This window comes from Symphalangus syndactylus, chromosome 18, assembly GCF_028878055.3.
Source record: "Symphalangus syndactylus isolate Jambi chromosome 18, NHGRI_mSymSyn1-v2.1_pri, whole genome shotgun sequence".
In the NCBI taxonomy this organism is placed as follows: Eukaryota; Metazoa; Chordata; class Mammalia; order Primates; family Hylobatidae; genus Symphalangus; species Symphalangus syndactylus.
The window spans coordinates 14977204-15118483 of record NC_072440.2 but is presented as its reverse complement, the minus strand read 5'-3'; the positions used below and the strand labels follow the sequence as shown (position 1 = coordinate 15118483).

General features: G+C 54.7%; 1 protein-coding gene and 1 pseudogene across 8 annotated transcripts; both read left to right on the top strand.

Annotated features, from left to right (window-relative positions):
- Positions 1-53582: 53582 nt before the first annotated feature.
- On the top strand, positions 53583-57393 carry LOC129467424 (acidic leucine-rich nuclear phosphoprotein 32 family member B-like; annotated as a pseudogene).
- A 12098-nt stretch (positions 57394-69491) lies between these two features.
- PRR5 (proline rich 5) lies at positions 69492-140915 on the top strand. 8 transcript variants are annotated; one of them, XM_063622975.1, is made up of 10 exons: positions 69492-69698; positions 104479-104595; positions 116246-116326; positions 127056-127104; positions 130042-130099; positions 132829-132987; positions 135338-135429; positions 135874-136014; positions 138310-138445; positions 140001-140915. In XM_063622975.1, exons 2-10 carry the CDS (start codon positions 104489-104491, stop codon positions 140480-140482), a joined length of 1305 nt encoding a protein of 434 aa, XP_063479045.1. In that variant the 5' UTR covers positions 69492-69698; positions 104479-104488; the 3' UTR covers positions 140483-140915. The 8 variants fall into 8 exon arrangements, with proteins under 8 accessions (XP_063479045.1, XP_063479046.1, XP_063479048.1 ...); XM_063622976.1 differs by lacking the exon at positions 69492-69698 and adding an exon at positions 77355-77807; XM_063622978.1 differs by lacking the exons at positions 69492-69698; positions 132829-132987 and adding an exon at positions 77355-77807.
- The last annotated feature ends 365 nt before the right edge of the window (positions 140916-141280 follow it).

Below are 141280 nucleotides of genomic sequence, written 5' to 3'. Positions count from 1 at the left end.
AAGAGGAGGAGGAAGAAGGGGAAGAAGAAAAGGCAGGTTTCCAGAACCTCCATATTTCCAAAGTGAGCTCATCTTTGGACCCATAGCCCAGCCACCTCCCTGGGGAAGCAGTGTGGGGAGCTGAGAAGCCAGAGAGGGGGCTCCCTGAGCACTGCGGACACTCAGGCATTTCCCCCACCCCTGGCCATGGGGGAGACAAGTGGGTCCTTCACCTTGACCTTAGCCTGGTGAGAAGGCAAAACCATTCCCCACAGTTTGGGGGGCACAGCAGGTGCAAAGACCCTAGGGTGGTGCTCTGCCCGCCCAGGGAACAGCGAGTCCTGGGGTGAAGCCAGTGGGGTGGGGAGGCCCTGGGGAGGGTGAGGAGGCCAGGAGCCGGAGCTCAGGCCCCGAGGCCCCCAAAGACCACAGCGAAGACTTGGGGAGCAGCTGGAGAGTGCAGAGGCCATGTGGCAGGGCCTGCTGTGTACCCCAACAGGCCACTCTGACCGCTGTGTGGAGGAGACAGCCGGGGTTAAGGGTGGCAACAGGGGCCCCTGCAATGAGCCCAGTGTGGCCACACAGAGGCTGAGCAGTGGCTCCCCTGGGGTATTCAGAAGCCGGGACCCATGGGACTGGCCGCGAGCTGAGGACCCTGAGGCCTCCCTCCAGCCCTAGACGCTCTTTTCCAGATGAGTGGGACCCAGGTGGCAAACCTTGGCAGACACAGGATGCTCCTGCCCGCCTATTTGCAAATTGTGTTTTAATTAGTTGAAAATGATCAGCTCTGTAGCTTCAAAGCCCCGAAGACTTTGATTCCCACCTCTCGTGGAAAAACACCAACTGGCTGTGAGTCAGAGGAGGAAGGAGGGGAGGGAACTGGGTTCCAGGGGTGCCCAGGCCCGGGCAGCTCCAGGGCTTAGGGCGTCCTCCAGGGCTTGGCATGCCCTTGGCTGGGGAGCCTCCAGCTTTCCCGGTCCCTGGCCTCAGGGGATCAGAACCTGGTGGGACTTTTGCGCAGGCTGAATAGGGGGAGTCCCCACCAACACAGCAGATGTGTTTCTTTTCTTTTTTTTTTTTTTTTTTTCCAAGATGGGGTATCGCTCTGTCACACAGGCTGGAGTGCAGAGGTGTGATCTCGGCTCACTGCAACCTCCGCCTCCCAGGTTCAAATGATTCTCCTGCTTCAGCCTCCTGAGTAGCTGGGATTACAGACACATGCCACCAAACCCTGCTAACATTTTTGTATTTTTACCCAGGTTTCACCACGTTAGCCAGGATGGTCTTGATCTGCTGACCTCAAGTGATCTGCTGACCTGGGCCTCCCAAAGGGCTGGGATTACAGGCGTGAGCCACCGCACCCAGCCGGCAGGTGTTTTTTTTGTTGTTGTTTGTTTGTTTGTTTACTGCAGGTGTTCACTGAGTGTCTCCTTCATGCTAAGGACTGTCCCAGAGTGTTGGTGAGGAAAGCCACACCCAGCCCTGGCCTTGTGGAGCTTGTAACTCAGTGCAGGGGACAGACAGAGGAACACACAAATGTCACACAGAATCTGCACCGTGGTGAGTCCAAGGACGGTAGGTGTCTCCAGGAAAGCAACCTTGACAGAGCAGTCACAGAGGGCTCTTGGAGGGGGAGGCCTCTCAGCTGAGACCTGAAGGCTCAGAAGAAGCAGCGTGTGCAGAGAAAAAGCCACAGCAGCCGGCGGTCACACGCGTGGCCAGAGTGTCGGCAGAACCGGATCACACAGGTCAATCCTTCATTTCGCAAAGGGCATCCCCACCCGCCTTCTCACGGTGATCCTGTGGGGAACATGTTTTTAATCCCCATTTTATAGATAAGAAAAGTCGAGGCTCTGAGAGGTGAAATGACCCCCACAAATCTCAGCACTCTGGACCCACTCCCAGGACTTTGTCCCTCTACGTGCCACCAGCCCACTCTCTCCAGGGACCCCCAGACTTAGCCCAGAAGGGAGTTTCTCTTCCTCCCCCTTTGCCACTTGGAGAAGCACCAGCTCAGCCAAGCCACGGCTGGGAGAAGGACTAGAGCATCTGGCCACCTCCTCTCTCTGGGGCAACTGCAGCAGCCCCTGGCCAGCCTCCCTGCGTCGGCTCAACCCTGACCCAAGGCAATGGGGAGGGTCTTCTCCAAACAGAAGCGCTGCTGGCAACAGAATTGAGCTGAACAGGGGAGACATGGCCCCATCTCTGCACTCACACGCTGGGGGAACCTGGCCAAATTGTGGCCCCGGTTTCCTATGCTAGGTAACAAACTACCACAAACTTCACAGCTTCACACAACCCTCGTGAGCTCGCAGCTGTGCAGGTTCGAAGTCAGCCTCAGCATGACTGCGTCTCCACCCAGGATCTCAACAAGGCTAAAATGGGCCAGGTGCAGTGGTTCACGCCTGGAATCCCAGCACTTTGGGAGGCTGACGTGATAGGATCACTTGAGCCCAGGAGTTCAAGGCCTGCCTGGGCAACATAGCAAGACCCCACCTCTAACAAAAATAAAAATGATCCAGGCATGATGGTGCATGCCTGTGGTCCCAGCTACTCCAGAAGCTGAGGTGGGAGGATAGCTTGAGCCCAGGAGGTGGAGGCTGCAGTGAGCTCTGATTGCACCACTCTACTCCAGCCTGGGCAACAGAGCCAGACCCTGTCTCTAAAAAAATAAATAAATAAATAAATAAAGTAAATAAAATAAAAGAATGATAATGATGATGATGATAACAATAAACAAATGCTAAAATCAAGGTGTCTTCCTGCTGTGTTCGCATCTGGAGCTCAGAAACCTGTTCTAGCCTCAACTGCATGTGGTAGAATCCAGGTCCTCCAAGTGTGGGATTGAGTCCCCGTGTTCTTGCTGGTCAGAGCCTCCCTTGGTTGTTAAAGGTGCCAGCACTGTTTGTCATGTGGCCCCTCCATCTTCAAAGCCAGCCTTGGAGAAGCTCTGAGATGTCAAATCCTCCCACACTTTGAATCTGTCCCGCCTCGAGAGTCCAGTCCCTTTACAGTCTCACCTGATCAGGTCAGGCCCAGCAAGACTAACCACCTTTTTTTTTTTTTTGAGACAGGGTCTCTGTCTGTCACGCTGGCTGAGTGCACTGGTGCAGTCATGGCTCACTGCAGCCTCGGCTTCCTGGGCTCAAGCAATCCTCCTGCCTCAACCTCCTCAGTAGCTGGGAGTACAGGTGAGCAGCACCACACCTAGCTAATTTTTTAAATTGTTTTGTAGAGATGAGGCCTTGCCATTTGCCCAGGCTGGTCTCAAACTCCTGAGCTCAAGCAATCCTCCTGCCTCAGCCTCCCAAAGTGCTGGCTGGGACTCCAGGCATGCACCACCACGCCCTGCCTAATCATCCTCTCTCTTAAGGGCAACTGATTGGGGTCTTAACTATATCTGAAAAACCCCGTCACGGCAGCACCTAGATTTGTATCTGACTGAATAACTGGGAGGAGGATGTGTCCATCAGGGGCGGAAATGTGGAGGCCATGTCAGCATTCCACCCAGTACATTCCCCTCTGAGGGGATGCTAGACCCTCAAGATCTGCCCTTCTTCCCAACCTGCTTTGCAAATGCGAAAAAGCCAGATGCCAGCATCTACAGGCAACGAATGACACCCCCCGCCCCACATCACTTTGTATCTCTATGGAACTCCCCTCATTTCTTTTGAGGGGTGGGAGAAAACAAGTCCCAACATTTAGAACCCTCCAGAGCTCTCAGCAGCCATGAAGCTGCAGACCAGCTGGAAATGCTCTCTCTCGCTCCAGCATATGCTCGGGCCCTTGGAGCAATGGTTACATAGCCCAAGCAGAAGCTTCTCTAAGGACTAATTTTTTTTTTTTATTTTTGAGACTCAGTCTTGCTCTGTTGCCCAGGCTGGAGCACAGTGGTGCTAACATGGCTACTGCAGCCTCGACCTCCCAGGTTCAAACAATCCTCCCACCTCAGCCTCCCGAGTAGCTGCGACTACAGAAGCTGCCGTCATGCACAGCTAATTCTTTATTTTTTGTAGAGATGGGGTTTCACCATGTTGCCCAGGCTGGTCTCAAACTCCTGGGATCAAGTGATTGTCCCACTGTGGCCTCCCAAAGTGCTGGGATTACAAGCATGAGCCACTGTGCCTGGCCAGTATTTTTAAATTATGATATATGGCCAGGCACAGTGGCTCACACCTGTAATCCCAGCACTTTGGGAGGCCGAGGCTGGCAGATCACTTGAGGTCAGAAGCTTGAGACCAGCCTGGCCAACATGGTGACACCCTGTCTCTACTAAAAATATAAAAGTTAGCCGGGCGTGGTGGCGTACGCCTCTAGTCCCAGCTACTCAGGAGGCTGAGGCAGGAGAATGGCTTGAACCCGGGAGGCAGAGGTTGCAGTGAGCCGAGATCTCGCCATTGCATTCCACCTTGGGCAACAGAGTGAGACTCTGTCTTTAAAATAAATAAATATGAGTTTGCTCAGGCTGCCATAACAAAGTACCACAGGCTGGGACTTAAGCAACAGAGATTTATTTCCTTACACTGAAATCAAGGTCAGCAAGGTTGGTTTCCCCTGTGGCCTCTCCCCTTGGCTTGTAGATGCCACCTTCTCCCTATGTCCTCACACGGTTGTCCCACACTAATATGTCTGTGTCCTAATCCAATAGGACTGGTGTCCCTATCAGCTTCTCTTCTTATAAGGACACCGGTCCTGTTGGATGAGGGCCTGCTTCAATGACCCCATTTAACTTTAATCACCTCTTTAAAGACCCTGTCTCCAAATGCAGTCACGCTCTGAGGGCCTGAGGATGGTGACTTCAGCACAGAATTGGTGGGGCCTGGGGACACAGTTCAGCACATGGCACACAACCCCTCATTGTTCCAGAAATCTCTAAAGTGCAAACGAATGTTCAGGTCTTATTACCATTGGCTCTCCAACAGTTGCAATCGAGGGAGCTCGCAAGCAGGCCACAGATGCAGAAAGCTTCCCTCACAAACAGGCCAGCATAGAAGGCTAAGGATCCTCCTTTTTCAAGGAGGAAAAAAATGGTTTTTTGTCATTCACACATAAGGAGAACTCACAGACTCAGTTTCACAACTTTAACCATGAGTCACAAGTTAGCACAGGACACAAAAACCCACTGGGCGGCTGCAGCGGCTCCAGCAACGCGTAGCTCCGTGAGCCCCGGAGACCTCAAGGGGCTGCTCTCTGCTCTGGCCGCACAAGATGCATTTAGGGGGTGATTTTCACTCATTGAGATTGTGAACAAGATCAACGTAGAGGACCCTGCCCGCGATAGAAAAGACACACAACATACACAGGTGGTGAGGGTGAGACCCGTGGGCCCTCCCGAGCCCACGGTCAGGACGGGTGGCCCTCGAGCCGACCAAACCAGAATCTTGGGACTCATGATCAAGCGATGGGTGCTGCTAATGCTGAAGATAGCAGGATCCTCAAGGCAAACAGACCCACACAGGCAAAAAACAAAAAGAGAGGCCCAGATTCCCCGTGTCTGCCACCCAGCAGGGAGCCCGGGGTGCCACTGAAGCCGCTTCCCCCAGAAATACAGCAGCCAGGCTCCAATCAGAGGCATGTGTCACAAACCACACACATACACACACACACGTGGTACAGGCCACATATCACACACATATGCCACACACGTCATACACACACCACACACATCACATACCACACACGTCACACACATACACCACACACACCATACACACATCACATGGCACACACCACATATCACACGCACACACCACACATATCACATACCACACACGTGTCACACACATACACCACACACACCACACACATCACATGGCACACACCACATATCACATGCACACACCACATACACCATACACACATACATCACACACACCACAGGCCACGCACCACATATCACACACATACACACACATCATACACCACACATTATATGCATATGCACCCCACACATATACCACACACATACCATATAGCACACATATACCATACACACATCTCATGCCACACAACACACACCATGTGCCACACATCACATGTCACACACACACACCATGTACCACATGCATCATACACCACACACACCGTGCACACACACCACACATCACATACACACCACACATTGCACACACACCACACATCACACACACATCAAACACACACACACCACACACACACCATATACCACATAGGTACCACACACACACATACACACATACACAGCCCTTCTTTTGCTGCATGAGGCCACCCTGGGGAGGAGGGGCATGGGGGCACAGAGAGCCCACAAGATGCACTTCTGAGGCCACACACAGCCCCACGGGCTGGAGCCTCAGCCTCATGGGCATGTAGTGTGTGTGTGTGTGTGTGTGTAGCGCGTGTGTGTGTATGTGTGTGTGTGCGTGTGTGTGTGTATGTGTGTGTGTGTAGCGTGTGTGTGTGTGTGTAGCGTGTGTGTGTGTGTGTGTGGTTTCTCACATGCTTGCCTTTGACTGGAGCCTGGCTGCTGTATTTCCGGGGTAAGTGCCTTCGGTGGCCCCGCGGGCTCCCTGCTGGGTGGCAGACACAGGGAATCTGATCGTTGCCAGAGAATCAGATCCAGCAGTGGACGACACTCAGAGAAACTGTTTACTTCTGAAGAAGGTTTGCAGACTCACAGGAGCCCAGACGCACAAAGGACGGCTTGCCCAATAAAACACACAGCAGGTGTTTAAAGGAAAAAACAAGCCCAAGAACGCCAAGCGTCCTGGGTTCACTGCTTAAGATGGAAGAGGCGCAGCTCTCCTCTGCGAGGAACATATTTGCAAAGGTTGCCAAAGTTCTGCAGACACTCAGCACCAAAAGGCAGGGCCGTCAGGGGAAGCAGCAGCCTCTGCGAAGGCTCCAGGTGTCCTTTACTTGGGGGACTGGAACCAGACAGGCAGCCCTTTGTGCTGTCACTGTGGTTTGGGGATGTTCCATCTCTGCTGCAAGCTGCCACTTTTTCCTCCTTCCTGAGGGTGGGGTGTGATGGCCACACTTACTCAGCTGGAAGGAGGGCAACTTGTCAGTTTTGATTTCGTGAAGACCAAGGAAGAAAAGCTGTGAGATGCTGTTTCTGGGCAAAGGGATATCACTTTTCATTCAGCAAATACCCGCTTGTCTCCCAGATGCCAGGCACAGCGGGAGCACCCAGAGAGAGGGCGCCTGGAGGGGAGGCTCTGGACGGGGTGGATTTCCCACCAGTAGATCGCAGGCAGTCTGGAATTCTAGACGTCACCTCCTGGACTGCCTGAGTGGGCAGAGCCCTTAGAGGTCATCTCCCCCAATTTCGCCATTGTCTATCTGGGAAACTGAGGCCCAGAGGAGGGAAGCAATGTGCCCTTTGTCATCAAGCGAGGTAGCGGCAGGAACAGGGTGGTGCTCGGGCTTGCCATTGTCCCGCCCAGCGAGCTGGCCTCTCGGAGCAGGGCAGCATCCCCCAGGGGCTGTGAGCAGCACCTCCCCCGCCCCACCCCTGGAATGGAAAGAGCTAAATTCTCACTTAGCAGCAGGATGCTTCTGGGCCTCATTACGATGGTGCAAATTAATATTTATCATGCAATTATTCATCTTTGTAATTGCTAGTATTTCAAAGGGAGCGCAGAGGCTTTCATTAGAACACTTGGAATGTTATTTAGATGAAATGTCAAAATGAGCAGCGTCCCTCTCCCCACTGGCAGCCCGTGTCCAGCTGCCTCCAGAAGGTTCCCAGCACTGGGGTCCACACAGCCGTGTTGCTGACACTTCCAGGTGCTGGCTTGGGGTTTGGGTCCATTTGTTAGAAATCTTGACTTCTGGAAACCTGGGGGCATCTGAAGCCAGAAACTCGAGAAACTCGAGATTCAAAGGGCCTGGTGGCCGTGGGATTCCATGAACGTGAGCAGCAGAGCCTCTGACGGCATAGACAGGACAGTGTCATCAGGAGCCCCCACATCCTGCTGCCTCTCTGCACCCACCTGGCCAGCCTCCCTGCCTCGCTCCCTCACCCGCTCCGGCCACATGCAGCCTGTGGCTTCCCTCCCTTCCCCTCCCTCCTACCCGGGGGCAGATCTCCTTAGGCCCTGCCTCCAAGCCCACCAGGTGTGCCCACCAGGGTTCTACCCTCCTACCGCCATCCAACAAACATTTTAAGGTGTCTCCTGCCCTTTGAGGTCCATAGAACACTTTCAAATATTGGATGTTTCATGGCAACCTAAGAGGATAAGAAGGTGGGCTCCAGTGGTGAAAAAGCAAGATTTGGAAAACGGAGACCCCCTCGCCCAGGGGTAGCAGTGCCTGGGCCACCTGCAGCATTGACATCAGCAAACTGCCAGGGAGGGAGAGTGGAGGCTGCAGAACAGTCACGTGCAGGCAGGGGCCCAGGGAGGAGGCGAGGCCTGAGGAGGGATGGAGCAGAGGGGTGGCTGGCAGTGGGGAAGGAGGATGGGGATGGAGGAGGAGGAGGGTCAGATATGGCGCCCAGTGCCTGGCCTGGGCAGCTAAAACAGCAGCCCCAGGGGAGATGGGAGGCTCAGCCTGGGGTGAACTGAGGGGCCTGGGGCTTCCTCGGGGGATGCCAAGGCTGAGGATGGATGGGAGTTGCAGGAGGGCACAGGCAGAGGCTCAGATGAGACAGTCGGGGTCGTGGAGATACCGGGAGCTGTCAGAATTCGAGTTGACCCAGAGAGAGGCACAGAAAGAGCGGAGGTAGCCGGGACAGGCCCCAAACACACATGGCCAAGAGGAGGCCCGGGAGGGGCGTTCAGAGGGAAGGCGCCTCAGAAATGGGGCAGAAAGGAAGCTTCTAGACAGCAAAGGGGCACAGGGTCAGGTGCGGCAGGGAAGGGAGGTGTGGGTACAAATGCGGTCCCCTAAACAGGTTCAGATCCTCACCCCCAGCACCTGTGAGTATGACTTTAAAACCTCACCCGACGGAATCCAGGAGGTGGGAGAGTGTTCTGGAAACAGCAACATTCCCCACAAACAAAGCTCCAATGTCTTCTTTGGGGCCCCCAAGCTCTGAAGGCTCTGGATGTCTGAGACTGGGTCCCAGCCACAGCAGCCTCTCCCGATCCTAAGGCACTGCTAGAGGACCCCTTGGGGATGCCCCATTTCCCTTCCCCGCCTGACTTATGCTCCCAGGACCAGCAACAACAGCTAGAGCGAGGTGTATTCCTAGAGCTCTTTCATTTAAGCCTCACGGTGGCCGAGTGGGCAGGTGTGATGATTTGCGCATCTCCCAGGGAGGAAACCCACACATACCAGGGGAACCACAACTTCTCCCAGCTCAGAGAGACAGAGCTGAGCCCTCACCTGCTGGCTGTCAGGTCGGGCCAGCCTTCCACTCCATGACACAGAACGGACCTGAGGGCACCCCTCCGTGAGGCAGGCCTGGGCTCCGGTGCCGGCCCTCTCCTGCCGTGTGGCCTCGGGGAAGCCTCTTCCCCTGTCTGAGCCTCTGCATTCTCCTCTGTAGAATGGGGATGCTCTGTCCTGCCTTCCAGAGTGTTGCTGATATCAGAATCCAGGAGTGGAACTTGGGCAGCAGAGTAGCGCTGGTGCCCTCCAGGCCAGCCCATTCTGTCCAGGCTCCAGTTCGGCAGTGGTCTCCTCCTGCCCTGACCCTCGCCCTCCATCCCCCTGCTCCCCGGGGTACGTCAGTCACCACGCTAAGGATGCCCTGGGGCTGGATCCCCTTACTCCCCGCCTCCAAGCCCACCAGGTGTGCCTGACAGTGCTCCACCCTCTTGGGGCTCCACAGACATCTGGCACCTTGAACCCAGCAGGGCCCCTGGAGACAAAACCCTCGTCTACCTTTCACTTAAGCAGAGCCAGAGAGAGGCAGCCTCCTTTCCTTTGCTTTTCAACTGCTCCAAAACCAGCCCTGAAGCAGCCTGCCATGAGGCCCAGACAGCCTGTCCCATCCCAGCCCAGGCAGGATTAATATGCATGTATGGTAGTCAGCGAAGCCCAGCAATTTGCATAACAATCAGAGGGAGCGTCCCCTCCCCTGGACTGCTTCTGAGGGCAGCTCCCACCCTGGTTCCCCACAAGACAGCAGGGGAGGGGATAATGGGGCCTCTGGACCCCCCAAGTGCTAGACCAGTGGCCTGGCTTTCAGCCCTGGAGGCTTCTGCCTGGAGAGGGCGGGATGGGCAGGGTACGGGGGTCCTTGGGCAGGGGAAGATGTCAGTGAGACACTCACCTGCTTGTCTCCAGAACTGTTTCCCGCATTCTTGAGGCCATGCTGGGGAAGCAGGAGAGGAACAAGGGCGTGGCCTCCCCTGGGCCTGCGTCCTGGGGAGGTGTGGAGTTGGGGGGCTCCGGGAAGGGACTCTGCTCACCTCATCAAGGGGTCCTCTCCTGGGCCTGCCATCCTGGGGAGGTGTGGAGTTGGGGGCTCTGGGCAGGGACTCTGCTCACCTCATCGAGGGGGCCTCTCCTGGGCCTGCCATCCTGGGGAGGTGTGGAGTTGGGGGTTCTGGGCAGGGACTCTGCTTGCCTCATTGAGGGGACCTCTCTTGAGCCTGAAAAATTGGGAAGGTGCCAGGACTCCCTTATAAGGTCGTTTGCCCTTAAGGAGATGGAGGAGAATGTGTTCTGGAAGCAGCACCGTCCCCCATAAATGAAGCTTCTTATGACTCAGCTGCTTGGCCAACCTCACGGAGCCCCTTCCTTGGGCCCCTGGGGACACAGAGATGCCTGGGCATGGTCCCATCCCTTCTTGAGGGCGCGGCAGAGAGCAGCCAGGCCTTGCAGATCACCCTCATGCACGGGCCAGTCCAAGGTTTCCAGCATCTTGATAGCTCTGCAGGCAGCACCCTTCCCCAAGGGGGTCTTAGGCTGTCCCTCTGGGCAGATCCCCACTTGCGGGAGGCTGGGCTCTGCTCTCCAAATGCTTGTCAATAATAATGAAACCCTTGCACATCTGCCCAGCACCTAGAAGCTGTCCAGAGTACCACCACATCCCGACCCCTATCACCCTGTGACGGCCCCTCAGTGGGCATTGGAACAGTGGAGCTCAAAGAGGAAGGGTCTGGTGCCAGCCCCGCCCCACCCCGGATCAGAGGTGGGAAAACCCAGGACTCAAGAGAGTTGGTCCAGGCCCTGCCCACCATGCCCATCACCCAGCCACCCACTGGCACAGTGCCCAACCACTCTTCTCCCCCGCCCCCTGCCTACTCAGTGATCAGATGGATCTTCTAGCTCCTCCTCTCCCCTGATCTCATGTGAAAAGCTCTGGCTTGCTGGGGAAGCCCAGTGGCTCACCGGGCACGAAAGCCCTCCCTGCAGGTGGCGACCAAGGAGCCCACCCAGCTGGTGCTGAGGCAGGAGGGACACGTCTGCCCTGCACTCTGAATCATGCAGGCATTTGATCCTTAATAACAATATGAGGAGGAGCTGTATCAAGTCTCAGGGTTTTTATGGGCCAAAAGTGATCCCACACTGGCAGTTTCGTATAGTTCAATGTCATCACAATTATTAAGGTGTTAGAAGCCCTCTTAATAGAGCAGGCATCGTTCCAAGTTCTTTACACGTGTTTACTTCACCAGCCTTTCTTTTTTTTTTTTTTGAGACGGAGTCTCGCTCTGTCTCCCAGGCTGGAGTGCAGTGGCGCAGTCTCGGCTCACTGCCAGCTCCGCCTCCTGGGTTCACGCCATTCTCCTGCCTCAGCCTCTCCGAGTAGCTTACTTCACCAGCCTTTCTGACAGCCGTATCAGACCACCCATGATGAGGACACAGAGCTCAGAGAAGTGAAGTAACTAATTCAAGATCACACCTCTCCCACACACCTAACAGAATAGCTAAAATGAAAAATAATGACACCAGACACTCACAAGGATGTGAAGAACCCGGATCATGACACGCTGCTGCTCTGGATGTCTTGGGACAGACACACTGGAAAAACAGCTTGGCGATTTCTTAAAAAATCTAAACATAGGCCGAGTGCGGTGGCTCACATCTGTAATCCCAGCACTTTGGTAGTTCGAGACCAGCCTGGTCAACGTGATGAAACCCTGTCTCTACTGAAAATACAAAAAAATTAGCCAGGCATGGTGGCCCATGCCTGTAATCCCAGCTACTCAGGAGGCTGAGGCAGGAGAATTGTTTGAACCCCAGAGGCAGAGGTTGCAGTGAGCTGAGATCGTGCCACTGCACTCCAGCTGGGCAACAAGAGCAAAACTCCGTCTCAAAAAAAAAAAAAAATCTAAACATATAATTACCGTGTGACCCAGCAATTGCATTCCTGGGCACTTGTCTTAAAAATAAAACGTCCACACAAAAACCTGTACACGAATGTTCATAGCAGCTTGACTTGTCATAGCCAAAACTGGAACCAGCCCTGATGTCCTTCATCCACCAATGGTTAAAGAAATAGGAACATCCAGGCCAGGCACAGTGGCTCACAGCTGTAATCCCAGCACTTTGGGAGGCCAAGGCAGGCAGATCACCTGAGGTTGGGAGTTCGAGACAAGCCTGGCCAACATGAAGAAACCCTGTCTCTACTAAGAACACAAAATTAGCTGGGCGTGGTGGCGCATGCCTGTAATCCCAGCTACTCAGGAGGCTGAGGCAGGAGAATCACTTGAACCGGGGAGGCAGAGGTTGCAGTAAGCCAAGATCACGCCATTGCAATCCAGCCTGGGCAACAAGAGGGAAACTCTATCTCAAAAAAAGAAAGAAAGAAAGAAACAGGAACATCCAGGCTGTGAGACCCTACTCTGCAGTAAAAAGGAACTATTGATCCACTCAGCGAGCTGGAGGAATCCAGGGAATTAGGCTGAGTGAATAAAAGCCATCCCAAAAAGTACGATGCAGCACAATTCCATGTATACATTTTTGTAATGAAAAAACTTTAGAATTGGAGGACAGATAGGTGGTGCCAGGGATTAGGGATGTGGAAGAGGGGTGGGTGTGGCCATAAAATGGTAACTCCAACTCCAAGGATTCTCATGGTGATGGAGCTCTTCCATACCATGACAGGGGTGGTGGAGACAGGAACCTGCACTAATGATAAAGCTGTACAGAATTCACACACACACATACACACGAGTACAAGCCAACTGGAGAAATCCGAATAGGACTGGTGGATTGCCCCAGTGTCTGTTTCCTGGTGGCACTATTGTACTATAGTTTTGTAAAATATTGCCATCGAGGGAAACTGGGCAAAATGTATAAAGGACACCTTCCTATTCTTTTTTTTTTTTTTTTTGAGACAGAGTCTTGCTCTGTTGCCCAGGCTGGAGTGTAGTGGTGCCATCTCTGCTCACTGCAACCTCTGCCTCCTGGGTGTTATAAGTAAAATGCTTATTCCCTTAGAAATGCTTGTTCCTTGGTGCAAAAAGAACAACTAGCACTCATAGAATTTTCTCAGCAAGGCAATTTTGCTTCCTGCAGAAAGGGTGCTCCTCACAGATGGAACAATGGCGAGAGCACACCTGAACAAAGGAGGGAAGGAATTTTTATCCCTTATACGGTTTGTCCCTGCTACTGTGTCCTGTCTCCATTGGCTGGAGCTGGACCTCACAATCTAAGCTAAACTTGACTGGTTAATAACTTAACACTTTCCTAAATAGGTAAAGTCAAGGGAGAACAAAGGAAAAGAGGAAGTTGCTTATGAAAAGACTTAGAGAAGTAATAACATTTCCAAATAAAGAAGGTGCATAAGCTGTGAGCTGGGACATGCCTGAGCATGTCTAGAACAAATATCTTGGTTAAAGTACAAGGACATAGAATGTACTCATTCCCTTATATCTAAAAGCTACATAGGATACGGCTTAATGAAGAGTTATTAGCACAAAGCAAGGAGGCTTGAAGGAAGTTAGTCTTTAAAAGAAACTATTATCTCTAAGACTTATGATTTATTCTTTAACAAGAAGGGAAACTTTGAAGAGGAACCTTTTTACTTTCCACACTGGGTTCAAGTGATTCTCCTGCCTAAGCCTCCTGAGTAGCTGGGATTACAGGGGTGCACCACCATGACCGGCTAATTTTTGTATTTTTAGTAGAGATGGGGTTTCACCATGTTGGTCAGGCTGGTCTTGAACTCCTGGCCTTAAGTGATCCACCCACCTCAGCCTCCCAGACTGCTGAGATTATAGTTGTGAGCCACTGCACCTGGCCTCCTTGCTATTACTTCTTTTTTTTTTTTTTTTGAGACAGTCTTGCTCTGCACTGGAGTGCAGTGGCGCGATCTCAACTCACTGCAGCCTCTGCCTCCTGGGTTCAAGCGATTCTCCCGCCTCTGCCTCCCGAGTAGTTGGGACTACAGCCATGTGCCACCTTGCCCAGCTAATTTTTGTATTTTTAGTAGAGACAGGGTTTCATCATGTTGGCCAGGATAATCTCAATCTCTTGATCTCGTGATCCACCTGCCTCAGCCTCCCAAAGTGCTGGGATTAAAGGCATGAGCCACTGCACGTGGCCTATTACTTCTTACAACTGTGTGTGAATCTACAATTATCTCTGTTTTTAATTAACATTTTCTTTAAAGATGGCCAATTAAAAAAAAAAAAAAAAAAAAGCCTGTCACCGCCCAGAGGAACCTAATGGGACATGACAACTAAATGTCATGTGGGATCCTGAGTGGGATCTTGGATCAGAAAAAGGATGTTAGGTTAAAAACTAAGAAAACTGAATAAAATATGGGCTTTTGTTAATGAGAACGTTAGCAATATTGGTTTAATACTCGCATCAAAGGTACCATGCTGATGCAAGATGCTAAAAATAGGGGAACTAGGGGCAGGGTATGTGGGAACTCTCTGTATTATCATCTTAATTTCACTGTAAGTCTACAAGTGTTCTAAAAAAAAAGTCTACTTAAAATTTTTTGAAGATACCAAATAATTACTTTATAAATAGGTTTGGAAGCACCTACGAAAGCTACATTGAGTCTAACCCTTTGGCCCAGCAATTCCACTCCTAAATACATACCCAAAAGTAATGAGATCATGTGTTCACCAAGGCATATAAAATAAAATTCGGTCAGGCACAGTGGCTCGTGCCTGTAATCCCAGCACTTTGGGAGGCTGAGATGAGTGGATCACCTCAGGTCAGCAGTTCAAGACCAGCCTGGCCAACATGGTGAAACCCCATCTCTACTAAAAATACAAAAATTAGCTGGGCGTGGTGGAGCGTGCCCATACTCCCAGCTACTTGGGAGGCTAAGGCAGGAGAATTGCTTGAACCCAGGAGGCGGAGGCTGCAGTGGGCCAAGATTGTGCCACTGCACTCCAGCCTGAGTGACAGAGCGAGACTCTGCCTCAAAAAAAAAAAATTCATAACAGCTTTTTTCAAAGTAGACAAAAACTGAAAACAAACCCAATATCCATCAATAGGAGAAGGGACGGTAAATTAGGGTATATTCATACAATAGAGTAATACAAATAAAAAGGAAACAAACGACTGCTTCTTTTTTTAAATGGGCAGATCTTGTGAGAATAATGATGAACAGAAGAATTCCGACAGAAATGGCTCTGGCCGGGATGATTCTGGGGATGTGAAGCTCAAGAACAGACACAACTACCTGCAGTGCCAGAAGCTGTGGCACCACCAGGGTAGGAAATGTGCTGAGGGAGAGAGAACACGAGGACACCTTGACCAGGCGGCAGCCACAAGGGTGTATAGATGTGTATGTATGTTATCATACATTTTTTATAGCAAAAATAAATTTTGAAAAAAGATCACACATGTTATGGACTGAATGTGTCCCCCCAAATTCATATGTTGAAGCCTTGAGACCAGGTGCAGTGACTCATACCTACAAAGCAAGCAAGTTGGGAGGCCAAGGCAGGAGGAGCTCTTGAACCCAGGAGTTTAAGACCAGCCTGGGCAACATGGCCAAACCTTTTCTATACAAAAAACGTTTTAAAACCTTAGCCAGTGTAGTGGTGCATGCCTGTGGTCCCAGCTACTCAGGAGGCTGAGGTAGGAGGATTGCTTGAGCCCAGGAGGTTGAGGCTGCAGTGAGCCATGGTTACACCACTGTACTCCAGCCTGGGCAACAGAGTGAGACTCTGTCAAAAAAAAAAAAAAAAAAGAAGAAGCTAACCTCCAACCTCCAATGTGATAGTACAGTATATGGAGGTGGAGTATTTGGGATGTGATTAGGTTTAGATGAGGATAGGGCCCCTGTGATGGGATTAGTGGCCTTCTAAGAAGAGGAAGAGACACTGTAACTGCCCTCTTCCTCCTCCTCCCCTTCCTGCTCCTCTCTCTCCCTCTCCCTTGTGAGGACCCAGTGGCCATCTGCAAACCCAAGGAGAGAGCCCTTGCCAGGACCTGAATCCACCAGCCCCTCGAAGTTGGGCTTCCAGCATGCAGAATTATGAGAGATGAATATCCTTTGTTGAAGCCCCTAGTCTATGTTATTTCATTCTGGAAGCCCAGGCAGGTTAAGTCTACACAGCAGGAAAATGTTGAAGCCAAGTAGGAACCCAGAGGTCTGGTTTGCAGAGCTTTAACCATGACGATCCCATGCTCATTTTCCCAAAGAAAACTCTAGAAACCCGAACCCGCCCCCCCTCAACTCCCCGCTGCCCCGGCAAAGGGCTCCAACTGCTCTGGATGATGTGGAAGCCAGGGCACCATTGACATTTCATGCAAGGTAACTCCCCGTGGTGGGGCCTGACCTGTGCATCACAGGCTCCAACCGCGCCTCTGGCCTCTATGCAGTAGCACCAGCAGCCCACCTCCCCACAACTGTGACAACCAGAAATGTTTCCACCCATTGTCAAGTGTCTCCTGGGGGGCAAAATCGCTGGGCTGAGGACCGCGGCTGCCTGGGAAGTTGGCACACAGCCGGGAGAGTCGGCACCAAAGAGGAATAACAATTAAAGCAGCGATAATAAATGCAACAATAACAGTGACTGCAGAAACAACAATAATTTTGATAATCACAACCACAACAAAAGTGATCGCAGTAGCAGGGATAGCACCACATACAACCTCACGATGCAACAGTAGGGATAATAAATAGCATGACATGGCTAATTGTCATTTAACACATTTAATGACAGCACTACAGTGTGGGAGTTTGCTGAGAGTGGGTGCACTGGGGTCCTGTCTCTCCTGCCCCCTGTGCGGACCCAGTGGCCATCTGCAAACCCAAGGAGAGAGCCCTTGCTAGGAACTGAATCCACCAGTTCCTCGAAGTTGGGTTTCCAGCATGCAGAAGAGGGCAGTTATGGTGTCTGAGCCAAGCTCAGAATCCCCCTGTCTCTCCAGCCCCCTGTCCCTGGGGAGGTGACTTCACCCTCTCTGAAAACAGGATCCTCCTCTATAGGTGGCCAGGCGGGCCAGCTGAGGTCACCTATGGAGAGCACTCAGCCAGGGGCCCAGCTCCCAGGGAGTACGGTGAATGGTCCCTGCACCTCCCGGGGGGGATCTGTGCCCAGGGAAGGAAGAGGCTTTTGTCCAGGCCTGCAGGTTGGGCCCTGAGCATCAGGAGGGATCTGAGGATTCTCCCTGGTGCTTGGTTTATCTCCAGAAGGAGCCCAGGACCCTGGAGACTCGGGTCCCAGTGACTCTGCCCACACCTGGCTATAGGACTCAGGCCATTCCCTCCACCTCCAGTCTTGGACAGAGAATGGAAAAATGAGGTCTGACCTTTAGACTGACCTCCGATCCTGCTGTCCTTGGAGCCCTCTCCCTTCTGGTCAAGTCCTCTTTTTTAGGGACACTTCTCCCCAGCCCCGCTTATGCCCAGAATGGCCAGTGACAGGCCAGTGTAGCCACAAATCCACGGGGAGCCAAGCTGGGGGTGCTCCGTGTCCCTGGTAAATGCACCTCCCTTGAGCAGATTCTCAGCAGGAGGACTCCCAGTGCCTGCTAAGGAAACAGAGAGCCAGGCCACCAGGACACTTTAGAGATCAAAGGCAACCTGTTCATAATTAAGCAACGAAGCAGCCCTCTCCATGTCTTAGCACTGCATGGGGTGCCCACGCTGGCCCCACAGCTGAGGCTCCCGGTCCCCAACCCATCAGTCCCCAGGTGCGGACAAGGGAGTGCCAGAGCCCAAGGCACCGGGCCCCCTGGGAACCTTTGCTACCCACTCTTCTGCCCGGCAAAGGAATGGGAGGAGGATAGTGTTGGCAGGAAGGGCTTCTGACCTCTGGTTCTGGAACCTTCCACCCAACACACCTGCACACCTGCTCACACCCGTGAGCCAGGAAACAAAAGTCAGGGCAGGAATGACCAAGGTCAGGCAGGGAGGGAGGCGGCCAGGATGAGCCCCCACCCAGGCCAGCCCGGAGGGAAGGGAGGCAGGATGACTCCCCCACCCAGGTCAGCTTGGGAAGGAGGCCACCAGGATAAGTCTCCACCCAGGTCAGTCCGGGAAGGAGGGAGCCAGGCTGAGTCCCCACCCGGGCCAGCCCCGGGCCCCCCTCCACACGGCCACTTCCCGTCCCCAGAGGCCCTGAGACGGCCGCATCCACCATCCCTGCCCCACACACGCACCACACACCAGACACACTGACACACCACACACATACACACAGGTATGCACACACGCACACACACACACCACCCCACACTGGACACACACACCAGACAGCCACACCACACGTACACACAGGGGCATACGTACACACACACACACACCAGACACACATTCACCACACACACCACATACACACCACACCAGACACACACACGACACACACATTCACCACACACACAGACACACCACACACATACACACAGGCACACACATACACACACACACCACAGATTCACCACACACACAGACACACCACACGTGTACACACACACGCACCACACAGGCACACCACACACGTACACACAGGCACACACACACACACCACCAGACACATTCACCACACATACCACATACACACCATAGCAGACACACACACACGACACACACATTCACCACACACACAGACACACCACACATGTACACACACACACCAGACACAGACACACCACCCACGTATACACAGGCACACACACACACCACACCAGACACATTCACCACACAAACACACACACCACACACACACACACCACACTGGACACACACAACACACACATTCACCACACACGCAGACACACAACACATGTACACAAAGGCACACACAGCACACACACACCACATGCACATGCATAACACATATGCACAGCCACACAAGCCACATATATACACACCAACCACACGTGCACACACACACCACACACAGCCACCACACACCTCCTCATGCACATACCACACTCATTCATACACACCACACACACACCACATACCTAGGCGGAAACACTGGCACACACATTCACACCCAGATGTACTCGGGTCACACACACACACTTTCCACACTGGGTGCAGCAGTGAGGAGCAGCACGCAGCTGTGCCCAGCAGACAACAGAAAATTAAGGTGACACGACCATACTCTACGAAAGGAAAAAGGCACCCTGTCCCTTCAGCCAGGCTGGGCCAACCTGGAGCAAGGCTGCTGTGCACCCCTCCTCCCCCCAGCACCCTGGGGAGGTCCAGACACACCCACCTGCCCCGGCAGAGCAGCCTCCGGCACGGTGTCCGGGCTCCCCGAGGCCCAGAGCGCCCAGGGCTGGCCTGGGGCTGCTGGACCGCAGCTTCTCCAGGCGCAGAGGGAGAAGGGAGGGGCAGGGGCAGGGGCGTGCATCCTGCCTCCCATGCTGTGCCCGCACTCCTGAGGGGCAGCCGCAGCTTTTGAATTCCCTGGGGCTACAGAGGGGTCTGGACTGGAGAGTGCAGACAAACAGACGGACAGACAGACCGACAGACGGACAGATAAGATAAACAGACAGACAGATGGACAGACAGGGCTCCTGGGTGGGAGTCAGGGGAGATGCAGGGGGCCTCTCTGGGTGGATTTCGCAGGGGTGGGGGCTCCAATCGGCTGATACCCCTTCTGGGCAGCCCACCGAAAGTGTGGTGAGGTGTTGGGTGTGGTGGAATTTCAAGCAGGGGGCCTGTGGAGTGAGTGTGTGTGACAGTGTGTGTATGTGGTACGTGTGTGTCTGTGTAAGGTGTGTGTACCGTGTAATGTGTGTGTCTGTAGATGTATGTGTGTCCATGAGTGAAGGAGCATGGTGTGTGTCCGTGTGAGGTGTGTGTACTGTGGAGTGTGTGTGTGTGGAGTGTGTGTGGAGCATGGTGTGTGTCTGCATGAGGTGTGTGTACTGTGGAGTGTGTGTGTGAAGTGTGTGTGATGTGTGTCTCTGTGAGATGTGTGTACTGTGGAGTATGTGTGTGTGCGTGGCGCGTGGTGCATGTCTGTGTGAAGTGTGTGTACTGTGGAGTGTGTGTGTGGTGCATCGTGTGTCTGTGTGAAGTGTGTGTACTGTGGAGTGTGTGTGTGGTGCATCGTGTGTCTGTGTGAGGTGCGTATACTGTGGAGTGTGTGTATGAAGTGTGTGTGGTGTGTGCCCATGTGAGGTGTGTGTACGGTGCAGTATGTGTGTGTGTAAGTGTGTGTGGTGTGTGGTGTGTGTCCATGTGAGGTGTGTGTACTGTGGAGTGTGTGTGTAGTGTGTGTGGTGTGTGTCCGTGTGTGGTGTGTGTACTGTGGAGTGTGTGTGTGAAAGTGTGTGTGGTGCATGGTGTGTACTGTGGAGTGTGTGAAGTGTGTGTAGTGTGTGTCTGTGTGAGGTGTGTGTACTGTGGAGTGTGTGTGTGTGAAGTGTGTGTGGTGTGTGGTGTGTGTCCGTGTGAGGTGTGTGTACTGTGGAGCGTGCGTGTGGAGTGTGCCTGTGGAGTGTGCGTGGTGCGTGTCTGCAGGTACAGGATGAGTCTGTGGGTGTGGGGTGCGTGCCCACGGGGGTGGGAGAAGCCCAGGGGTGAGCACGGGGTCAGCGCTGTGACGGGGGCCCAGGCCACTCTCAGTGACGCCCGCAAAACCCCATGTGGCAGGAACCAGGCTCGGCCTCACCGGCGGGGTCAGCAGAGCCTGTCGGTGCAGGCGGCGTTCCCGGAAACTAGGAAGCCGCTGTGACCCCCAGACGTGCAGACCTGCTGAGGGTCCCGCCGAGCGCTGCAGCTGGGCGGGGTCGAATTGTGTTCTGGGCAATGCTGGTGTCACTTAAAGTGAAATACACACGGGCGGACAGGCGGCTCCCGGGCTCCAGGTCCTTGGCCTGGACCTCGGCCTCCCCAAAGTGACCCCGGATGGCCCCGCCAGTCCCCGTTTCCGACAACCAAACGGCGCTGGCTGCACACGTCCTGTTTGCTTGGTTGCTAGGAGGTTGCCATGGCGACTAATCGGGGATGAGGGAAGCCTGGCGCTTAACACATCCCCCTCTGATGGTCAAAATTGGGCCTCTCTGGCAGCTGCTCCTGGGATCACAGTCGCCCATGCAGGGGCTGGGGATGGCTGGACCCCCATAGACCCTTCCAGAAGCCGACACACCGGGGGATGATGGAAGAACAGGAGCAGAATGGGTTAAGGATGGAGCACAAACACAAATGGGATTGGGCCAGGTGGCCTGGAACTGCCTGGGCCCCCAGATGGCTTGGGATCCGTGTGTGTGGGTCTGGCCGGCCCCTTACGTATGCCGGCTCCCCCAGCAGCCCCTTAGCCTTGGACAGGGCCACTGGGTCTCCCTCAGCCACAGATGAGGAACCCAGGCTGTCATAGGTGAGGTGCCCTGACCCCACCAGGAGCTCCCCCGAGTTACTGTCAGAGTGCTGGGATGCGCCGGGATGGAAACACACACCTCCCACGGAGGTGACGAAGAGACGCAGGCTCAGAGAGGCCTAGGGCCTTGTCCTGGGTCACCGAGCACACCACAGATGCTGGAGTGTGCAGGCACAATGCCAGCAGAGGCGCTGGAACACCCAGTCCAGAAGGGCTGGGGAGAGGCACGGGCCAGGGACACAATGATGGGGATGGCGCAACAGGCAATTGTGTAATTAAATGCCCGGGAGACCGGGCGCCGTGGCTCATGCCTGTAATCCTAGCACTTTAGGAGGCCCAGGCGGGCAGATCACCTGAGATCAGGAGTTCAAGACCAGCCTGACCAACATGGAGAAACCCTGTCTCTACTAAAAATATAAAATTAGCCAGGCGTGGTGGTGCATGCCTGTAATCCCAGCTACTCGGGAGGCCGAGGCAGGAGAATGGCTTGAACCTGGGAGGCGAAGGCTGCTGTGAGCCGAGATCGCACCATTGCACTCCAGCCTGGGCGACAAGAGCGAAACTCCTTCTTAAAAAATAGTAATAATAAATAAATGCCCAGGAGATGGAGCCGGGTGAAGGGCCACGGCAGGGGAGCCGAGTGTGGAGGAGACCGTGGTGGCACCAAAGTTGGGAGAAAGAACTGACCCCTCCTGCTCTGCGCCCAAGTCTCTGGGGACGAGGCAGTGACCCTGCTGCTTCCCTGTGCTCCCAGCCCGTTTCTCCTTGTCTCAAAGCAGCCCTTGTGCAGGCAGGCAAGGGAGGCTCACTCCTGCCACACACAGGGAAACTGAGGCCCAGGGCAGAACTGCCCCCAGCCCTGAGATTCTCTATTTCCACACTCGTGACTGCTCACTTACCCGAACAAGCCTGGGGCCCCAATCACACACCCCACGCTATGCCAGGCGGCAAGGGGCACCCTGGCCAATGCAGTGCCTGGCATGGGGCAGAAGCTCCAGAGACGCTTGTGAATGGGAGGGAAAAGCAGAGACTGCCACCACATGTGGCAGATGGGGAACCTGAGCCTCAAAAAGGGTAGGGGCACAGGAGAGTCCACGGAAGGGCCAGGAGCAGATCCCAGTACTGGGCTGTGGTGGCCCCCACCCCACAGCCCACCCCGACCTTGAAGCAAGGGTGGGAGGGGGAAGGGAAAGAAAAGCCCCAGAGGTGGGTGGCCAAGTGGGCAGGGGCAGCTTCACACCACGGCCTCCACCATCCCCAGTCTGCAGGGTGGGGGTTGCCAAGGCTTCTGCGGCCTCCGAGGAGGCAGCTGTTGCTATGGCGACCATCGTTACCTGGCAACTAAGCCGCATCGTCCTGGGCACCTGCTGTCTCTTCTCTGGAGCTGCTGGCTGGCTCTGGGGGCAGACCTGTGTCCAAAAGCCCCCTTGTCTCAGAAAACCCACCTGTGGGAACAAGCCAAGTAGGCGTGGGCACAAGGGGACCTGCAGAGCCTCTCCTGGGTCTGTGGGAATGAGAAGTGGAGCCACATCACTCAAGGCTTTCACTTTTTCAAAGCTGGGAATAATTGTATTGATTTATAGGATAATAAAAATAATATTGTAAAAAAATTTCAAACAATACAGGAAAGTATTCAAACAAAAGTAAGACTCACTGGCATCTCATCTTGGTGGTATCTCCCGTCACCTCTCTCTGCAGTGTATCGAGGCATAAAGGCAGACTTGATTTCACAAGGGCGTCATGCTCTCCACAGCCCTGCTCCCCCTTGGCCCTGCACAGAGACAGGTTTCTGGGTCAGCGACTTCACTCCATCACGCCGTCGCTCCCTGGTGTCTGGCGGTGACTCACTGAGTGTCCCCTGAACTCCTGCTCAATGCCCAGGCGGGCACTGGGCTCCTGAGATCTGAGACTCCATGCCTGGCCTCGGGAAAGTGGGGGCTCGAAGGCACCTGGACCAGGAGACATTTGACTGGCACATCCATGACCCCAACTTCAGCACCGGAGTGCTCCACTTCATGAGAAAGGCGCAGCTTCCACAGGGTGGGGTTCCAAGGAAAGAGTGAGCCTGCTCAGCCAGGGAATCAGGGCAGGCTTCCGGGAGGAGGTCTTTTTTTGGCTGAGATTAGAAAAAACAGAAAGAGGCCAGGCATGGTGGCTCACACCTGTAATCCCAGCACTTTGGGAGGCCAAGGTGGGCAGATCACCTGAGGTCGGGATTTCTAGACCAGCCTGGCCAACATGGTGAAACCCCATCTCTACTAAAAATACAAAAATTAGCCAGGCATGGTGGCGGGTGCCTGTAATCCCAGCTACTTGGGAAACTGAGGTGGGAGAATCACTTGAACCCGGGAGGGTTTGCAGTGAGCCGAGATTGCACGACTGCACTCCAGCCCGAGCAACAGAGTGAGACACCATATATATATATATACCCTTATATATATATATGGAGAGAGAGAGAGAGAGAGAGAAAGAAAGAAAGAAAGAAAGAAAGAAAGAAAGAAAGAAAGAAAGAAAGAAAGAAGAAAGAAAAAGAAAGAAAGAAAAGAAAGAAAGAAAGAAGGAAGGAAAGAAGAAAGAAAGAAAGAAGAAAGAAAAGAAAGAAAGAAGGAAGGAAGGAAGGAAGGAAGGAAGGAAGGAAGGAAGGAAAGAAAGAAAGAGAAAGAAAGAAAGAAAAAGAAAGAAAGAAAGAAAGAAAGAAGAAAAAAAGAAAGAAAGAAAGAAAGAAAGAAAAGAAAGAAAGAAAGAAAGAAAGAAAGAAAGAAAGAAAGAAAGAAAGGAAAGAAAAAGATTAGGAAATGGAAATAAAGTTGGGGGACAAGAAGAAGGAAACACAAAGAAGAAAAATGGGGTGGGCAGAGGCATAGAGGTGGGACTGTGCTGTCATCAATCGAGTCCCGGTGGGAGCATCAGGGTGCCCTGACCCATCCTTCACAGAGAAGGCTGGAAGGAGGGTGTCGAGGGGCTGGGCAGCAGGAAAGTGGGAACGGCACGTGCAAAGCCCAGAGGCAAGAAGGAGGTCTTTTCAAGAAACTGCAGAGGGTTCCAAATGTCGGGGTGCTGGGTGTAAGGCGGCAGCCGATGGCAGCCACGCCACCAGGGCCCAGGCTGAAGAGCATCGCGCGGCTGAGTGACGGCGGCTGTGGAGCCTGAGCGCCACCCCTTGGCCGTCTTCACGGTGCAAAGACAGAGAGTGAGCGGTGGGGGAGAAGCTCCTGGGCCAGAGGGCCCTCACCTGCCCTCTCTGTGTGCTGGGGGGAGGGATGGGTGCTCTCCCACCACCTGCTGGGCCATCTGGGGGGGTTCCCAGGCTATGGGATGGAGCACAGGGTGCTAGACCCCTGGGGCCCTGGGTGAGCCCCCAGTCTGAGATCAAAACAGGGTGGTCTGGGCTGGAGAGGGGGAGCCCGGGGGAGGCCCAAGCCCGCCTGGTGGTCCGTGAGGGTGTCCAGGAGGAGGTGAGGTTTGGGCAAAGCTTTGGTGACAACCAGGGTGTAGCAAGGGGAGGCTGATATTCAGGATATTCAGTCCCTTCAGGGTTCCCCGGGCAGGCCTCTGCTGCCAGCTCAGCACCAGGCCCGGGCTGGTGGAGGCCACCAGACACCACTCAGTAGACCCTCCAGAGTGGGGGTGGGGAGCCCTCCGGATGCTGATAGTGGATGTGGATAACAAACACAGACAGAGAAGGGGGGCCCCCAGGACAGGGGGGCACAGGGCCGGGAGGCAGGTTGCAGGGTCTGAGCCGGTTCTGCCCTGCCTGCCTGGGGACTGCCCACGTCCTAATCCCTGGAACCTGTGAGCATGACCTTATTTGGAGACAGGATCTAATTGCATCCTGGATTTTTTCTGGTGGGTCCTAAGTCCCATGAGAGTGTCCTTGTAAGAGACAGAAGAGGAGAAGACACAGAGGGAGGCCACGTGAGGATGGAGGAAGAATGAGAGGGACACGACCACAAGCTAAGGAACTGGGATCCCCAGGAGCTGGGAGAGGCAGGAAAGATCCCCCTGAGCCTTCAGAGGAGCCTGGCTCTGCTGACACCTTGATTTGGGACCTCCGGCCTCCAGAACTGCGATTGAATAAATGTCTGTTGTTTTAAGTCCCCCAGGCTGTGGTCATCTGGGAGTCCGGAGAACTGACTTGGGGACCTTGGGTGGCAGCAGCTCCCCTGCACATGGCCCCACGGGTCCAGCTTTGCCCACACTCTGTCCCTCCCAAAGGCAGCCCGGGTGATGAGGGATGGCAGGGTGCTGTGGCCAAGGCCATGTCAGCGTGCAACAAGGAGGACCCGAGTCTGCCCTTGAACAACACCCACTGCCTGACCCCACAGGCACCGTCAGAAGGCAGGTGCCTGGCAGCAGCACCGTGTACCCTGAGCCGCTGCCCAAGGGCCTGGCCTGGGCACACACAGAGGGGCCGGCTGGGCTTGCGGGCCTCTCAGGGCCATTTCAAGCTGGCCCCCATGCTGGCAAGCCACGGGGAAGGCCCAGAGAGGGTAGGGGCCCTGTGGGATTTAGGGGGCTCAGAGGGCATGCACTCTTCCAAGAGCCAGAAAGAACCCCGGACCCTGGGAACCGCACCCTCAGCCCCTCCCGGGCTGCAGCAGATCTGGGGGCTGGGAGCACCTGGGCGGGGGGACGGCGTCGCCTGCCAGCCACAGGGTCTCCAGATGGCTCAGATGAGGAGCGAGACCCAGTGTCACCTGGAAGGAGGCAGTTCTAGGTGGTCCAGGTTCCCAGTGTCATGGAAACAACCGTGGCTGTTTGTTAAAGCGACGGCGTCATTGTTTTCATCATCATCGTTACTTGCTGGATGCTGAGCGCTGGAAGCCTCACTCACCCATCCCAGGGGGTCCTCTCCACACCCCATGGGGAGGTGGATGGGCAGGGACACACCGCTGGTGGGTGGGGACCGGCCTGAGACTCTGAGGGCCAACCCCCAGCTCCTATGGCAGTGATGGTGGCTCACGAGCACTGGGCCCAGGAGATGAAAGGGATGCAGGTTCCCGGGGAGGTCTCTTCCCCTCCCTGAGCCTCAGCTTCCTCCTCTGTAAAATGGGGATGAGGCCGGCCCATCCCATGACAGGCAGGGTTGCTGGGAGCTGACCAGGCAGAGGGTAAGACTTTGTGGACAGCATTTCCCCAGACATTTGGGAAGGGGAGTGCAGGGAACCGGCGGGGCCCATGACCAGAGGACTCCGCGCTGGGTTGAGTGCTCTGCCGTCCTGTTTTGAGATTCTTAGTCATTGGTGAAGCAGAGCCCATACTCAGGTTCACCTTGGCTGGTCCTGGGTGTGGGCAGCCCCAGGATGCAGCCTTCCTCCTCAGGCTGCCCTCACACACACCCCGGCTGAGGCAGGCTGGCCGCCGCCCCGCTGGGCCTCTCTCCTGGGAAACCTCCCTGATCGCCATCCCTCCTCACCCCAGGCCTCCCTCCCACAGCCTGGGCGGGGGTCAGACACAGCAGGAAGGGTTTGCTGATGGGCTACATGGTGATCCTTGGGGAACACTGAGGGGCACAGGTGTGGCTTCCCCAGCCCAGCCCTAGGAGGGCCCACAGCTGGGATTTTCATCGTCCGGAAGCGTCCCGGACGGCGCCCACGGAGAGGCCAGCTGTGAGGCAACCCCAGGAGGGACGGTGGCTATCCAGTCTCCGCCCACAGGCGGCCTGATGGGATCTGTGGGGCACTTCTGCCACCTAGTGGTTGATAAAGAGAAGGCCGCACACACCCACCTGCGATGGGATCTGTGGGGCACTGCTGCCACCTAGTGGCTGATGAAGAGAAGGCAGTACACAGCCACCCGGGAAGAATAATGTTAAGTTAGCGTTAGTGTTAGTGTTAGGGTTACGGTTAAGGGTTAGGGTTAGGGTTACCTTTACGGTTAGGGTGAGACGGGGACATCCAGTCAGGATAAGCATGGGGCACCAATACAGAGGATACAAGTTTCCTGGATGCTTCAGACAACCCAACTTCCTTCCCTTCCCCACCACTGTTCTCCAATTAACTACTTATCAGCTCACCCTGTAGACAAGGTAATGAAGACGGTCATTCAGCCAGTGAGTGGCAGGGATCCCAGGAACACCACAACCACCAGGTGGACATTCAAAAGGCAAAGCTCATTCCTGAGGCACCCACGCTAAAAGCCAAGCTCGAGCCAGCTCTTCCCTCCTCAGGTGAAACCTGTGAAAGCTTGAGGCTCTGTTGCAGGCTGCGGGGAGGAAGGGGCACCACCCTCTCCCTCCTGCCCTTCCTTCCTAGTGGGTGGTCCTAGTCTTCTGTCCCCGGTTTGCAAACGCACCTTCCAATCCCCTTTCCCATGGACAGCCCCTCCTGTGTAGAGCGACAGGAGCCTCCCTGGGCAGAGACCCCAGCTCTGCCTCCGAGATGCCCCCAGGTGACCTTCAGAAGTGAAAATGGACCTGCAGCCCCACCTCTTCAATGTGCAGCTGGCCAGTGAGTTAGTGAGAAAAGGAAGCCGGGCAGGGGGCAGGGGCACCGTGCTTAAGAGGCGGCCTCGGGGCCACGTGCAGTGGCTCACACCTGTAATCCCCAGCACTTTGAGAGGCCGAGGCGGGTGGATCACCTGAGGTCAGGAGTTTGAAACTAGCCTGACCGACATAGAGAAACCCCGTCTCTGCTAAAAATACAAAATTTTTTTAGTAGAGCCAGGCGTGGTGGCTCATGCCTGTAATCCCAGCTACTCGGGAGGCTGAAGCAGGAGAATGTCTTGAACCCGGGAGGCAGAGGTTGTGGTGAGCCGAGATCTTGCCATTGCACTCCAGCCTGGGCAACAAGAGCAAAATTCTGTCTGGAAAAAAAAAAAGAGAGAGGCAGCATCGGGCGTTCGGACATAGATTCACAGCCCAGCTCTGCTGCCTTCCCAGCTCTCCCTGCTCCGTCACCTCCCTGGGCCTTTTCCCTTCACCGTAAGACTGGGGCAGTGGTGCCTCTGCCTGGGACGACCATGAGCATTCAACAGGAAACAGTCGTAGAGCTCCTGGCCAGGCTCAGTGTCCAAGGCGAGTCCTGCAGGCCCTGCAGAGCCCATGCATGTGCCTGGAGGCACCACGGCCTGTGCTGGGAAGGAGGGAGAGGAGGAATATTCCACTGCCTCATCACTGCCCCAGAGGCACCAAGTCAATGCCCCCACCTGAGGCAGGGAGGAGAGAGGACACGAGGGGAGGAAAGTAGGGGGAGGCGCGGGGCCTGGACAGAGGCAGGGTAGGAGCAATGGAGAACAGCCAGACACCAGCTTGCCAGCAAGAATAGAGGCCAGTGCCTGGCGCAGCCACACCTGAGCTTTCTGACTGTTCGTCCTGGAGATCTGCAAACTGCACCCCCCACAACAGCCCCAGGAGCCCCTCCTGAACCCCCCTCCATCCGCCACCTCCTCGCCTCCCAGAGCCCCCTCTGCAGGTCAGACCATCTTGGTCTCTGGCCTGAACTTAAAACCATTAATCAGAGCTGCTGCACCTCCATTTGAACATCCTCTGCTCATGTCCGGGGTCCCCATGTAGGATCTAAACTCCTCCCAGGGACTGGGGCCGGGGCAGCCTGCCTGCCTGCTCCCTGGACTTCCTCTCCCTGTCACCCACCCATCAGGGTCCTCTGCTCCCGGTGCCCTGAGCCGTGCTTGGGACCTCAACTGGGCCTTTGCACAGGCTGTGCCCTCTGTGGCAGCCTCTCCCATGCACCTGCCCACCTGTTACCTTCCCCTGGCCACAGCCCACTCATCCTTCGGCTATACCAGAGCCTCTCTGACCCATAGCCTTGCCTCCCCCTGACACTCCAGGCGAGGCCCTCCCAGGGCAGGCCCACTGGTTTCCTAGGGACAGGCCTTGTTGGCATTTGCCAAATGGTGGTGCCCTGGCAGGCTCCTGCCTACCTGCCTTCTCTCCACCTCCACCAGTGGCAGCCCCCACCCACCCCATGACCCTTGCTTTGGGGTCCTGAGTCTCGATGAGGGTTTTAGGGCCCACCCTGGAAGCCTAACCCCAAATCCAAGCCCTAGTCACTCCACGTACATCTGCTGAATGACCCAGGGTCACAGAGACTACTGCATCCCATAGCCCAGTCCTGGAGCCTCAAGGGGAAGAAAGGCACCCACACAAGTAATGCTGTTGAACAAAGCCAAATTGATGGGAAGCAAACAGGATGTCCTTCCGCAGGGGAATGGGTGAATAAACTCAGGCACAGCCAGACAATAAGATGTGATTCAGCGATTACAAGAAATGGACTATGAACACCGTCTGGGAAGTGAGGAGCACCTCTGCCCAGCTGCCCACCATCTGGGAAGTGAGGACACCTCTGCCTGGCCACCGCCCTGTCTGGGAAGTGAGGAGCACCTCTTCCCAGTCCCCCGACCCTCTGGGCCGCTGTGCAGCCTTCCAAGTGTGAAGTGACAGCCTTGTGTGGGATCTTTCTGCCTTCCCCAAGTTTCCATTTTCGACATTAAAGTTTACTCTGAAAGAAAGAAAAGAAAGAAAAGAAAGAAAGAAAAAAAGAAAGAAAGAAAGAAAGAAAGAAAGAAAGAAAGAAAGAAAGAAAGAAAGAAAGAGGCTATGAAGCCATGAAAAGCCATGGAAGTGGCCAGGCACAGTGGCTCGCACCTGTAATCCCAGCACTTGGAAGGCTGAGGCAGGTGGATCACCTGAGGCCAGGAGTTCGAGACCAGCCTGACCAACATTGTGAAACCGTGTCTCTACTTAAAATACAACAAAATAGCCAGGAGTGGTGGTGGGCACCTGTAATCCCAGCTACTCGGGAGGCTGAGGCAGGAGAATCACTTGAACTGGGGAGGCAGAGGTTGCAGTGAGCCAAGATCGCACCATTGTACTCCAGCCTGCGCAACAAGAGTGAAACTCCATCTCAAAAAAAAATAAATAAATAAAAGGCATGGAAGCTCTCAAAATGCATCTCACGAGTGGAAGAAGCCAGTCTGAAAAGGCTACAGACAGTGAGATCCCAACTACACGACCCTGTGGGGCAGGGCAAACTACGGAGACAGTGAAAGGAGTGGAGGTTGCCAGGAGTGAGAGGGAGACAGGGATGAGCAGGTGGGGCTCGGGGATCTCAGGGCAGTAACACTGCCCTAGATGATGCTACCATGGTTGTCCCTGTCCTTACACAATGTCCAACGCCAAGAGGGGCCCCTCATGGAAACTGTGGACTCTGGGTGGCCCTGATGTGGCCATGCGGGTCCATCAGGTGCCACAGATGCACCCTCTGGTGTGGACAGTGATAGAGGGGAAGGTGTGCATGGTGGGGCCACGCAGTTGTGGAAAATCTCTGCACCTTTCAATCAATTCAACTCTGAACCTAGAACTACTCTAAAAATAAAGTCTATTAATTTTGTTAAGGCAGATTGAGAGATGCCATTAAGGAGACGCAAGAAGTAGGGGGCCAGGAGTGTGTAGGGGCCCCATCCTGTCTGGGAGACTCAGTAGTCACCCAGCCAAGCCAAGCTCTGTGTCTGCATCTGCAGGGGGCACCCCTGACAGAGCCCCAGGAGTGTCTTGGAAAGGGGAGGTCAGGGAAGGCCTTTGTAAGTTAGGGTCCTGGGTCTAAGCGGTTTGTGGAGACGGACTGGGACTGGGTGAACCTGGTGACACAGCAGAATGGCATTGGGGACACAGCGAGGCATGGGTTTCAAGCATGACCTGGTGAGAGAGCAGTCATTTCACGAGCAAGCAGCTCACCCAGTGAGGTGAGCTATTGTTCAGATAAATGGATTCCAGGAGGTTCCTGAAACAAGAAAGTCCTTTGCGACTATGTCTTCCTGAGCCAGGATTTTCTGGAATGGCCTGGTCATAGTATCACATGCAGTCGTAACTCTCGGTCAGATGAGCTGTGGGCTGGCAGTTTGTTCTTAGGCCCTAGAGGATGGACCCAGGGACTGGCAAGGGCAAAACCTGAGGCTCCAAAGAGCTCAGAGGAGAGCAGGGAGTCAATCAAATGAGGCCTCAGTTTTCCTATCTATAAAATAGACGGTGGCCTGCGTGGATTCATAGGGCCCTTCCAGCTTTTCTGGTTGAGTCTGTTTGAATCCAGGCCCTGGGGAGGAGGGATGGGTGGCGGCTGGGAAGTCGCCCATGGGAGATCACAGTGGAGCAGTGACAGAGGCAGAGTTGGATTCGGGTGTCCCAATGCCCAGTCCAGCCTGCTCCCTGGCCCCTCTCCCTGACCAAGAAGGGTAGGGAGCCAGGAGTGGGGCTGGGCCTTCCAGAGACGCAACCACCTCATCCCTCCCTACAGCCCACCAGTCCGAGACCCTGGTTCCTCTGCCTCTCTCGGATCCTTGTCCCGTGGCCAGCCCGTGCCTGTCACCTCATGGCCAGCCGCTGGCTGTCACCACCTCTCCTTGCATCCCCCTGGGCCTAACCCACTCCCTCAAATCCATTCCCTGTGCTGGGAAGATCCATCTTAGCAAAACTCAAGTCTGATCCTGTCACTCACCTGCTCAAAAACCCCCATGGTTCCCCATTGCCCTGTAGACAAAGACTCTCCTCACCGTATCAGAATCCTAGCTATCTGTGTTGTGTATATTGATCCCAAAATTCACATGGAAATGCAACAGGCCCAGAAAAACCAAATGATCTTGAAAAAAAAAAAAAAAAATAGGAGGACTCATACTTCCCAACTTCAAAACTTACTGCAAAGCTACAGCTATCAAGATGGTGTGGTACCGGCATAATTAAAGACATATAGGTCAATAGAACAGAGTAAGAGTCCAGAAATAAACCAATTCATACATATATAGCCAATCGATATTCAACAAGAGTGCCAAGACAATCAAAGAAGAATCATCTTTCAACAAATGGAGCTGAGACAACTGGGTATCCACACGCAAAAGAGTGAAGCTGGACCCCTACCTCACTCCATATACAAAAACTAACTCAAAATGGATCAAAGGCAGCCATGGAAGAGTTGCCACTACAAAAAGCAGAAGAGGTCAGGTGCCAATCTTCATGACTTTGAATTAGGCAAGAGTTTCTTAGTTGTGACACCACAAGCACAAGCAATGAAAGAAAAAACATAGAAAATGGATTTCATCAAGACGAAAAACTTGTGCTTCGAAGGACATTCACAAGAAAGTGATAAAACAGCTCAAAGAACAGAAGGAACTATTTGTAAATCACATATCTAACACAGATATAGTATTTAGACTATATAAAGGATACTACAACTCAATAATTTTAAAAACAAATATCCACATTAAAAAGTGAACAAAGGAGGCTGGGCACAGTGGCTTACACCTGTAATTTCAACACTTTGGGAGGCCGAGGTGGGGGGACCACTTGAGGTCAGGAGTTCGAGACCAGCCTGGCCAACATGGCAAAACCCTGTCTCTACTAAAAATACAAAAATTAGCGGGGCATGATGGTGGGTGCCTATAATCCCAGCTACTTGGGAGGCTGAGGCAGGAGAATCACCTGAACCCAGGAGGCGGAGGTTGCAGTGAGCTGAGATCACACCACTGCACTTCAGCCTGCGTAATAGAGTGAGACTGTTTCAAAAAAAAAAGTGACCAAAGGATTTGAAGATACACTTCTCTAGACAAGATATACTCATGGCAACAGGCACATGAAAAGGGGTCCAATATCATTAGTCATCAGAAAAAATGGAAATCAAACCCACAATGTCACAGCACTTCACAATCACAGTGATGGCTATACCAGAAAAAAAAAATGACAATAACAAATTGTGGCAAGGATGTAGTGAAACTAGAGCCCTCATACTCTAATGGTGCAGGTAAAATGGGAAGGTAAAATGGTGCAGGAGGTTTGAAGAAAACCTGGAAGTTCCTCAGAAAATTAAACATTGAGTTACAGCAGTCTCACCCCAGATATCTACTCAAGAAAACAGAAACACATGTACACACAAAAATGTACACTTGAATGTTTACAGCAGCACTATTCACAACAGCAAAATGTGGAAACAATCCAAATTTCCATCAACAGAAAATGGATAAACATAACGTGGTATGCACATCCAACCATAAAAAGGACTGAAGTCCTAACAAGTGACACATCGTGGGTCAACTTTGAAAACATGGCACTCAGTGAAAGAAGCCTGACATGAAAGGCCACAGATTCTACGTTTCCATGTGTATGAAACGTCCAGAATAGGGAAACCCACAGAGACAGAAAGATTGGGGATCACCAAGTGCTGGGGGTATGGAGGAAGGGGGAGTATCTACTAATGGCAACAGAGTTTCTTTCAGGGAGATGTAAATGTTCTGGAATTAGATTGGTGGTTGCACAATCTTGTGAATATACTAAAAACTACACTGTATGCTTTAAGGGGGTGAATTTTGTGGTATGTGACTTGATCTCAGGTTTTATCAAAGGCCCTCCAGACTCCTTAGCTGGCATTTGGGAGCCACCCCAGCAGGTCCCACAGCCTCTCCTGCCTCATCTCTCACTCAAACCTCCTAACCACATCCTCATCCTCTACACCCTGGGAAACCTGTGAGGTCACACCCCACCCCCACTGAGCAACCCCATCACAGCACTCATCACCCAGCATTGGGGTGGTGAAGTGTCCTCCACCCCACCGTGAGCTCCCCTGGGTCAGAGACCAGGCTGGCTACCCCTGTGTCCGCAGTACCCAGCAGGGGCCCCATAGATCCACAGAGCAGACATCAGACAAGGAGCAGAGGTGAATGAATGCATAGATAGATGTTTGGATGAGTGATGGATAAATGAATGGATGGATGGGTGGATAGTTGGATGGGGGGATGGAGGACGACTGGATGAATGAATGGAAAATGGGTGGATGGATCAGTGGATGGATGGAAGAATGAATGATTGAACAGATAAATTGATGGATGGATAGATGAGTGGATGGATGATGAATGGATAGATGAATGGATGGTTGGATATAGGTGGAAGGATGATAGGTGGATGGATGGATGGATCATAGTTAGCTGTGGGGGATGAGTGATGGTGAATGAATGGATGGATGACTGAACAGATGGACCGATGGATGGATGGATGAGTAGATGGATGATGAATGGATAGATGCATGAATAGTTAGATGGGTGGGAGGATGATGGATGGATGGACGGTTGGATGGATGGGGGGATGGATATTGGTGGATGGATAGATGATGGGTGGATACCTGGATGAATGAATGGATGGATGAATGGATGGATGGATGATTAAATGGATGGATGGATGGATGGATGATTAAATGGATGGATGGACGGATGGTTTGATGGGGGGATGGACAAGTGGATGGATGGGGGATGGATGGATGCATGGATGGATGACTGAATAGATGGACAGATGGACGGATGGATGGGTGGGTGGGTGAGTAATGAAGGGATATGTGGATGTATGGGTAGATGTGTAGATGGGTTTTCCAGAGCCTAGATTGTCCGATCATTGCCCCTGTTTTGGGACAAGGGAATGGCCACCACTCCTTTCATTCCTCTATCCTCTTTCTCCCTGCTGACTCTAATGGCTCCAGATTGGCCAAGGGCTGTAGGAGGAGATGGTCAGGCCTAGTGAGCTGGGTGAAAGAGGGTAAGAGTCAGTGCTGCACTTTGCCCCGGACTTCAAGCCAAGCCTTCCTTGCTAGGAGCTCTGGCAGTGAGAACAGGACCCATGGGAGCGCCTCAGAGCAGACAGGCCACTGCCCTAAGCCAAGTGGTGATAAGGGCCCTGGCCCAGGGAAAGGGAGGGAGAGAGGGCCCAGGCTTGGCTTCTCTGCTGAGCCCCAGGAAGGTGACAACTCAGCAAGGTACGGGCAGGGGAGAAGACAGATATGCCCCAAAGTGGGCCTATGCTGGCTGGAGCCTCACAAATATACAGCATCCCCCAGCAGCCTGCACACATGCATATGCACATTCACACAGACACCACCCAGCCAAGGGGTGCACTGTCTGGCTCGGACCACAGCCACCCCATTGCTGTCTCAGAATAGATCCCACCACCACCTTCTGATGAGGCAGAGTTCCTTGTGGCCATTTCACAGAAAGGCAAACTGAGGCAAACAGACTGAGTGGCTTGGTCTGAGCCTGGTTCCTCCGATGAGTACTCCCACTCACTGATCTACAAAAGCCAAGAGTTGTTTCAAAGGGAACCCACAGCTATCACTGTCCCCCTGGGGGTGCAACCTCGTGGGTCACATCAGTGGTGGCAAAGCTCATTTTCCATTTCCTGCCCACACTCCTTCTGCAGAGGCTTCCTGAGTACCTACTCCATGCCCAGCACTGTGCCCCTCACCGGAGGTATATGAGGAACAAAATCTGGTCTGTGGGCTTGCAGCACTGGGGTCCCAGGGAACAGGCCTGTCACTGAGTCCTTGCTGACTCGAAGGTCAACGTCATCTCCTTCCCACAGCGAGGAGGCCGGAAGGGACATGTGGCTGATGCCCTTGCATCAGGGCAGGACCAGGGAGGACTTCCCAGAGGAGGTGCTTTTGAACCTGAAACCCAAAGATGAAAAAGGAGGCATCCAGGTTGGGAGAGAGGGGGTGTGGCAGGGAGAAGGGGAGAAGGGCTGAGGAGGCAGCGTGAGCTGGAAGCCCAGAGCATGTGGGGAAGGAAGGCAGGCTCCAGGCAACTCTGCGGCCAGCATGGCAACTGAGGCCAGGCCAAGCCTGGGGGACTTAATGTCTAAAGACAAGATGAGAATCCCAAAACACTCAGGCCTTAGGAGGCAGCTTTGAAGCAATCAGGGTACTTTTTTAATTTTTTATTTTTTGAGATTTTGTGTAACCAGGCTGGGTGCGGTGGCTCATGCCTGTAACCCCAGCACTTTAGGAGGATGAGGTGGGCAGATCACCTCAGGCCAAGAGTTCAAGACCAGCCTGGCCAACATGGTGAAACTCCGTCTCTACTAAAAATACAAAAAAAAAAAAAAAAAACCAGCCAGGCATGGTGGTGCGTGCCTGTAATCCCAGCTACTCCGGAGGCTGAGGCAGGAACCTGGGAGGCAAAGGTTGCAGGTGAGCCGAGATTGCACCACTGTACTCCAACCTGAGCGACAGAGCGAGACTCCATCTCAAAAAAAAAAAAAAAAATTGATGTAACCAGGGCTTAAAAGAAAAAGAGAGGTTGGGCGTGGTGGCTCACGGCTATAATCCCAGCACTTTGGGAGGCCGAGGCGGGCAGATCACCTGAGGTCGGGAGTTTGAGACCAGCCTGACTGACATGGAGAAACCCTGTCTCTACTAAAAATACAAAATTAGCTGCACACCTGTAATCCCAGCTACTCGGGAGGCTTAGGCAAGAGAATCGCTTGAACCCAGGAGGTGGCGGTTGTGGTGAGCCAAGATCGTGCCATTGCACTCCAGCCTGGGCAACGAGAACGAAACTCTGTCTCAAAAAAAAGAAGAAGAAAGAAAGAACAAGAGAAAGAGCTATGGCAATATATGAATTATTTGCAATGTGCTCCCCTACAACCCCCACCCAGACCTCTAAGGCAGCTGCTGAGCTTCCTCACCCAGCAAAATCTGCAAATTGGGATACAGAGGCAGAGAGCAGCCAGAGAGGCTGCGGGGGTGATGTCCAGGACAGAGCTGAGTGGAGTGGAAGGGCTCAGGAGAGGCCCAGATGGAATGGGGCGAGGACAGCTAGGTTTCGGGAGCTAGAAGTAAGGGAATGAGAATCCTAGGGCACCTGAGATAGGAGCAGAGCATGAGCGATGGGGAGATCATTTGTACACATTTGGCTACAACAGGTTATGAACATCCATCCACATTGTGGTGCTATCCCAGGAGTCTGCAGTAGAGTCTGCAGTAGATGGATGGATGGATGGATGGATGGATGGATGGATGGATGGATGAATATAGGTGGATGGATGGATGGATGATGGGTGGATAACTGGATGGATGGATGGATGGATAGATGGATGGATGGACGGATGGATGGATGGATGGATATAGGTGGATGGATGAATATAGGTGGATGGATGGATGGATGATGGGTGGATAACTGGATGGATGGATGGATGGATGGATGGTTTGATGGGGGGATGGATATAGGTGGATGGATGGATGATGGTGGATGGATAGATGGATGATGGATGAATGATTGAACAGATGGATGGATGGATGGAAGGATGGATGGATGGATGGATGGATGGTTTGATGGGGAGAGGGATATAGGTGGATGGATGGATGATGGTGGATGGATAGATGGATGATGGATGGATGATTGAACAGATGGATGGATGGATGGATGGATGGATGGATGGATGGATGGATGGATGTTTTGATGGGGGAGGGATATAGGTGGATGCATGGATGATGGTGGATGGATAGATGGATGATGGATGGATGATTGAACAGATGGGTGGATGGATGGATGGATGGGTGGGTGGGTGGATAATGAAGGGATATATGAATGTATGGGTGGACATGTGGATGGGTTTTCAGGAGCCTAGAATGTCCAACCATTGCCCCTGTTTTGGGTCAAGAGAATGGCCACCGCTCCTTTCATTCCTGTGTCCTCTTTCTCCCTGCTGACTCTCATAGCTCCAGATTGACCAAGGGCAGTAGGAGGGGATGGTCAGGCTTTTCAGCCAGGCTGGGTGTGATGCCAGACCAGTAGTTCTTTTCATCTGTCATGAGGTGCTCTTGGTCAATGGGGTAAATGCATTTACGTGTTCTTCCACTATAAAAATAATACCCATTTATTACTGGATATTTGGAAATTGCTGATTTGGAAAACTAGAAAGAACAGATAATTTTCCATATTGTCAACATCCAAAGATTTTTATCAATAACAATTCAGTGCATTTCTTTCTGATCTTTTCCTAATCTCTGCATTTTATGTCATCTGAATAGCTTGTAGAATGTTTTGAATATTCGTTGTTTTTTAAAATTTAACATGATCGCATAAACATTTCCCCATGCCTTTAAAAACTTACTGTAGGCTGGGCACAGTGGCTCAGGCTTGGAATCCCATCACTTTGGGAGGCCGAGGCAGGAGGATTGCTTAAGCCCAGAAGTTCAAGTCCAGCCTGGGCAATGTAGGGAGACCCCGTCTCTACAAAATACTTTTTAAAATTACCTGGGTCTGGTGGCACCCATCTGTGGTCCCAGCTACTTGGTAGGCTGAGGTGGGAGGATCACTTGAGCCAGGGAGGTCAAGGCTGCAATGAGCCATGATGGTGCCACTGCACTCCAGCCTGGGTGACAAAGGGATGCCCTATCTCAAAATTAATTAATTAATTAATTAATTTTTAAAAATCATCATAAACCAAATTTTTTTTTTTTTGAGACAGAGTCTCACCCTGTTGCCCAGGCTGGAATGCAGTGGCGCAATCTCAGCTCACTGCAAGCTTCTCCTCCCAGGTTCATGCCATTCTTCTGCCTCAGCCTCCCAAGTAGCTGGGACTACAGGTGCCCGCCACCACACCTGGCTAATTTTTTGTATTTTTAGTAGAGATGGGGGTTTCACCATGTTAGCCAGGATGGTCTCGATCTCCTGATCTCGTGATCCGCCTGCCTCGGCCTCCCAAAGTGCTGGGATTACAGGCTTGAGCCACCGCGCCCGGCCCGTAAACCTAATTCTAACGGGTGCGTCATATTCCAGAGAGAGGACATATGAGAATTTCATGATTCACTTTGTTGGGCATTTTCACATTGGGTATTTCCTGCTGCTCTAAATAGTGCTCTGACAAACAGTGTGGAGATTTTCCTCAATTTCAAGAGACTCCCTGAGTGTGAGTTTCCAGAAGTGGAATCATTGAGTCGACTCACTTCCTGAATGTACAGCCAAGCTGGCCTCCAGAAGTTCTGCAGAGATTTCCATTCCCATCAGGGGGATGAAAGCCCCTGCTGTATAGTGCCCCGTACAAGGGACCCACGCGTACTTACTCGCCTACGATGTGGCGGACTTGAGGGGCCTCCCCGTGCCCAAGAGGCATTTCTATGGCTGTGTTTTGTGGCCAGTGTTCCTGCCACCCCTGGGAACTGTCTCGCGGGCTTGGCTGGGGCTGTGAGCCGGGGAGTGGACACTGCTTGGATTGAGAAGCCGGCAGCCCCCAGCCTTGGCTCGTGCCTTCCTCATCTGCAAATGGAGAGACCGGGAGGCCATGAGACATCAGTGTGGACAGAGGGCATGGCTGGTGACCTGCCACTGCACTCTCGCCCCTCACAGCCTGCCGTCCGCTGGCAGGGCCACTTGGGAGCACACGCTGCTCCTGTTGCAAAGCCACTGCTGCCTGTTCCGGGAACAGCAGAAGATCAAACGCCCGGGCTCCTGGACTTCATTAAAAACGTATTTCTTTCTCTTTGCCCGCAAAAGTTTCCATGTAACCAGGGAAACCTTTTTTAAATTACACACTTCCTCCAACAGCCACGCAGTCTGGGGCCTGAGAATGGACGAGGCCCGGGATCTCTCAAGATCTCAGAATCTCTTCCTCCACTGGAGCCCAGGGCCTCGTCGGGGGATGTGCAGCTCCGCTTCCAGACGGGCAGAGACACCACATGGAAGGAGGGCAAGGGCCCGAACCCAGCCTGTCAGAGGGCACCCAGACAGCCCCAGAGGCCCCCAGCCACCGCAAGCCCTGCTAGACAGCTGGGACAACCCAGGGAAGGTGCCGGGCGTTCATTAATCAGCTCATCTGCCCACTGGCTGACACTGCCAGGTCCTCGGTGCTTCGACAGAGCTGGGACGGGGGACGGAGAAATAAATCAGGCAAAAATCCTTTGGCCAAGTCACTGTCAGGCTCTGGAGGGGCAGGTGGCACCTGAAACATAGAATTACATTGACGTCGCTGTTGAAAACACATTTTCTGAGCACTTACTCTGGGTCACTAACTATGCTGGGAGATTCACATCATAAACATTCTGTGAGCTGGGGACTGAATGTGTCCCAGGCCATGGCTGGCTGAGGCAGACAGAAGCCCAGCGAGGGCCACAGAGTCCACCTGGGGCCCCAGGCCACCAGCAGGGGCCAGAGCCAACCCAGGGTCCCAGGCCACCAGCAGGGGCCAGAGCCAACCCAGGGTCCCAGGCCACCAGCAGGGGCCAGAGCCAACCCAGGGTCCCAGGCCACCAGCAGGGGCCAGAGCCAACCCAGGGTCCCAGGCCACCAGCAGGGGCCAGAGCCAACCCAGGGTCCCAGGCCACCAGCAGGGGCCAGAGTCAACCCAGGGTCCCAGAGCACCAGCAGGGCCAAACCAAGACTAGGCTGCTCAGCCTGCCTGGCTCCACGATATTGCAATGGGGGCAAGCAGGAGGCCCGGGAGTTCCCTCAAGGTCACAAAGCCCCCCCCACCCCCACCCCACAGAACACTGGGATGGGGTCAGCCAGGAAACGGCACAGCGCCTGTCCCGGGGCCAGGGAGGAGGGAGGAGGGGAGGAGGGGGTTGGGCAGAGCCAGCTCCACGGACGGCCTGTGCAGGAAACAGCTGAGGGAAGCTGGGGCGAGATGGGGGCAGTATTCCCTCCACAGCCCACCCTCCCGTAGAAGCCAGGGCCAGGGCGGCGCTGCCACTGCTGAGGTGGGAACCACAGTGGCTGAGGCCATGATCCAGCTCTGGGTCTGCCTGCTCCCACCAGCCATCACTGCCAGAACCCAGGGACCTCTCCTGTAGTGTAGGACTGTGGATTCCTGCCCCCGAGTGTCATGGAGATTCCAGGTCCCAGAGGACAAGACAAGGCCAGGAGATGTTGTTTCTCCCAAGACTGGGGGCAATTCTCAGACCTGGAGCTGAGTCAGCCCCATTCACCTGCTCACCAAGGGGACCGTGGCCAACACCTGGGCAGTTGACAGCGACCAGCAAACGAGTGAATGGAGGAACAAGAGAATGCTCGAGTGAATAAGAGGCAGAGCCCTGACCAGACTCTGGGAACTCCAGGTCTGGCCGGTTCACAGCCTCACTGGAGACCTGCTGCAGGCCAGGAACACGGCGGGGCAGCAGCTGGGGGGTACGGAGGGCAGAGAGACCGCAAGCCGCTCCCGGGGGGTGGCTGTGTTCCTGTGGCCGGTCCCCGAGGACGAGAGGGAGATTTCTAGACAGAAGAGATGGTGCAGGACACAAAAATACAATTTCTGCCCCATGGAAGTACCGAGGCCAGCTTCTAAAGAAAAGGGGGTGAGAACTGATGGGATTTCTTTCCTAACTGACTTCTGTATGTTCCAGATTCTTTTTCCAACCTTGGTTCAATTCCGAACTGAACCCTCAAGTCCCCGGCCTCCAGGAACCCAGCTCCTAGGCCAACAGACGAGCGGAGGCAGCAGAGAGCAGGACAAACAGGGTGGACAAGAAAGATCCTTCTTCAACCTCAATCCCAGAATGAACACTCAGGCAACTGCTGGGAGTAGTGAGCCCACCATCTCTAGAAGCAATCAAGTTGCTCTCAGATGCCCAACAGCCAAGAAGCCCAGGAAAGAATCTATAAGTGAAGGGGGGTGTTATTATATCAAGGTTTACCCCAAGGCCCCTCATCAGGAAGCCCCTTAGGAATAGTGCTGTGTCCAGGGTTCAGAACCACCCAAGTCCTCCAGACAGATCAGAGGGGGGTGCCCCAGGAGCCCTCTAGGCTCCAGAGAGCAGCAAGAAAGGGCTAAGCACCTGCTATATGCTAGGCACTGTGCCAGCCAGTTTTCTCTCATATTATCTCAGATCATTTCAATATGCTGCAAAGTATGTATTTCTGCACCTATTTTTTTTTTTTTTTTTTTAAGACGGAGTCTTGCTCTGTCACCCAGGCTGGAGTGCAGTGGCGCAATCTCGGCTCACTGAAACCTCCACCTCCCGGGTTCAAGCGATTCTCCTGCCTCAGTCTCCCGAGTAGCTGGGATGACAGGTGCCCGCCACCACGCCCAGCTAATTTTTTTGTATTTTTAGTAGAGCTGTGGTTTCACCATGTTGGCCAGGCTGGTCTCAAACTCCTGGCCTCCAGTGATCCGCCCGCCTCGACCTCCCAAAGTGCTGAGATTCACAGGCGTGAGCCACGGCGCCCGGCCTCTGTCCCCATTTAACAGATGAGGAAACTGAGGGTCAGGGAGGTAAAAGGCTTTCCTGAAATCACACAGCTCCCTGGGAGCAGAGCCGGGATACGGAGCCAGAGTTGGCTGGCCCACAGCCTAGGGCCAGCTCTCCCCTTCAGCTGTCATTCAACCCATAAGTATTTATGAGTGCTTGCCATGTGCTATGTCTTGGTCTGGGGTTTGGGTCATAATCCCTAATGACTGTTTTGAGTACCATAATCCTGAATGCTGAAATGCTGAAAGATCAAAATCCCTAAAGTCTAAATCCCTAAAGTCTAAAATTCCTAACATCTAATTGACTCCTCCAGTCATGACAGATTTAGGATTATAGGTGATTAAGGCTTCTAAAAGTGAATGGCAAGGTGTTACCAATAAAATTTGTTTTTTCGATTCAGCCTAAGGCATTTGGTGGAAAATTCAGACAACTGGATGGGCCACTTGATACAGCAACCACAAAAAATGTGTCATTTGGCCCAGCGCAGTGGCTCACGCCTGTAATCCCAGCACTTGGGGAGGCCAAGGCAGGAAGATCACCTGAGGTCAGGTGTTGGAGACCAGTCTGGCCAACGTGGTGAAACCCCATCTCTACTAAAAATCCAAAAATCAGCCAGACACGGTGGCGGGTGCCTGTAATCCCAGCTACTCGGGAGGCTGAGGCAGAAGAATCGCTTGAACCTGGGAGGCGGCGGTTGCAATGAGCTGAGATCACACCACTGCACTCCAGCCTGGTCGACAGAGCAAGACTCTGTCTCAGAGAAAAAAAAAATGTCATTTGCCTGCCTTGGCATTCCTTCCAGCTGACAATATTCCAGGAGATTTTGTGTATTTATTTTTTTCAATTTCTAGTTTTTCTTTTTTTCTTTTTATTTTTCTTTTCTTATACCTCCAAGAGCTTTTAAAGAAATAGAGCCACATTTGCCTGAAGAAGCCACTGAGGTTTCTGACTGGTTTGAATATAATTATATGCACAGTAGGATAGGAAGACACGTACGGCTGACTGGGCGTGCTGGCTCACACCTATAATCCCAGCATTTTGAGAGGCCAAGGCAGGCAGATCACCTGAGGTCAGAAGTTCGAGACCAGCCTGGCCAACAAGGTGAAACCTCATCTCTACTAAAACTACAAAAATTAGCTGGGCATGTTGTCGGGCACCTGTCATCCCAGCTACTCAGGCGGCTGAGGCAGGAGAATCGCTTGAACCTGGGAGGTAGAGTTTGCAGTGAGCTGAGATTTCACCACTGCACTCCATCCTGGGCAGTATTGTGACCACCAAATCTGTGGTCTGCATGTGAGTGCACACGGAATAATAGAATGCCCATGTCGGTGTATGTCAAATGATAGAAAAATTTCATAAAGAGCAGAGCCATGTAGAAAATGAACGTGAACATATTCTCACAGGAGAGGCATGCCCTTAAAAAAAAAAAAAAAAAAAAAAATAGCAGCCAGGCATGGTGGCTCACGCCTGTAATCCCAGCACTTTGGGAGGCCCAGGCAGGTGGATCACGAGGTCAGGAGTTCGAAACCATCCTGGCCAATATGGTGAAACCCCATCTTTACTAAAAATACAAGAATTAGCTAGGTGTGGTGATGGTAGCCTGTAGTCCTAGCTGCTCGGGAGGCTGAGGCAGGAGAATCGCTCGAACTTGGGAGGCGAAGATTGCAATGAGCCGAAATCGTGCCACTGCACTCCAGCCTGGGTGACAGAGTGAGACTCCATCTCAAAAGAAAAAAGAAAAGAAAGAAAAAAAAAAGCGGGTACTCATCGAGATGCAAGACTTCAAACTATAGTTAATAATTATGAAAGTTGGCCAGCTCTTACGGACTATCTCTGAGCAATAGCCCATAATCTATCTGAGTAATACATTTTTTCATATTGAGTCGTCTTTTAGTTTGTTAGCTTTCTTTTTTCTTTGTTTAGGTTTTCTTTTCACTGACTCTTTTAAATTATCAGCATTGTTTTTTACAATTTGTTATGCTATGGATTTAATCTTTGCATCATTTCCAATCCTGGAAGTATAAATTGCATAGAGACTTTTAGAGAGTTCTAATTCATTTTATGCATCTTTTGCAAATTTGATTCCACAAAAGTGCATTATCACAGCATTGACGTTGTGTGTAAGCACTGTGTGTGTGTGTGTGTGTGTGTGTGTGTGTGTTATGTAAAAATGTTGAAACTTCCTCAATGAAGTGATGTCCTTTTTGTCCATCTGCACTTGGAAAAGGTAAAGTTTCTCCAGATCTCAGCTCTCTGGGTGAGTGCACAGGCACTGGTGGCCCATCACAGATTTTGAACGGTCTTATGGAAAGACTTAAGTTGTTCATCCAGGTATTCCAGATGACTGCGGTTATAAAGCTGGGTGCACACAATTACCCACTATAGTATTATGTGTTAGTACATTTTCATTTTCTTTTCTTTTCTTTTTTTGAGACAGAGTCTCACTCTGTCACCCAGGCTGGAGTGCAGTGGCATGATCTCAGCTCACTGCAGCCTCTGCCTCCCAGGTTCAAGTGATTCTCTTGCCTCAGCCTCCCGAGTAGCTGGGATTACAGGCATGCACCACCATGGCAGCCTACTTTTTTTGTATTTTTAGTACAGATAGGGTTTCACTATGTTGGCCAGGCTGGTCTCGAACTCCTGACCTCAAGTGATCCATCGCCTCAGACTCCCAAAATGCTGATATTACAGGTGTGAGTCACCACTCCCAGCCGAATAGCCTGCTATTGACTGAAAGCCTTACTGATAACATAAACAGTTAATTAACAGATATTTTGTATGTTGTGTGTATTACACGCTGTATTCTTACAATAAAGTAAGCTAGAGAGAAGTAAATGTTTTAAGAAAACCATAAATAAGAGAAAATGTATTTACAATTCATTAAGTGGAAGTGGATAATCATAAAGGTCTCCATCCTTGTCATCTTCATGTTCAGTAGGCTGAGGAGGAAGGAAGGAGGAAGAAGAAGAGGAGGAGCTGGTCTTGCTATCTCAGGGGTGGCAGAAGTGGAAGAAAATGCACGTATAAGTGGATCCAAGCAGTTCAAGTCCATGTTGTTCAAGGACCAACTGTAAGGTCACATTCAGTTTCCAGGTGGCCAGGAATTTTTGGAGGACGAAAGTCCACACAGTATAAGTAAAGAGCCTGGAGCTATGGAGCTACTTTTTCTCTGCAGAGTAAACGGCAGGCACGCTCACCACCTGCTATAAAAGATTCAGGTTCTCTGAGCTCAAGTCTCCTCTCCTACACAATCCCCTGAGTACAAAGCTGCCATTGAGCCCTATTTGTGTTATTCTTGGAACTGGCCCATAAAAATGCAGACACTCTGGCTCCCGCTGCTGCCGTGGGTCACAAACTGTTTCTTGTTTCTGACCCAGAAGTCTCGTATCTTCTGCCAGAATTTATGGAACGGAGGCAGGCTCTTTTCTTACCTTGCAAATAGGGCACAATCTCATGTCCTTCACAGTTCTTGGCGAGTAGGACCTGTGGCTAAGGGAATGGCTTCGTGACCTACAGAGGAGGAGAGTGTGAGAATCGTGGAGGCAAAACTCTAGGAGGAAAGAGAAGACAGGCAGTGAGGAGGAGTGGCAAGAGCTGTCTGGGAGGCTCTGAGGAGGGGACGAGGTCAGGGAGGGAGACGCTAAGGGGGCGTTGTCCCTGCTGGCCGTGTGGTGGGTGTGCAGAGCCCCTACTGGCCTGGCCCACAGATCCTTAGCAGAGCTCACCCTGCTCACTGACGCTTTGTGCAGGGGACTGGGGGTGACCCTGAGAGGAGATGGCATCTGCCACCAGGTTGGCACGGGCATGTGGGCAGGCAAGATGAGGGTGAGTGCCAGGGCCAGGGAAGAGCTGGCATCCCGCTGACATCCCACAGCTCATCTGATGGTTCTGTTAAAACTGAGGTGGGCCATGGCCGGGCGTGGTGGCTCACGCTTGTAATCCCAGCACTTTGGGAGGCCGAGGTGGGTGGATCATGAGGTCAGGAGATCGAGACCACAGTGAAACCCCGTCTCTATTAAAAATACAAAAAATTAGCCGAGCGTGGTGGTGGGCACCTGTAGTCCCAGCTACTCGGAGAGGCTGAGGCAGGAGAATGGCGTGAACCCGGGAGGCGGAGCTTACAGTGAGCCAAGATTGCACCACTGCACTCCAGCCTGGGCGACAGAGCGAGACTCCGTCTCAAAAAAAACAAAACAAAACAAAACAAAACTGAGGTGGGCCCAGAGCCCTGCCTGCTCCCTCCTCCAATGCCAGGGGCCCCTTCAGGATCCCCAGAGCTCCAGAGGCATGATTAGGAGATATCTGGACCCGACGATCTCGGTCTGACCTTGATGTTGAGGTTTTGGCGGTTAACCCCCTTGGGAGCAGAAAGGGTGGCTGCTCTGAGCCCGCCTCCCCATTTCCTTACAGGCTTCATAGAGTCGTTGAGTTTGACCCCAGCCAGGCTAATGGGTGCAAAATGCTTGGACGAATGGTCAACCTGGAAGATGGAAAACTGCTGCCAGGAGCAGGGATGGCTTCATGTAGAGCAAGGGCTTCGCAGTCGGCAGCTGCTGGTTCTAATGCAGGCTCTGCGAACCTGTTACCACGCTTTTGAAATGGGTCCATGGAGGGGCAGGGCTCAGTGGTGGAACCGGTTTTCTTTTTTTTGAGACGGAGTCTCGCTGTAGCCCAGGCTGGAGTGCAGTGGCGGGATCTCGGCTCACTGCAGGCTCCGCCCCCCGGGGTTCACGCCATTCTCCTGCCTCAGCCTCCCGTGCAGCTGGGACTGCAGGCGCCCGCCACTTCGCCCGGCTAATTTTTTGTATTTTTAGTAGAGACGGGGTTTCACCATGTTAGCCAGGATGGTCTCGATTTCCTGACCTCGTGATCCGCCCGCCTCAGCCTCACAAAGTGCTGGGATTACAGGCGTGAGCCACCGCGCCTGGCCGAAACCGGTTTTCAAAACTTAAGAAGCTGGACTGTCAGGCCGGGCATGGGGGCCCATGCCTGTAATCCCAGCATTTTGGGAGGCCGAGGCGGGCGGATCACGAGATCAGGAGTTCAAGACTGGCCTGGCCAGCATGGTGAAACCCCACCTCTACTAAAAATACAAAAAATTAGCCAGGCATGATGGCACCTGCCTATAATCCCAGCTGCTCAGGAGGCTGAGGCAGGAGAATTATTTGAACCCGGCAGGCGGAAGTTGCAGTGAGCCGAGATCTCGCCATTGCACTCCGGTCTGGGCTACAGGGCAAGACTCGGTCTCAAAAAAAAAAAAAAAAAAAAAAAAAGAAGCTAGACTATCTAGGCCCGACCCTCTCAGCTGACAGTGCAGAGAAGGGCAGGGCTTTCTCAAGGCCAAGTGAGTTAGAAGCAGTTAGTCAGGGTTAGGTCCAGCCTGAGAGTGACGAGCTAATCACCAGTTTCTACCAATCAAAGTAAAGTGAGGTCAGACCAGCAGATGGGGGAGGGGCAGGGGAGGCGGCGGCAGAGCAGGGCCCAGCAGTGCAGGTGGGGCAGGGAACTGGGGAGCAAGCTGATTTGAAGCAAGCAGCATCCTTCAGCCACCTCCCCCAGGTCTCCTGTCTGACCACAGCTGGAACTCCCAGCCCTGGAGTCTACATCATTTCCTCTGATAGATTCCCATCACAGTCAGTTTTTTGTTTTTTTTTTTTGAGACAGAGTCTCACTCTGTCGCCCAGGCTGGAGTGCAGTTGCACGATCTCAGCTCACTGCAACCCTTGCCTCCCAGGTTCAGGCGATTTTCCCACCTCAGCCTCCCGAGTAGCTGAGATTACAGGCACCCACCACCATGCCTGGCTAATTTGGATATTTTTAGTAGAGACGGAGTTTCACCATGTTGACTAGGCTGGTCTCAAATTCCTGACCTCAAGTGATCTGCCTGCCTTGGCCTCCCAAAATGCTGGGATTACAGGTATGAGGGTATGAGCCACTGCACCTGGCCAATTTTTTTTTTTTTTTTTAGAGACAGATTCTTGACTCTGTCTCCCAGGCTGGAGTGTAGTGGTGTTATCACAGCTCACTCCAGCCTCAAACTCCTGGGCTTCAAGCAGTCCTCCCACCTCAGCCTCCTGAGTAGCTGGGACTACAGGCATGCATCGCCACTCCCAGCTTTTTTATTATTGTATTGTTTGTAGAGATGGGGTTTCACCATGTTGCCCAGGCTGGTCTTAAATTCCTGGCCTCAAGCCATCCTCCTGCCTTGGCTTCCCAAAGTGCTGGGATTACGGGCAGGAACCACGGCCCCCGGCCCCTCATCATAGTCTTAAGTGCCGCTGTTGCCTTTAAAAACCTGTTGAAAGTCGGGCGCGGTGGCTCACGCCTGTAATCCCAGCACTTTGGGAGGCCGAGGCGGGCGGATCACAAGGTCAGGAGATCGAGACCATCCTGGTTAACACGGTGAAACCCCGTCTCTACTAAAAATACGAAAAATTAGCGGGGTGCAGTGGCGGGCGCCTGCAGTCCCAGCTACTCGGGAGGCTGAGGGAGGAGAATGGCGTGAACCCGGGAGGCGGAGCTTGCAGTGAGCCGAGATTGCGCCACTGCACGCCAGCCTGGGCGACAGAGCGAGACCCCGTCTCAAAAATAAATAAATAAAAAATAAAAACCTGTTGAAAAGGGGCCACCTCTTCAACAGCGAGGGCAGGGAACCCTGTGTATAGCTCCCTGAACTGGCACATGTGAAGCTGTATGGATTTGTGATGCTGGGCTGGTGCCAGGGCTCACCTGTTCATTCCACCTTTGCCCACCGAGTGCCCACCAGGTGCCAGCCCCTGCCCCAAGGCTCTGTGGCCAGAGTCTGATTTCATCCCTATGACAAATGTTCAGGGTAGATAACGTTAGTCTATTTTACAAGTTATCTTTTTTCTTTTTTCCAGATGGAGTCTGGCTCTGTCACCCAGGCTACAGTGCAGTGGCACGATCTCAGCTCACTGCAACCTCCGCCTCCCGGGCTCAAGCGATTCTCCCACCTCAGCCTCCTGAGTAGCTGGGATTACAGACACGCACCATCACACTGGGCTAATTTTTGTATTTTTAGTAGAGACGGGGTTTCACCACATTGGCCAGGCTGGTCTCGAACTCCTGACCTCAAATGATCCACCCGCCTTGACCTCCCAAAGTGCTGGGATTACAGGCGTGAGCCACCGCGCCCGGCTTAGTCTATTTTACAAGTAAGGAGCCCGAGGCTCAGAAAGACAGGTCTGCAGCTAGAAGGTGGCCATGTAGGTAAGTGGGGAAGGAAGGAATGAAGGAAGAGGGAGGGAAGGAGGAGACAGGCAGGGCTCCAGTCCCAGGGATGGGAAACAAGGGCAGCGTCCTCACCAGGCTCAGTCCCAGTTGCCACAGGCTCAAGAAAGGGGAGGACCTCAGAGGGCAGGACGGGGGCTGCGGCAAGTCACACACACAGAGCAGAAGTGCTGTGTCTGCTTTTCCAGGAGGACAGCTGTAGCCTCAGATCCCCCAGTTACTCAGAGGGGCCAATCCTACCCCTGGCTCACACAGGTGGGGACCTGGGCCCCAGACCTCAGGCTGCACCCCCCCACTTAACATCCTCCTGGCTGGCTTTCTGCTGATGCCTAGGAGGTTGTTCCCATCTGATCCCAGGCCTCTCACTAATGCTGCTGACCCAAGGTTCATGGGGGTCCCCAGCCTCCAGCCTTGGGGGACGGCCTCCAGGGCCAAGGCTGGCTGACTCAGTGGGCATCTGAGGCCAGGCCTTCCTAGTCTCTGCTCCCTCATGCAATCCTCCCAGCTTTTCAGGAAGTAAACATCATTCCTCCCACCCCAGAATTGGGGGGAAATCCTGAGCCCAGAGACGTGGCATGACTTGCTTTAGACTGCACGGAGAGAGACAGGCAGACAAGAAGTGGACACCCATTCGTGCCCTGATTCCTCCCCCAGGAATCTTTCTGCTACTCTGCTTGACGTTTCTTGGTAAACAACTGGGCATGTGAGGGAGGAGCGGCGTGCGTGCCAGAGACAGATGGATGCAGTGAGTGTGCTAAGCCCCTGGCAGCCCCGGCACTGAACACCCAGATAAAGCTGCCAGGCCACCTTCTTCCTTCTCCGGGAGAACAGGTGTCAGTGGCCCAGGGACAGGAGCTGGACCAGAAGGGCTTTGGAGAGCCTCTGAAGGGAGGCCAGGAAAGGATGGAGGCAGAGAAGGAAGGACCCTGTGGGGAGTGTTGCCCACAGAATGCCGCCTCCATCGAGGGCTGAGTAAGGAGAAGCATGTTGTTTGAATTAGAACACTAATATGGGACAGACGTGGTGGCTCATGCCTGTGGTTCCAGCACTTTGGGAGGCCAAGGCAGGCAGATTGCTTGAGCTCAGGAGTTCAAGACCAGCCTAGGCAACATAGAGAGACCTCATCTCTACAAAGAAAAAAATTAGCCAGGCATGGTGGCACACGCCTGTAGTCCCAGCTACTCGGGAGGCTGAGGTGAGGGGAGGATCACTTGGGCCTGGGAGGTAGAGACAGCAGTGGGCCGTGATCATGCCACTGTACTTCAACCTGAGTGTCATAGTGAGACAATGTCTCAAAAAAAAAATTCAACAAATATTAGTCTTAGATAAAAGACAGGGCCAGATGCAGTGGCTCACGCCTATAATCCCAGCACTTTGGGAGGTCGAGAGGGGTGGATCACCTGAGGTCAGGAGTTCAAGACCAGCCTGGCTAACATGGTGAAACCCCATCTTAACTAAAAATACAAAAATTAGCCAGGCATCGTGGCACATGCCTGTAATCCCAGCTACTCCGGAGGCTGAGGCAGGAGAATCACTTGAACCCGGGAGGTGGAGGTTGCAGTGAGCTGAGATCGCACCATTGCACTCCAGCCTGGGTGACAGAACAAGACTCCATCTCAAAAAAAAAAAAAAAAGATAAGAAAAGAAAAAGAAAGAAAGAAGACAGAAAAACAAATGAAAAAATGTGAAAATAATGACTAAAAATGTTTCAAATGTAATTATCCACAATGCAAGTTTGCATCTAGCAAAAACATCAGCCCATGGATGTAAGAAGTTTAGAAAAATGCAAATAATAAATACAAAGCAACCAACACAGACATATTTTAGCTAAGCTGCTGAAAACCAAAGCTAAGGAGAAAGTCTTAAAGGCAGCTAGACAGAAATGGCATATAACATACAGGAGAATAGCAACAAAAATGACAGCTTACTACTCATCAGAAACAAGAGAATCTAGAAGACAATGGAACAATATCTTTAAAGCACTGCAGGGGGCGGGGACAGCAGGGGACTGTCAGACTGGAATTTTAGATCCAGCAAAAATGTCCTTTAAAAATACTGGTAGCCTGGGCTCAGTGGCTCACACCTGTAATCTCAGCACTCTAGGAGACTGGGGCGGGAGGATCGCTTGATGGCAGGAATTCCAGGTTACAGTGAGCTATGATTGCACTGTTGCATTCCAGCCTGGGTGAAAAAGCAAGACCCTGTCTCAAAAATGAATACGTTAATTAATTAAAAATAAAGGTAAACTAAAGTCATTTCTGGTTAAATACAAGCTAATTTCTTCACTACCAGATGTAAACTAAAAGAACTTCTAGAGGGGCCAGGCACGGTGGCTCATGCCTATAATCCCAGCACTTTGGGATGCCGAGGTGGGCAGATCACTTGAGGCCAGGAGTTCGAAACCAGCCTGGCCAACATGGTGAGACCCTGTCTCTACTACAAATACAAAAATTACCCGAGCACGGTGGCACATGCCTGTAATCCCAGCTACTCAGGAAGCTGCGGCAGGAAAATCGCGTGAACCCAGGAGGTGGAGGTTACAGTGAGCAGAAATCACACCATTGCACTCCAGCCTAGGCGACAGAGTAAAAGCCTCTCTCAAAAAAAATTTAAAAAAAAAAAAGGAACTTCTAGAGGAACTTCAAGAACTTCTAGAGGGCTGAAGGAAAATTATGCAAGATGAAAACTCAGATATAGAAAAAGGGATGAAGAGCAATGGAAATAAGTATATGGATAGATATAGAATACTATTTTCTTCTTTTCAATTTCTTTAAAAGACAGTTGACTATATAAAGCAAAATAATAACAATGTATTGTGGGAGTTATAATATATTTTCAGGTAAAATATATATCAAAACAATAACACAAAAGATGAAGGAATTAGAGGATGGTGTTGTAAGGTTCTCACATTTTCTATTAATTCAAGGTAATCTGTGATGAGTTAAAAATACACATTGCCAGCCAGGCGCGGTGGCTCACACCTGTAATCCCAGCACTTTGGGAGGCTGAGACGGGCAGATCACGAGGTCAGGAGTTCGAGACCTGCCAGGCCAACATAGTGAAACCCTGTCTCTACTAAAAAATACAAATAATTATCTGGGATTACGTGGTGGCAGGCACCTGTAATCCCAGCTACTCGGGAGGCTGAGGCAGAAGAATCTCTTGAACCCAGGAGGCAGAGGTTGCAGTGAGGCAAGATCACGCCATTGCACTCCAGCCTGGGCAACAGTGCGAGACTCTGTCTCAAAAAAAAAAAAGGGCCGGGCGCGGTGGCTCACGCTTGTAATCCCAGCACTTTGGGAGGCCGAGGCGGGCGGATCACGAGGTCAGGAGATCGAGACCACGGTGAAACCCCATCTCTACTAAAAATACAAAAAATTAGCCGGGCGTGGTGGCGGGCGCCTGTAGTCCCAGCTACTCAGAGAGGCTGAGGCAGGAGAATGGCGTGAACCCAGGAGGCGGAGCTTGCAGTGAGCCGAGATTGCGCCACTGCACTCCAGCCTGGGCGACAGAGCGAGACTCCGTCTCAAAAAAAAAAAAAAAAAAAAAAAAAAAATACACATTGCCTTTTCCCTCCGCGATTTCTCTCTACTCCCGTGAGTTACTTGACTCCAGGGGCTCCGTTTGTCTGCCTGCAAGCTACACATTTCCCAGGACCACACCGCTGGCCTCTGCCACGAGCAGACTCTTTCTGATGGCCTACTGCACAGGTGGGAACATCTTTCCCCCATCTTCAGAAAGTTCGAAGAGTGGAGAAGAGGGGAATGTGAACATGAAGAGGAGACTCCACCTGGAGCTGAAGAACCAGAGCCCAACCTGCTGTTCTGAAACTTGTCCTGGACAATTACCAATCAAGTGATGGAAAAATTGAGGGCTTTACAGTTGAATTTGTGAACTTAGAGTTCCTCCATTTAATAACTGTAGGCTTGATTTCATTTTCAAATCTCCCCTGGCTGCATGACAATAGAGTCTTCGGAGATCTGGACATGTTAGAAACTCACACATCTAAACTTGGATGGAAATACACTGAAAGATAACAGAACTTCAGAACCTTTGAAAAAGTTGGAATGTCTAAAGAGCCTGGACCTCTTAAACGGTGAGGTTACTAGCCTGAATGAAGACTGGGAGAGTGTCTTCAAGCTCCTGCCCCAGCTGACCTACCTTGATCACTATGACCAAGAGGACCAGGAAGCCCCCAACTCAGATGCTGAGGGGGATGATGTAGATGACGAAGATGAGGATGAAGAAGGAGAAAATGAGGAAAATGAGGAAGATAAGGATAGTGAACAGGAAGAGTTTGATGGAGACGAGGATGAAGATGAAAGTGAAGATGTAGACTGTGAAGAAGGTAAGATGAAGTCAGTGAGGAGGAAGAAGATTTGGATATGATGAAGGGGTTGATGAAGATGAATATAAAATACATAACAGATGGTGGGCCTAAACCCAACTATATCAGTAACTACATTAAATGTAAATGGAATAAATGCTCCATTTAAAAGGTGGTAATTGACTGGGCACAGTGGCTCACGTCTATGATCGCAGCACTTTGGGAGGCCGAGGCGGGTGGATCACCTGAGGCCAGAAGTTCGAGACCAGCCTGGCCAACATAGTGAAATCCCCTCTCTGCTAAAAATACAAAAAAAAATGGCTAGGCACGGTGGCTCACACCTGTAATCCCAGCACTTTGGGAGGCCAAGGCAGGTGGACCACGAAGTCAGGAGTTTGAGACCAGCCTGGCCAACACGGTGAAACCCCATCTCTACTAAAAATACAAAAATTAGCCAGGCGTGGTGGTACATGCCTGTAATCCCAGCTACTCAGGAGGCTGAGGTAGGAGAATCGCTTGAAACCGGAAGGAGGAGGTTGCGGTGAGCCAAGATTGTGCCACTGCACTCCAGCCTGGGCAACAAGAGTGAAACTCCATCTCAAAAAAAAAAAAAAAAAAAAAAAAAAAAAAAAATTAGCCGGGTGTGATGGCAGACGCCTGTAACCCCAGCGACTCCTACTAAGGCAGGGGAATCACTTGAACCCAGGAGGCTGAGGTTGCAGTGAGTGGAGATTGCACCACTGCACTCCAGTCTGAACAACAAGAGCAAGACTTTGTCTCAAAAAAAAAAAAAAAAAAAAAGAACAAGCTCAATAATTGAAAGAAGGTATAAAAGGCCAGGTCCAGTGGCTCACACCTATAATCCCAGCACTTTGGGAGACCAAGGCCAGGAGTTAGAGACCAACCTGGCAAACATGGCAAAACCTCATCTCTGCTGAAAATACAAAAATTAGCCAAGCCTGGTGGTGGATGCCTATAATCCCAGCTACTCGGGAGGCTGAGACGCGAGAATCACTTGAACTTGGGAGGAAGAGTTTGCAGTGAGCTGCCATCCCACCACTGAACTCCAGCCTGGGTGACAGAGCAAGACTCTGTCTCAAAAAAATATATAAAAGAAGCTATAAAAATAAAATAAGCCGGGCGCAGTGGCTCACGCCTGTAATCCCAGCAATTTGAGAGGCCGAGGCAGGCAGATCACGAGGTCAGGAGATCGAGACCATCCTGACTAACACAGTGAAACCCTGTCTCTACTAAAAATACAAAAAATTAGCCGGGCATGGTGGCAGGCGCCTGTAGTCCCAGCTACTTGGGAGGCTGAGGCAGGAGAATGGCGTGACCCCGGGAGGTGGAGCTTGCAGTGAGCCGAGATTGCGCCACTGCACTCCAGCCTGGGCGACAGACAGAGCGAGACTCCGTCTCAAAAAAAAAAAAAAGAATTGATTTCAATAGATGCAAAAACAATGTTTTTAATCTTTCAGCAAATTAAGAATGGAAAGGAACATCACGAACCTGGAAAGAAACCCAAAGAAAACCTACAGCTAAAGTCACAGTGAATGATGAGAGACTACAGGCTTTCCCCAGGGCTCAGGAACAAGGCAGGGAGGCCAGCTCTCGTCACTTCCACTCCACCTCATTTCAGAGGCGCTAACCAGTCTCTACGCACTGACAACTTGATCATCCATGTAGAAGATGCTAAGGAGTCTACAAAACACCATCCAGGGCTTGGCTCCAGTGAGGAAGCATTGAATTGGTGAACGGGGTGTCCAGGGTAGTCCTGGGAGGCCCAGGAAGGCTGAAAGGGGGAAGAGCTTCAGGAGTTCAGGAGCTGCCTCCACCCAGAAGGCCACCAAGGATGCTGAGTTATTTTAAGGCAGGCCGAGCCTGGGTTCCCTACACAGGCGAGGCTTGTTCTGGTTGGGAAACCTGAGAGCAGCAATTGAAGACGGATTGTTGGCGGGACTGCCCGGCCGTCGACCTCATGGCTAATCCCACTCCCTGGTACAGGATGTTTGGGCTGAGTGCAGGGGCTCACTGCCAGGTTCTCGGAGTGCACATTGGAGGGGTGGGGGGCAGGGGGCTGGCTGCAAGGGAAAGGCCTCAGCCCAGACTCCTTTTATCCCCATGTTATACCCCCTGTGGTGTAGGACGGGCAGCAGGGCAGCCAGAGCCATTCCCACGGGGAGGGGTGAGTGACTGTCCCCAGGAAGAGGGCCTCAGGAAGTGGAATCTGGCCCACATCGCGGCAGGTCGGGTTCTGCTGAGTTCATCCTCTCCAGCGCCGCTGCCTTGGCTCAGGGCCTGGACCTAAGTCACAGACCCTCATAGGCAGGCAACCTGCCCACCAGAACACTTGAGCAAGGAGGGCCAGAGGTTCCAGGCTCAAGGGAGGCTGTGGGATGCGCACTGGTCCAGGAGTCCCAAGCCTGAGATCTGCTCTTTGAGGGAAGCTTCTACTGAACTACTGGGAGGAGAGGGGAGGCCTCCAGCTCCAGCTCCCAAGACCCTTTCTGGGCTTCAAGTATTACAACCTTTGTCACGCTTTCGGATCTGGCTTTCCTGGCCTGGAAGGTCCCCAGGGCAGGTCCAACTCCCACCTGCACCCCAGCCCCAAACTCAGAGCCCAGCACCCAGCAAACGCTCCTCAAACTGAACCAAAGACTCAGCCCCTGTGGCCAGTGGGATCCGGTCCAGGCTGAAGACAGAAGGCAGCCTGGCTTTCCCCTGGGACAAGTACCGGGAGCAGATGAGTCTGTGCTGAAGCCAGAGCCAGCGGGACAGGGCCAGGAGGCTGGCAGCTCTCTGCTAGAGCCCCCACTCCTCCAGCCCAGCCTGGCAAGGATGCCTGCTGCCCAGGGCTGGGTCTCCTCCCCCAGTGAGCCTGCCGGGTCCTGTCACCATGGGGATAGCAGCCACAGATGGTCAGCTGGACAACAGGCACAGCCACCAGCCTGGGGCACAAGCCACTCACTCCTCTCCTGCCTTCTTCCCCACAGTCTGGGGACAGAAGGAGAAGGCTGCCTCTTGGGGGCCCCGGGAGAGGCTCCCCACTGCCAAAGCCCTCTCTCCAGGGACCACCAGGAGCAGCCCTGTGGGTGGACAGCTTAGACCTATCCCTGGTTGCAGTGAGAAAGAGCCCTTGGCCATTGGAAATGCGGGGCAGCTCAATAAACGGGGCTGGGAAGGACTTGGTAGAGGGTTTGAGCTTGTGCTGGGCAATCTGGGGAAGGTGCAAGCTCGGGGCCCCACTCTGGATTGAACGCTCTTGGGAAATGGGGCTAGTTCTGTTTGTGTGTGTGTGGTTTTTGTTTTTGTTTTGTTTTGTTTTGTTTGAGACAGAGTCTTGCTCTGTTGCCCAGGCTGGAGTGCAGTGGCATGACCTCAGCTCACTGCAACCTCCACCTCATGAGTTCAAGCAATTCTCCCATCTCAGCCTCCCAAGTAGCTGGAACTACAGGCACCTGCCACCATGCCCACCCGGCTAATTTTTGTATTTTAGTAGAGATGGGGTTTCACCATGTTAGCCAGGCTGGTTGCAAACTCCTGACCTCAGGTGATCCACCCGCCTTGGCCTCCCAAAGTGCTGGGATTATAGGTGTGAGCCACCACGCCCGGCCTGATCTGGGGTCTTAGCAAATCTTGTCTATGTGGCAGGGAGCCCACATTGAGGCTAAGGCTGTGATTGACAAAGCAGCTGTCCTCACTCCTGTTTGCTGAGACACAGGGAGTTTGGACATTCGGTGGCTTGGACGATGCTCCTGCAGTTGCCTGTGCTCAGACACGATGACGGAGGGGTCTTGCTTTTGTCCTGACCCATCACAGTCCCGGAGTGGCCTCGTCTGATGTTGTTGCTCCATGATGTTGAAATTTGTGTGGCCCACAAGAAGACAAGCTGGTGTTTGGAGAGGGAGGGCTCCCCAGAGAAGGGGGAGGGCCACGGGGTGCATAACGTGGGCCCTCCCCAGGGTCCCTCCAATGGTCAGGAAAATTACCAAACATGCTCGGGCAGGAGGGCTCAGGTGTGGGTGTGGCGGAGGGGCCAAACTCTGCCCTGAGATCTCGGGGGCTCTGGATCTCCTGTAGGGCTCAGGGGTGAGGCAGAGGGGCTGCCTGGCCATGTAGGAGCTGTCAGAAACCCAGAAACCTGGGGGGATGGCTGGGAGCAGGAGTGGACTCTCCCCCATGAGAGGTCTGGGTGGGCCCCAGGGCAAGGCCCTCCCGACCTTGCTTGTGAGAGTGGGCTCCATTCCCATTCTGTGACACAGGGCAGTGCCCTGTGTTAGTCCGATTGCATTACTAGGAAGGAATACCTGAGACCGGGTCATGTATAAAGAGAAGAGGTTTAATTGGCTCACAGTCTGACAGGGCGTACAGGAAGCCTGGTGCCGGCAGCTGCTTCTGGGGAGGTCTCAGGAAGCTTCCAATCATGGTGAGAGGCAAAGGGGGAGCAGGCATCTCACCTGGCAAGAGTGGAAGGAAGAAGCCAAGGAGAGGGCATCCCAGACTTTTAAACAACCAGATCTCCTGTGAATCAACAAAACAAGAACTCACTCATCACCAAGGGGGTGGCGCTAAACCATTCATGAGAGATCCGCCCCCATGACCCAATCCTCTCCCACCAGCCCCCAGCTCCCGAGCTAGGAATCACTTTTCAACATGAGATTTGGAGGAGACAAACACTCCAACCATATCAGCCCCCGAGGTGGAGCTGGCACTTCCAGAGTCCAAAGGAGCCCAGAACCTCCTGAGAGAGACCTAGCCGAGGGGCAAGCTCCCCGACCCAGACCAGCCCTGGGCTGGGAGCAGAGGGTGGGGTCCTCAGGCCTGGCTGGAGTCTGAGTCTCTTCCAGCTCCCGCAGACTACTCTCACTCCACTTGCCAACCTGAGCTCGGCACACAGGTGTGGTGCACATACGTGGTACTCAGGTGTGATACCCAGGAGTGATGCAGAGATGGGGCACACAGGTGTGGTGGACAGATGTGCACAGGTGTGGTACACAGGAGTTATACACAGAGGTGGTACACAGGTGTGGTGCACAGATGTGGTAAACAGATGTGGTACACAGGTGTGGTGCACAGATGTGGCACACAGGAGTGATGCACAGATGTGGTGGACAGATGTGCACAGATATGATGCACAGATGTGGTGGAGTGATGTGGTGCCCAGGTGTGGCACACTGATGTGGTGCACAGGAGTGATGCACAGATGTGGTGTAGTGATGTGGTGCACGGGTGTGGCACACAGATGTGGTGCACAGGAGTGATGCAGAGATGTGGTGGAGTGATGTGGTGCATGGGTGTGATACACAGATGTGATGCTCAACTATGAGGCCCAGGTGATGCATTTATATGAGTCCGCAAGGTATCTTTCATTCCCCAGATGTTCACCAAGCACCTACCGTCTGCCAAGCCCTGTGCTGTATAAACAGAGCTGACACAGAGCTGAGAGCCAGGATCCTTGCTTTCAAGGACTTTCCACTCTAGAAGGGAAGAGAAGGAGGTGAGGCGGGCACAGCAACAGCTGCTCCTGCTTGTTATGCTCTGGAGTTCACCCCTGCGTGGCCAGGGCTGAGGACCTCCCTCCACCCCTGCATGTGAAGTGCTGCCACCAAGCTGAGCATCTGAGACCAAAGGTCATGTCTGAGAAGCTAAAATGCAAACGAAAAGCAGAGCACACAATGGGGAAAATACACACAAATGTCATGTCGTTGTTATTCAGAAAACTTTATTTCCCCTTCGAATCACAAAATGCTACAGACACTACCTTTCTTTTTTTTATTATTATACTTTAAGTTTTAGGGTACATGTGCACAATGTGCAGGTTTGTTACATATGTATCCATGTGCCATGTTGGTGTGCTGCACCCATTAACTCGTCATTTAGTATTAGGTATATCTCCTAACGCTATCCCTCCCCCCTCCCCCCACCCCACAACAGGCCCCGGTGTGTGATGTTCCCCTTCCTGCACAGACACTACCTTTCAATCACAGGTCAGATCTGCAAGTCAAGAGGAAGGGCCCTTCAGCAGCTGCAGGGGGCGTGGTGGTCAGGGTGGCAGGGGTGAGGCCTGAGAGTCGAAGTAGCAGGTGTTCCAGGAGCCCCAGGCAGAGGCTGAGAGCTGCTTCCCTGTCTGGCCTGTCATCAGAAACTGGCTTCTGAGGTCATTTTCACCTCTCTCAGGAGACGCTGCAGCCCTGTTTGGGACAGAGTCTCCATCTTCCTTACACACCCCTGGCTGGCACGAGTGTCCCATGAAAGGTGCCCTGTGGGCACAAACGTGTGTAAAACTGTAAAGCACATGCTTCAGGTGGGTAAGCACCGCCAGGAGGATGGAGCAGTGTTTGCCTGGGGAGGAGCCCGTAGGGGCTTCCAGGTTCCAGTTCTGCCACTGAGTGCTGGCGACGCTGGTGAGCTTGGGTGAGGTTTTTCCACATTATTCAAGTTCTTCTATACATATAATATTCTTTGTAACATTTTAAGCACTCTATGGAAGGAAAAATAATCTCGAAGCACCCGGGCAATCTCACAGTCCGGGAGCCCTGGATGGAAGGCAGTGGAAGAGGGGTCCCACGCCGGGCAGAGAGGCTGGGTGGCAGGAGACCCAGGTTCCAGTCACAGCCTTGCCGGGTATCCTAGTTTCTGGTGGCTGCTATAACAAATAGCCACAAACTCAGAGGCTTAAAACAACACAAATTTTGGCCAGGCATGGTGGCTCATACCTGTAATCCCAGTACTCTGGGAGGCCGAGGCAGGTGGATCACTTGAGGTCAGGAGTTCAAGACCAGCCTGGCCAACATGGGGAAACCCCGTTTCTACTAAAAATACAAAAATTAGCTGGGCGTGGTAATCCCAGCTACTCAGGAGGCTGAGGCAGGAGAATTGCTTGAGCCTGGGAGGCGGAGGTTGCAGTGGGCTGAGATCACACTATTGCACTCCAGCCTGGGCAACACAGCGAGACTCCATCTCAAAAAAAAAAAAAAAAAGAAAAGAAAAGAAACCCATAAATTTCTTCTCTTACAGTTCTGGAAGCTGTGATGTGGGCGGAGCTGTGCTCCTTCAGGGGCTGTAGGACAGAATCTGGTCACTCATTGCCCTTCTGGCTTCCAGAGGCACCTGCATTCCTTGGCTTGTGGCCCTTTCCTGTAGCTTCAAAGCCACAGAGGTGGCATCTTCCAATCTCTCTCCGTTTCCATTGTCATTTCGCCCTTTTCTCACTCTGACCCTCCTGCCAACCTCTTATAAGGACCCTTGTGATGACGTCAGGCCCCCTGGGAGAATGCAGCACCTTCTCCCTATCTCAAGACCCTGATTCACATCTGCAAAGTTCCTCTCGTCATAAGGAGTGCGTGAGGACACATATTCCCAGGCTACAGGGATCAGGACATGGACTTCTTTAAGGAGAGGGCCATTATTCTGCCTAACACGTGGTGTGGCCCTGGGTTAGTCACTGCACACTGTTGGGCCCGTCTCCCTGACTATGGTGACAGGGGACAGGGTAGGGTCCAGGGGTGCCCCCCAGTGCACAGAGCCCTCAGACAAGTCAGGTTTTCACTCAGTCCTTCAATGGCACCAAAGGCCCTCTTGGCCTAGGCTGCACGGGGGCAGTGGTGGGAGGTACCCAGACTCCCCCATCAGAGAACTACATTTCATACAGGGCTTTAGATTCACAAAGCCCTTTTCTTAGGTGCAAGCTATAAACAAAGGCTCATTAACTTGTTTTAATGGCTCCATCCACCAATGGATAGGCAAATAAATGAAAGGATAAACTTGCGAAATTAGCAAGTGCAATGGTCCCCATTGCAGGAGCAAGGAGCCTGGGGACCCTCAAGAAGGGACTCAGCCTTAGTATTCGAGCTGCAGGGCCTGTGCCCTCTCCCTCTGATATATTGCCACGGTGTCCCCCTCACCGTCACGGTGTCAGGACGGTCCTGGCATGTGGTGGGCGCTGGCCACATCTGCTCACTCAGAGAAGAAGCGAAGGAAATGTGAGGTCAGGCCACCACTGTAGCTGGGGCAGGGGCCTCACTTGAGCCTCCCAGCAGCTTCCCACAGCCTCACGTGACTGAGCAGCAGAAACACACACAGGCTGGGTTTCCTGCCAAGCCCCAGAGACATGCGCAGCTCTCACAGGGAGGAAGAAGCCAATGGGCTCGTGGTCACTGCCAGAGCTACGACAGGCACCTGCGTGCCTTCGAGGGGGTCCAGGTCTCAGCTGCCTTCTGGGTCAACTGAGGCGCCTTCATGTTGACCCCAGTCCTGGGCCCCTCAGAGGCGAAGAGCTCAAAACCCTCTGAAAGCCAGCAGCATGGGATCCAAGCCAGGGAGCCTGGGCTCAACCCTGGCTCTGTCAGGACTTGCTGTGTGGCCCTGGGCGTGATGTATAACCTCTCTGAGCCTCAGTTTCCAATTCTGTAGAGTGGCAACAATAATATCTATCTGTTGGCTGGGTGCAGTGGCTCACATCTGTAACCCCAGCACTTTGGGAGGCCAAGGCAGGAGGATCACGAGTTCAAGAGATCGAGACCATCCTGGCCAACATGGTGAAACCCCATCTCTACTAAAAATACAAAAATTAGCTGGGCGTGGTGGTGCACACCTGTAGTCCCAGCTACTCGGGAGGCTGAGGCAGGAGAACCCCTTGAACTCAGGAGGCAGACGTTGCAGTGAGCCGAGGTCACGCCACTGCACTCCAGCCTGGTGACAGAGCGAGACTCCATCTCAATAATAATAATAATAATAATATCTATCTGCAGTCATGGTCCCAGCAGAAGGCAGAGCTGACCAGGTGGTTCATGTTCACAGAGGTGTGGGCAGGTTAGGGAGAGCCAGAGGCCAGCAGAAGAGGGAAGCTGCTACCAGCCCTGGGACTGCAGAAGGGAGGGAAGGAAATGGTGCTTCCCCCAGAAGCCAGTGGAGCTAAAGCCTGGCAGAGCATCCGGGCACGAGCTGTGGTCAGCATGCAACCCGCGGAACTGCGAGGATCAGCAGAGGGCGAGAGGAGAAATGCCTCATTCTCTCCAGCTGATTTCCAGCCACTGCCTCCATGGGTCAAATGCAACCAGGTAGGGGACGCCGTCCACCAAGGTCAGCCTCAGGGAGCACAGAGTAGGCAGTGAATGGATCTGGGGAACAGGGGGTGCCACAAATGACATGGCCAGAACCACACACCATGGGGTCATGTATTCATTTACTCACTTATTCTTTCAACAAATGCCTATTAGCCACCTTCTACCAAAGACTGTTTCCAAACACCCAGAGATACTTTGGGGAAGAAAAGAGGCAACTCTCCTCTCAGGGAATTCATGAATTTCTGAATGAACTACACCATAAAGAAATAACCAGCCAGGCGCCATGGCTCACTCCTGCAATCCCAACACTTTGGGAGGCCAAGGTGGGAGGATCACCTGAGGTCAGGAGTTCAAGACCAGCCTAGCTAACATGGTGAAACCCTGTCTCCACTAAAAATACAAAAAATTAGCCAGGCGTGGTGGCACACGCCTGTAATCCCAGCTGCTTGGGAGGCTGAGGCAGGAGAATCGCTTGAACCCAGGAGGCAGAGGTTGCAGTGAGCCAAGATTGCGCCATTGCACTCCAGCTTGGGCAACAAGAGTGAAACTCCATAAAAAAAAAAAGAGAGAAAGAGGAAGGAAGGAAGGAAGGAAGGAAGGAAGGAAGGAAGGAAGGAAGGAAGGAAGGAAGGAAGGGAAGGAGGGAAGGAAAGGGAAAAGAAAAGAAAAGAAAAGAAAAAAGAAAGAATCAGCCAGGCATGGTGGCTCATACCTGTAATCCCAGCACTTTAGGAGGCCGAGGTGAGTGGATCACCTGAGGTCAGGAGTTCCAGACCAGCCTGGCCAACATGGTGACACCCCTTCTCTAGAAAAAATGTAATAATTAGCCAGGCGTGGTGGCGTGCACCTTTAGTCCCAGCTACACGGGAGGCTGAAGCAGGAGGATCACCTGAACCCAGGAAGGTTGAGGCTGCAGTGAGCTGTGATCACACCACTGCACTCCAGCCTTGGTAACAGAGCGAGATCCTGTCTCAGAAAAAGAACTAATCAAGTGTAGAACAGAATGCCATGCCCGAGTACTAGGAAGAGAAACAATGCAGTGAAGGGAACAGAGAGTGTGGGGGAGACCATCTTAGACAGTCAACCCAAACAACATATAGAGAGGGGCTCTCTAAAAGAAAATGACATTTTGGGGGAAATAGGGCATTGCAATGGGAATACCCGTGGCATGGAAAGTATATGTGTGTGTAGAGAGGTAAAGGAAGACAAAGGCGTTTTTTTTAAAGACAAGGTCTCACTCTGTTGCCCAGGCTGGAGTGCAATGGCGTGATCATAGCTCACTATAGCCTCAAACTCCTGGGCTCAAACGATCTTCCCAACTCAGCCTCCAGTGTAGCTGGGAATATAGGCATGCACCACTATGCCTGGCTTTTTTTTTTTTTTTCTTTTTTTTTGAGAAGGAGTTTCTTTCGTGTTGCCTAGGCTGGAGTGCAATGGCATGATCTTGGCTCACTGCAACCTTCACCTCCCAGGTTCAAGCGACTCTCCTGCCTCAGCCTCCTGAGTAGCTGGGATTACAGGCGCCCACCACGACGCCCAACTAATATTTTTTTTTATTATTATTTTTAGTGGAGACAGCGTTTCACCATGTTGGCCAGGCTGTTCTCGAACTCCTGACCTCAGGCGATCCACCTGCCTCAGCCTCCCAAAGTTCTGGGATTACAGGTGTGAGCCACTGCTCCCAGCTGCCTGGATAATTTTTTAACTGTTTCGTAGAGATGGAATTCTGCTTTTGTTTTGCATGCTGATCTTGAACTCCTGGCCTCAAGCGATCCTCCTGCCTCGGCCTCCCAAAGCACTGGGACTACAGGCAGGAGCCACCGTACCAGGCCAGGAAAACAAAGATTTTTATTTTTTCAAACTTTTATTTTAGGTTCAAGGGTACATGCGCAGGTTTGTTATACAGGTGCACGCGCAGGTTTGTTCTCCAGACTATTTTGTCACTCAAGTACGAAGCCTAGTACTCAATAGTTATCTTTTCTGATCCACTTCCTCCTTCCACCTCCACCCTCAAGTAGGCCCCAGTGTCTGTTGCTCCCCTCTCTGTGTCCATGAGTGCTCATCATTTAGCTCCCACTCATAAGTGAGAACATGTGGTATTTGGTTTTCGGCTCCTGCATTAGTTTGCTAAGGGTGATGGCCTCCAGCTCCATCCATGTTCCTGCAAAGAAACATGTTCTTTTTTGTGTGGCTGCATAGTATTCCATGGTGTATACATACCACATTTTCTTTTCTTTTTTTCTTTTCTTTTCTTTTTTTTTTGAGATGGAGTTTTGCTCTTGTTGCCCAGGCTGGAGTGCAATGGCGCGATCTCAGCTCACTGCAACCTCCGCCTCCCGGGTTCAAGTGATTCTCCTGCCTCAGCCTGCCAAATAGCTGGGATTACAGGCATGCACCAACACACCCGGGTAATTTTGTATTTTTAGTAGAGACAGGGTTCCTCCATGTTGGTCAGGCTGGTCTGAGCTCTTAAATGAAGAGGAGGAGAGCACCCACTTCAGAGGTTCTTGCAGGAGTTAAAGGGGGCAATGCTTATGGAGCACCACAATGCCCCTGGCACATAGCAAGTGTGTGGCAGCCATCAGTGTTACCATATGGCTACAGCTGGTGTTATTCTGAGGGACCTTACACCCCAGGTTAGGAAGGAGGGGGTCTCTCCACATCTAACTATAAGCAACCCCAAATCTCTCCTTGGGAGGTTGCAGAGGGTGCCAGGGCACTGGATCCTCAAATCCCAGGTGTGCTGGGAAAGCCTAGCGAGCCGGGCCTCTCTTGTCTCATTTCCTGCCTCCAGGGCAAGGGTTTTCTGAGACAATGCCTGCAAGGCAGGTGCACAGACTCCTGCTTCCCTTCCCCTGCCCTTCGAGAACCAGGCTTCAGCCAGGTCAGGCCCCTGAGGATCTAGGTTGCTTTTGTTCCCTGCAGAGGTCAGAGGTCAGCAGACGACACCCACATGGCCATGTGGGGATGGCCCTGAAATGCTGGGGGCATGAGCAAAGTGTCTGGGCTACAGGCTGGGCTGCCAGCCCCTCTCAGATGGGGCTCCATCCCCCACCAGGACAGCCTCATGTTCTGGCAGGAAATGAGAGACAGGCTTGTTCCATAGAAGGAAAAATTGATACACTGGACTCTATTAATATTAAAAACTTATGCTTTGAGAATAAACCATTAAGAGGATGAAAAGACAAGCTACAGACTGAGAAAGTATTTGCAAACTAAATCCCCCACCCCCCCCCTTTTTTTTTTTTTGACAGGGTCTCACTTCTGTCACCCAAGCTGGAGTGCAGTGGTGTGAACTTGGCTCACTGCGACCTCAACTTCCTGAGCTCAGGTGGTTCTCCCACTTCAGCCGCCAGAGTAGCTGGGACTATAGGCATGCGCCACCACACCCAGCTAATTTTTGTATTTTTAGTAGAGACAGGCTTTCACCATGTTGGCCAGGCTGATCTTGAACTCCTGACCTGAGGTGATCCGCCCGCCTTGGCCTCCCAAAGTGCTGGGATTATAGGCATGAGCCACCGTGCCCAGCCTAATTTTTGGTATTTTTAGTAAAGACAGAGTTTCTCCATGTTGCCTAGGCTGGTCTCAAACTCCTGGCTCAAGCAATCCCTACACCTTGGCCTTCCAAAGTGCTGGGATTACAGGTGTGAGCCACCACGCCCAGCCAAGAACTCTTAAAAATCAACTTGTTCTCTGTCGACTGCTCATAGGGTTAAAAAAAAAAAAAAAAATTAATGAACATTTTTTAAAAAACCAATCCAATTAGAAAATGGGCAAAAGACATTAACAGACCTACCACTGATAGGATTTACAGACGGTAAATAAGCTCTCAAGATCGTTTTGAATCTTTAACATCAATAGCCGTTAGAGGAAGGCAAATTAAAACCATGAGATCTCACTACACACCTATCAGCACGGCAAAAATAAAACACAGGGACAAGACAAAATGCTGGTAGGGATGCGAAGAAACTGGATCACTCAAGCTTTGCTGCTGGGAAGGCAAAGTGGTACAGTCACTCTGGAAAACATTTTGGCAGTTTCTTAAAAATCTAAACATGCAACTCCCATACGACCCAGCAATTACACTCCTGGGCACTCTTCCCAGACAAATGAAAACTTATGTTCACACAAAAACCTGTACACAACTGTTTACAGCAGCTGTATTGGTAATAGCCCCAAACTGGGAATCAGATAGCCTTCAACAAGTGAATGGCTAAACAAATTATGATGCACCCCTACCATGGAAGGCTGACCACTCCACAATAGCAAGGAACAAACTACTGAAACACAAAGCAACTTGGAAGAATCTTCGGGGATTTATGCTGAGTGAAAAAAGCAATCTCAAAAGGTAACATACTGTATGACTGCATTTATATAACATGCTTGAAATGATAAAATTACAGAAATGGAGAACAGATAAGTGCTTGCAGGAGGGAGGAGGGAGGGAGACGAGCACATAAAAAGTCCACAGGGGGTCCTTTCCTGATGGAATGTTCCGTACCTTGATGGCATCTATGTCAATATCCTGGTTGTGATATTGTAGTATAATTTTGCAAGATTTTACCAGTGGAGAAAACTGGGTCCAAGACATCTCTGTATTATTTCTTATAACTGCATGTAAATCTATAATTATCTCAAAATAAGAAAGTTTAGGCTGGGTGTGGTGGCTCACACCTGTAATCCCAGGACTTTCGGAGGCCTAGGCGGGCAGATCACCTGAGGTCAGGAATTCGAGACCAGCCTGGCCAACATAGTGAAACCCTGTCTCTACTAAAAATACAAAAATTAGTCGGGCGTGGTGGCAGGCACCTGTAGCCCCAGCTACTCAGGAGGCTGAAGCAGGACAACCACTTGAAACCAGGAGGCAGAGGTTGCAATGAGCCAAGATAGCACCACTGCACTCCAGCCTGGGTAACAGTGCGAGACTCGGTCTCAAAAAAAAAAAGAAAAGAAAAGAAAGAAAGAAAGTTTAATTAGAAGTGGGGGAGGTCCTAGTGGTCACACACCAAGAGGCTGGATTAGATGACCTCAAAGGTCCCTCCAAGGCCAGGACATCCCTCTTGGCAGCACAGGGCTCAGAACAGCTCCACCTCCTTCTGGCACCTCTGGGGCCCTGTCTCCAGCCCCACCCCAGTACTCGATCCAGGCACAGTCTGCCCAGTCTAGATACCACCCAGACACTTTAGGCCCCTCTGTCCAGATGCCCTCTCCTCCCTCTGGGATGCCCCATCCTGCCGTTCAGGCAGAGCTGCTCACTCCCAGGGCCCTATGGACTCCATTAGAGTACCTGGGGTCTGGCCGGCATGCTTGCTGTCCTGGAATCTGGTCACCAGGAAGGCTGGCCATCTGATCTGTCTCATGTCAACACTGCTTCTGGGGGTTGAGTGGCTTAGCGTCAAACAAGCACAATGATGGAAGGGGAAAAAAAAGCTTTACAACTGAATATGGACACAAATATTTGCACAATTGCATTCTAAAGCATTAAAGCAATCACTACACCAAAAGACAAGAACCATAACCATCACCACCCGAATGCCCACAGCTTGGCCCCTGGTACAGGACTTTTGGCTTCTACCGGGCACTGACTGTCAATCCTGCTGGGGATTCCTGGGACAGACACCACTGCTCCCCGCCCACTGCCCCCACCACGGCCACGTATCAACGGAGAGGTGCTTAAACAGGGTGAGGCTGTTTAAGTGAAGAGTGAAAAGAAACCCTTTTAGAGACACTGGGGTGTGGGATGTGGGTTGTGGGGTGCAGGATGTGGGGTGCTGGATGTTTCCACCAGGGCAGTTCTTCTCAAACTTTACTGAACTCTGGAACCACCCAGAGGGCTTGTTAAAATAGGGGGCCCAACCCCTACAGAGTTTTGCTTCTGTAGGTCCGGGGTGAGGCCAGGGACTCTGCAGTAACGGAGGACACACTTTGAGAACCACACCCCTGGGCTGTTTTTGGTGTCAGGCCCATTCGTCTTCCCCTCCCTCCCCGCTCCGCCTGCGGCTGGACCCCGATCCCCGGGACAGGGACTGAGTCTGACCGTCTGATTTGTCCTCCCGGCTTCTAGCGCCCCGCTCAGGTCGGGGCTTGGGGACGGGGCGCTCTCTGGACGTTTGCGGCCCGCCAAGGGGTGGGGTGAGGGCGTCACGGGCCGATCCGGGCCGCCGGGTGACCCGGGACGCCCCCTGCCCCGGCGGGCGCCACCCACAGCCTGCGCAGTGCTCAGGGGCGGAGGCCGGGAGGGGGCCCAAGCGCCAGCCCCCAGCTCCGGCGGACTCGGGTGGGCGTGCCCGCAGACCCGCTTGCAGCACTTGGGCGAGTCTCTCCTGCAGCGCCCCGAGTCCCTGGGGGCTGCGGCGGCTGCGGGCGCCCCCGCGCGGGCCCGAGGGGCGGGACGCGGCGGAGCGGGGCGGGGCGGGGCCTCCGCGGCCCCCTCCCCCGGCCCCGGGCTCCGGCTCCGGCTCTGCGCGGTGGCGGCGGCGGCGGCGCGCGGACCGAGGTGAGCGGCGGCTACGGGTCCAGAGGCCCGGCCGGAGAGGGGACCGGTTGGCTGGGGTTGGGGGGCGGCACGCGCGCCCCTGCGAAAGGGGGCGCCCCGGGGCGGTGCCGGCGGAGCGGCGCGCGCATGTGTGTGCGCGCGTAGGCGCGCGCGCGCGACGCCGACTGCGGGGCCGTAGGGTGGGGTAGGGGTCGGACGGAATCTGCGGGGCAGGGGCGGACCCCTTGGATGAGGGTCCAGCCTCTCCCACCCCAGTCTCCCGGGACCTCCCGAGCTCGTTCTCTCCCAGCCTCTGTCGCGCGCCCCTCGCCCCGCCCCCTTCCCTCTATCTCTGAGTTTGTCCGCGTCTATGTGGGTGGGTCTCCGTCCAGCTGCCCCGTGTCCCCATCTCCTTCCCCGACACCGCTCCCTCCCCATGGCAGCTCTCCCCTCCCTCGCCATTGCCCCCCTTAATAGGGCAAACAAAGATGGTCGAGGATGGGGGACCCCCTTCCTTTCTGAGCCCTGTCCTGGCTCAGCCTGTGGCCCCCACCCCTCTGGCCTCTGGCCTGGGCCTCCAGCCACTTCCTGGCTGGTAGCTGGCCCTGCAGAGTGGGTGGGGGCAGGTGGAGGCAGCAGGCAGACCCGGGGGCAGAGGCTCCAGGGCTGGAGCGCTTAGCGGTCTGTAAGGTCAGAGCCTGGGGAGACACCCTCACCATCCCTTGGCAGGTGGGGACACTAGGCAGGTCTGCCTGGCCACGGGTCTGCGCCTCTGACCTAATCAGATGGATTTCTAGACCCTGTTCCCATGAGCAGAGCCTGACGCTTTCTAAGATTTTTTTCCACCAGAGCCAAGGTAGAAGGCTGGGGGAGGGTCCCAGGTCCAAAGGTCACACACAGGATGTGGTCCCAGCGACTGGGTCACTTCCTCCAAGCGGCCTCCACTTCCCTACCACTGGCATGGGTGGGAGTGACATCTGTGGACAGAGGCCATGAGGACCGTGTGGGGTGGCCCAGCTGCAAGGTGATTAGTGATGCTCTTGGTGGGAGGGTGGTAAGTCCTATTCCCTGGGCTGGATCTGGAGGCGGGAGGGCGCCTCCCTGTGGCCCCTCGGGCCTTCTGCGCTGGGCGCAGCCTCGAGAATCCTGGGGGTAAGCTGGGGCTCTCCAAGTGAGGTCCTGGACCCCCAGATCATCCTCGTTGATGACAGTGCTTGATAAAATGTCAATTCCTGGTCCCTGTCCTGAGCTGGTAAGGGGGCACCAGGAATCTGCATTTTGTAAGTCCCCCATCGTCATTCTAATGCACATTAAGGTGTGAGCACCGCTGGGTGGTAACATGGGATGAGGGGGACAAAGTCATCTACCTCCCTCCGGCTGGCGGGCAGCGAAGAGGACCAAGAAGGGCCCATCCTGGGGTCTACAACTTTGCTGTGTCCCTGAGCAAGCTGCTCCCCTCTTGGAGCCCAAGTCCCCCAGCAGTCAGAGGAGGTTATGGCCTCCCCAGGGGCCTTTCCTGCTGAGCAGTCTGGGATTCTGAGCCCTTTGTTTAAATTGTGGGGCGGGGATTGCTGTGAAGTCCAGCAGGCCTGAGTCAGGATCCCAGCTCCAGCACTGGCTGGCTGTGTGGCCCTGGACAGGTCACTTTGCTTCTCTGGTCCTTGGGTTACTCACCTGAAAACTGGGGATCATCATATTACCCCCACTCATCCACCCACAGGGGCAGTCAGGGAGGTCCAAAGAAGTGTGGTGCCCCACGTCGCAAGCACACCATGGTGTGGGTGGATTAGCCGTGGGAAGGGCTGGCACTTCTGTGTCTTGGCTGTTTTAACTGGGTAGCGGTGGGGACACTCGCATGGACTTAATTCCTCACCAGCAGGGAAAGCAGCCTGTGCAGAAACATTTGTGAGCTAATGGGTTTTTTGTTTCTAATGGATGGCCTAAAAGGCCTGGGGACAGTAACGCAGAACCGCCTGGCAGAGGCAGGCAGCGTGGTGTGGTGCCAGCTTTCCTGCTCATGCCCAGCAAGTCAGGGGCGCAGACACCAGGAGGGGCGGGTGACGAGAAGGAAATAGGAACACCAGCCCCTCTCCGGGTGCCCCAAGTTGTGGACGTTTGTGGATGTGAACAAAACCGTCTTCTGGGACATGTGTGAGAAGAACAGAGCTCTCATGAGACTCCCGTAGAGAAGGAGAGGCATTCATTCATTCATTCATTCACTCATTCATGAAGACCTTCCCCAGGCCCCACAGTTGGAAGGAGGTCCCCTCAACATAGAAAGACCCACGCAGAAACGGACAGGCTACCGATGCCGTGTGAATGCGATGCTATCCAGATCAGATGGCGGTGTGGGTCGCCCACAGGCTCAAACAGCAGGGTCAGGGCATCCTGCTTCAAGACCCTCATCCTGAAGCCCAGGGGGGCCGCAGGGGGCCAGTGCGGAACAGGACCAGCCATCTCTTGGATTAGACGCAAGAAATGTGAATCAGAATCTTGGGCCATTATGAAGACATGGTTTAGCTGAACAAAGAGGTGGCTTCTTGGTGACAAGACAGCCCTCATTTTTTATTTTAACCACATCTCTCTTTTTTCTTGTGTCTTAAAATTGAATCTTGCTGGGGAGCACGTGGTGGCACGGGGGCTTGGAAGTCTGGTGAGCATATTTCTCGGTGACTTCAGAAACCCTCAGTCTGGGAGAGCAGCCCTGGTGCTGCTGCCACCCAGAGGCTTGGCTGCAGACCCTCGGACCCTCAGCTTCTGGTGGCCCAGCAGGAGGAGCCTTCAGGAGCCAGGGAGAGGGGAAAGGTTAGGGATCCCAGAGTTAGGGCCACCTACTGTGGGAAAACTGTCTAAGCTCCCTGAGCTTCAGTTCTCTCATTGCAAGGTGCAGATTGGAATAAACAGCTTAGGCGACTGAGGGGGTGGGTTCTGGAGCCAGCTGCCTGGGTTCGAATCCTGTCCCACCTCTCTGGAGATCTTGGCAAGTTACTTAACCTCTGTCTGCCTCCACTTCTTCATCGAAGAAATAGTGATTCCTGTCGCACTCTAGGCTGTAGGCTGCTGTGAGAGTTAAGCGACTTCATGTCGAGCTTGAACGGTCCCAGTTAGGACTGTTCCCTGTGAGTTGTGTAAAGTAGTAATGTCATCCTGTAGCCACGTGGTCTTGCTATAGTGATGTGCTCTTCTAGTGACATAGCCTTGTGGTGCCTAGTCTTGTAGCGCTGTGGTCTTGTAGTGTCGTGATCCTGTGATAACCCTGCCTTGGCATCAGCCGTGGCGTTGGTATTGGTATTAATGTTAATGTTGGGGTGGCCCTAAGGGTACAGGCAATGAGATGAATACAGTGCTCACTCTGGGCCTGGCACAAGGAAGCCCTCAACTGATGCGTGTGCCCTTCTGTCCCCTGCCCCAGAGGAGTAGGGACAGAGATGGAGTTTGCTATTGTGTTACAGCAGTACCCACATGCTGGGGCAAGTGGGGATGGGGCAGGGCCAAGTCCTTGTTTAAAAGATGTCAAGATGGCCGGGCATGGTGGCTCATCCCTGTAATCCCAGCAGTTTTGGAGGTTGAGGCAGGTGGATCACCTGGGGTCAGGAGTTCGAGAGCAGGCTGGCCAGCATGGTGAAACCCCATCTCTACTAAAAATACAAAATTAGCCAGGCGTGGTGGCACATGCCTGTAGTCCCAGCTACTTGAGAGGCTGAGACAGGAGAATTGCTTGAACCCAGGAGGCAGAGGCTGTAGTGAGCTGAGATTGCGCGAGTGCACTCCAGCCTGGGCAAGACAGAGTGAGACACTGTCTCTAAATAAATAAATAAATAAATAAAATAAAAGATATCAAGAAAACACACGTATTTGTCTCGGCACAGAGGACATTGCTGTCCTGAGTTCTGACTCCCAAGCGTGGGCTCCCCTCTGGAAGGGAGGGGCTGCCTGCCATCTTCTAAGCTCCTGTCCTGCCAGCCAGCCCCTGTGCATAGACCTTCGCAGGCACTGTCTCACCTACTCCTCCCAGCCAGCCCACGAGGTGGGCATGGCCCTGCCCAGTTGACAGGTGGGCAAACTGAGGCTCAGGGAGACCAAGTGACTGCCCAGAGCCATAGCAAGGGGGCAGGGCTGGGACTCAAACCTGGGTCTGCATGCTCCACCCCACCACACAGCATGCGCGAAGGTCGGGAAATACCGCCACAGAGCCTTGCCATCAGGAACCACCATGGCGGGCTCCTCTGACCCCAGCATGAGTCCTGCTCATTTTCTGGAAGGTTCTTAAGGCTGTGCTTTCTGTGCCATCTGCTGGGTTGGTTAAAGGCCTTCACTGGGTTGCAAAAGCAGTTTCCCCAGCAAAAGTAATCCACCTAGTGCCCAGAAGAGAATCCAGGCCAGAGACATGAAGGGAGAGAGGACCTAGCCTGGGGGCATAGTCCCCACTTAGTGCCAGAAGACCCGAGTTCTGGCCCTGGTTCCACTGCTTACAGCCCCTTTGAGTCTGAGGATGTTACTCTCCGTGCCTCAGTTTTCTCATCTGTGAAACAGGAATTTTGATTTCTGCCTGCATAGCTCCTGGGGTGAGTAGGATAAAGCTGCCAAATAATAATGGCCAGTGCCTAGGCAGCTCTTGGGAGGCACTGGACAGCATCTTAGAAGTTTACCTACCTGCCCTCTTTTAACCCTCTGAACGGCCTCTGAGTTCACTGTTCTATCCTCATCCCATTGTACAGACCAGGAAGGTAGGATACAAAGATATCAGTATCTTGGCCAAGGTCACCCACTGGTAAGGCATTTGGGTCTGATTTAGATGAACAGAAAGCCATCCGTTGTGGCCACTTCTTGGTGGATAGATGTGTGGCTCCCTACTTGACTATTCTCAGTAACGGAGAGCTCACTACTCTCTAAGCCCCTATGACTGTTAGTCTAGGGCTTGGGTGGGTGGTGGTGATGGTCCCTGGTAAATCGACCTCACATGGCAAGGGAAGACAGGGAGAAGATCCTGAGCGTGGCTTTGGTTGTGCCGTGGTGGAGGGGCCAGGAGATCTACCTACGGCTGGGAGAGGGTGGGCCCATGTTCTACTTATGCCTTCCACAGGCCACACCTGAGGCTGCCAGAGGAGAACAATGCCCAACAAAGAGGACAGACAGTAGCTGCTCAAAAAGCCTTGGGGTGGACAAATCCTCTTTCTAAGGGGAATTTTAAACATAAAACCAACATCACCATATTGGACAGAGTCTGGAGAACGGGCTCTGATTCTGCCTGCAGCCTCTCTCCCTAAACATATTCATTTCCAGTCAATTTGTTCTGAGGTAGAAGTCCTGTTGCAGAGCGTCATTGCAGCACCACACCTACAGCTCTACGGTTCTGTATCCTGCTTTCTTCTTCTTTTCTTTTCTTTTTTTTTTTTTTTTTTTTTTTTTTTAGACAGTGCCTTGCTCTTTCCCCCAGGCTGGAGTGCAGTGGCACAATCACCGCATTCCAGGTAGCTGGGACCACAGGCACGCACCACCACACCCTACCAATGTTTTTATTTGTTTTTGGTTTTTGGTTTTTTAGGTTTATTTTTATTTTTGTTTTTTTGTAGAAATGAGGTTTTGCAGCCGGGCGCGGTGGCTCATGCCTGTAAACCCCAGCACTTTGGGAGGCTGAGGTGGGTGGATCGCCTGAGGTCAAGAGTTCAAGACCAGGCCGAGTGGGGTGGCTCACGCCTGTAATCCCAGCACTTTGGGAGGCTGAGGCGGGTGGATCACAAGGTCAGGAGATCGAGACCATCCTGGCTAACACGGTGAAACCCCATCTCCACTAAAAATACAAAAATTAGCTGGGCGTGGTGGCGGGCACCTGTAGTCCCAGCTACTAGGGAGGCTGAGGCAGGAGAATGGCGTGAACCCGGGAGGCAGAGGTTGCAGTGAGCCAAGATCGCCACTGCACTCCAGCCTGGGCGACAGAGAGAGACTCTGTCTAAAAAAAAAAAGAAAAAAAAAAAGTTCAAGACCAGCTTGGCCAACATGGTGAAACCCAGTCTCTACTAAAAAATACAAAAATTAGCCGGGCATGGTGGTGTACACCTGTAATCCCAGCTACTCGGGAGGCTGAGGCAGGAGAATTGCTTGAACCTGGGAGGCAGAGGTTGCAGTGAGCCGAGATCTCGCCACTGCACTCCAGCCCAGGTGACAGAGCAAGACGCTGTCTCAAAAAAAAAAAGAAAGAAAGAAATGGGGTTTTGCCACATTGCCCAGGCTGGTTTTGAATTCCTAGGCTCAAACTTTCCTCCTGCCTTGGCCTCCCAAAGTGCTGGGATTACAGGCATGAGCCACCACGTCTGGCCTGTTCTGCTTTTTTCACTGGATGTGATATCGTGAGCATCTTCCCTGTCCCTAAGCAGCCCAGGAGCTCATGAGCAGTCATGCTGAGTTTTTAGCAGCTGCACGGTGTCTGTCCCATGGATGTTCTGTCATTTGTCTTGGAGCCTCCCTTTCAGTGGGGCCTTCACGTGCACAATGATGTGAAAAGCTGTGTGACCCCAGGCAGGGCTCTCACCCTCTCTGCATCTCAGTTTCCTGCTCTGCTGTCAAATGGGAGCAAGAAGCAACCCATGTCCTAGGGGTTCTGGGAGGAGTAAACGAGGAGATGGGATGTGAAGTGTCTGGCATGCGGCGGGGCTTAAAACTCGGTGGCTATTGTTACTGTTGCTGTTATTATTATTGTTATTTGGGTCACATATCCTGATTAAATTGTGGATCCTTGCAGACAGGAGCCAGATTCTCTGCAGTCCTGTGCCCCACTCCTAGCCACACTCAGTCATGTTTATGATTTGATTCCTGATGTTCGGTTTCCCCCAAATAGAATGAGTCTCTGTGTGGGCGAGGTGCTGGGAGAACTTGATTGGCACAATCTCATTTTGTCCCCCATGAGCGGGGATCCTTAGCTCCGTTGTAGAAACTGGCTCAGATGGGCAAGTTACTGAACCTGGGACAGTGAAAAGAAAAAGAAAAATCAAAAACAAAAAAGGCTGGGCGCAGTGGCTCACGTCAGCAACCCCAGCACTTTAGGAGGTCAAGGCGGGCAGATCACTTGAGCCCAGGAGTTTAAGCCAAGCCTGGGCAACATAGCAAGACCCAGTCTCTATTAAAAATACAAAAAAAAATGAGTGAGCCGGGCATGGTGGCATGCACTTGTGGTCTTAGCTACTCGGGAGGCTGAGGTGGGAGGATCACCTGAGCCCGGGAGGTCAAGGCTGCAGTGAGCTATGATTGCACCACTGCTTTTCAGCCTGGGCAACAGAGTGAGACCCTGTCTCAAAAAAAAAAAAAAAAGAGAAAAGAAAAGAAAAAGAAGAGAAGAGAAGAAAAGAAAAGAAAAAACTGGCTCAGAGAGTGTGATGGGCCTCCCCTCAGTCATACAACAGAAAGGGAGGATCCAGGAATGCTTCCTAAAGGAGGTGGCAATGGCCCTGGGCCAGCAGGATGGGGGGTTTGACTGGGCCAACGGGCAGAGGGCTGGTGTCCTAGGTGGGGTGAAGAGGAGGAGTGGGGCTGTCCAAGGGGCATAGCAGTCTGAGCCCAGCACCCAACATGGGGCAGAGTGGAGTGTGGGTGGGGCTTAGGGGCGTGTGCTGAGCTGACCTGAAGTCAGCAGGGCAGGAATGAGCTGTCTGGGCTCCTGACCCCACCCTGCACCTTGGCCCTGGCCAGTTCCTTCTGTCCAGGCAGGAAGGGGTGCTCTGTGGGCTTGGAGGCTGCAGGCGCCTTCCTGGGGACTGCTCTGTGAGCAGTGATAAAATATTTATCAGCCAGCAGCTGGGCTTCCCTGCACAGGGTGCAGTCGGGGGCAGATCCCACCCGAGCCTGCAGCCTGAGTTCTGCTGAGTCATGGGGGAGCCCAGTGAGCCACCTGCCCTCAAGCTCCTGGGCCCCCTCTGCCCTTTGGCCATGCGAACACCTCCTAACATGTAAGCCATTCGGCTCCCCACAGGGCCAGGCATCCAGCGTGCTTAGTGCGGAGCAGGGTTTCAGAGCTCACCCCCAGGAGGGTGCAGACCTCAGCCAAGGTCGCAGGCAGAGGAGACCCGTGGGCTAGGATTCCACCTGTGCCCACCCTGGCAGCATCCCACCTCCTGAGTCCTCTCGGCACCCAGCAAGGTAGGCACTCTTTGCGTCTGGTTTTAGCGGTGGGGACGCCTGGGCGTGGAGAGGGGGCGCGGCGTGTAGGGTCTCGTAGCCCTTAGCGGCTGAGCAGAGGTTTGGCCCTGGTCTGTCTGACTCCAAGACCCTGCTGTGTGCCCCTGCCCTGGAGGAACCCCACTCCGTTTCAGCCCTGAATCAGGACTGGGGTGTCTGTCCGCCCTGATGTGACACAGTGCTGTGACTTCAGGTTTGTGCTTTCGATTTTTAGAGGAGCAGCAATAACAAAAAACAGTAGCAGATGGCTTCTTCCTACTGCTGCGTGGGGTGGGACGAAGGGCAAGGGGGTTCAGATTCTTTTGTTCACTCATTCATAAAAAACATTCTGGGTGCCCTGGCCACAGGCCAGCTCTCAAGGCTCCAGGGACCAGCGGGGGACGTGTCAGATGGACCTGCCCTAGGGTAGCTTATGCCATGGTAAGGAGAATCAGAGGGGTGGGCTCAGTGCCTGGGCCTGCTCACATGCTGTGTGACCTTGGACAGGTGCTTCACCTCTCTGAGCCTCGGTCTCTAATTTGTGAATTCGGGATAAACTTGGCTCTTTCTCTGAGCAAGCAAGGATCACACCTGTGTCCTTATTCTTGATCACGGCCTCACATCCACCAAAGCCTGCGGGCACGGATCAGCCTTTGCACCGGCTCCTGTTTCCAGAGAGGCCCTGGCAGGTTTTGCATTGGCTTGTCCAGTGAATAACCAGGAGCTGGTGCTGGGGGCCTCAAGGACCGGTTGGTTTTAAGGTGGAAGTTTTGCCTAAGGTGCTTCGAGTTCTGAAGGGAAGTGCTGGTCCCCAGAGTCACGCATACAGCAGCTGTGAGAGGGAGCGGGCTGCATGCAGGCTCTTGATGAGAACCCCGTGGGTGGTCAGGTCATCTCCAATGCCCAGTCCTGGGCTGGGCCCTTGTTGCACCCGCTCACCACCTGCCCGGACATGCAGTCTCTTCCTGCTCACTCTCAGCCTTCTCTCCTCTGGGCCTTCCTCCTGCCGTTCCTACGCCTCGTCTGATTTTCCTGTCATCCTTCACCTGCTGGGCTTCTGCTGGCTCTTTTTTTTGTTTGTTTGTTTGTTTTTCGAGATGGAGTATCACTCTTGTTGTTCAGGCTGGAGTGCAGTGGCGCAATCTCGGCTCACTGCAACCTCCGCCTCCAGCGATTCTCCTGCCTGAGCCTCCCGAGTAGCTGGGGTTACAGGCGCGCGCCACCACACCTGGCTTACTTTTGTATTTTTAGTAGAGATGGAGTTTCACCATGTTGGCCAGGCTGGTCTCAAACTCCCGATCTCAGGTGATCCACCCACCTCTGCCTCCCAAAGTGCCGGGATTACAGGTGTGAGCCACCGCGCCCTGCCTACTAGTTCTTTAAGCCGCTGCTGGAAGGCATCCTCCTCTAGAAAGCCTTCCTGGCTGCCTCCTGTTCACCGCAGGCCGGGCGGACCCATGGCCCTCCCAGTGCCATCTCACCCTGGGCTCTGCTCATGCCTTTGGGCCAGCGCATGTCATGCAGAGCTTCTCTGTCCTGTTCCCAGGTCTCCCCGACAGCCTGGGGCTGCTCTGTGTGATTCATCTCTGGGTCCCAGGGCTCAGCTAGGGGCTGGCACAGAGTGGGACCCCAGCAGCATTCGATGAATGGAGAGCACAAGTGAGCGACAGACATCAGGGCACCTGCGTTAGGGGACAGGAGGAAGCCTGCAGGGTGCACGCGGGTGGGGCACTCGCTGCTTCTGTGAACCATCTGTGCAGGCGGGGCCTCTGGTTTCCTGGCCTTCCGGGATGATGGATGGTCAGCTGGACAGTGGAAAATTAAGATTTCTGGGGCCTTGAAAGAGACTGCCATGGGAGTCAGCGCCCTGGGGGGTCAGGAGCACCGGCCTCCAGATCTGAACCTCTTCCCTTGTAGCTGAGTGACGACCGAGTGACTCCCCGCTCTCCTAGACCTCAGGAGATGCGTGGGGCCACCCCAGGTCCATTCTGCAAACGCAGCATTTATTCCTGCAAGGGAGGCGGGCAGGGGCAGGCTTGTGTTCTTAGGATGCTTACAGTGGTGTCCCACAAATGCACAGACAATGCAATTGAAACCCAAATGAAAAAAGACCCAAATGAAACGAACTGAGATGGGGAGCAGTAATTTTCTGGTGGTTTGTTTCTTCTTCCATCGTTTTTGTATTTTTCAAATTTTTAGAGTCCCTCCAGTGACTCTGAGCATGCACTGAGAGCCCAGTAACACTGGGGGGCAACTGCCACAAAGACACAGCCCCGGCCAGGTGCAGTGACTCATGCCTGTAATCCCAGCACCTTGGGAGGCCAAGGCGGGTGGATCACCTGAGGTCAGGAGTTTGAGACCAACCAGACCAACACGGAGAAGCCCCATCTCTACTAAAAATACAAAAAAAAAAATTAGCTAGGCATTGTGGTGCATGCCTGTAATCCCAGCTACTCAGGAGGCTGAGGGAGGAGAAGCGCTTGAACCCAGGAGGCGCAGGTTGCCGTGAGCCGAGATCGCCCCATTGCATTCCAGCCTGGGCAACAAGAGCGAAACTCCGTCTCAAAATAATAATAATAGTAAGACTCAGCCTCTCCCCTCTGGGACACTCAGTCTGATGGGGCAGGCTGGTCAGAAGACATAGAGCCATGGTGTGATTGGAACTTTCGCAGAGGGAAGCCTGGGGCTTGGGAAGTCGGGAGAAGACACCGGCCCAGCCTGAGGGCTTGTACAGGTGCCACTGTGCTGAAGGGTGGCTACGAAGGAGGCAGGTGTGTGGGCAAGGGTGAGTGCAGTGTGGCTGGAAACTTGGGGGAAGGTGAGTAGGATGGCGAGAGACCCACGGGGAGGGAGGGCTGGACCTCAGCCTGAGTGAGTGGGTTTGGTGGGGTGAGCACTGATGTCAGTCCCTCCTGGGAGCTGCTGTGATTTGGGGCTTTCTACTTTGTTCACTCAACAAACGTTTCTCAGAATGGAGGGTGCTCGGGGCCATAGGGCACAGATACTGATGTGGCCCTTTAGGGTCACAGGGTGCAGGGTTCAAGTTCCAGCTCTACCAGTTTCCAGCTGTGCAACTTTTGACAGTTTGCTCTACCTCTCTGAGTCTCAGATACTTCATCTTTGAAATGGGCAGAAGGGCACCTGCCCCGTGGCTTCCTGTGAGGATGTATAGAAAATGCCGGGCACAGCCCCCGGAATGGCATGCCCCTCTCCCACCCTAAAGTGCACGTTTAGTAGAAGGAAAGGGGGGATGGGGAAGGATGGGGGATGGGGACAGAAGCAAGCGTCTGAACCTAACAGGAGGGCAGGTCCCCGCCTGGTGGGGCAGCAAGGGGTCCTGCCACAGCCCAGCCAGGAGGTGGGCATCCCAGAGCTGCAGCTGTGGCAGCGCTGCCTCCATGGAGGTCCCATAGCAGGGCTCACCAGCCTTTGTCCTCCCCACCCTGGGTGCCCGACTTTCCCATGGGAGCTGCTGCGTCTTCCCATGCCTGCCCACCACAGCAGGTGGGCTGGGATGTCTCTCTGAGCTGCAGATCCCCTGGTTGGGAGGGTAGGGGATGGACATCTGGCCTGAGACCCCCCCACACACACACCAGGGCAGGTTCCTGGCTCCCTGCCAAAGCCTAGCTGCCTGCCTAGAGGCTAAGAGTCCCCAAGAACTCAAGGTGACACAGTGGTGACAGTGTGTGACAGAGGAAGGAGACAAGGTGGGATTTGAGAGCCTGGGGCAGGGCAGGGCAGGGCTGGGGCACAGGCTGCGGGACCTGGACAGAGCAGGGTCGGACTACAATGTGGTCTCCACATTCATGCATCCATCATGCAGCTCTCACTGGACCCTGGCATTCCAGGGCCACGGTTGTCTGCCAGGCTAGCACCACAGCGGCTCTGCCTTCCTCACCCTACTGTGCCGCCAGTGGTTCCTGAGTCTCTTCTCTCTCGGCCCCTGCCTCTGCAGAGCTGAGGTGCTGATCCTCCTCTCCTGGCCTCTATGTGAGGCTCAAATGACACCAGCCCATGAAGGGCTCGGCACATGCCTGCCACATAGTAGGAATCCGCAGGATGGTGGCTGTTCACCCGGCGGGCCAGCCTTCCTTTGACTGGGTTCCTGGGAACTCTGGGAAGTGCTTTGCAGAATGTTAGTTAAAAAAAAAAGTTTGGGAGGCCAGGCGCAGTGGCTCATGCCTCTAATCCCAGAACTTTGGGAGGCCGAGGCGGGCAGATCATGAGGTCAGCAGTTTGAGACCAGCCTGGCCAACGTGGTGAAACCCCGTCTCTACTAAAAATACAAAAATTAGCCGGGCATGATGGTGGGTGCCTGTAATCCCAGCTACTCAGGAAGCTGAGGCGGGAGAATCGCTTGAAACCGGAAGGCAGAGGTCGCAGTGAGCCAAGATTGCGCCACTGCACTCCAACATCCCATTTTGAAGAGTCCAGCAGACAGCGCAGGCACAGCTCTGGGAAGGCAAGGATGGCTGGTGAACTTTGTTTGACTCTGTGTTTTCCAGCCTTATGGGACCAGGGGCCCTGCTGGGATAGAGCAGCCACTGAGTCCCAGGGAGACACCCGTGCCTTGTGTAGCTGTGCAGAGGGGGCTGTGGGGCTCACGGAGGGCTGAGGCAGGAGATGATGTGGGCAAACTGCCCTGTTCAGAGGTCCCTGTGGCCATAGCCTGGAGGGCAGGCAGGAGGAGGAAGCCCAACCACAGGGAGGCCAAAGTGGAAGGGATGCTGTGGCCAGAGCCGTGGCCTGAGAGAACAGTGGCTGGAGGGAGGAGCCGGCAACAGTAGGAATCTGCAGGGCCTGGGAGACAGCACAGAGGGAACCTGCTCCACGTGGCCATGGACCTGCCTCACCACTGGCCCACTGAGTTACAGAGGGGCGTGGCCAGCAGAGCTGAGATGTCCTCAGGAGAGGGGCCAGCCCAACCAGGCGGAGAGGCCTGCATGCTAGGGTCAAGGTTAGCCACACTGCCTTGCTCTGCTGGCCCCAAAGCTGAGAGGACCCTCCAGGATGGCCTCTGGCCACAGTGCCAGGCAGATTATGGGAAGGCAGTGTCACGGTCACTGAGCTCAGGTGAATTTCCTCCTTATGTATATTCTAATACAGGGGATGCCATAGGCAGAGGGTGGAGAGAATGGGGGGAGGAGGAGGGGGAGGGGGAGGAGGCCCATCCAGGCCCCGGCCAGAGCTCTTCATCCACCTTCCTCCGTGGCTGTCAGCTGCCTGGACATAGCATCTGGTGTAGGGCTCTGGATTCCACCATGTGTACCCGCTGGCCTCTCTGTGCCCATAGGTGAAATGAAGACCCCCTACCCCCCACACTCTGCTTTTTCACAGAGCAATTATGAAAGCCTGGTAAAGACACGGAGGCTGGCACGGGGTGACTGATTTGGCCAAGGTCAGATTTGAATCCAGCACTTAGCTCAGGGCTGGCACATAAGAGGTTCTCAAGAAATACTTGAGTTAAAAGGAGGCTGCAGATGGCTGTCTTGACCCGGGAATGTCGCAGAGACAAGCACAGTACCTGGTGTGTGGTCAGAGCTAAGTAGCTGCTAAGCCATGTTATAATTACAGGAGCCACCTAAGGAAATTGCCCCTCTCATTCTGCAGGGCCACCCAAGGCCTCTCTGAGCCCACTAGGGAATGTGCCCACTGTAGCGGGAGGCCTGGACAGTACTGTCCTCTAAACACAGATGTGTGTGTGGTGGGGCAGGGCTATGGAGAACACTTTGGTGGATTAGGTTACTCCAAGAAGGGTTTTGCAGGATGAATAGGAGTTGGCCAACCAGACCAGGCTTAAGGGAAGATCATCCCAGACTAAGTGAAGGGTGAGCATGTGGACATGAACTGAGCCTGGCTTCCAAGGACAGAGCCTTCTGCCAGGAAGCCAGCCTCTGCTTTCATTCACTCAGGAGGTTTCAAAGAGGCCCCTGGGTCCCCTGCCTCTCCTCTCAGACACCCTGGGAGCTGATTGCTCAGGCTCCCTGCAAGAAGCTGGGAGCTTCGAACTGCATGGCCACCCTCTGGCCTTATCCCTGCAGTGAAGCCCTGGAGAGCCCCTTCCTGTCACCTGCCCCTTGAGTCTGGGGAAATCCGCGTGGGCCAAGCCAGTGCTTGGGGAGCGACAGAGTTTGTAGTCGAGATAGCCACCCACCTTGAGGGCCACCTGGCAGCCCCAGCTCCTGAGGAAGAGGCTTCTTGCCTTGGCCCCCACCCCATCTGCCACCCACACCCAGAACCACAAGACAGAGGGCCCAGACTTAGGTTACTCAGAACCAGAAACTGCTGAGAAGATCTGAATGAGGAGCCCCCTTGGGGCCAGGGCCAGGTGGCTGGGCAAAGCCTTCCTCCCACACCCAGCACCCCGAAGGAGGGTAGGGGCTGGGAGGAGCCAGGAGACTGTGTCCACCCTCCCAGCCCACCCTGCCTCAGGCCCCAACAAAGGGCAACTCATGGACCCTTGGTGACCCCTGAAGGCAGGTCGTCTAATCGGCCTCAGATCCAATCCCTCTGGGGCCCCAAGCCCTGGCTGCAGAGTCACCCCCTCTCCCCTCCCCATGGCTCATTAGCTACGTCCTGAATCTCAGTCTCCCCATCAGTAAGATGAGAAACCTACTCACGAGCCAGCCGGGTAATGGAAGCAGCTTCCGCGGATGAGCAACTGTGTCCACCCCTGTCATCCTTGATAGGGTTCATGGATGGTTGAAGAGTGGCCAGCCCGATCCTTCGTCAGAAGCCCTAGCCCAGGAACAGTGGCTGGGCCCCTCGCGGGGGTTGGTTTCATTGGCTTTGACTGCAGCGACAGGTGGGGTGTGCCCCCAGACTGGGTGGGGATGTTGAAACGAGGACTTCTGGAATTGATTGAGGGTCTGGGAGGGCCCAGGCCAGAGGGGTGGGCTGAGGAGGGGCCTGGGGCTTTTCAGTTAAACAAGCCGCCTGTGGCCACCCCAGCCCCCACCCCAGTGCCCACAGAGCCTGACCTGTGAGCCCAGTGAGGCCAGGCTGACCCAGCCTCAAGAGTGGTAGAAAATGTGCTGGTGAGGGCCAGGCACAGTGGCTTACGCCTGTAATCCCAGCACTTTGGGAGGCTGAGGTGGGTGGATCACCTGAGGTCAGGAGTTCAAGACCAGCCTGGCCAACATGGTGAAACCCTGTCTCTACCAAAAAAAAAAAAAACAAAAATTAGCTGGGCGTGGTGGCAGCAGCTGAGTAGTCCCAGCTACTCAGGAGGCTGAAGCAGGAGAATCACTTGAACCCGGGAGGTGGAGGTTGCAGTGAGCCAAACTCGAGCCATTGTACTCCAGCCTAGGCAACAGAGTGAGACTCAAAAGAAAATGTCCTGGGGATGATGGGGAAGGGCAAAGAGCCCTGGGGACCAGGGTCAGGAGGCCCGAGGGTCACCTCCTGCCTGCGATCCAACTGCCTGTGCTGCCTGGCACTGCCCAGCATTCACCCGCCCCCAGCCCTCTGCCCAGGGCACTGTTGTGAGGTTAGGGGCAGACAGCGGGTGTGGGTGCAGAGCACCGGGCCGGGCCGATGTTGTCGTCCACAGTGGGGGAGCAGCCCCTTCCTGTCGCTCTGGTCTGTGCTCCACTTGGCCGTGCTGGGTGAGGTCATCCTTCCAGGCCCTGGCTCAGGCCTCCTCCCTCCTGGGGATTCTGGAGCCTCCCTTTACTGCCCTCTTGTGGCTCTCAGGGGAAGGGAAGTGGCAGCCTGGGACTCAGGGCCTGGCACGAAGTAGGCGCCCCTGGTGGGTTACTGACCGTGGGAAGCATGTGGCTCTAGAGTCACAGCTGGGCTCTGATCTCAGCCCTTCCACTCACTCACCCTACAACCTGGGCAAGTCAGCTTTCCCTCGGAGCCTCCAGTTCCTCTTCTGAAAAATGTGGGTGGAAATTCTGGCCTGTAGTTCTGCCCCAGGTCAGAGGGTAGATGGGTACACAGTGCCAACACCCAGTAGGGCCTCCGTGAGTGAGCATGTGTCCTTTACCCCATGCACTGGGACAGTCCTGCTCTGCCGGTGACCCTACATATCCCACTCCTGTGCAAGGCCTCAGTCTTACCATCTGTAAAATGGACAGCAGAGGCCGGGCGCGGTGGCTCAAGCCTGTAATCCCAGCACTTTGGGAGGCTGAGGCGGGCGGATCACGAGGTCAGGAGATCGAGACCATCCTGGCTAACACGGTGAAACCCTGTCTCTACTAAAAATACAAAAAATTAGCCGGGCGTGTTGGCGGGCGCCTGTAGTCCCAGCTCCTCGGGAGGCTGAGGCAGGAGAATGGCCTGAACCCGGGAGGCGGAGCTTGCAGTGAGCCGAGATCGCGCCACTGCACTCCAGCCTGGGTGACACAGCAAGACTCCGTCTCAAAAAAAAAAAAAAAAAAAAAAAAAAAAAATGGACAGCAGAGACCTGAATGGACAGAGCAAGACCCCATCTCAAAACAAACAAACAAACAAAAAAGGATTTCTCCTCTGTCTGGAACAGAGCCATGTGTATTTAACCACAAAAATGTTTTCCCTCCTCCACCCCAAATCTGTGGATGCTCCATAGAGAAGGGCCATGCTTATCCCTCAGCTTCTCCTTAAGGTGGGAGCCTTGCCCTTTCAGAGAAGCCAGTGAAAGCCACACCCCTCTCCCCAGTGAAAGCCACACCCCTCTCCCCAGTGAAAGCCACACCCCTCTCCCAAGTGAAAGCCACGCTCATAGCCACTGTGACTCTGCCAGGCGTGGGCTGTGGTGCCTGACACCCTCTCAGACATGCCCAGGCACGTGCTGGAGTTGCTCAGAACTTCTACACAGAATCCCAAGCACCAAGGGAGGGGCTGGAATCAAAGCCGAGATACGTGATGCCCCTTCCGCCTAGCTTTGTCCTCTTCCAACCCAGATAGTGCCCAGAAAGACGGTTCCACTTGCAGGCCCTGTGCCCAGGGCCCTGGCTTCCATGGTACCATCCTGTCTCCCTGGGGGAGCACCTTGATGACGCCACACATCAGAAGTTCCCCTATTGGGGCCGGGCACGGTGGCTCATGCCTGCAATCCCAGCACTCTGGGAGGCCAAGGCAGGTGAATCACCTGAGGTCAGGAGTTCGAAAGGAGGCTGGCCTACATGGTGAAACCCCGTCTCTACTAAAAATACAAACATTAGCCAGGTGTGGTAACACACACCTGTAATCTCAGCTAGTTGGAGGCCGAGGCACAAGAATCCTTGAACCCAGGAGAAAGAGGTTGCAGTGAGCTGAGATCGCACCACTGCACTCCAGCCTGGGCGACAGAGTGAGACTGTCTCACAACAAGAAGAAAAAAAAGAAGTTCCCCTATTGGGCACCTGGCTTTTACAACATCTTGTTCTATTTTTGTGGGTTTTTTTGTTGTTGTTGTTTTTATTTTTTTGAGACAGGGTCTCACTCTGTCGCCCAGGCTGGGGTGCAGTGGCATTAACTTGGCTCACTGCAACGTCTGCCTCCCGGGATCAAAAGCTTCTTCTGCCTCAGCCTCCCAAGTAGCTGGGATTACAGGTATGTGCCACCACGCCTGGCTAATTTTTTTTGTTTGTTTGTTTTGTTTTGAGATGGAGTCTGGCTGTCACCCAGGCTGGAGTGCAGTGGCGCAATCTTGGCTTACTCACTGCAACCTCCACCTCCCAGGTTCAAGCGATTCTCCTGCCTCAGCCTCCTGAGTAGCTGGGATTACAGGTGCACACCACCACGCCCAGCTAATTTTTAGTAGAGACAGGGTTTCACCATGTTGGTCAGGCTGGTCTTGAACTCCTGACTTCGTGATCCACCTTCCTTGGCCTCCCAAAGTAATTTTTGTATTTTTAGTAGAGACGGGGTTTTGCCATGTTGGCCAGGCTGGTCTTGAACTCCTGATCTCATGATCTGCCCACCTCGGCCTCCCAAAGTGCTGGGATTACAGGCGTGAAGCACCACACCCGGCAAATACGATATTTGATTCCTTCTTTTACGTCTTTAATTATGTGAGGCAAATTTAATTTTACAGTCTCCTTCCAATGGTTTCTCAGGAACTTCCTACTGGTGTGTGTGGTGTTTGCTTGTCCCTCCCTCAGGGTGGTCTGTTTCTGTGTGTTGTGTAATTTGGGATCATGAGTTTATCTCCAGCAAGGCTTTATCTGTGAGAACCCCAGCTCGTGGGCATGCCTCCCAGAGCATTGTTTATTGTTGCTGATATAGAACACTCGTACATACTTTCGGGGTATGTGTGATATTTTGACCCCTGTACACAACGTGTATTGATCAAATCCGGGTAATCGGGAAACCCATCGCTTCAAACATTTATATTGTCTTTGCATTTGGAACATTACAATTCTTCTAGCTACTTTGAAATATACGATAAATTATTGTTAATGATGATTTCCCTATCCAGAGCATTTTTGTCATTGCTCTCCCAGGCAGCCTAGGGCTGTCACGGGCCTGGGGCCACTTTTCTCATCGGTGGGGTTAGGCTTTATAAATGCAAATCTAATCCCAGACTACAGCAGACCCATGGCTAGAGGCCCTCAGGAGAACTGCACACTTTTTCCTACCTCAAGCTCAGGAGGAACCAGACAATTTTTCTTGTCATCTCTTATTGTCAGTGGGTAGATCTTTTTCTAGGCTACATTTTATTAAGGTTGCAGCCCCTCAAGCCCTCTGGTGTTCTGTGGAGAATTCAGTTTCACCTCCCAGCATCCTGCTTGCTCTGGGCCTGATCTCCTGGCTGCTATCACAGATTAATAAACCCTCCGTCTCAGCACCCTCTCTCCACCCCCACAAGGCTGCCACACTTTCACTTAGTGTCTGAGGTTTTGTTTTGTTTTGTTTTGAGACGGAGTCTCACTCCGTCACCCAGGCTGGAGTGCAGTGGCGCGATCTCGGCTCACTGCAACCTCCGCCTCCTGGGTTCAAGCAATTCTCCTGCCTCAGCCTCCTGAGTAGCTGGGACTACAGGTGCCCACCACCACACCTGGCTAATTTTTGTATTTTTAGTAGAGACGGGGTTTCACCTTGTTGGTCAGGCTGTTCTCGAACTCCTCACCTCAGGTGATCTGCCCGCCCTGGCCTCCCAAAGTGCTGGGATTACAGGCGTGAGCCACCGTGCCCGGCCTGTCTGAGTTTTTAGTTTAAAACATTTTCCTAGCCGGGTGCAGTGGCTCACACTTGTAATCCCAACACTTTGGGAGGCTGAGGCAGGCGGATCACTTGAAGTCAGGAGTTCAAGACCAGCCTGGCCAACAAGGTGAAACCCCGTCTCTACTAAAAATACAAAAATTAGCTGGGTGTGGTGGTGCACCCCTATAGTCCCAGGTACTGGGGAGGCTGAGGCAGGAGAATCGCTTGAACCTGGGAGGCGGAGGTTGCAGTGAGCCGTGATCGCACCACTGCATTCCACCCTGGGCTACACAGCGAGACTTTGTCTCAAAAGAAAAAAATATTTCCTGCAATGTTACTATTGTACTAGTTAGAGTGCAACTAGTAGATCATAGTAGTTAAGAACATGGACTCTATGACCAGACTGCTTAGGCTTGGAACCCAGCTCCATTGGCAAGAAGGAGGCTCAATTTCTTCATCTGTGAAATGGGGGGCAGCAACAGTCTACCATATGGGGTTGCTGCCAGGCTAGAGGGCTTGATCCATGAAGGCAGGGAGAATATCACTCCATATGTGTAACTGCGTACTTCAAGCACTATGCTGGCCTTCAGTAATATCAGTATTAAATGTGCTATTACATCCTATATATGGCCAGGTGCAGTGACTGACGCCTGTTAATTCCAGCACTTTGGGAGGCCGAGGCGGGCGGATCACTTGAGGTCAGGAGTTCGAGACCAGCCTGGCCCACATGGTGAAACCTTGTCTCTCCTAAAAATACAAAAATTAGCTGGGCGTGGTGGTGCACACCTGTGATCCCAGCTACTCGGGAGGCTGAAGCAGGAGACCGGCTTGAACTCGGGAGGTGGAGGTTGCAGTGAGCCGAGATCACTCCACCGCACTCCAGCTATTACATCTTATATCTTATGTGTTATAATATAAATATATCTTAAGGAGAATTGTAATATTATCATGCTGGCCCCTGACTTTCCTCACTTTCTTACAAGCTCGATCATAGGAGATGTTTGTAATTTTTTATCTAGCATTTCTAGGACATAGGCAGGGAGGGAATTTTTAGGTTTTCTAGTTCTCTAAATTTCCCAGCTTCTTGATCTTCATGTGATGAAGACAATATAATAATAACCCTCCCATTTATTACCACTTCTTTTTTTTTTTTTTTTTTTTTTGAGACCGAGTCTCGCTCTGTCGCCCAGGCTGGAGTGCAGTGGCACAATCTCAGCTCACTGCAAGCTCCTCCTCCCAGGTTCACGCCATTCTCCTGCCTCAGCCTCTCCGAGTAGCTGGGACTACAGGCACCCGCCACCTCGCCCGGCTAATTTTTTTGTATTTTTAGTAGAGACGGGGTTTCACCGTGTTAGCCAGGACGGTCTCGATCTCCTGACCTCGTGATCCGCCCGCCTCGGCCTCCTAAAGTGCTGGGATTACAACCGTGAGCCACTGTGCCCGGCCTTATTACCACTTCTTACCGAGACCTTACTAGATCCTGCCCGCCTGCGTCCAGTTATTCTGCTAAATCACAGGTCACCTTTGGCGTTCAGAGGAATCCAGTTTAGCCACCTACCAGCTTGGTGACTCATCTTCCCATCTGTACACATCTTTCATCCCTTATCAGACACCCCCAGGGCTAGATGTGGCTTGGAAATTCCTGTGGGATGACCCCTGCGGCATCTGGGCGGCAAGTAGGAACCACACCTAGGAGAGTTTATGTAGCCAGATTACCCGAAGAGGGTAAACAAAGGCTCTAAGTGGCCTCCCTTAGGGACCAAGTGTGTTCAAGGACTGAGCTCCGTGTAGGCCGGGACTTGACCATTGGATTGCGCACCATGGAAGTCTCTGGTGGCCTGGGCAGAAGGACCATGGAAAAGTGGTGGGGACAGAGTTTTTGTTTTGAGACGGAGTCTTGCTCCGTCACCCAGGCTGGAGTGCAGTGGCGTGATCTCGGCTCACTGCAACCTCCACCTCCTGGGTTCAAGCAATTCTCCCATCTCAGCCTCCCGAGTAGCTGGGATTACAGGCGCCCACCACTAGGCCTGGCTAATTTTTGTATTTTTAGTAGAGACAGGGTTTCGCCATGTTGATCAGGCTGGTCTCGAACTCCTGACCTCAAGTGATCTGCCTGCCTCGGCCTCCCAAAGTTCTGGGATTACAGGCATGAGCCATCATGCCCGACCTCATTCCGGAGTTTTGCTCTAAGAGGGAACAGGAGAAGCAGTGCTGGCCAAAGGTGGTTTTGTGGTCCAGAGGGTGGGGGCAGCACGGGTCTGACAGGAGAAGGTGAGACTGAGCTTACAGAGGAGGGAAGCGGCACCTGAGCACTGGGGCCCAAGGAGGATGTGGGAGGGGGCAGGCTGCAGGAGTCAGGGATGGGGGGGCAGGTGACCAGAAGGCCAGGAGGGAGAGAGAAGGCCCTGTGGGCAGACAGAGCCCCCAGGAGAGGAAGCACCGGATCAGGGATCCCCAGCTCCGTGTGGGCAGTTGAGTGTCCACTGGGTGTTGATGTGTGCCTGAACATTGACCTGAGCATCCAGTCTGATGGAGGAGACAAGCACAGTCTGAGACCCTGACACAGGGCAGGGGGAGGGAGGAGGGCCAGGGACTGTTGGCTAAGTTGGGTGAAGGAGAGAAAGGATTGCATGGTGGGGTTGGGGGGAACCTGACAGCGGGCATGGCGGGGCCAGAGGCCACCTTGGAGGAGGAGAAAGGCCAGCTCACTGTCACGGCCAAGGCTGAGTGAGCACCTGCAGCTGTGAATATGTTTAGAGCCTGTGGTTACCCAGGGAGGGAGATGTGATGAGGATTCTCATTTCACAGATGAGGAAACTGGGGCACAGTTAAGCAGAGGGAATCAGCCCAAGGTCGACATCTATTAAGTGGTGAAGCCGCGATCCTCTGGCTGCACAGCCCATGCTCTGAATCACACTTTACTACCCATTATTATTATCACTGAAAAGGAGCAGGGCACCCCGGGCAGAGGGCAGAGCCTGGGTAAAGGCCCAGATCTTCCAGGCAACAAGTGGGCACTTTGTCTCCTGGTTCAGGGGGTGGCGGGAGAGGGGCCTGGCAGGGCATGGTGGGAGACGAAGCAGAATCGGAAGAAGTGGAAGACTGTGCTCAGACTGGAGGGTCTTGGATGCCAGGCTTGGAAATCTGGAATTTATCCTGCAGGCAGAGGGCCTCATCCAGAGCCTCTGAGCAGCCAGGGCAGAGGCATCCTCAGTGTCCAAGTGAACCTGCTGGCAGCCTTGGGAAGGTGGATTCCCAGGTCGGGGAGCCAGGAGAGTCCTGAGCCCCCGAGGACTGTGTGGTGGAGGGGGTGGGCAGGGGCTGAGAAAGAGGGCAGGGGCGAGAAAGAGGGCAGAGGAACAGTGAGCCCCAGCCCAGGCTTCAGGTGGGAAGATCTGGGCTGCTTCCAGGAGGATTTGGGTAGAGAAAACCAGGGTCTGGAATGAGGATTCTGAGGTTGGTCCTGGCCCTGCCCCTCACCAGCCTGTAACCCTGAAGGTGACGTCAGGACTCAGAACCTCCATGCCCACCTCGGTGGCATGGAGAGGAGGCTACCCGGCTGGAGGGGTTGTGGTGGGGAGGCCATGGCCTGGGCTGGGCACAACAGGTACTCAGTGATGGGGACCCTGCCCTAGACTCGGTGCCCTGGCACACCCGGAGCTGACTCCTCATGCCCCCATGAAGAGTTGGGACCCCCCAGCACCCCTGCCGCCCACCAAGCCTTTCCAGAGGCTCTCAGCAGTGGTTTCCCCTTCATTTCAGGAGCGATTAGAATGATCCAAGCTGGCCAAGCACGGTGGCTCACGCCTGTAATCCCAGCACTTTGGGAGGCCAAAGTGGGTGGATCACCTGAGGTCAGGAGTTTGAGACCAGGCTGGCCAACGTGGCGAAGCCCCGTCTCTACTAAAAACACAAAAATGAGCCAGGCGTGGTAGCGCACGCCTGTAATCCCAGCTACTCAGGAGGCTGAGGAAGGAGAATCGCTTGAACCTGGGAGGTGGAGGTTGCAGTGAGCCGAGATTGCACCACTGCACTCCAGCCTGCGCGACGGGAGCGAGACTCCGTCTCAAAAAAAAAAGACACTGAAATCCACCAAGTTTTTTCCAGATGAAGATTCCTTGGTAGCAGAAGTGGGGGCATGGCTGGTGGATGCCACCCTGCTTGGACGCCCCTCCTCCGTGAGGGAAGCTGGGGCCTTGCCAGTGTCCAGAGGAGCCGACATCACCTCCACAGTCGGCTCTGTGGGCTCAATGTATGCCATCAGGAACGCGGGCCAAGTTTTGGTGGGCTGTTTCCTGCCTCCCTACCCTGCCAGATCTGAATTCCTGACTGGGAATAGTCATTCCTGCCTCCCAGGGCTGTTTGGAAGAGCAATGAAAGAATGAGTAAAAAAGCACTGCCTAAGCCCCCAGATCCCACACCCCCAAATCCTACAGCAAGCCCACACCCGTTTCCTCCTCCTCCCAGGGCTCCTCCTCCCACGGCTCCTCCTCCTCCCTAGGGGCTCCTCCACCCCGGGCTCCTCCACCTGGGGCTCCACCCGGGCTCCTCCCCCCGGGGGCTCTTCCTCCCAGGGGCTCCTCCTCCCGGGGCTCCTCCTCCCGGGCCTCCTCCTCCCAGGCCTCCTCCACCCACGGCTCCTCTTCCCCAGGGGCTCCTCCACCCGGGGCTCCTCCTCCCGGGGCCTCCTCCACCCGGGGCTCCTCCACCCACGGCTCCTCTTCCCCAGGGGCTCCTCCACCCGGGGCTCCTCCTCCCGGGGCTCCTCCACCCGGGGCTCCTCCTCCCGGGGCTCCTCCACCCACGGCTCCTCTTCCCCAGGGGCTCCTCCACCTGGGGCTCCTCCTCCCGGGGGCTCCTCCACCCGGGGCTCCTCCACCTGGGGCTCCTCCACCCGGGGCTCCTCCACCCAGGGCTCCTCCACCTGGGGCTCCTCCACCCGGGGCTCCGCCTCCCTGGGCTCCTCCACCCACGGCTCCTCTTCCCCAGGGGCTCCTCCACCCGGGGCTCCTCCTCCCGGGGGCTCCTCCACCCGGGGCTGTGTCAGGCAGGGCTTCACATTGCAGTGTGAACTCTGACATCCCAAGCAGCATTCCTTCCATCCAAGATTCTTCTAATGCTAAATGATGAGTTAATGTGTGCAGCACACCAACATGGCACATGTATACATATGTAACAAACCTGCACATTGTGCACACGTACCCTAAAACTTAAAGTATAATAATAATAAAATTAAAAAAAAAAAAAAAGAAAAGGCTTCCAGCCAAGAAGGTGCCTTGGGAAGAATACAGGTGGGGAGTGCAGCCCGGGAGTCCGTCCCGCTCTGCCGCCTGCCCTGAGGAGCCTCAGTCTGCAGGTCTGCGGAGCGGGGATGTTCCCTGGGCCTGCCTGGCAGGGCGGCTGCAAACACAAAGGTCAGGAAGTGCATGAGCTCTCAGCACGGGGCCAGGCACAGCTGGGCGGTGTTACGCTGCTGGGCTGGGATGACTTTGCAGAGGTTACTCCTCCCGGCCCCCGGAGTTTGTGTTTTTCCCCTAAAGAAAACAGAGCTAGAGGGAATGAGGGTGTCTCCAGTGTGCTGAGTGTTGGGGTGGGACCTTTCCCCATCTGGACATGGGGTTTCCTGGAGGTCAATGCCAGAACCTGGCGGGGAGTGGGCTCTGTTTGGGGAAAGGCAACGTATTTGTGTCCTGGGCCTGCCATAACTAGTGACCATAAACCAGGTGGCTTATAACAGAATCTCATTCTCTCACCCTTCTGGAGGCTGAAAGTCTGAAATCAAGTGTCCTGGGAGGCCAAGGTGGTTGGGTTGCTTGATGCCAGGGGTTTGAGACCAGCCTTAGCAGCATAGCAAGACCCTGTCTCTACCAAAAATACAAACTAGTCAGGTGTGATGGCGTGTGCCTGTAGTCCGAGCTACCAGGGAGACTGTGGGAGGATCACCTGAGCCCAGGAGGTCAAGGGTGCAGTGAGTCATGATCACACCACTGCACTTCTGCCTGGGTGACAGAGCAAGACCCTGTCTCAGAAAAAAAAAAAAAAAGTGTCAGCAGAGCCAAGAATCCTTCAGCTTCTGGTGGCTCGAAGTGTGCCTTGGCTTGTGGCCGCATCACTCCAGTCTCTGCCTCCATCCTCACACGACCCTCTCCTCTGGGTCTCTGTATATTTGTGGCTTCACATTTCACAAGGACTTCTTTTTTTTTTTTTTTTTTTTTTTTGAGACAGAGTCTTGCTCTGTCACCTAGGCTGGAGTGCAGGTTCAGTGGCTCACTCGGCTCACTGCAAGCTCTGCCTCTCAGGTTCATGCCATTCTCCTGCCTCAGCCTCCTGCGAGTAGCTGGGGTTACAGGCGCCCGCCACCACACCCAGCTATTATTATTATTATTATTATTTTTTTTTTTTGTATTTTTAGTAGAGACAGGGTTTCACTGTGTTAGCCAGGATGGTCTCGATGATACGCCCACCTCGGCCTCCCAAAGTGCCGGGATTACAGGCATGAGCCACTGCACCCTGCCCACATGGCCTTCTTATAAGGACATCAGTCACTGGATTTAGGGCCCACTTACTCCAGTATGACCTCATCTCAATTTGATTACATCTGCAAACACCATCTGTCCGAATACTGTCATATACATAGGTACCAAGGGCTGGGACTTCAGTGTCTTTGGAGGGCACAATTCAGCAGTTGAGTAGTCTGAATACCCAAGGACGGCCGAGAAGGGCCAGCACGTCATTGTCAGGACAGGAAGCTTCAAGGGACAGGCACCTGTGTGGTGCTGGCCCAGCCCATCCCCTGCCTCCACACTCTATTCATAATGTTGATTAAAGAAAAGGCGATTGCTGGCCAGGCGTGGTGGCTCATGCCTGTAATCCCAGGACTTTGAGAAGCCAAGGTAGGTGGATCACTTGAGGTCAGGAGTTCAAGACCAGCCTGGCCAACATGGTGAAACCCCATCTCTACTAAAAATACAAAAATTAGCCTGGTGTGGTGGTGCGCGCCTCCCACTTACTCGGGAGGTTGAGGTAAGAGGATCACTTAAACCTGGGAGGTGGAGGTTGTCGTGAGCCGAGATCGCGCCACTGCTCTCCAGCCTGGGCGATAGAGCAAGACTCCGTCCATGCACGGACACTCTGTTCTGGGTCGCTGGCAGACACACACATGGTCCTCATTAGTGTAGGGAAGACACACTGAAGCCTGCCTGCCTGCCTGAGTTTGAATCCTGGCCCAGCCATGTGACCTAGGATAAGTCACCTAACCTTTCAGAGTCCCAACTAACCCACCTGTAAACTAGGATGATGAGAGTAGCTGCCTGCATTGGAGTGCTGTGGAATTCAAAGGGGGATACCCCATGCCTGGCCCATAATAAGTGCTCACTGACCCCAGGAGGAGCATGGTCTTATCTTCCCACTCCAAGGACAAAGAGACTGAAGCTTGACAGAGAAGGTATTGCAGATATCAACCTAAATGACCATCAGTGGCCAGGCACCGTGACTCACGCCTGTAATCCTAGCACTTTGAGAGACTGAGACGGGCTGATCACTTGAGGTCCGGAGTTCAAAACCAGCCTGGCTGACACAATGAAACCCCGTCTCTACTAAAAATACAAAAATTAGCTAGGTGTGCTGGCAGGCACCTGTAATCCCAGCTACTCAGGAGACTGAGGCAGGAGAATCGCTTGAACCCGGGAGGCAGAGGTTGCAGTGAGCCAAGATCGTGCTACTGCACTCCATCCTGGGTGACAGAGTGAGACTATGTCTCAAAAAATAATAATAAAATAACAAGGAGAGGCCGGGCGCGGTGGCTCACGCCTGTAATCCCAGCACTTTGGGAGGCCGAGGCGGGCGGATCACGAGGTCAGGAGATCGAGACCATCCTGGCTAACACGGTGAAACCTCGTCTCTACTAAAAATACAAAAAATTAGCCGGGCGAGGTGGCAGGCGCCTGTAGTCCCAGCTACGCGGGAGGCTGAGGCAGGAGAATGGCGTGAACCCAGGAGGCAGAGCTTGCAGTGAGCCGAGATCGCACCACTGCACTCCAGCCTGGGTGAAAGTGCGAGACTCTGTCTCAAAAAAAAAAAAAAAAAATAACAAGGAGAGAGGGGCTGTCTACAAGAAAATCATATTTCTTCAGGAATCAGGCATTGCAATGGGAATTCGCATGCCATACTAAACTATGTGTATGTTCAGGGACAAAGAAAGACAAAGGTTTTTAAAGGAAAAATGAGGAGGATTACATAATTGTTTTGAGATAATTATCCCTGGCTACAAGGATCAATAACAAGGGTGGCACCAGCCCGAGGTTGGACAGGCAGTTGCTGAGCAGATGTCCTCACAGAGGTATTTTTGGTGTGTGATCGCTATGGCCTTTGTGCAAGGTTGTGGTTTTTTAGAGCCTTTTGTGATCATTCTTGTTAGCAGGCATTTTTATATAAGAAGCCTCTCTTCATGGCCTTTCCTGGCTCTATTTCTCAGGGGGTTTTGTTTGTTTGTTTGTTTTTTGTTTTTGTTTTGAGATAGAGTTTTGCTCCTGCCGCCCAGGCTGGAGTGCAATGGCTCAGTCTGGGCTTACTGCAACCTCTGCCTCCCGGGTTCAAGCAATTCTCTTGCCTCAGCCTCCTCAGTATCTGGGATTACAGGTGCACACCACCATGCCCAGCTAGTTTTTTTGTGTTTTTAGTAGAGACAGGGGTTTCGCCATGTTGACTAGGCTGGTCTTGAACCCCTGACCTCAAGTGATCCACCCATCTCAGTCTCCCAAAGTGCGCCCAGCCTGTCAGGGTTTTTTAAACACAAGTGATTCCATTTTGATTCTGACAACTTTTTTTTTTTCTTTTTGATACAGAGTCCCTCTCTGTCACCCAGGCTGGAGTGCAATGGCACAGTCTCAGCTCACTGAAACCTCCACCTCCCAGGTTTAAGCAATTTTCCTGCCTCAGCCTCCCGAGTAGCTGGGATTACAGGCACACACCACCACACCTGGCTAATTTTTGTATTTTTAGTAGAGATGGGGTTTCACCATGTTGGCCAGGCTGGTCTAGAACTCCTGACCTCAGGTGATCCACCCTCCTCAGCCTCCCAAAGTGCTGGGATAACAGGCGTGAGCCACTGTGTCTGGCCGATTCTGACAACTTTGACACAAAGGAGGTGGCAGAGCTGAGGGCAGACCCAGTTTGGGAGATTCCCAAACCTGGCTGTCTCTGCAATGCCATCCTCAAGCTTGGACAGTCACCTTCTTATACCACAGAGTCACCTATTGAGAGACTAGAATCTGGTTATGAAACACCTGCCCCGAAAGAGACTTTGGAAACTGATTGGTGTTCAAGACCTGGCTGACAGGTGAGAAGGTGGCTTGGAGAGAGATTCTCATGCAGGTGCATGTGTGACATCTGGTGTATTAAGACCAGGGACCTGCTGGCCAGAGCCCCCTCCCTGGCCCCTAGAACTGGAATCCAGAACAAAAGGAGGGCACATGTCTTGGGTGCACAGGACCAGACCACCAGGGTGAAGAAGGGCTCAGATGGAGTCCTGGTAGCTCAGCCAGTCAAGAGAAGACTTAAGGGAAGCGGTCCACCTTCAAACCTCAAGGCTGCTGTAGGACCAAGGAGGACATGAACTTACTTACTTACTTACTTACTTATTTATTTATTTATTTATTTATTTATTTATTTATTTATTTATTTATTTGAGATGCAGTCCTGCTCTGTCGCCCAGGCTAGAGTGCAATGGCACGATCTTGGCTCACTGTAAACTCCGCCTCCAGGGTTCGAAAAATTCTCATGCCTCAGTCTCCCTAGTAGCTGGGACTACAGGTGTGCACCACCATATCCAGCTAATTTTTGTGTTTTTAGTAGAGATGGGGTTTCACCATGTTAGCCAGGGTAGTCTCCTGACCTCCAACTCCTGACCTCAGGTGATCCACCCGCCTCAGCCTCCTAAAGTGCTGGGATTACAGGCGTGAGCCACGGCACCCGGCCAGGACATGAACATATTAGATGGCAGAGCTAGGATGGGACGGTGGGCTCACCTCCCGGTAGCAAGGACCATGTCTTTCTTGTCCCTTGCTGTGTTCCCCACACAGCCTCAGTTTCCCCATCTGTGAAATGGGAATAATAACAGCTGATCCTGGTTCCAAGGCCACCAGAGGGGAACATTTCTTCTGGAGGAACTTGAGAGAGGGGCCCACCCACCTTTACTGTCGGTGCACCCACCCCAGGCTTGCCACAGGGGAGCCTCTGTTGGATTCTCCCATTTGTGAAACACAACACGTGTTGCTTCTGATGGGCCTGACACCCATCCTGCCCTGGGTGCTGACTGGCCATGTGGCCTTGGGACGGTCACTGAGAATCAGTGCACAGAGAGGGGCCGCAGCCATGACAGCCTAATCCCATTTGGTGCTGGAGTCACCGCGAGTACCCTGGGCTCCCCCAGCGTGGTGGCCCTGACTCAGGAACCTCCTTCTGCCGTGCAACCACCCTGGCAGTGGTCACCAAGCCCTTGGCGTGCCCCTGTGACTGTGTGTGGATTTTTTCTGTGCCCTCATAGGGCAGTGGTGTCACCCTCCTCGCCCATCTCAGGGAAGGGATGGGATGGCCTGGATGGCAGAGACTGTGGGGACAGAGCCAGGCACTCCCCATGGCTTTCCGTGCCCAGCACGTTGCCAGGCCTCTTCCTGGGTGTCCGGGACTGACCAGGCTGCTCCGCAGGGTGCAGAAGGCACTTTTGGGTCGGCTTTGAGGGAACACCAGGCTTCGCCACCAGGGGGCAGAAGTGCCTCTCCAGAGCAGGCAGTGCCTGGGAAAGCAGTCAGGGCGTGGGCAGCTGAGGTCAGCACCTGAGGGCCATTCCCCGGGGAGAGTGGGCGAGATGGAGGCTGTCTCTCTCTCCCGCCCAGCCTGCAGGGCTCCAGCCTCAGCTCCGCCACTTGCTGACTCTGATCTCGGACATACGCCGCGGCCTCTCTGGGCCTCTGTTTCTCTGTCTGTAAAATGGGACTGGTCTCCCGCTTGGCAGGCTTGTGGGGATGAGACGGGGCAGTATGTTTAGTGGCCGCCCCTGTACCGTGCCTCTAGTACCCCTCCCTGGGCCCCGAACTGGCCCCTTCAGGGGTATGCTGTCTCCTCCCTTTGGCTGGCCTGTGTTCCGCAGATCATGATGTCACTTGTAGTGCTGGTGGACTGGAGCTCAGAGGCCCGGGTTCATGAGCTGCCCTGACTTACTGGTCTGTTCCTGTCCCTGGGTGTCCAGCCGGGGCTGAGCCAGGCTTAGGGATTGCCGGCCCTTCAGAAGGATAGTTCTGAGGATATCAGGGTCCCCCTTGGTGACTGAGGGGGTCCTCTACCAGCTCCCGACACCCTGCTGGCCAGGGGTAGTTTGGAATGAGTTTGGGTCCTGGGGAGGAGAGGACATGGTGGATGTCATCGGGCCTGACACCTTCCTGGAGCAGGGGCACTCTGGTGGCTTTGGGGATGTGTGAATGAGTCTAGAGTGGGGGCCACTCTGGTGGCTTTGGGGATGTGTGACTGAGTCCCTTTGTCTCTCATTTCCTTAACAGAGGGGCATTTCCCTTCCCTGGTCTCAGACACAAATGAGCCCTGCCCAGGGTATCCCGCCACAATAAAATTGCTGGGTCCCTCAGCCCCCTCATCAGACCCGGAAAGCCCCACAAGTGAGAGGAGAGCCGGTGGGCACCTGGAGGCCTCGTGCCTGCTGGCAGGGGCAGTAGCCGGGTGGGAGCTGTCACGTGGGGCTCAGGCCCAGCAAGACTGTCATCTGATGCTTCAGGGCGGCCAGAATCCGGGTTTCTGTGTCAGTCTCTCCGTTGTAAAATGTTGGCCGCATGCAGTTTGGTTTATTGTCCTCCAACGCTGCAGGCCACACAGAACACACTTAGAGGCTGGACTCCGCCCTTTGTCCACCAGTTGCCCCCTGCTTTGAGGGTTGAGGGTTTGTGACAGCTCTGTCCCCTCGTGGCCTCTACCTGGGGTTTCTTGCCCCAGGGGCAGCCCTGCAGCTGTGCCCTCTCTGCCTGTCACGGCCCAAACCCAGAGCAGCAGCACCTTTGCTTGAGCCTCCATTGCCCCCCTGGCACTGGGCTGTTGGGTGTAGACAGATTTTACACATCTGTGGCTGGGGCCAGGGAGATGTTATAGCTAATTCCTTAACGCTGACTAGAGATGCCTTTTTTAAAGATCTCTTTAAAATTCCTCAGCCATCCCCACCTCCGGAATTTCTGGCTGGCCGCTTCTCCCAGATGCCTGCAGCATTCCCAGCCCCCTGTTTCCCTCCTCCTGCCTCCCACCTCGGGCTGCCCATTTCTCTCTGATTTCTTATCCCCAGTAGTCAGGCCTCCCTCTCTCTCTGGAACTGGCCTTTCCTGTCAGCCAGGCCCTGCCTGTGGTCAGCAAGCTTGGGACCAGGCTGTGCTGAGCCCACAAAGCGAGTCCTCTCCTGAGAGCCTGCCTCCGGCCTGGGAAACCGTTTCATCCTGCCTGGATCCCCCGCGGTTCTGCTTTGCTGCGTTTACACCAGTGGCCGTGACGGAAATTCTCCCTCACATCTGTCCAGCCTGGGCACTTTTATGAGGCGTTTTCACCAATGGGGTCCAATGCAATCTCTTCATTCTTATGAGATAAATGTTCATCCATCCGTTAAACCAAATATCTATGAAGCACCCAGTCCGTGCTAAGCACCGGGACTGTAGCAGTGAACAAGTTGTTATGGTTCTTGCCCTCCTGGCTTATGGCATAGGATGGAAAAAAGTCATCAGGTGACAAAAGGACGCCCCCTGAGCCTAATTGAGAGTGAAGGCGGTTAGAGACAGGGGCAACTAACTTCCCTGAAAGACGTTCTAGGGCAGGGGAGAGACCCGCAGCTGGGGGGCAAGCAGGTCTCAAAGGCCCCTCTGAGGAGTCAAGGATCTGGGCTTTATCCTCTGTTTTCATTCTTTTCAGAGACAATTCAGTACATGCTTTAGTATTTTTATATGTTTTTTGTTGTTGTTTTGGTTTTGGTTTTTTTTACAGCAATAAGGTAGGAAATCCTTGTCTGGCTATGACATTTGGTTTGGGATCTAAAAGATACAGTGTTCCCATAAGTTTGAGAGCGTGGGCTGGGCACAGTAGTTCATGCCTGCAATCCTAACACTATGGGTGGCCAAAGTGGGAGGACTGCTTGAGTCCAGGAGTTTGAGACCAGCCTTGGCAACATAGCAAGACGCTGTCTCTATTAAAAAAATTTTTTAAAATTAGCCAGGGAGCCGGGCGCAGTGGTTCATGCCTGTAATCCCAGCACTTTGGGAGGCCGAGGTGGGAGGATCACCTGAGGTCAGGAGTTCAAGACCAGCCTGACCAACGTGGTGAAACCCCATCTCTACTAAAAATAAAAAAAAATTAGCCAGGTGTGGTGGTAGGCACCTGTAATCTCAGCTACTCACTAGATTGAGGCAGGAGAATCACTTGAACCCGGGAGGCAGAGGTTTGCAGTGAGCCATGATTGCACCATTGCACTCCACAGGCGACAAGAGCGAAACGCCATCACACACGCAAAAAATTAGCCAGGCATGGTGGCACATGCCTTGTAGTCCCAGCTACTCAGGAGGCTAACATGGGAGGGTTGCTTGAACCCAGGAGGTAGAGGCTGCAGTGACCGCAGTGGTGCCACTGCATTCAACCTGGGCCAAAGAGTGAGACTCTGCCTCAAAAAGAAAAGAAAACGTGTAAAGCACTTGACAGTTAGTTTATAAAGCACCTGTTGCTGCCTGTGGGCCCCAAGCTGCCTGTGAGATGAACCGTTCCATCCCACTTTACTGATGAGCAAGTTTGTCTGTTTATGGCTCTGTCTCCCAAAGACGATGGTATTTATGTCTAGAACACAGGAGGTGCTCAGGAGACACTGGTTGATTTGCACTAAACAAAGACTCTTCATGAGGCTCTCTTACGTTCTATTTTATTTTATTTTTTATTATTATGATGATGATTTTTGAGACGGAGTTTCGCTCTTGTTGCCCAGGCTGGAGTGCAGTGGTGCGGTCTCAGCTCTCTGCAACCTCTGCCTCCCAGGTTCAAGCGATTCTCTTGCCTCAGCCTCCTGAGTAGCTGGGATTACGGGCATGCACCACCACGCCCGGCTAATTTTGTATTTTTAGTAGAGATGGGGTTTCTCCATGTTGGCCGGGCTGGTCTTGAACTCCTGACCTCAGGTAATCCGCCCACCTCGGCCTCCCAAAGTGCTGGGTTTATAGGCATGAGCCATCACCTCTCTCTTACATTTTATATGGGGCCCTCCCAGCTCCTGGAGCTGTGGCTGTCACTCCCCCCATCTGATGGAGGGGTCAGGTGAGCCTTGTGGGAATCCCAGAAGCTGGGGACTGGGAAGGGCCCTGTGCAAGGGGCTGGACGCTCCTTGGTCCAGGTGGTGAGGCCCAACTTTGCCATTTGTTGATTGCACAACGTTGGGCAAGTTATTTCACTCTGTGAGCCTCAATGTCCTCAACTGGAAAATGGGGAGAAGAATAACCTCTACCTCACGGAAGCAGTTCATGTTAGTTCATGTGAAATCAGACATCTAAAAGTGCTCTGCAGAGCAGGCAGGAAGCACCAGCTGTGCCCTGCCTTCACTGGGATCACTCTGCCCCCACCACAGGGACTTGGGAAACTGCTTGGTTTTACCATCCAAGAGACCTGGGGGTGGGGGATGAGGAGCAAACCCTCTACTTCTTCAAGCCCTCACTCCAGCAAATCCTCCAGGCAGCCAGGCAATGCTGAAGTCTCCCTCCAAGGGGGTCTAGGCTGAGCCCGGGTGGAGTGGGTTCTTGGGCCGAGGTGCCTGGAGGGGACTGAAGGCCTCTACCCAAAGTCCTCATGAGAACTGGGTGGGGGAGCCTGTGTTCAGGTGAGGGGTACGGAGGCACCTCTGTGGCACAGCCTTTGCGAGGAGGGATGTGGAGGGAGAGACCGCTGGGGCCGGGGTCGCTGGACATCGCGTGGGCGAGACCGCAGTGCTGGGCGGGGGGCGGGCCCTTAGGCTTGGGCCCTGCGCCCTGTGCGTGTTGGTTTCCTGTGGGCACGTGGGGCCCTCGGAAGAGGGGAGGAGGGTGAGCACGTCCCCAGAGGGCAGACTGAGCGGGGCGTCGTGGCAGCTGCGGCCGCGGAGACGCCGGCTCCGCCTCTTGTACACGCCCCGCTGGCCTGAGGCCCCGCCCCGCCCGCGATGCCCCGCCCCCCCGGGGCGTCGCGACCCGCCCCTCGACCCGCCCCTGGCCTCCGTTTGCGCCGGGTCTGTGCTGGCCGCGCGCCTGGCGCTCCACGCTGAGCCTCTCCGTGCAATGATTAACCCGGCGGGGCGGCCGGCGCGGGACCCGAGACTGAGGCGCGGGGCCGGGGCGGGACCCCGCAGAACCGCTCGGCTTCCTGCTCTCGACCGAGTTTCCGCGTAGAGGGCGCAGCGCCGGCCCGGGGCCCTTGGCGCGGCGTGGCGCGGGGCGCGGCGTGGGGCGCGCGTGGGCGCGGCGCAGGCTGCCCGGGTCACCATGAGGACTCTCCGCAGGTTGAAGTTCATGAGTTCGCCCAGCCTCAGTGACCTGGGCAAGAGAGAGCCGGCCGCCGCCGCGGACGAGCGGGGCACGCAGCAGCGCCGGGCCTGCGCCAACGCCACCTGGAACAGGTAAGGCCGCGCCCTCCCGGCCACCCGGAGGTCCCGGAGCGAGGGGAGGGGACCCTTGAGCCGTCCGCGGGCTAGGGGCCGCCCCGAGCCAGGAACGGTGCCAAAGGCGGCGCGGCGCTTCACAGTTTGCAAAGAACTTGCCCCGCCGGAGTGGTGCGGGCCTGGAGGAAAGTTCAGTGCAGCGTGGTTCCAGAACCCAGCGAAGGGAGCGAGGCCCGCCGGCGCCCGGGGCTGGCCCAGAAGCGCCCGGCGGGTGGGCGGCGGGGTGGGCCGGGAACCCGCGTGCCCGCCTCCTACCCGGGGTCTTTCCATGTCTCCACTCCGGTGCTCGTGACAACCCGGGAGGCTAACGGAGCAGGAAGTATTTTTCCCATTTTGCGGCTGAGCACAGGGGCCTCGGGGCTCAGTGGGTGGGTCGCGCAGGCTTCCTGTGTCTCTTTAAGGTCCCTTAGGCTTTCCCTTGAGAGGCCCCCTGTCCTCCAGCTGTCAGCGGGGGTTGCGGCAGCTGCGAGGCATTCTTTAGAGGACCCTCCTCCAGGGGTCATACCCAGACAAGCAGGGGCCTGGGAAGCCCCTTCTCCCAGCTTTGTTTGAGGAGCAAGGCTGGGATCTGGAAAAGAGACGGTTTATTTAGTGGAATTCCCCAGCGTCTCTGCTCCCTAGGAAAATGGGGGGCAGGAGAAAGTGAGGCAGGCTGTTCGGGGGAGGCAGTGGACGCTGTTCGGGGGAGGCTGTGGACGCTGCCCCTCTCGCCCCCACACCTGGCAGTAAAATCTTGCCAGATGCTCCACCGGCTGTGGTCTTGGCCACCAGAAACCCGGCTGTCACTTGGACATACGTTATTTTCAGTTCATTGAATGCATTGTGAGCGTCATGGTGGGCTCAGGGCTGCCAGCGAGACCCTCTTCAAACGTGGTCTCTTCTGTCTCTGAGTTGCAAACGGCTAGAGTGCTGGCACATGCCTGCCTCCGTTTCCCTCTCCGTCAGTGGGTATTCACATTCCTCCCTGTGGGGAGGGCTGGTGTGGGAACAGTGAAGTAAGGACTCCTGTTGGGAAATCTCACTAACCCAACGACTGCACAGTGTCTTAAGAGCTGTGTTCTCCACCAGGCACGGCGGCTCACACCTGTAAACCTAGCACTTTGGGAGGCCAAAATGGGAGGATTACTTGAGCCAGGGAGGTCGAGGCTGGCATGAGCCATGATGCCACCACTGCACTCCAGCCTCGGTGACAGAGCAAGACCCTATCTCAAAAAAAAAAGAAGAGCGGTGTTCTCCTCCTCCAGTATTGAGATGAAAGCCATCTCTCTCTCCTTGTTTCTCTGCCGTGATTTAGAGGAAAGAGTTAAACAGATTTATTTCAAATCCCAACTCTGCCTCTTCCCTACTCTGTGGTCTTGAGCAAGTCAGGTCCTCAATTTCCTTATCCGTAAAATGGGCGGATAACAGTACCCACCTCATGGGGCTGTTGTAGGGGTGAAATTTGAACGTGCAAAATGAAGCCCTCAACACAGTGCTTGGCACATAGTAAGTCCTCTGTACCTCACAGCTCAAGCCCAGACTCACGCAGGGGACCCGTGTCGGGGTGTCCCTGTAGGGATGGCGTTTGGAGGGCTCCACAGGAGCCAGCCAGTTCCTGAGCACCCACTGACAGCCACTTGGTGAGCTCCCTCCCACCCCTGAGCTGGGGCGTCTTGCTGTAGGTCCCCAGACAGGAGGGGGCACTGGCTGGTTGCTGTCTCAGAGGGCTTAGACACTGCCCTCACCCCACCTTGGGTGACCCTGGAGTGGACTCTGAGTCTCAAGTGTCTTCTCAGAGCTCAGGGAGGCCTCAGGGGGACTCTGCCTGAGTCCCCCCCTCCACCAGATTTCACTCAGCAGCCTGGCAGATTGCAGAGAAATGCCAGCCCCTCCCCATAGCACCTGCAGGGCTCCAGGTCTCCCAGCCCTTAGGCCTGCATCAGCTCCCACCGCCCCAGGCAGCAGGGGCATGGCTATTTCCTGCGCTCCTCTTATGTGCCAGGCCCCGGGCCAGCCCCATTCACCGCCCTTAACTGACTTTGCCACTCTCCTAGCCCAGCGAGGTATTACCAGCACCCCCCACCGAGAGATGCAGAAGGGCAGAGAGAGCACCCAGGAGACCTGCCCAGCTCATCCATCACCTGCACAGGATGCAGCAGAGCCTGCGTCCCGGCTCTCCTCCCCAGCAAATGTGGGAGATCGAGCCAAGAGAAGGCAAACTGCCTTCCCCAGCCAAGTCCCTGAGTGGAAACTGCAGGGGGCAGGGCACCCCTTCTGGTCCCTGTCTGCATGCTCCCGCTCCTAGCGGTGCTCCCTGCCAGGGCCCCCCAGGACAACAGATCTGTGCAGGGTTGGGGACAGGCATGTCATTCTGCAGAGCCTGGCTTGCCCAGCCGTGTACTCCTCATTGTGAGTCCAAGACACACCCCCTTTTATCTGTGTGACTGTATTAGCTTCCCAGAGCTGCTGTAACAAAGACCACAGACTAGGTGGCCTAAAACAGCAGAAATTTGTTCCCTCACAGTTCTGGAGCCAGAAGCTTGAAGTCCAGGTGTCGCCCCCACCACAGGCTCTAGGGGAGGAGCCTTCCCTGCTTCTTGAAGCTTCTGGTGGCTCCTTGGCTTGTGGCTGCATCACTCCAATATGTACCTCCCCATGGCTTTCATTTCCATGTCTAAATCTCCCTCTCCTTTCTCTCTCTCTTTTTTTTTTTTTTCTTTCTTGAGATGGAGTTTCACTGTTACTGTCCAGGCTGGAGTGCAATGGTGCGATCTCAGCTCACTGTAGCCTCTGTCTCCTGGGTTCAAGCAATTCTCCTGCCTCAGCCTCCCAAGTAGCTGGGATTATAGGCGCCCACCACCATGCCCAGCTAATTTTTGTATTTTTAGTAGAGACAGGGTTTCACCTTGTTGGCCAGGCTAGTGTCGAACTCCTGACCTCTGGTGATCCGCCCGCCTCAGCCTCCAGAAGTGCTGGGATTACAGGCATGAGCCACCACACCAGGCTCCCTCTCCTTTCTCTTGTAAAAACACTGGTTATTGGATTTAGGGCCCATCCTTAGTTAAGGATCATCTCCAGATCCTTAATTAAATACCGCTGCAAAGACCCTATTTCCATCAAGTGTAAGGCTTGCTCTGTCATGAGAACTGAGTCATTGATTGATTGATTCATTCATTCATTCATTGATTCATTCATTCATTGACTGTGCCAGCACTGGGCTGCTCAGGGCATAGATTCAGTAGCGAACAGTCTCCTGGAGCTTAGAGTTCCCAGAGGGAGGCATTGGTAAATAAACAAGGAGATAAGTAAATGCAGGTGGGCTTGGTGCTGGGAAGAAGGCAAACCAGGGGCCCTGGAATGCTGAGCATTTCGCTGCGGTCTGCCTTCCATTCTTTCCTCCACGGATGTTGATTCTGTAGGTGTGCAGGAAATGTTTGGCTTTTCTCTTTTGAGAGAGGGTCTTGCTCGGTCACCTGGGCTGGAGTACAGTGACACAATCATGGCTCAGGCAGCCTTGACTTCCTAGGCTCCAGTGATCCTCCCGCCTCAGCCTCCCAAGTAGTTACAGGTGTGTGCCATCACGCCGGCTAATTTTTTTTTTTTTTTTTTGTATTTTTGGTGGAGATAGGGTTTCACCACGTTGCCCAGGCTGATCTCAAACTTCTGAGCTCAAGCAATCCACCTGCCTCAGTCTCCCAGAGTGCTGGGATTACAGGCATGAGCCACTGCAATTGGGCCAGGAAATGTTTGTAAGGGAGCCATGGATGCCGGGCCGGCCTGCCGGCTGGGCCCCCCTTACAGAACATAAACCAGGACTGCAGAGGTTGTTTCCTGAGTGCCCACTCCTTATTTATTGGTCAGGTTTTGCCCCTAGCCTGTGACAGATCTGCCGCCCAGTGCCAAGGCGGCAGAGATGTGTCCCCATCGAGCTCTCCCAGGCAGGTGGGGTGACAGATGAAGATACGAAGGCTGACCTGCCATACCCCTGACACCCTCATCCTTATCCCCTTCCTTTCTTCCTCCCTCCTCAAGGGCCCCTGTCCCTGTTCCCTGCTAGATCCCTGGCAGCTGCAGTTCACTCCTCCCTGGGTCTAGCCTCTGTGCCCCTACGGGGCTTCCAGCCATGAAGGCTGTGCTCTTGGGCTGCGGGGCCAAGGTGTACTTTCACATCTTCCCGCTGGAGGAGGAGAAGGAGGTGGGACAGGAGTGGCCGGCCACTGGGGCGTGCCCTGCAGGCAGAGCTGAAGTGGCCCCAGGGAGGGCCTGTGTGGAGGAGGGCCTGCACGCCAGCCTTAGGAGCCAGGGCATGAGGGTGCCCTGCTTGGGGGCTCCAGCAGGGTCAGGCGGCCCCGTGACCCCTGACTAGGCCCCAGCTGCCAGCGTGCCCTTGGTGGGCTCTGTGCTTGTGCCCTAGGCCTGGCCCCAGCCTCTGCCTCCTGGCAGGGATACATCTTGCCATCCCCTCCTGCCTCTCCCAGCCCCAGAGGCTCTAGAGAAACTCCCAAAAGATGCCCCAGATCCAGAGCGGGCCCCAGAATGCCATGAGGGCATGTGGGCATACCAAGCCCTCTGAGCCAGTGCCCCGCCAGTTGCCCTCACCTCTGTCTGGGGATCCCCAGCAGAGCTCACCACTGCAGAGACCCCAGCTGGGGGTGGGAGGAGCTCCCCAAGCCCCACCCCTGCAGTCCACCCCAACACAGACCCCTCGATGTGTTTGGGCCAGAGGGCCTCAACCATGATGGGACACTTCCTCCTTGCCAGGCCTGTGTCTCCCAAATGCTTGAGGCTTTAGAGAGCCGGGCCCACCTTCCGCTTAAAGTGGAGGCCCAGGCAGGCAGGAGTAGTGCGTGGCCCCAAGATGCCAGCCTCGTGCAGGGCCGTCGATGATTCAGTTCTCACTCCGAACAAATCTACCTCCAAGGCTGGGGTGACTGTCTTCAGCCTACAAATGGGGAAACCTGGCCGGGCGTGGTGGCTCATGCCTGTAATCCCAGCTACTTCGGGACGCTGAGGCAGGAGAATCGCTTGAACCCGGGAGACGGAGGTTGCAGTGAGCCGAGACCGCGCCACTGCACTCCAGCCTAGGTGACAGAGCGAGACTCCAACTCAAAAAACAAACAAAAAACAAATAGGGAAACCGATGCCAGAGGAGGAAAGGCACTCGATCAAGATCCCCTGCTAATGTCAGGGCCCAGGGTCTGAACCTAGGTCTCACATGGGGCCGGGACACAGGGACACATGTGCGTTCATGTCCCAGGTGGGGCCAGGGCGAGATGGGTGTTGGTGGCAAGAGCTGGCTTCCATAGCTAGGGTCAGAGCACAAGGGCAGGGCCCTAAAGGACCTTGTCTGCACTCCCTGGTCCTGGACAGGAACCAGCTGAGGCTGTGACCACTCCAGCCACCTGCCCCAACCCTGCACCCGTGTCTCCCCCAGCAACACTGTGCTCCCCATTACACAGCAATAGTACCACCTACACCCTGACCTGTACTGGGCCCTATGGATGAGCTTTCATTCCCCACAGTAACCTTTAAGGTGAGCTCAATACTCTCGTTTTGCAGATGAGCAAACTGAGGCTCAGAACGGTACAGGGAGGTAGCTCATGCCTGTAATCCCAGCACTTTGGGAGGCCAATGCAGGTGGATCATCTGAGGTCAGGAGTTCAAGACCAGCCTGGCCAACATGGTGAAACCCCGTCTCTACTAAAAATATAAAAATTAGCCCAGCATGGTGGCAGGTGCCCGTAGTCCCAGCTACTCAGGAGGCTGAGGCAGGAGAATCACTTGAACCTGGGAGGTGGAGGTTGTAGTGAGCTAAGATCATGCTGTTGCACTCCAGCCTTGGGGACAGAGTGAGACTCTGTCTCAAAAAAACAAAAAACGGTACAGGGACTGCCCAGGTTCATGCAGTGAGTTGGGACGGAAGCTGGGATTCAACCTAGGTCTCACTGGAAGCACGTGCTCATGGTAGTCTCTGAAGGCCAGAGGATGTTGGCTGAAGCCTCCAGGCTGGATGGAGGCCTGGGGGCAGTGAAGGGGCCTGTGTTCGGCTCCCCACCACCCCTGCCTGCTTGCTCTGGGTCCCAAGCTCCCTGCCCCTCGGAAGCAGCCTGGGCAGATTTCTTGCCCTAGCTCCCAGAACCTGTGACCCTGAGGCTTTATGTGTTGAAAAGGACTTTGTAATCACAAGGGTCCGTGTGAGGGAGAGGCGGGGGTAAAAGGGACAGAGATGCAGTGACGGGCACAGGGAGCTTGGAAGGTGTCACGCTGCTGGCTGTGAAGATGGAGGAAGGGGCCCTAAGCCAAAGAATGTGGGCACCTCTGGGAGCTGGAAAAGGTGGGGACAGGTATTTCTCCCCCTGCCCGAGCCTCCAGAAGGAACGGCCCCACCAACACCTTGATTTTAGTTTAGGGAAACTGATTTAGAACTTCCAGGCCAGGCACAGTTGCTCACACCTGTAATCCCAGCACTTTGGAAGGCCAGCGCAGGCGGATCACCTGAGGTCAGGAGTTCGAGATCAGCCTGGCCAACATGGTGGAACCCCATCTCTACTAAAAATTCAAAAATTATCCAGGAATGGTGGCGCGCACCTGTAATCCCAGCTCCTCTGGAGGCTGAGGCAGGAGAATTGCTTGAACCTGGGAAGCAGAGGTTGCAGTGAGCTGAGATTACACCGCTGCACTCCAGCCTAGGTGACAGAATGAAACTCCATCTCAAAAAAACAAACAGAGAAAAAGAACTTCCGACCTCAGAACCGTAAGAGAACAAATTTGAGTTGTTTTCAGCCACCGAGTTAGGGGTAATCTGTTATGGCAGCCACGGAAACCCACACACTGAGCTGCTTTTTCCTCGCGTGTACGGTGGTACACCACTCTGACCCCCTACCCGCAGCCCCTCCCCACCCGGCCTCATGCTGGGGAGGTGGAGGGTGGAGGTGGGATGTGAGGCGGGTGGGCAGGCAGCCAAAGGGAGGCCGTGGGCATGGCACTGTCCCACCCCCCCTCCCATGGCCTGTTCTGGACAGACGGGGCCCCTAGATCAGCCCTTAGGGCCTCAGCCCTTCCTCTTCAGCCCAAGCCCCAGTGGCAGCAGGTCTGAGTACTGCCAGGCACCATGGAGCCTCCCTAAGGGTCCTCCCCTTCTCTCCCTCACCTGTACCTCCCCAGTGCTCAGGAGGGGCTGGCCCCCCTCCTGGGATGTAAGGCCCTGCCCTGGGAGGGCACGGCCTGCTGGGGCTGGGGTGCTTCCTAGAGGCGACGGTCCACATCTGGACAAGGGAGGTCATGGGCCGTTTCCACTCGAGCCCTCACCCAGAAGCCACGACATTTACACATGCCCCAGGTGGGCCTGTCTTTGCAGGGCCCGGAGGGGCAGCTGGGGTTTCGTTTCTGTTTTGGGTGATGACAGGTCACATGAGATCCTCCCACCCTCCTCGCCCTTCCTCCATCCCTGAGTGGCCCCCAGCGAGGCTTTCTTGTTTACCAAACACCCTTACCCCACCTTCTCCCGAGGGTTTGGGTGGGGTGGAGAGGAGCAGAGGTCCTGAGCGCCTGGGGGTGGGGGAGGGGCCTCTGCGGGTGCCAGGCTGTGTGACTCTGTGTCTTCTCCTGTAATCTGGGGGCTGGTGGTTAGGTGACTGAGAAGCCACAGAGTAGGTGGGCCCAGGCCGGGTGTGGCCAAGGTGTGGTAGATACAAGCCTCTCCCTATAGCTTCACAGGAAAGGCCGCAGGGCAGGGCAGGGCAGGGCAGGGCGTGCTGACCTTACAGCACCCCAGGCGGTAGGCACTGTACTGAGAAGTCCATTTTCCAGATGGAGACACTGAACCACTGCGTGGTTAGGTGGTAACTTGGCCGAGTTACCCAGCCCAGAAGTGTAGTTCAGAGTCCACAGAGGGAGGAGGCAGGGGTGGGGAGCGTGGATGGGAGACCATCCAGGGCGATGAGCCCAGGAGAGGCTCAGGCCTCCGCGGAGGGAAGGGCGTGCCACACCGTTCGCGGGCAGGTGTTCGCGGGCAGGTGTTCGCAGGCAGGTGCTCACTGGGCTTTGCTCTGTGCAGCCAGAGTGTGAGGCCAGGTGGGGCGTCGGGAGGTCTAACCGAAAGCCAGGTAGACACTTCCTCCATCCCGCAAAAAGAAGTAGCGAGCTCTCCCACACAGCTGCGAGGGAGGGCAGGTGAAGGGCGAGCCCCAGGCAGAGGGAACAGCGGGATGGAGGCCCCGGGGCAGAAAGAAACCAGGGCAGCTCCAGCCTGGGGCCTCAAGTGGGTAGTGAGGAGGGCAGTGTGAGTGACGCCAGACCCAAGAGGGCCGCAGGTCAGAGGGAGAACCTCATCCAGAGGTCCCGTGGTGTAGGGTCACCTCTGGCAGGGCGACCAGAGTGGGCTGGAGGCCCCCAGGGGAGTTAATGAAAAGGAAGGAAGGACAGGCTGCTCAGGGCAGGTCACTGAGGACAGCAGGGCTGAAGCGTGGGGCCCACTGCGAGCCTTGGAGGCCCTGGCTACACCACTGCACTGTCCCCTCTGCCTGAATTGGGTCCAGCAGTGGCTCCACCATCTGCTGTAAGGGAGGCCTGGGCTCCAGGAGAGAACTTGGGAAGGTGCCTCTGAACCTCCATCCAGGGTATGGGGACAGTGGCCAGGAGTACCTCCACCCGCCATATCCCAGAGGCTCTCCCAGCAGATGCAGGGCTGGGTGGAGCCGGCCCTGGCATCTCCACTGCCTCCAACCCACCCCAGCAGCTGCCACAGGGCTGGGAGGGCGTCTGCAGCTGCCAGGATCGTAGGGTGGCTGCCGTTGGGAGACAGCTGGTTTCCTAGCGGACTTCCCTTGGGATTTTCAACTTTTTTTAGTCTGAAAATGGGGGCAGGGGCAGCTCTACTGTGACATAGTTGTGGGACTGGGGTCACCCCAGGGCTTCTCACAGGGGAGCATCATCCCAGCCATGAGGGGATGACCAGCCACCAGCCTCTCCCCTGGGCCGGCTCATCCTTCAAACTCTCTGGGGGTGGCACTCTCACGATTCCCGATTTACAGACAGGAAACAGAAGGTAGAGAGCCCGTGTCCCCAGACACGGGACTAAGGAGCATTCCGGTGCAGTCGGGCACCCCAGGCCAGGGATACGTACCTGGCGTGATCTCGGCTGGTGCCCGCTGAGAAGCTGATGAAGCCCTGGGCAGAGCTGGGTCTCAGTCTGTGGCCGGGCCAGGCCAAGCACCAGCTGTGGAACCTGGCATAGCCCCCATGCTGCTCAGAGCCTCCTTGAAGCATGTGGGATATGCGGCCTGTGACCCTGCCCTGCGCCAGGGAGGACGGGGAGGATGGGGAGGATAGGGAGGACGGGGAGGATAGGGAGGACGGGGAGGATAGGGAAGATGGGGGGACGGGGAAGATAGGACGGGGAGGATAGGGAGGACGGGGGGATGGGGAGGATAGGGAGGACGGGGGGACAGGGGGGACGGGGAGGACAGGGAGGATAGGGGGGACAGGGAGACCCGAAGCCCTAGCCAGTCCCGGCTCCGTGTGGGGGTGCTTCCTGGGAGGAGGAGCACAGGGGAGTTCAGGTGCACAGGGGTCCAAGATACCAGCTGCTCTGTGACCTCCAGCAGAGGACTTAGCCACCTGGGCCTTGGTTTTCTCATCTGCAAAATGGGGGGCCAAGTCACAGGGAAGGGTGGAGTGAAAGCAGATGAGGACGTTAGGAGCACGGTGGCAGCTGCCTGCTTTGTGGTGGGGGCAGCATCGTGTGGACAGCTGTCCTCTCCAAGGTGAGAAGTGTGGTGCCAGTCTGCCATAGGAGCCTTAGAGCTGCAGCCAGGTCCTGGGTGGGAGGTGGCTGTTGTACCCAGACCTGGTTCTCACCCTGAGGACCTCGTGGCCAGCAGCAGGCACTCATGACCAGGAAAGTGAATCAGCGAAGCGCTAGTGGAGAGCCTGCACTGGGAAGGGAGGGGTCGGAGGTCAGAGGGCTTCTTGAAGGTGGTGGCCTCTGAATCAAGATGAATAGCTGCTTGCCTCATGGATAGGGACGAGAAGGGCCTTCCAGACAGGAGAGGCAGTTGCTACTAAGACCCAGAGATGTGGCGCTGCCCGGAGGGTCCTGCAGCCTCTGGGGTGAGAGCTCAGGATGCCCGGGAGTGTGGGGAGGGGCCGTGTTGGGAGGAGCCTGGATGCCGCCTGCAGGACCTCAGGCTGTGCCCGCTGGGCAAAAGCCCTGGGCAGGGAAGGAACTGCGACCTCCACAGAGGGTGGATGTGGTGGAGAGGTGGGAGGCCAGCTCGTGTCATCCAAGGTCCAGGCAAGCCAGGAAGGGATACGGGGAGAGCTCTAGGAGGTAGAAATGGGCTGGACTTCCCTACCTCAGGTGATTCGCCCACCTCAGCCTCCCAAAGTGCTGGGATTACAGGTGTGAGCCACCCCGCTCGGCTTAATTTTTGTATTTTTAGTAGAGGCAGGGTTTCACCATGTTGACCAGGCTGGTCTTGAACTCCTGACCTCAGGTGATCCACCCATCTTGGCCTCCCAAAGTGCTGGGATTACAGGAGTGAGCCACCACGCCTGGCCTGTTTTTGGTTTTTGTAGAGGCAGGGTCTCACTATGTTGCCCAGGCTGGTCTTGACCTCCTAGTCTCAAGCAGTCCTCCTGCCTTGGCTTCCCAGAGTGCTGGGATTACAGGCGTGAACCACCATGCCCTGCTCTGCCACAGCTACCTTCACATCACAACAGTCACGTTGAGCAGTTGTAACAGAGACCGGTGACCCATGAAGCCTAAAAGATTTGTTTTCTATCCCTTCACGGAAAATGTTTGCCAGCTCCTGCCTTAGAGAGTTTTGTTTCATTTTGTTTTGTTTTGTTTGGTTTTTTTGAGATGGAGTGTCACTCTATCGCCCAGGCTGGAGTGCAGTGGCGCGATCTCGGCTCACTGCAAGCTCTGCCTCCCGGGTTCATGCCACTCTCCTGCCTCAGCCTCCTGAGTAGCTGGGACTACAGGCGCCCGCCATCGCGCCCTGCTGATTTTTTGTATTTTTAGTGGAGACGGGGTTTCACCATGTTCGCCAGATGATCTCGATCTCCTGACCTTGTGGTCCACCCACCTCGGCCTTCCAAAGTGCTGGGATTACAGGCGTGAGCCACCGCGCCCGGCAGCCTTAGAGAGTTTTACAAACAGGGGCAGGAAGCATGAGGGGGTCGGGAGCCCCACAGTTGGCTAGGGATGCAGTGATGCTCCTGAACTGGGGGTGGCCCTGGAGGTAGAGAAGGGACAATAGTCCACAGGACTTGGATGTGTTGGGGGGTGGGAAGGGTGCAGGGGTTTCCTGGTTTCTGGCCTGGGCAAGGTGGGGTTAAGAACCCAGAAAGGAAGCTGTCTGAGGTTTGGCTGCATAGTGTGTGCAGAGGACACGGGAGCAAGGTCCTGGGGCAGTGACCAGAGGGCATCTGGTGATACAGGCTGGGCTCCAGCAGGGCCGGGCTGGGGGGTGCAGGGCCTCGGAATTGAAGTGGGTATGAGCAGGGTCCTGCAGGGATGGCGATCCTGCCCTTCTAGGAGAGAGGGAAAGAGGAAGGGGGCTGATGGGCAACCAGGGAGCTCTCAGACCTCAGGACCGCAGCGTTCTCTTCCCTCTGCCCACAGCATCCACAACGGGGTGATCGCCGTCTTCCAGCGCAAGGGGCTGCCCGACCAGGAGCTCTTCAGCCTCAACGAGGGCGTCCGGTGAGTGCCTGTCCCACCTTGGGCCAGGGTCCTTGAGTGGCAGGGAGGGCTAGGCCCAGAGTTGAAGGCCCCAGCCAGGCCCCTGACCCACCAGCCACGCCTGGGCTTCCTCCCCTAGAGGCCATCTGTCAACAGGAGAGCGAGGCCCAAGTTAGCAGTGGCCGCGGGGCTAGGACGTGGTTTCCCGAGCTGCCATGTGGGCCGTGACCTCCACAAACCACTTCAGGCCTGGTGGCCCTGCGCCCCCACAGCCCCAGAGAAAGTTCTTCAAGGGGAAACAGGGTGGGACTTGGACAGTGGCTGGAGATGACGCCGACGGCCCCCACTGGTGCTGAGCATCTTGAAGGATATTTATTCTGTTAAAGAGGAAGGACCCACCTGCCTAATGACGGGAGTGTCATTCCCGGAAAAGCAATTCCAGCCTTGCCAAACACCCCTCATTTCCTGTGAATAGCCAGGAAATGAGGATTGCGAAGCAGCAGGCTGGACACACACCCACCAAGCTGCTGCCCCAAGCCAGGTGGCAGGAGCTTCAAGGGAGTCTAGGGTTGCCGTTTGTAGTGGAGGAGGCCAAAGCTCAGAGAGGTCAAGTGACTCGCCCCAGATCACACAGCTGCTCCAAGGAGGCAGTTCCCAGCTCTGTGCTATTTCCTTTGGCCCTGACCCTGTTACCTTGTCCCTGTGTCAAAAGAATACTGGCAAAATAGGCAGTCACCCTTCCCCTTGTTATTCAGAAGAAGAGTGAGTGGACTGGCCAGACTTTCATATGCAGGCGCCCCCCTCCACCCTGTGTGGCAAAGCTGAAGGGGCCATTACATGTGGGTAAACTGAGGCCCAATACATGCCACTTGTTCAGGGTGTCCTGCTTTTCTCTGGCTTATCTGGCCCACCGCTGGGTGGGGCTCCGGGAGCTCAGTTTCCTGATGAGCCTCTGCTTCAAGAAACAGGAGCCTAAAGGATCTGCCGGGGTGCGGGTTGGTTAGGTTTTTGAGACGGGGTCTTGCTCTTGCCCAGGCTGGAGTGTGGTGGTGCAATCTCAGCTCACTGCAACCTCCGCCTGCTAGGCTGAAGCAACCCTCCCACCTCAGCGTCCTGAGTGGCTGGGACTACAGGTATGTACAACCATGCCCGGCTAATTTTTTATTTTTTGCAGAGATGGGAGTCTCACTACCCAGGCTGGTCTCGAACTCCTGGCCTCAAGCCATCCTCCCGCCTCTGGCCTCTCAAAGTGTTAGAATTACAGGTGTGAGCCACCATGCCCGACCAGCTGGGTATTTAAGCAACAAGAAAAGGAGTTACTTTCAAATTTACGAATCCAGTGGCACGCACAGTCCCCAGCTTTGGACATCCTTCTCCCCTGCCCCTCCTTGGCGTGAACAGCATTGGTAATTGGATGATTCTTGCTGCTGCCTCTCCGCAGGGCTGACACAGAGCAGGCGGCCTCCCCAGGAGTGTGTGCTGGGGGTGGGGACACAGAGAAGCTGCCCTGGGCCCCAGGCTCCCCTCGCCAGCCCCAGGATTCTACCCAAGAAATGGGTAAAAATCGGGGGCTGTGTTAAACTTTGAGCCCCTGGACAGTTAGGTTATCTGGGGCAACTTCTTTTTAGCCAGTTCAGAATGAAGTGCTGGAATGTTTAAGGAATAATAGCGGGGTCTTTTTACTGAAGCCTTGTTCTGTGCCAGCCTTAGACCAGGAGTTTTTCACACCAAACCCGTCCATGGCCTAGAGCAGTGGCTCATGCCTGTAATCTCAGCACGTTGGGAAGCCAAGGTAGGGGGATCGCTAGAGGCCAGGAGTTTGAGACCAGCCTGGGCTGAACATGGCAAGACACCTTCTCTATTAATATGTGTTAACGTTTTTTAAAAGTCAATTAAAAAATACTCATCCACTCTTCACTGCAGCCCTGAGGAGTGGATGCCTTGTTATCTCCATTTTACAGGTGAGGAGTCTGAGGCACAGAGCGGTTGACGTGGGTTGCTTGAGGTCACAGGGCTAATAATGAATAGAGCTGGAGCTCAAGCCCCTGACGTCAGGGCCACTGGGTTGTTCAGCCTCCTGCCCTACCCTGGCTCTTCTTCTGGACGGCGTGGCCACATTAAATTCAATGACATTAGCCTGGGCACAGTGGCTCACCGTGTAATCCCAGCACTTTGGGAGGCCAAGGCAGGAGGATTGCTTGCGTTCAGGAGTTCAAGACCAGCCTGGGCAACATGACGAAACCCTGTCTCTACCAAAAATACAAAAAATTAGCTGGGCATGGTGGCAGGCACCTGTAGTACCAGCTACTCAGGAGGCTGAGGCATGAGAATCATGTGAGCCCGGAGGAGGAGCCTGCAGTGAGCCAAGACTGTACCACTGCACTTCAGCCTGGGTAACTGAGTAAGACCCTGTCTCAAAAGAAAAAAAATGAAATGACTTTAATTATGCATTAAATCCATAATTGGTCACTAGCTTTGATCCCATGAGAGAGTCAAGTCTGTTACTAGAGACATTGATTACACCAGCATCCAAATGGTCCCCCCACTACCCTTTTTTTTTGAGGTGTAGTTTCACTCTTGTTGCTCAGGCTGGAGTGCAGCGGTGCCATCTCAGCTGACTGCAACCTCTGCCTCCCGGGTTCAAGCGATTCTCCTGCCTCGGCTTCCCAAGTAGCTGGGATTACAGGCATGCATCACCACGCCTGGCTAATTTTTATATTTTTAGTAGAGACAGGGTTTCACCATGTTGGCCAGGCCGGTCTCAAACTCCTGACCTCAGATGATCCACCCGCCTCAGCCTTTCAAAGTGCTGGGATTCCAGGCGTGAGCCACCATGCCCGGTATCCAGGAGATTTTCATCACCCCAGCAAGAAAGCTTTAGCAGCCCCTCCTCATTATCCTTTCCCCAGCCCTGGCAATGACCACAGACAGCTTTCTGTCTGTGGATGTGCCTATTCTGGACATTCTATATCGATGGAGGTACAGCGGGTGGCCCTTCACGCCTGGCTTCTCTCACTCAGTGCAGTGCTCTTGAGGTCCGCTCAGGGAGGAACACGTACCCTTGCTTCGCTTTTACCCTTTTTTTTTTTTTTTTTGGAGACGGAGTTTCACTCTTGTTGCCCAGGGTGGATGCAATGGCGTGATCTTGGCTCACCTCAACCTCCGCCTCCCGGGTTCAAGCGATTCTCCTGCCTCGGCTTCCCAAGTAGCTGGGATTACAGGCATGTGCCACCACGCCCGGCTAATTTTGTATTTTTAGTAGAGACGGGGTTTGTCCATGTTGGTCAGGCTGGTCTTGAACTCCCAACCTCAGGTGATCCACCTGCCTCGGCCTCCCGGAGTGCTGGGATTACAGGCGTGAGCCATTGCACCCGGCCTGCCTGCTTCACTTCTTTTCATGCCATGTCATATTCCATTGTGTGTATGGAAAGCACAGCATATGCGCATCCACCTCGGCTGATGGACGTGGATTCTTTCTACCTTTCGGCTGTGATGAATAACGCTGCTGTGAACATCTGTGTGCAAGAATTTGTGTGGATGCATGTTTTCATCTTTTTTTTTTTTTTTTTTTTTTTTTTGAGACTGAGTCTTGATCTGTCGCCCAGACTGGAGTGCAGTGGGGCGATCTTGGCTCACTGCAACCTCCGCCTCCTGGGTTCAAGCGATTCTTGTGCCTCAGCCTCCCGAGTAGCTGGGATTACAGGTGTGCACGACCACGCCTGGCTAATTTTTATATTTTTAGTAGAGACAGGGTTTCACCGTGTTGGCCAGGCTGGCCTTGAATTCCTGACCTCAAGTGATCTGCCAGCCTTAGCCTCCCAAAGTGCTGGGGTTACAGGCCTGAGCCACCGCACCTGGCCTCATTTCTCTTAGGTTCGTATACCTACCAGTGGAATTGCTGGGTCCCATGATAACTCTGTGGTTATCTTTTTGAGGTACTCTTGCCTTTCCCACCGTGGCTGTACCATTTCACTGTCCCACTTAGCAGCGTATAAGCAGGGCGGGAGAGTTCAGTTTGTCCACGCTCTCACCAACACATGTTAATTTCCAGTGCTTTCATTCTGAGAAATGGCATCTGTTTGTGGTTTTGATTTGCATTTCTCTGATGACTGATGATATTGAGCATCTTTTCAGGTGTTTATTGTTCATTTAGATATCTTTGGAGAACTGTCTGTTCCCATCCCTTGCCCATTTTTCAGTTGGGTTATTTGTCTTTGTATTATTGAGCTATGAGAGTTCTTTATATATTGTGGATCTAGAGTCTGTTAGATACTCGTTTGTAAATCTTTCCTCCCGTTCTGTGAGCTGTCATTTCACTTTCTTTCTGTGTCCTTTGAAGCACAAAAAGTTTTAATTTGTATAATGTCCAGTTGTCTAGCTATTTTCTTGATCCCTTCCTTTGATCACCTTTCTTCCTCCTAAGGTACAGAAATGAACACACTTTGTATAATCATTTTTACAGGTAGAGAAAAATCTTTTTTTTTTTTTTTTTTTAAGGGACTAGGTCTCAACCTGTTGCTGAAGAGCAGTGGCGTGAACATCGCTCACTGCCGCCTGCAACTTGTGAGCTCAAGTGATGCTCCCACCTCAGCCTCCTGAGGAGCTGGGACTAAAGGCGTCCAGCACCAAGCCCAGCTAATTTTTTTTATTTTTTGTAGAGTCGAGGTCTTGCTCTGTTGCCCAAGCTGGTCTCAAACTCCTGGGCTCAAGCAGTCCTCCTGCCTCAGTGCTGGGATTATAGGCATGAGCCACTGCACCTGGCTGAGAAAACAAGAAAAAAATCTTAACAAATAAGTCATTCTCTGTCCAGAGGGCTGCGGATTTAAGGACCCAAACCTCTTTTTATCTTGATGGCTTTGGAGACATTATCCCTGACATGTCATTATTATGTGACCCACCCTCTTAGACAGAATCTGAGGCCCCGGGCGCCCTCGTTGTGCTCAGCCATGAAGTCCATTTCCCCTGTGCTTAGTGGCCTGGGCTGCTATGTGCCGCCTATGTTGTCCCTGCAGAATACAGCCGGGGTGTCTGTCTGGGGCAGCCTCTCTTCTAGCGTCCCATGTGGCTCATACTGTTCTGCCTTTGACCGTGAGAAGCGTGCATCTGAGTCCTCAGGGTAGCTCAGGAGCTCATGGACAGGAGCTGGGGCCACCTGCTCCCTGCAGGCCCTCTCCTGCTGGCTCCTGGCCAAGTCACAGATGATATGTCCCTACCCAACTCCAGCAGCAGGTCCTGCTGGCCTAGCTGCACCCAGGAAGCAGCAAACCCCCTGGATGGGGTGTCCCAGCCTCTGCTTTCTGGCCCTGCAGACCCTTCCCACAGCTGTCTTTCTTGAGGCTGACATCCCATGTACACCCAGGCCGTCCCCTCTGTGGCCTGCTAGCCCCTAGGGCCTGGGATTTGCTGCAGCTTCATCCCCTGGGCTTCCCTCCTGTGATATGAGTCCACCCACACCTCCTCTTCTCCCTCCCTGGCATGATGTCCTCTATTCCTAGCATGCATGGGGCTGGCTTGGGGTTCCCCTTAGGGAGTGGTCCCCTCCCACTGTCAGGGAGCCCATGCTCAGCTCAGCTCAGGCCAGGTGGCCATGCCCGCAGCCTGTCAGCAGCAGGTCTCACGTGCAGGCCAGAGGTGCTGTTTGGATTTAAGCTACTTGACTTTGAAGTTTCCCACAATCCCGGACTGGGCAGGCCCTCTGTTCGTGTCCTATAGGAAGGATGCCTGTTTTTCATCTGCAGGACTAGGGCTCCAACCTTGGGTTCCCTGGTCCAGCCTTTGACTTCAACTGTGTGCTCCCAGAGCCTCAGTCTCCCCATCTCTGGAACGAACATGGTTCTCATCTTGTAGGGCTTTTGCATGGCTGGAGTTGGTGTGCGACCCCTCCCCTGCCTGGAAGGGGTCTCACAGGTCAGGAATGAGGGGAACCCAGGTGCTGGCAGCTGCCAAGTGGAAGTCGCCCATCCATTTAGCATTCATTGTGAGCACCCACTACCTACAGGCTTGAGAGGTGGACGAGGCCTTTGGCAGCATTCCTGGCCAGGGGCAGTGGGGCCCGAACTGGCCACTCATCCTCAGCCTGTGGTCAGTTCAGATCTGAGGCCGCGTCTGTGCTCTCATTGGGGTCCGGGAGAGTTGGTGGGAACAGTGTAAATGGGGGTGATGCTCAGCCAGTGATACCCCTCACCCCTGTCCAGAAAAGGAGTGCGCTGAGTTCATTCACTGTGAGCTGCGGGGTGAGAGGAAATGTCAGAAGAGGCAAGGGGAGCCTGAGGGGTGGCCAGTGGGTTGGAGCCGCCCCAGGTAGGGCTTCGTTAGGGCCTCCCCGGGATTTCCAGCCCTTGTGAGCTGAGGGGCCATTTGGTCCTGAAGGAGGCATTCATTTATTCATTTATTCCTTTGTCAGCATTCACGCCCGCACTCATCATGGGCAGGAAGAGGGCCAGCACTCATCTGGGCTCCAGCTGCTCCTGATCCCAGTTGACTCCGGGACCCTCTGTTACCAGTGGAGAGTGTCCAGGTTCTTGGTGCTTTGAACAAAGAATTGAACAAAACACACAAACAAAGCAAGGAAAGAATTAAGGAACAAAAGCAGAGATGTATTGAAAACGAAAGCACACTCCCCAGGGTGGGAGCAGGCAAGCAGCTCAAGGGCCTGGTTACAGAATTTTCTGGGGTTGAAATACCCTCTAGAGCTTTCCCATTGATTACTTGGGGTACACCCTATGTAAATGAAGTAGTGGCCCACAAGCATTGTGATTGGTTGTGGAAAGCGACCAATCAGAACCTGAAGTGAAGCACCCTATGCAAACGTCCGATTGGTTGTGGAAAGTGACCAATCAGAAGCTGAAGTTACGAAGTTATACTCCTATGCAGATGAAGACTTGGCCCAACCAATTGTGGTAGGGGACTAATCAGAGGTCCTTGCAGTTTTTCATCTGCCGTGCAGAAAAGAGGGTTGCAAAGGAAGTAGCGTCTGGTCCTTTTGTTACTTGGGCATGGAATATTGGGGACTTCCTTTGGATTTAGTTCTAGGAAGTCAGTGTGAATTGGCCTTAGGTTCCCTGCCTCCAGACCCTACTCTCCTGCCTCACCTCCTGCTGTATGTTCACATGGATCTCAGGCCACAGACAAGGGTGCCGAGGCCCAGACAGGGAAGGGGTCTCGTCCAGAGTCACATGGCGTGCTAGCAAGCACTGGGGCCTGCCCTCCAGCCCTGACTTGCTGAGCAGACGCCCTCAGGCTCAGCCTCATGCCTTCTATGAAGACCCTCCCTTCTCACCTGGTGCCCTGCTCTCTGGCATCACCCAAAGTGGCCCTGCAAGTAATGCCTGCGGTAACTTTGAGACAGATACTGCATGGACGTGGGGATCACTCCATGAGGTTGAGGTCACAGCTTGGTCCTTGGAGGACCAGAGGACAGGTCCCGGGGACAGTAGGAGAAGGTTGGGGGGACGGCTGGGGCGGGGGCTGCCTGCCAAGGGTCACTCGGGGCACCAATGTCTGTGATCACAGGATGAACCTCAGCCTTGTTAATGCCACTGCGCTGATTTCACAGTTGTGCAAGGGAGGATGTTAGGCCTCAAAGCCAGTCCTGCTACTAAGAGAAGCTGCTGGCCAGGAGCAGGGCCAGGCTGCAGGGCTGGAACCACTCAGCTGCGCTGTTAGCCTGAACCTCAGCTTCCCCATCCATAAAATGGGGACACTAACATCACCTGTCAGGTGGCTGTGAACGGAGGCCTGTGACTGGCCTGCCTCAGCACTGCCCACAGAGCTGTGCAAGAACGTTAGTATTTTGCCCCGTGCTTCCGTGCACCTGCAGTACTGCCCGATCCCCAAGGTCTGGTGATGGCCCAGTGCAGGAGCAGGAGCCACCCCCATCCCAGCACCTGAGTGCTGGTTCTCTCAGCCCAGGCCACGTCTTTGGGCTTCACTTAGCTCTCAGATCCCACACCTCATAGCATGGTGGGGGCAGCCAGCCCTGAACTGGGGTCCAGCTTACAGCTTCTCCAGGAATATAAAGTACAGCCACCCCAAAAGGGCCTCTGAGGACTAGAGCATGCACTCACTGAGTATGGGGGGATGGTATGTTTATTGCACCTCCACCAGCCCCCCCAGATCCATGGTTGAGAGAGCTGACCGGAGCAGGAACAGGAGACTTTGTCACCCTCCGACTCCTGGTGGCCAGGGGCACAGTGAAAAGGATAGGCAACTGGCAGGAAGCAAGCCTTATTTGGGCTTTTTTTTCCCAGCATGTTGCTTTTGAAAACTCCAGCCAGTCCTCTCTTTGCGGCACAATGCAGGGCTTCCAAAATGACTACACACTGAAACTGTGCGATCTTAGTAAACCACGGGGAAAATGACAATTGTTCCGTAATCTTTAAAAACTGTTTTTTTGTTTTTTTTTTGAGACAGATACTCTCTCTGCCACCCAGGCTGGAATGCAGTGGTGCAATCTCGGCCCACTGCAACCTCCGCCTCTCGAGTTCAAGCAATTCTCCTGTCTCAGCCTCCCGAGGAGCTGAGATGATAGGCGACCACCATGCCCAGCTAATTTTTGCATTTTGCGCCCACCACCATGCCCAGCTAATTTTTACATTTTTAGTAGAAACGGAGTGTCACCATGTTGGCCAGGCTGGTTTCGAACTTTGGACCTCAGGTGATCCGCCCACCTCAGCCTCCCAAAGTGATGGGATTACAGGCATGAGCTACTACACCCGGTCAAAGCCTGTCAGAACATTGAAAGCTGTTGTACTATTGGTCTATTGGTTATAAACATAACCAACATATTTTACTGTTTGGTTGTAACCATACAGAGAAATGAAAAAGATTGTACAGTAAAATGAATATTTAGTGCCCTATAATTTAAAACATTGGGGCCAGGTACGGTGGCTCACGCCTGTAATCCCAGCACTTTGGGAGTCCGAGGCAGGTGGATCACCTTAGGCCAGGAGTTTGAGACCAGCCTGGCCAACATGGTGAAACCCTGTCTCTACTAAAAATACAAAAATTAGCTGGGCGTGATGGTATGCGCCTGTAAGCCCAGCTACTGGGGAGGCTGAGGCAGAAGAATCACTTGAACCTGGGAGGTGGAGGTTGCGGTGAGCCAAGATCATACCACTGCGCTCCAGCCTGGGTGACAGAGTGAGATTCCATCTCCAAAAATAAAAATAAAAAATAAAACAGTGGGAACATAGTATTTTGAGTAGTGTTTGCCGTTCAGAACATGATCGTTTTTCACTGATTTGCTGCACTTCCATCTGTGTTGGCCAGTTGCTTTTTCTTGTATCCATTTTTACAGAATGCCACGTGGGTTTTACACTGGCAGACAAGGAGGTAACACAGGTCACACTTTGCTGTCTGTGCATGAACTGCTGACAGATACTCAGGGACCATCAGAGACTGACTTTGAAAAAAGTGTTGCAATTGGTCAGTGATCATTATACACATCTGTTATCTACATTTTGATTTGTGGACTGGAGAGCGGGCAGCAGAGCTTGTACTTTATGCAGTTACCCAGTTAATGTGCCGAGAACCGAAATTTGAACCATGCGGTTGGGTGACTGCTGTTATTTAACTTAACCAGGATAACTGAAACTTGTATGTATCAGAACCATGCAAAGGGAGGACTGCCTATAATTCAGGACTGATTAGAAAGTTTTCCTAGGCGGGGTGTGGTGGCTCATACCTGTAATCCCAACACTTTGGGAGACCAAGGCGGGTGGATCACTTGAGGTCAGGAGTTCGAGACCAGCCTGGCCAACATGGTGAAACCCCGTCTCTACTAAAAATACAAAAATTAACCGGGCCTGGTGGTGCACGCCTGTAGTCCCAGCTACTCGGGAGGCTGAGGCAGGAGAATCGCTTGAACCCGGGTTCACCGCAACCTCTAGGTTGAGATTGCGCCACTGCACTCCAGCCTGGGTGGCAGAGCAAAACTTCGTCTCAAAACATAAATAAATAAAAAAGTTTTCCTAAAGAGAATAGCAATCTAAAAAGTAAGATTTCTGATGTATTTGGTTCAGAATGTTGGGAGGTCATATCTGGGGCCTCAGCGCTGACAGTGCCTGTGTGCTTTCAGCCTGGCTGGTGTGGAATGTGGTGCTCCCATTCTCTCAGGCTCTGGAGGTGTGTAGGGAGGAAAGGAGGAATTGTCAGTGTTGACTGCCAAGGAGGAGGTTCAGATCTCAGCTCTGGCGTGTCCCATGTGGCCCTGGTCTGGTGTCTTGACCTCTGTGAGCCTCTCTTGCCTCCCCTGTAATAAAAGGGGAGCCGCAGTGAATGTCTGCAGCTGGGTTGGTGAAGACTGAGTGAGCTTCTTTGGAATAAAGAGTAAACACTTGGGAAGAAGCTCTGCAGGGGGGTAGAGGAGGAGCCCGTGGCATCCGGGATTTGGGCAGGTGGAAGGCAGGAGCGAACCAAGTGTTGCAGGCCCAGCCCTGCCAGGTGTCTCTCCAGAGGGTGTGAGACTCAGAGGCCACTGTCTTCCCTTTGAGGACCCCTTGGCTTCCTCTGCTGTGACATGAGTGCAGGGATCTAGTTGACGAGCCGCCACTGCGGACCATGGAGGCTCCGGTTGTGTGGCCGACCCAGCCCCTGCAGGTCTGGACAGGTGGGACTTGTCCACTCCCCATGTTTTTGGGCTGAGCATGCTGGTCTCCCACTGCCCAGGAGGCCCCACTCCAGTCCCTGGGTCCCCCATGCCAGTGCCGTGTGGTCTGGGACTCACTCTTGTCTCTCCTCCCACCCACAGGCAGCTGCTGAAGACAGAGCTGGGATCCTTCTTCACGGAGTACCTGCAGGTAGGTGGGTCTTGCTCCAGCCAGGCTGGGCCTGCCTCATGAACCAGCCAGAAAGCACAGGGGCTCACCTGCCCCTGGGGGTGTGGAGCGCCGGCTCCCCCACTGTCTGCCTGCAGTTCCAAGGACCTGCCTCGTTCCTTATCTAGCCACATGGAATGTTGTGGAGGTTAAATGATAAGACGAGATGAATTCTTTTTTGAGATAGTCTCACTCTGTCGTCCAGGCTGGAGTGCAATGGCGTGATGATCCCAGCTCACCGCAACGTCCACCTCCCGGGTTCAAGCGATTCTCACACCTTAGCCTCCTGAGTAGCTGGGATTACAGGTGCCCACCCCCACGCCTGGCTAATTCTTGTTTTTTGTCTTTTGTTTTGTTGTTGTTGTTGTTGTTGTTGAGACAGAGTCTTGCTCTGTTGCCCAGGCTGGAGTGCAGTGGCGCGATCTCAGCTCACTGCAACCTCTGCCTCCTAGGTTCAAGCGATTCCCGTCTCAGCCTCCCGAGGAGCTGGGATTACAGGTACCCACCATCATGCCCGGCTAATTTTTGTATTTTTGTAGAGACAGGGTTTCACCATGTTGGCCAGGGTGGCCTCAAACTCCTGACCTCGAGGTGATCTGCCCGCCTCGGCCTCCCAAAGTGCTGGGATTACAGGAGAGCCATTGCGCCCGGTCAAGATGCGGTGAATTCTTAGCGCTGTGCCTGGCACGTGATCAACTCCAAGTGTTGTCATTATCTCCCCTCAAACTCCTGGGATGTCCGTGTGGGTTTGGGGTGTGCGTGGCCCCACTGAGCTGCACAGTGGCAATGGTGACTGTGTCATCAGCATCACCCAGTGTCTGTCCCAGGTACTGCAGCATTTCACCTTTGCGGCACCCCGTCTGGCCAATAGGCCTGCACTGTCAATGCACACACGTGCGGTATGGTGGAAGCTGGCGCTCAGAGAGGTGAAACGACCTGCCTGCGGGCACACCGGTAGGGAGGGCAGCCAGTGAGGCCTGGCCTGGTGCCCCCGTAGCTTCCAGGGCTGCTGCGGTGCCCAGGGCCCTGCTCAGCACAGGGGCATCTCATGCAGGCTGGGAGCGAGGCACCCACCTTGCCCAGTGGGTGGGGTGAGGATGAGCCTGTGATCCCTCGCATCATATTGTTTTAGGGGTTTAAAAAAAATTGTTATTTAACAGCTTTATTGAGGTATAATTCACATGCCATATGATTCACCTTTTTTTTTTTTTTTTTGAGACAGAGTTTCCCTCTGTCGCCCAGGCTGGAGTGCAGTGGCACGACCCCGGTCACTGCAAGCTTCGCCTTCCGGGTTCACACCATTCTCTTGCCTCAGCCTCCCGAGTAGCTGGGACTACAGGCGCCCGCCACCACACCCAGCTAATTTTTTTGTGTTTTTAGTAGAGACGGGGTTTCACTGTGTTAGCCAGGATGGTCTCGATCTCCTGACCTCGTGATCCGCCCGCGTCGGCCTCCCAAAGTGCTGGGATTACAGGCGTGAGCCACTGCACCCAGCCACGATTTACCCTTTTAAAGTGAACAATTTAATGGTTTTTAGTCATTGTGTTGTTTGAGACAGCGTCTCACTCTGTTGCCCAGGCTGCAGTACAGTGGCATGATGATGGCTCACTGCAGCCTCAACCTCCCAGGCTCAAGAGATCCTCCTGAGTAGCTGGGACCATAGGCATATGCTACCACACCTGGCTAATTTTTTAATTTTTTGTAGAGATAGGGTCTTGCTGTGTTGTCCAGAGTCTGGTCTTGAACTCCTGGGCTCAAACAATCCTCCTGTCCCAACCTCACAAAGTGCTGGGATTATAGGTGTGAGCCACTGCGCCCAGTGGGTTTTTAGAATATTCACAAAATTGTACAACCTCACCCCATCTAATTCTGGGACTTTTTCACCATGCCAAAAAGAAACCCTGTACCCATTGGTAATCCCGACCCCTCCCCAAACGCTCCCCAGCACGAGGCAACCAGTCATCCATGTTCTGTCTCTGGATTTGCCGATTCTGTACATTTCTTTTTTTTTTTTTTTTTTTTTGGAGACAGAGTTTCACTCTTGTTGCCCAGGCTGGAGTGCCGTGGCGTGATCTTGGCTCACCGCAACCTCCACCTCCTGGGTTCAAGCGATTTTCCTGCCTCAGCCTCCCGAGTAACTGGGATTACAGGCATGCGCCACCACGCCTGGCTAATTTTGTATTTTTAGTAGAGACGGAGTTTCTCCATGTTGGTCAGGCTGGTCTCGAACTCCTGACCTCAGGTGACCTGCCCGCCTCAGCCTCCCAAAGTGCTGGAATTACAGGCGTGAGCCACCGTGCCCAGCCGATTCTGTACATTTCATATCGGTGGCATCACACGGCATGTGGACTTTTGTCTGGACTTTTTCTCTTAGCATCAGGTTCTTTCTCATTGGAGCACAAGCCAGTGCTTCATTTCTTTGTGTGGATGGGCCGCATTTTGTGGTGCATGCTTTCGTTGGCGGGTGCCTGGGTTGCTGAGACCACACAGCGTGGTTCTCAGCCGAGCCACCCCTGGCAGTGCATGCAGGGTCCCTGAGGTAGGATGGCAGCTGACAGGTCTGGCCTTTGGTAATCAGAGCCACCTCTTGCTGCAAAGTCCTTTCTTCACTGTGGGACATGCCAGGCATCTGCCTGCCCAGCTGAGCCCAGTGCAAGGGGCTCTAGGCCCTGCCCATCTCTCGGGATGTCCGTGTGGCCACCTCCTGTCTCATGACAACCTGGGGTTGGGTCAGTTGCCCCCCTGGGTGAACTGATGCTCAGGCCCTGCAGCAGGTGGAGGGACCTCAGTGAGTCTCCTCCCTCTTTAAGCCTCGGCTGCTCACTGGTGGATGGACTCTCAGGGGCCATCCCGAGGGATGGCCAGGACACCCCAGGGCATCCACAAGGGCGGTGACAGCCCCTCTGTGTTTACCTTCAGAACCAGCTGCTGACAAAAGGCATGGTGATCCTTCGGGACAAGATTCGCTTCTACGAGGGTGAGTGTGGGCCCCTTTGTGGCCGCTCTGGGCCATGCTGGGTACTGGCTGGCTGCTGGACTGCTGGGCCTCGCGCTGGGGGCCTCTGGGTGCGAGGTGTGGCTCTCTGGTCCGGAGGGCTTGGAAGGACCGCATATAGCCTTAGGGCAGCAGGGCCGAGATCCTTACCCAGAGGGGACCCTGGGAGAGGGTCTGCCCCCCGAACTTGCTGGAGCCCAGGAGGGCTACGAGACGTCGGGGAAAAGCCCCCTGCTTCCCCTCCCTGCCCACGGGGCTTTCCGGCCCTAGTGAGCTCTGTCCCCGCAGCCTGGGAGGGCTCCTGTCCGGGTCTTTGGGGGTCAGAGGAGAAGTGGGTTAGGACCGAGGTCGCCGATACTCACAGAGGAGGGGACAGGGTGGGAGACTCAGCTGAATTTTGTCTGTCGAGGCTCACAACCACCCACTGGGACCTTCAGGTTGTTGTTCCTGAGTGGGAGAGCACGGTGATGATAGGTGATTTGCCCGAGGCTACAGTGCACATCAGGGGTGGGGGCGGGACTCAAACCCAGGTCTGCCTGACTTTAGAGCACACACCCTTTGCCTTCTCACGGCCCTGAGGTCCCCGCCGGCCTCACCGTGCAGGTTGGGCTTCCCGTGGCTGAGAGCCTCGGGCAGCAGCAGCAGCAGCAGCAGTGTGCGCATCCTTGCAGGAGCGAGCTGCCCTGGGAGCGGGGTCAGGCGAGGGGGGCCACTCAGTTCCCACGGATGCTGCTTTGCTGGGGCTGTGCTGAGTGCCCGGCCCTGTGCTGGGATCGGGCCTGCGCTGTACCCGTGTGTTCAGCATCTGTGCACTGGGCACTGGGCGTGTGCGTCCCTCCCTGCTTGACTGTCCCGAGTGTTTCACATCTACTAACTCATTTGATTTCCACAACCCTGTGAAGAAGCCACCGTTGTTAGTACTGAACAAATGGGGAAAGTGAGGCATGGTGTCCTGCCCAGGCCACACAGCTGCTCCGTGGTAGAGCCAGGGTGCCAAGCAGGCCACCGGCTCCCAAACCCATACTCTTCACTCTGCTGCCCCAGGCTCCTCCTCCAGGCCTCCCTCTGACCCTGGGAGAAAGAGCTATTAGCCCACTCCACAGAGGAGGACACAGGCCCGGAGGCCTGGCATGTTCCAGGGGACCTTGGAGCTGCATGTCATGGTCCTTCCTCACCTCCACTGAACATGTTGGGTGGGGCCAGCCAAGAGAGGAACACAAAGAGAGGCTATGAGAACCCCCATCAGACCGTGGGGGAGACACGGGGGTTCTGGGAAGGCTTCCTGGAGGAGGCAGCATCTAGGCTGGCAGGACAGAGCTGTGAGCATTTGGCACCAGAGGAAGATGCCCGCCCACGCCCCTCGCTTGACGCGGCACATTCTGGCGGTGCCTGTGTCAGGTGGGCCACCAGATCTGGCCCAGGGGAGCTGGGGCTCTCGGAGAAGGGAGTTTTGTGTGGCTTGAGTGGAGCTCTGCCCGGCGCAGCCAGGTCTGCCAGGCCTCCCAGCAGGGGTGCCTGCCCAGCAGAAGGGGCAGAGGGCAGCCCTGGGAGGCCCCACCTAGGGGCCCAGCATCCCCTTCCGCCTCGCCAGCCCTGCCTGGCCTCCCCAGGCCTCAGGGACAGGCACTGGGCTCTAGGCTGGGGGTCTGAGGCCCTGGCCTCCAGTTCCCACATAGCTGCAGACACAGGGTTTCCTCTCCAGCCTCAGCACCCCTGTCTTAGCAATGTTGGGTTGAACAGCCTCTGTCCACTTGAGTGTTCTCTACATGTCAGGCCCAGGTGACCTCTGGGGGCCCAGAGATGGAGGAGACCCCGGCTCTGCCCTGCAGGGACTCACAGCCCGATTGGGGACACAGACGTGAACCAGAGGGTGACAGTTGAGTGTGATGAATGTCATTGTGAAGGAGTGTCCTGGGGAAGAAAGGGTTCATTCCACCTTGGCAGTCAGAGAGGGCTGCATGGAGGCAGTGGCCCTTGAGTAGGGCCTCAAAGTGTGGTCTGTTCAGGGGAATGTCTGGTCCCTTTCGGCCCCATGCAGTGAGGACATAGCCACCTCCACATCCTGATGGGCGGCCTCGGGGGCCTCCCCTTCCTGCTCCCCACCCCTGCTTGGGTCCCAGTGGGAGCTCTTCACCTTGAGCCTGCTCCTTGCAGCTGTCCCTACAGAGCCTCCACCAGAGGTGGGTGATGGCCCCCCGTGGGGAAGCCCCAGGACCTTGCTCCCTGCCCCTTCTCAGCCTCCAGGGAGGCCTTGGACTTCAGCCCCTGGGCAGAGCCGGTCCTGGAAGCGGAGAGCCTTTGAGGAGCGGCCTTGAGGTGGAGGGCTGCCTCCCTAGGAAGGGGAGGAAGGCTGGACCGCGGCCGGGGTTGTGGTTTGATGGTCTCTGTGTGCGGCTTAAGGGAATCGGCTCCAGCTGCAGCCGGGCAACTCTTTGGCAGCCAGAAACTTGGGAACTCTGGGCAGGAGCTCCTGGTCCTCTGCCAGGCCCTAGGATCTACCGTCACTTGTCCACCAGGGAATCCAAACCCGGTGTGGGTCACATGACCCAGCTGTGCTGCCTTACGCGCTTGCCTCCGTGCCTGTGCCTCGGCCGTCCCCGCGCCAGACACCCTTGACCTGGTCCACCCAGCGCGTGGCTTTTGTCACTGCCCTGTGCTCCTCACTGTTCCTGGGTCTCCCGACGGGCTGAAACAGGGTTGTTCGTTTCCAGGGCCTGCACAGGGCCCTCAGCACTCGGATAAAGAAAGGAAGGACGGACACCGGCCTGCACCCACAGTGAGAACCCCAGAGTGGGAGCCAGCGTGGAGCCAAGGCCACTGTGGGGCCGCTCGCCTGCATCAGCCCCTGCGACTGCCGGGCTGGAGCCAAGGTACGGCGCGCACGCACCCGGCCCCGTCCTGCCAGCAGCAAACGCCCAGTGCTGTTTCATCTCAGCTTTCGACCTGCCCACGTGGGGACATGTATCACGCCCCTTTCATAGAGGATGCCACTGAGTCTGCCTGGAGGAACTTCCTGGGGTCGCCCCATGCCTGCCTCCGACTAACCCTACTGCCCCACAGAGGGGCCCCCACAGGACGGTCCCCAGCAGAGAGCCCCAACAGCCACAAGGCTGCCCTTCCTGGCCTCTCGTCACCGTGTGGCTCCAGCTGGGGCCTGGATTCTGTTTTACAACATCTGCTTTCTGCAGCATTTCCGCCCCGTGGGCTGGAGAACAGCCTGCGCTCAGCAGAACTTGGGCCTGGCCGGTGCCCAGAGCCACCCCCCAGCCGGCCGGGGAACTGAGCTGCCTTTCTTCCTGCCGCGGCGGAGGGGAACTGAACGGACTTTGTGTGTGGGCACAGTTCAGCGGGGCGGTGAGCATCCGCCCGTCCGGGGCATTCCTGCTGGCCCCGTCACCCTCAGAGCCAGGTGTGGGCTACCCGGGAGGGCAGAGGGCTGGCCACCAGGCCGGGAGCCAAAGATGGGGCCCAGTCCAGCTCGCCCCCGGCCCCTGGGGCTGCCCCTGGCCAGGTCCCATTCCTAGTGCCCTTGAACCTACATGAACCTGGGGTCTTCCGGGAGTGGGGGCAGGGCCCAGAGAGTGAGAAAAAGGCAAAGGTCCCTCCCTGTTCAGCCTCCGCATTCCCATGGAAACCTCAAAGCAGTTCTGGCCGGGGGTGCAGCCTGAGAGACAGCCGGCAACGCTTCCCTCTTCACTCAGAGACGCCCACACCAAGATCTCTCTCGCCAGTTGCTCGTCTGGCTTCCAGGGGACAGCAGAGGCCTTGGGGACACGTCCTTGGACTGTGCATCCCTGGATCCAGCAGTCCTCATCCCAGCTCCACTCAGTCCAGGCAGAAAGGCCAAGGGTTCTGCACGTTGCCTCTCCCACTGGAGCCCAGAGCCAGCTTGGGTGGCTGTCCCCGTCCCACAAGGGTCACTCACCCAGTGCATGGCACCGTTCCTCCCAAGGCCAACAGAAATCTTGCAGAGCTGGTCCAGATGTCTGCTACCTACATATCTGCTTCAGAGACTCACCTGTCAAGATGTGTCCCCATACCACTAAGTCTGGCAAGCCCAGCTCCTATAGCCAGCTTGGATCGCTCCTCCTCCAGGAAGCCCTCCCTGCCTGACCCTCTGCACCCTCTTCTCCCTTGGACGTGGTGCTGCTATTGGAAGTGGTCTCCGTGGATCCCCAGACCTGACCACAGGCAGAGCTGGCCTGGCCCTGGGTCCTCTGGGCCACTGACCGTGGTGCACCCTTTCCTCGGAGGCTCAGCATCTGTCTGCTTGGTGGGGGGTCGATCACCCCTGGCCACTGCCCTTATGATCCTGCTCAGTGTCCCACCTCCCTGCCATGTGATGGATGGGCGGCTGTTTGGGGCTCAGCTGGGTCCCCAGTGCCCAGCATCAGGGCTAGCACAGAGTAGGTGTTCTGTGTTTGTTTGTTGGAGGGGCAGATAGTGTGGGGGACGGAGGGAGGAGGTCGATGGGTAGGTGAAATCAACTGCTTAGCCGGGTTGTTAGGAGGATCTGATGAGTCTAGGATGTAAGTTGAAACTGCTGTGCCAGGCACACCTGTCTGGGTCTCACTTGTGCCAGGCATACCTGTGTGGGTCTCACCTGTGTAGGTCTCACCTGTGCCAGGCGTACCTGTGTGGGTCTCACCTGTGTGGGTCTCACCTGTGCCAGGCGTACCTGTGTGGGTCTCACCTGTGTAGGTCTCACCTGTGCCAGGTGTACCTCTGTGGGTCTTACCTGTGCAGGTCTCCCCTATGCAGGTCTCACCTGTGCCGAGTGTACCTGTGCGGGTCTCACCTGTGTCAGGCATATGTGTAGGGGTCTCACCTGTGAACGTCTCACCTGTGCCGGGTGTATACCTGTGTGGCTCTCACTTGTGTGGGTCTGGTGTGTGACAAAGGCCTGGGAATTGGCAGTTGTCATCTGCCAGGAGCAGACCCGGAGCCAAGTTCCCTGTGCCTTAGTCTCATTTCATGCCCTCAGCTCTGGGAGGCCGATCCCTTTACTGCCACATTTTATAAATGGAAGACAGGTTAAGCAGTGGGCCCAGGGCCATAGAACAACTGAGCTGTGGAGCTGAACATCGACCTTGGGCAGGTGCCGCCAGGGGCCTGAGCCCAGGCCCTCCACTCCCGCATCCTCCGACGACCCATCCTGGGTGAGTGGAGGCTTCTGCCAGAGCCAGTCAGGCCCAGTGGTGACGGCCCCCATGCCCACAGGACAGAAGCTGCTGGACTCACTGGCAGAGACCTGGGACTACTTCTTCAGTGACGTGCTGCCCATGCTGCAGGCCATCTTCTACCCGGTGCAGGTGGGCAGCCCAGCCCTGGGGAGGGAAGCCCAGTGCCCCTGCTGTGCCCACCCTGGCCTCACTCTGCAGAGGGGGGCTGCCAGGCTCGGGTACACACACACCTGCTCTGCTCTGTGCCGCTCTGCTCCGTTCTGCTCTCCTTGGGCTACCTGAGTTGCTCAGAGCCTGTTTCCACCCCTCCAAGCTGCAGATATGGATGCCTCCCTCCCTGTGAATCCCCCGGCGGCGAGGCACAGAGTAGGGGCTCTGTGACAGTAACCCTTTCACCGCCAGAGGAAACTGAAGGGACCCTCTATCCTTGGGACAGGGTCATCTGAGGAGAACGGGGTGGAGGGGCCTGAGGGTCGGCAGGTCTCTTCCCCCTGTGGGGTCCCAGGGCCTGGAGAGGGGAGATGAGGACCCATGTGACCATAGCCGGTGGGGTGGGGTGCCTTCCGTCCACAGGGCAAGGAGCCATCGGTGCGTCAGCTGGCCCTGCTGCACTTCCGGAACGCCATCACCCTCAGTGTGAAGCTAGAGGATGCGCTGGCCCGGGCCCACGCCCGCGTGCCCCCTGCCATCGTGCAGATGCTGCTGGTGCTGCAGGTGGGCACAGTGGGCACAGGGTCGGGCATGGGGACCGTGGGGTAGTAATTGGGCTCAGGTCCCCACAGGCGGAGCATGAGATGAGGATTTAGGGGCATGAGACTTAAGGAAGGGCCCGATCAGAGGAGAAGCCTGTCAGGGCCAGGGACCGGGGAGCAGTCGGTCGGAGCTGTGGGTTCAGGAGAGCTCAAGCTGCAGACCTGTTCCTCCTGGGCACAGGGCTGGGCCTTTACACCCTGTGTCGGCCAGCGTGGGGCTGTGCCCACCCCCAACACACACATGCACACGCACATACACACTACACACATACACGCACGCATGCACACGCACACACAGTGGCCCAGTCATTTCTGCCCAGAGGGCTTTCATCAGTGGGTCAGCTCTGGGGAAGACACTCTGAGAGCTGTTAGCCCCCCTCACAGCAAGTGGGGAGAGGGTGCCTGCCCCAGAAAGGAGTGGGGCCCCCAGTGGCGTCCACCACAAGCCGGGGGTTTCCGCACACTGCCCTTCCCAGGCACCACACTTTGCAGTTGGCTGGCTCATCGCACTGTCGCAGGACCACACAGTCACTGCCGGCCACCCCATTTTACAGGTAGGGGACCCAAGTCCTGCTTGCTATGAGCTAACAAGGGCGGGAGCCCAGCCACACCCCGGCTCTTGCAGGTGCAAAGCCCTCTTTATCGTTCTGAATCCCCGTGAAGATCTTTTAGGGTCTGTGGGGACACTCGGGACCCTCACAGGGCAACCAGAGCAAGGAAGGGGCGGCCAGTATGGAGCTGTGCAGGGCGGGGGCTGCCCTGGGTGGGAGTTGAGAGATTTTAGGTCAGGCCTGGCTGGGTTGAAGCGGGGACCCTTGAGGGACTTTGCTGTCTCAGCTTCAGCTTCCCAGTCTTTAACAGAGGGAGACCTCCTCCCTGGCAGGACAGGTGAGGACTTGGTCATTCACAACCGAGTCACTGCTCCTACGGGCAGACAATTCCAGGGACACGTGGGGTCCCCTGCATTAGTGTGGGTGACCTTACTGAGGGCACCTGTGGAGTCCCACCCACTCCTTGTTGTAACACAGGCCAGGACATAGGAGCCTGCACCAGCCCCGAAACCCCAGGAGTTCAGGCAACTTTGCTCACTGCCAGGGACGTGGCCTGGACCATGCCTCACTCCCTGCCTGGAGTGGCCTCCCACACCCATCCCAAGAGTCCTGGGTTAGTCCTCGACTCTGGCTGGCTGGATTGTCACGTACAGTTCTACCTGGGTGTGGCCGGGCGCGGTCACTCATGCCTGCAATCCCAGTACTTTGGGAGGCCAAGGCAGGCAGATCACAACGTCAGGAGATTGAGACCATCCTGGCCAACATGGCGAAACCCCATCTCTACTAAAAATACAAAAATTAGCCGGGCATGGTGGCACGCGCCTGTAGTCCCAGCTACTCGGGAGGCTGAGGCAGGAGAATCGCTTGAACCTGGGAGGCAGAGGTTGCAGTGAGCCAAGATCGCACCACTGCACTCCAGCCTGGTGACAGAGCGAAACTGTCTCAAAAAAAAAAAAAAAAAGAATTCTACACCCATGTATCTTGTCCCTGAACCCCCTGACAGCCCCTTGAGGCCTGCTGTCTTCCATTCATTCATTCATTCACTCATTTAATGAGTGCAAGCACTCGTTATAAGTCACCTTTCTCCCAGCCCTCTGTGCTGGGTGCTGAGGTCCCAGAGCTTTTGTCCCAGCTCAGTGCACAGCTGGGTGAGCAGCCTCATCTCCCAGGCCTTGGCTCAAATACACCTGGAGGTAGCGGAGCCCTTCAGAGCTCCGGATGAGGGGAGGTGGCCGGAGCCAGTGATGGGAAGAAGAGAGTGGAGCTTGTGAGGAGGTGCCTGATGGATGGGGACTGCACCTGGCCCCATGGGGCAGGGAGCCCCAGGTGAGCAGCTCGGCTCTCCCTGTGTGGGGTCAGCCAGTGTCTGTGGAGAGACTGTCCAAAGCCTCTAGGAGTACAGGGCCCCTCCGAGGGGTGGAAGGTGCAGAACACCCATCTCATCTGGCCACAGGGCCTTTTTCCAGGGCACACCATGGTCTCCCAGATCACGACGCTTCTGTGAGCAGCAGAGTGACTCAGGCCACATGCTCTGAGAGGGGCTGGGAGGCCACCGTGGGTCCTGCCATGGGGACAGAGAGCCTGTGGGAATGGGGAGGCGGGAGGCAGAGGACAGGCTGTCTGGTGGGTGGGACGTATAGTTGAGAGCCTGGAGCCACCAAGCTCGGGTGCATGACCCCCCTACCCCCTGCCCCACTCTCCTGCAGGGGGTACATGAGTCCAGGGGCGTGACCGAGGACTACCTGCGCCTGGAGACGCTGGTCCAGAAGGTGGTGTCGCCATACCTGGGCACCTACGGCCTCCACTCCAGCGAGGGGCCCTTCACCCATTCCTGCATCCTGGGTAGGAGTCCGCCTGGGCCTTGGGCTGGGGCAGGGGTGACCACGGGCCCCATGTATTGTGAACAGATGGGCAAGCCGAGGCCCCACGACGGAACCAGGATCTGAGTCCAGACTGGTTCTCAGCTGGACAGCAGCCCCCAGCCTGCCATGTGCTGGCCTGGACGTGGGGATCCGTGGCGGTGGGCGCACCCCGTGAGCGGTGATGTGGCAACATGTTGGAGAGCCCCCCCGAGGCCTCTGTTCCCCAGGAGGCCACGCTCATGTGCAGTCTTAAGTCAGAAGTGGGCCAGGCGGAGTGCTCTGAACGTGCAAATGCCGAAGCCTGAGGACTCCTGGCTCAGTTAGGAGACCCAGGCTGGGAGGGACTCGGCCTGGGGGTGGGCGGGCTGAGCCCTGTGGGCAGCATCCCGGGACTGCCTGGCGTGTCCAGCACAGCTGGCCACGTTGCTCCCTTGACGGATGCCTCTGGGTTCCTTCAGCAATGTCCTTTGAGTACCTGCTGTGCACCAGCCCGAGCCCACGCCCTTCCCCTCCAGCGGGGGAGGCCGACCAGTGAGTCCCCTCCACGACCCACCATTAGCTGGAGGCTGGGAGCATCCCAGGCAGAGGGGACAGAGCTGGGGCAAGGCCCACTTGGGACTACGACCTCCTCATCCAGAGGGGCTCCCCGTCCCCACCTGCTGGTGTAAAACCTGCCCACTGGTGTGTCTCAGCTCAGACAGTGCCTTGGCTGCTGGAGAACTTTGAGCCACCCAGGCTTGGTGTAGCCCTGGATGGCAGGACCCCAGCCCCTGCCTAATGGGACCCCCATCCTCTGGTCGGGGAAAGGCCCCTGAGCCGCTCGTGTGTGTCGCCTGCCACCTGGTGGCCACTCTTGGGACTGCAGGGTCCTGAATGGGAGCCTGAACCCTGCCCCCCCGACCAGCCTTGGCCACCAGTGCCACTGCCTCCTGCCCACATGACCCAAGGGGCCTCCTCCCTGGGTCCCCACGTCTACCCTCGGCCCCGACAGTCTATTACTCCACGTAGCGGCCAGCGAGGCCCATTTACAACTGCCTGGCCGCAGGCTCCCCGCATCCCCATGATGGAATCCCTGCCTTGACCTTACATGGAGGGCCTGTCCCCATCTGCCCCCATCCCCTTGGACACCAGCTCCAGTGGGGCAGGGGCTGTGCCTGCCTAGGAAAGTACAGGCATCCGGCAGGTGCCAGAGTCCATACACTTCCACAAGTGGGGAAACTGAGGCACGGGGGGTTAGGTAACTTACCCAAGGTCAAACACAGGTCGCTGGCAGGGTGCAGGTTCAAACCCAGGCATTTGACGTGAGGTCCTGTGTGACCAGGCTGGGCCTAGGCTGGAGAAGACAGACTGGAACCTGAGCTAGTGTCAGGGCTTGTGGCGGCGGGACCTGCTGAGCTGGGCCCGGGATCGGCGTGGGTCGGGCCTTCCGTGCAGCTGCCCCTGCACAGGGACCCAGTGTGCAGCGAGCAGCAGGTGCCAAGGTGGGCAGGGACACAGGTGGCCTCTGGTGTGACAGTGCCCATGTCTCTCCCCAGAAAAGCGTCTCCTCCGCCGCTCCCGCTCGGGGGACGTGCTGGCCAAGAACCCGGTGGTGCGCTCCAAGAGCTACAACACGCCTCTGCTGAACCCGGTGCAGGAGCACGAGGCGGAGGGCGCGGCGGCCGGCGGCACCAGCATCCGCAGGCACTCTGTGTCGGAGATGACGTCATGCCCCGAGCCTCAGGCCTTCTCTGACCCGCCCGGCCAGGGCCCCACCGGGGCCTTCAGGTCCTCCCCGGCGCCCCACTCAGGGCCCTGCCCCAGCAGACTGTACCCCACCACCCAGCCCCCCGAGCAGGGCTTGGATCCCACCCGCAGCTCCCTGCCCCGCTCCAGCCCGGAGAACCTGGTGGACCAGATCCTGGAGTCTGTGGACTCGGATTCTGAAGGGATTTTCATTGACTTTGGCCGGGGCCGGGGCCGGGGCTCTGGCATGTCCGACTTGGAGGGCTCTGGGGGCCGGCAGAGTGTCGTGTGAGGCCTCGCCGCTGGCCTTGAGTTTTTACTGACACGTCCCCATGTGTGGGGGTGTCCATGTGGCGTGTGTGTGAGTGAGACTTTTTTACTGTGTCCTGTCCCGCCAGCCCTGTCGGCCTCGGCACTGGCCTCGGTCACTTCGTGTATCTGTCTTGGTTGGAAATACCATCAGCCTTCCTTGCTCGGCCCAGGTCTGTTTCAGGCATCTGAGTCGGCGTTACCTAGGGGCCGGGTCAGGGACGGGGGTCGGCCGCTCACTCCCACGCTCCTCCTGCCCCAGCCCTCTGGTGTCCACACCTGCCCACAGAGAATGTCAACCCGGTGGGCTCTGCCCACACCGGGCCCCAGAGTGACCAGACTCCAGCACACCTGTCTCCTCCTGCCTGGGGTGGCCATGGGGATGGAAGGGGGTGGAATAAAACCTGTCAACCTGGCTCATGTCTGCAGTGCCTGCCCTGGGGACGCCCCTTCAGGGTGCTCACCCTCAGGCCTTCACTCCCTTTTAGTGAGCACAGGTTCCCAGGGTCTGCGTGGAGGGGGCAGACCTGTGCCTGTTGTCCAGGCCTCCCTACGGCTCCACCGTCCCTGTCCCTGATGGGAGGACCCGGAGGTTGTGGAAGGAAGGGCTGGGATGCTAGGGAGTGGGGCTGGGATGCTATAGGGAGTGGGGCTGGGATGCTATAGGGAGTGGGGCTGGGATGCTATAGGGAGTGGGGCTGGGATGCTATAGGGAGTGGGGCTGGGATGCTATAGGGAGTGGGGCTGGGATGCTATAGGGAGTGGGGCTGGGATGCTATAG

Bases quoted from the DNA above. Each gene is read 5' to 3' on its own strand.
- PRR5 (XM_063622974.1), top strand. From the start codon at position 104,462: ATGAGGACTCTCCGCAGGTTGAAGTTCATGAGTTCGCCCAGCCTCAGT. The intron at 104,596-116,245 runs GTAAGGCCGCGC...CTCTGCCCACAG, and splicing joins GCCAACGCCACCTGGAACAG to CATCCACAACGGGGTGATCG. The intron at 138,446-140,000 runs GTAGGAGTCCGC...GTCTCTCCCCAG, and splicing joins CACCCATTCCTGCATCCTGG to AAAAGCGTCTCCTCCGCCGC.